Source organism: Syngnathus floridae, unplaced genomic scaffold, assembly GCF_059516105.1.
Source record: "Syngnathus floridae isolate MCC-2025c unplaced genomic scaffold, RoL_Sflo_1.0 HiC_scaffold_42, whole genome shotgun sequence".
Taxonomy (NCBI): domain Eukaryota; kingdom Metazoa; phylum Chordata; class Actinopteri; order Syngnathiformes; family Syngnathidae; genus Syngnathus; species Syngnathus floridae.
Genome location: NW_028284071.1, coordinates 254,313 through 394,996, shown reverse-complemented (window position 1 = coordinate 394,996; position 140,684 = coordinate 254,313). Strand labels below are relative to the sequence as shown.

General features: G+C 46.8%; 5 protein-coding genes and 6 long non-coding RNA genes across 11 annotated transcripts; all 11 read right to left on the bottom strand.

The window, feature by feature from the left end:
• Positions 1–7,561: 7,561 nt before the first annotated feature.
• Positions 7,562–10,448, bottom strand: LOC148378485 (janus kinase and microtubule-interacting protein 3-like). Its single transcript, XM_088367882.1, has 5 exons — positions 10,389–10,448; positions 10,259–10,327; positions 10,105–10,182; positions 9,747–10,048; positions 7,562–7,565 (listed from the first exon to the last, which is right to left on the bottom strand). Exons 2-5 carry the CDS (start codon positions 10,280–10,282, stop codon positions 7,562–7,564), a joined length of 408 nt encoding a protein of 135 aa, XP_088224008.1. The 5' UTR covers positions 10,283–10,327; positions 10,389–10,448.
• A 132-nt stretch (positions 10,449–10,580) lies between these two features.
• On the bottom strand, positions 10,581–11,204 carry LOC148378484 (uncharacterized). The gene is made up of 3 exons (XR_015855869.1): positions 11,083–11,204; positions 10,898–10,996; positions 10,581–10,808 (listed from the first exon to the last, which is right to left on the bottom strand). It is a non-coding gene; the product is annotated as an uncharacterized LOC148378484 (long non-coding RNA).
• A 3,550-nt stretch (positions 11,205–14,754) lies between these two features.
• Positions 14,755–31,800, bottom strand: LOC148378483 (janus kinase and microtubule-interacting protein 3-like). Its single transcript, XM_088367880.1, has 5 exons — positions 31,741–31,800; positions 31,611–31,679; positions 31,457–31,534; positions 31,167–31,400; positions 14,755–14,760 (listed from the first exon to the last, which is right to left on the bottom strand). Exons 2-5 carry the CDS (start codon positions 31,632–31,634, stop codon positions 14,755–14,757), a joined length of 342 nt encoding a protein of 113 aa, XP_088224006.1. The 5' UTR covers positions 31,635–31,679; positions 31,741–31,800.
• A 132-nt stretch (positions 31,801–31,932) lies between these two features.
• Positions 31,933–32,599, bottom strand: LOC148378482 (uncharacterized). Its single transcript, XR_015855868.1, has 3 exons — positions 32,435–32,599; positions 32,250–32,348; positions 31,933–32,160 (listed from the first exon to the last, which is right to left on the bottom strand). It is a non-coding gene; the product is annotated as an uncharacterized LOC148378482 (long non-coding RNA).
• Positions 32,600–49,719: 17,120 nt separating this feature from the next.
• Positions 49,720–54,396, bottom strand: LOC148378481 (janus kinase and microtubule-interacting protein 3-like). Its single transcript, XM_088367879.1, has 5 exons — positions 54,337–54,396; positions 54,207–54,275; positions 54,053–54,130; positions 53,763–53,996; positions 49,720–49,728 (listed from the first exon to the last, which is right to left on the bottom strand). Exons 2-5 carry the CDS (start codon positions 54,228–54,230, stop codon positions 49,720–49,722), a joined length of 345 nt encoding a protein of 114 aa, XP_088224005.1. The 5' UTR covers positions 54,231–54,275; positions 54,337–54,396.
• Positions 54,397–54,528: 132 nt separating this feature from the next.
• On the bottom strand, positions 54,529–55,221 carry LOC148378480 (uncharacterized). Its single transcript, XR_015855854.1, has 3 exons — positions 55,031–55,221; positions 54,846–54,944; positions 54,529–54,756 (listed from the first exon to the last, which is right to left on the bottom strand). It is a non-coding gene; the product is annotated as an uncharacterized LOC148378480 (long non-coding RNA).
• A 5,772-nt stretch (positions 55,222–60,993) lies between these two features.
• Positions 60,994–74,866, bottom strand: LOC148378479 (janus kinase and microtubule-interacting protein 3-like). The gene is made up of 5 exons (XM_088367878.1): positions 74,807–74,866; positions 74,677–74,745; positions 74,523–74,600; positions 74,233–74,466; positions 60,994–61,002 (listed from the first exon to the last, which is right to left on the bottom strand). The coding sequence occupies exons 2-5, from the start codon at positions 74,698–74,700 to the stop codon at positions 60,994–60,996; spliced, it is 345 nt and encodes a 114-aa protein (XP_088224004.1). The 5' UTR covers positions 74,701–74,745; positions 74,807–74,866.
• Positions 74,867–74,998: 132 nt separating this feature from the next.
• Positions 74,999–75,691, bottom strand: LOC148378478 (uncharacterized). Its single transcript, XR_015855853.1, has 3 exons — positions 75,501–75,691; positions 75,316–75,414; positions 74,999–75,226 (listed from the first exon to the last, which is right to left on the bottom strand). It is a non-coding gene; the product is annotated as an uncharacterized LOC148378478 (long non-coding RNA).
• Positions 75,692–91,113: 15,422 nt separating this feature from the next.
• Positions 91,114–94,237, bottom strand: LOC148378477 (janus kinase and microtubule-interacting protein 3-like). Its single transcript, XM_088367877.1, has 5 exons — positions 94,178–94,237; positions 94,048–94,116; positions 93,894–93,971; positions 93,536–93,837; positions 91,114–91,132 (listed from the first exon to the last, which is right to left on the bottom strand). The coding sequence occupies exons 2-5, from the start codon at positions 94,069–94,071 to the stop codon at positions 91,114–91,116; spliced, it is 423 nt and encodes a 140-aa protein (XP_088224003.1). The 5' UTR covers positions 94,072–94,116; positions 94,178–94,237.
• A 20,259-nt stretch (positions 94,238–114,496) lies between these two features.
• On the bottom strand, positions 114,497–115,343 carry LOC148378476 (uncharacterized). Its single transcript, XR_015855856.1, has 3 exons — positions 114,999–115,343; positions 114,814–114,912; positions 114,497–114,724 (listed from the first exon to the last, which is right to left on the bottom strand). It is a non-coding gene; the product is annotated as an uncharacterized LOC148378476 (long non-coding RNA).
• A 20,536-nt stretch (positions 115,344–135,879) lies between these two features.
• On the bottom strand, positions 135,880–136,726 carry LOC148378475 (uncharacterized). The gene is made up of 3 exons (XR_015855855.1): positions 136,382–136,726; positions 136,197–136,295; positions 135,880–136,107 (listed from the first exon to the last, which is right to left on the bottom strand). It is a non-coding gene; the product is annotated as an uncharacterized LOC148378475 (long non-coding RNA).
• Positions 136,727–140,684: the final 3,958 nt, after the last annotated feature.

Genomic DNA, 140,684 nt, shown 5'->3' with positions numbered 1-140,684 from the left:
ATGTTGTTCAGTGCGGCATGGTGTTGTTCAGTGCGGAATGGTGTTGTTCAGTGCGGCATGGTGTTGTTCAGTGCAGGATGGTGTTGTTCAGTGCGGCATGGTGTTGCTCAGTGCGGCATGGTGTTGTTCAGTGCGGGATGGTGTTGTTCATTGCGGCATGGTGTTGTTCAGTGCGGCATGGTGTTGTTCAGTGCGGCATGGTGTTGTTCAGTGCGGCATAATGTTGTTCAGTGCGCCATAATGTTGTTCAGTGCGGCATGGTGTTGTTCAGTGCGGGATGGTGTTGTTCAGTGCAGGATGGTGTTGTTCAGTGCGGCATGGTGTTGTTCAGTGCGGCATGGTGTTGTTCAGTGCGGCATAATGTTGTTCAGTGCGGCATAATGTTGTTCAGTGCGGGATGGTGTTGTTCATTGCGGCATGGTGTTGTTCAGTGCGGCATGGTGTTGTTCAGTGCGGCATGGTGTTGTTCAGTGCGGGATGGTGTTGTTCAGTGCAGGATGGTGTTGTTCAGTGCGGCATGGTGTTGTTCAGTGCGGCATGGTGTTGTTCATTTCGGCATAATGTTGTTCAGTGCGGCATAATGTTGTTTAGTGCGGCATGGTGTTGTTCAGTGCGGGATGGTGTTGTTCAGTGCGTTATAATGTTGTTCAGTGCGGCATGGTGTTGTTCAGTGCGGCATGGTGTTGTTCAGTGCGGCATGGTGTTGTTCAGTGCGGCATAATGTTGTTCAGTGCGGCATAATGTTGTTCAGTGCGGCATGGTGTTGTTCAGTGCGGGATGGTGTTGTTCAGTGCGGGATGGTGTTGTTCAGTGCGGCATGGTGTTCAATGCGGAATGGTGTTGTTCAGTGCAGGATGGTGTTGTTCAGTGCGGCATGGTGTTGTTCAGTGCGGCATAATGTTGTTCAGTGCGGCATGGTGTTGTTCAGTGCGGCATGGTGTTGTTCAGTGCGGCATGGTGTTGTTCAGTGCGGCATAATGTTGTTCAGTGCGGCATGGTGTTGTTCAGTGCGGCATGGTGTTGTTCAGTGCGGCATAATGTTCAGTGCGGCATAATGTTGTTCAGTGCGGCATGGTGTTGTTCAGTGCGGGATGGTGTTGTTCAGTGCAGGATGGTGTTGTTCAGTGCGGCATGGTGTTCAGTGCGGGATGGTGTCTTTCAGTGCGGCATGGTGTCGTTCAGTGCGGCATGGTGTCTTTCAGTGCGGCATGGTGTCGTTCAGTGAGGCATGGTGTTGTTCAGTGCGGCATGGTGTTGTTTAGTGCGGCATGGTGTTGTTCAGTGCGGGATGGTGTTGTTCAGTGTGGCATGGTGTTCAGTGCGGCATGGTGTTGTTCAGTGCGGTATCGTGTTGTTCAGTGCGGTATCGTGTTTCTCAGTGCGGTATCGTGTTGTTCAGTGCAGTATCGTTGTGTTGTTCGTATTGTGTTTAACACTTAGCCTCTAACACTTAGCCTCTAACACTTAGCCTCTAGCATCTAGAAGGTAAATAAATAGGAAGGAAGGACTCACCGGTGACGTCTTCGCCCACGTCCAAGCGTTGTACTTTGTATTTTCATCCTTCTGACAGTGGAAAACATAGCCAACAAACACCGTGGAACCTAAACGAATGAAAGAAAACTATCATTTGGCCACAACCAACATTCACAGATACAACACAATGTGACGTGCGGGGTTGAGGTTAAAGGTTGAGTGAAGGGCCCTCGTTTTAAACTACTTTTTTGAAAAGGATTGGGAACAAGTAAGACGTATTTAATTTATTTAATGGGAAGTAGTAAGAGCTATTGAATTTAATCTATGTATTATATTCTATTGTATTGTATTCTGTTGTATTCTTTTGGATTGTATTCACACTAACCCCACTAAAACTTCAGCCCACAAAAACTCGCCTCTGGCGCCTAGCCTCTGGCACTTAGCCTCTAACACTTAGCCTTTAACACTTAGCCTTTAACACTTAGCCTTTAACACTTAGCCTAGAAGGTGAATAAATAGGGTTAAAGGTTGAGTGAAGGGACCTCGTTTTAAACTACTTTTTTGTAAAGGAGTGGGAACAAGTAAGACGTATTTAATTTATTTAATGGGAAGTAGTAAGACTTATTAAATTTATTTAATCTACTTTTCTTCCCAGGCAAAATTTGATGTGCTGCAATTCCAAATTTCCAAAGTGAATGAAGGAATGAAGTCCTTTAAATTATGATTTTGTATAAATACTAGGCATTAACACAAAATCGACGGCACAAAATGGGCAGACTTTACTTGTTTGAAAAGGACTGGTTACAAGACAGACTTTTTTAATTTATTTAATGGGAAGAAGACTTATTTAGTTTAATTGATCTATTTTTGTTCCCTGGCAAAATTCGATTTGCTGCAATTCCAAATTTCCAAAGTGAATGAAGGAAAGAAGTCGTTTAAATTATGATTTTGTTTAAATACTAGGCATAGACACAAAATCTACGGCACAAAATGGGCAGACTTTACTTGTTTGAAGAGGACTGGTTACAAGACAGACTTTTCTGATTTATTTAATGGGAAGAAGACTTATTTAGTTTATTTAATCTATTTTTGTTCCCTGGCAAAATTGGATTTGCTGAAATTGTATTTTGCCAAATCTTGCCTTGAGACCTGATAGGAAGTATTAAACGCTTAGTTAAATCAATACAAGTTGGTAATAAGAGCGAGTAATGTTGGTTGAACCGATGAATGAAGGTTGAAAGCAATTTAAAATATGACTTTGTATAAATACTAGATATTAACAGAACATCTACTGCGCGAAATGGGCAGAGTTTACTTGTTTGAGAAGGAGTGGCTTATTCAAAACTAAGATTTATTTAATCTGTTTGTTCCCAGGCAAAATTGGATGTGATGCAATTCCAAATTTCACCACATGATGGTGCCCAATTTTGACTTCATAGGACATATTAAACACTTAGCTTGTTATTATGTTCAAGGTAATCAGATTTGTTTATTATTCTAATGGCCTCTTCAAAACTATTCTGGATTACTACTTTGGATCTATTCTACATTACTTGGCAACAACATACTCTGTAACAGATTAGGCAGTATAATCATATCTGTTAACTTGAGAGTGCCCACACTCAATCTACTTATCGTGATGTGTTAAATCAATTACTGTTAGACATTATTTGTCTGATAATCTACCAAATCTTTGAATTGAAGAATTTGTGATTTAATTAATAGCTTGTTGTTATGTTAAGGGTAATCAGACTTGTATATAATTCTAATGGCCTTCTTTTGAAAACTATTCTGAATTACAACTTTGGATCTTATATTACTTTGCAACAATCTACTCCGTGACAGATTAGGCAGTATAATCACATATGTTAACTTCAGTGCCCACACTGTATTTATTTATGGTTATTTGTTAAATCAAGTACTGTTAGACATGAAATAGGAAGTGTTTAACATAAATGTTATGGCTACTCACCATTGTAGCTCGCTCCTGGTCAATGATACGAGCCTCTTCTTGCAGTGGAAAACTTGCAGCCAACAAACACCGTGGAACCTAAAGGAATGAAATTAAACATTAACATTTCGCCTCGACCAATTTTCACACGTACAACGCAACGCGGCTACACTTCTGCTATTACAAACGTAAATCTCCTTAAACACAATGAGTGTTACTTACCGTGTACGCTCTAGACGGTCCAGTTGCAAGCAGAAAATAAAGATATTTCTGTTGATAATCGTCGCTGCTCAGTGGCTCACGGCCATCGCGCCAACAGATTTGAATTTTGGCGGAGGTTCGGGCAATTACGTCATATCCACGGCACATGACTGCGACGTAATACCCGCTTATCTGAAACGGCAGTTAAAAGTAGAGTTACATCAAGTTTTCTTGGAACCTAAACGAATGAAAGAAAACTATCATTTGGCCACAACCAACATTCACAGATACAACACAACGTGCGGGGTTGGGGTTAAAGATTGAGTGAAGGGCCCTCGTTTTAAACTACTGTTTTGAAAAGGAGTGGGAACAAGTAAGACGTATTTAATTTATTTAATGGGAAGTAGTAAGACTTATTAAATTTATTTAATCTACTTTTCTTCCCAGGCAAAATTTGATGTGCTGCAATTCCAAATTTCCAAAGTGAATGAAGGAATGAAGTCCTTTAAATTATGATTTTGTATAAATACTAGGCATTAACACAAAATCGACGGCACAAAATGGGCAGACTTTACTTGTTTGAAAAGGACTGGTTACAAGACAGACTTTTTTAATTTATTTAATGGGAAGAAGACTTATTTAGTTTAATTGATCTATTTTTGTTCCCTGCCAAAATTCGATTTGCTGCAATTCCAAATTTCCAAAGTGAATGAAGGAAAGAAGTCGTTTAAATTATGATTTTGTTTAAATACTAGGCATAGACACAAAATCTACGGCACAAAATGGGCAGACTTTACTTGTTTGAAGAGGACTGGTTACAAGACAGACTTTTCTGATTTATTTAATGGGAAGAGGACTTATTTAGTTTATTTAATCTATTTTTGTTCCCTGGCAAAATTGGATTTGCTGAAATTGTATTTTGCCAAATCTCGATTTGAGACCTGATAGGAAGTATTAAACGCTTAGTTAAATCAATACAAGTTGGTAATAAGAGCGAGTAATGTTGGTTGAACCGATGAATGAAGGTTGAAAGCAATTTAAATTATGACTTTGTATAAATACTAGATATTAACAGAACATCTACTGCGCAAAATGGGCAGAGTTTACTTCTTTGAGAAGGAGTGGCTTATTCAAAACTAAGATTTATGTAATCTGTTTGTTCCCAGGCAAAATTGGATGTGATGCAATTCCAAATTTCACCACATGATGGTGCCCAATTTTGACTTCATAGGACATATTAAACACTTAGCTTGTTATTATGTTCAAGGTAATCAGATTTGTTTATCATTCTAATGGCCTCTTCAAAACTATTCTGGATTACTACTTTGGATCTATTCTACATTACTTGGCAACAACATACTCTGTAACAGATTAGGCAGTATAATCACATATGTTAACTTGAGAGTGCCCACACTCAATCTACTTATCGTGATGTGTTAAATCAATTACTGTTAGACATTATTTGTCTGATAATCTACCAAATCTTTGAATTGAAGAATTTGTGATTTAATTAATAGCTTGTTCAGGGTAATCAGACTTGTATATAATTCTAATGGCCTTCTTTTGAAAACTATTCTGAATTACAACTTTGGATCTTATATTACTTTGCAACAATCTACTCCGTGACAGATTAGGCAGTATAATCACATATGTTAACTTCAGTGCCCACACTGTATTTATTTATGGTTATTTGTTAAATCAAGTACTGTTAGACATGAAATAGGAAGTGTTTAACATAAATGTTATGGCTACTCACCATTGTAGCTCGCTCCTGGTCAATGATACGAGCCTCTTCTTGCAGTGGAAAACTTGCAGCCAACAAACACCGTGGAACCTAAAGGAATGAAATTAAACATTAACATTTCGCCTCGACCAATTTTCACACGTACAACGCAACGCGGCTACACTTCTGCTATTACAAACGTAAATCTCCTTAAACACAATGAGTGTTACTTACCGTGTACGCTCTAGACGGTCCAGTTGCAAGCAGAAAATAAAGATATTTCTGTTGATAATCGTCGCTGCTCAGTGGCTCACGGCCATCGCGCCAACAGATTTGAATTTTGGCGGAGGTTCGGGCAATTACGTCATATCCGCGGCATTTGACTGCGACGTAATACCCGCTTATCTGAAACGGCAGTTAAAAGTAGAGTTACATCAAGTTTTCTTGGAACCTAAACGAATGAAAGAAAACTATCATTTGGCCACAACCAACATTCACAGATACAACACAACGTGCGGGGTTGAGGTTAAAGATTGAGTGAAGGGCCCTCGTTTTAAACTACTGTTTTGAAAAGGAGTGGGAACAAGTAAGACGTATTTAATTTATTTAATGGGAAGTAGTAAGACTTATTAAATTTATTTAATCTACTTTTCTTCCCAGGCAAAATTTGATGTGCTGCAATTCCAAATTTCCAAAGTGAATGAAGGAATGAAGTCCTTTAAATTATGATTTTGTATAAATACTAGGCATTAACACAAAATCGACGGCACAAAATGGGCAGACTTTACTTGTTTGAAAAGGACTGGTTACAAGACAGACTTTTTTAATTTATTTAATGGGAAGAAGACTTATTTAGTTTAATTGATCTATTTTTGTTCCCTGCCAAAATTCGATTTGCTGCAATTCCAAATTTCCAAAGTGAATGAAGGAAAGAAGTCGTTTAAATTATGATTTTGTTTAAATACTAGGCATAGACACAAAATCTACGGCACAAAATGGGCAGACTTTACTTGTTTGAAGAGGACTGGTTACAAGACAGACTTTTCTGATTTATTTAATGGGAAGAGGACTTATTTAGTTTATTTAATCTATTTTTGTTCCCTGGCAAAATTGGATTTGCTGAAATTGTATTTTGCCAAATCTCGATTTGAGACCTGATAGGAAGTATTAAACGCTTAGTTAAATCAATACAAGTTGGTAAGAAGAGCGAGTAATGTTGGTTGAACCGATGAATGAAGGTTGAAAGCAATTTAAATTATGACTTTGTATAAATACTAGATATTAACAGAACATCTACTGCGCAAAATGGGCAGAGTTTACTTGTTTGAGAAGGAGTGGCTTATTCAAAACTAAGATTTATGTAATCTGTTTGTTCCCAGGCAAAATTGGATGTGATGCAATTCCAAATTTCACCACATGATGGTGCCCAATTTTGACTTCATAGGACATATTAAACACTTAGCTTGTTATTATGTTCAAGGTAATCAGATTTGTTTATCATTCTAATGGCCTCTTCAAAACTATTCTGGATTACTACTTTGGATCTATTCTACATTACTTGGCAACAACATACTCTGTAACAGATTAGGCAGTATAATCACATAGGTTAACTTGAGAGTGCCCACACTCAATCTACTTATCGTGATGTGTTAAATCAATTACTGTTAGACATTATTTGTCTGATAATCTACCAAATCTTTGAATTGAAGAATTTGTGATTTAATTAATAGCTTGTTCGGGGTAATCAGACTTGTATATAATTCTAATGGCCTTCTTTTGAAAACTATTCTGAATTACAACTTTGGATCTTATATTACTTTGCAACAATCTACTCGGTGACAGATTAGGCAGTATAATCACATATGTTAACTTCAGTGCCCACACTGTATTTATTTATGGTTATTTGTTAAATCAAGTACTGTTAGACATGAAATAGGAAGTGTTTAACATAAATGTTATGGCTACTCACCATTGTAGCTCGCTCCTGGTCAATGATATGAGCCTCTTCTTGCAGTGGAAAACTTGCAGCCAACAAACACCGTGGAACCTAAAGGAATGAAATTAAACATTAACATTTCGCCCGGACCAACATTCACACGTACAACGCAACGCGGCTACACTTCTGCTATTACAAACGTAAATCTCCTTAAACACAACGAGTGTTACTTACCGTGTACGCTCTAGGCAAAATTGGATGTGATGCAATTCCAAATCTATCTGAAACGGCAGTTAAAAGTAGAGTTACATCAAGTTTTCTTTTTTAATCAACACAATCATTTACAACCGTTGACCAGAAAGAATCGTCGAAATTCGACGTCCCCCACAAACGCCACGCTCACTCGCTTTTCAGGGCAACAAAAGTACTTCTTTTTAAAAACGATGAGTTGTACTTACCGTGTACGCTCTGGACGGTCCAGTTGCAAGCAGAAAATAAAAATATTTCTCTTGTTAGTCGTATGTTACCATCCGCTGTGTCTTTGTCAACATCGCCGCCATTTTCCTACTTCCTGCTGCGAGCCACGCCCACGGATTTAAATTTGGGCGGAAGCTCTTTCCATTGGCGTCGTTTTCGCGTATAGCAAATCCGATTGGTTGGGAAGGGGGCACGGTTATGCAGCCGAGGAGTCCTGTGATCGGTGGGATGTAAAGTAGGCGTCGACGTCACGTCCGCGTCACGTGACCACGACGTGGCAGACGTCAAATAGCAACCGCTGTTTTGTTTAGTAGACTTACAGTTGTTATGCATTGACATAATGGCGCACACACCAAATAGATTTAAATAAATTAAATAATTCTTCTGCCCACTCTCTTTTAAACAAGTTAACTCTCCCCGCGGATTTGAATTCCGGCGAAAGTTACGCCCATCGACGTCACGTATGTCACGTGACCACGACGTGGCAGATGTCATATAGCAACCGCTGTTTTGTTTAGTAGATTTACAGTTGTTATGCATTGGCATAATGGTGTGCACTCAAAATAGATTTAAATAAATTAAATATTTCTTCTGCCTACTCCCTTTTAAACAAGTTAACTCTGCCCACGTCCATTGACGTCTTGTCTGCGTCACGTGACCACGACGTAGCGACGTCATATAGTAACCGCTGTTTTGACCAGTAGACTTAGTTATTATGCGTTGACATAATGGCGCACTGGTTAGCATGGCCACCTCTTAAGCATGATGATGCGGGTTCGACGCCTGATCAATGTTAGCATGGAGTGAGCTGAAGTGCATGGCGCTGAAGATTTGAATCTTTGAAATGCGCTGAGGTCTGACATATCAGGCAGAATGGTTTGCCATCACGTTCAACAAAAAATAGAAACTTTCCCACTCTGATTAAAACGTCCTGTGTTCATCTACGTATTTTCGTTTTGCTGTGCATCTTTTCCCTGCCATTTCGAGAGCCCAATTGACACTCATAGTTTAAAGAAATGTGTTTGCCCATCCTACTTTGTGGAATTTCACCACATGCGCTTTTGACCAAAATACCAAATTGAACTCAAGTGAAGCCAACACGCACAACCCCCCCCCCCCCCACACACACACACACACACACAAATGTTGATATGAACATAAAAGAGCCGCATGCGGTTCGGGAGTTGCGGCTTGGCCAAACCTGTACTATACAACTTTATTTGTATAAAATTTTCACAACAGCTGTCACACAAACAAAGCGGGAAAAACCGAAGACGTGCGTGTTCCGCCCACGCTGGATTTATTTGCACCTTTGAAAAGACACCGTATTGCCGCAGATGTGGCAAAGAGTACTTTTGGGCATCTGAGACGGAAGGATGTCCAAAGCATCACGTCACCTGCTCTGGTAGGCATGGTGGTGGGACGTTGAGGTCAACCGCTTTGGGGTTGGCTGACTCTTTGATCGCAGGATGCCACACACTTGAAGACAGAAGCAGAAAAGCAGAGCTAAATGCAAAATGTACTCACCGGTGACTCCAATTTTTTTCCCCCCTGAAGAAACAGCTGGACGGGTGGCCCCGGCTGGCCAGTGGGACTCTTGTTATTCTGACCCTTTTTAGTGCGCGTTTGGGGCAACAACCGTTTTTTGTGGCGCTCTCTTCTGGTTCAAAAGTGCCCTGCATGTGAATTTGCTTTTCCTGCCTTCTGATTGGATGAGCGCCGGTGTGACGCGGTGCCTCTGTCACCGTGGCGGGGGGTATACGTTGGCATCGGAGCGTCTGCCAACGTCTGAGACCGGCTGGCAGTGTATCGGAGGTGTCGAGTGCGGTGCCGCTGGAGCTCACTCACCAGCTGGTGTTAGGGCCACAGAATGAAGGCCAAGGAGAAGAATAGAAAGAGAAACAGAAACTTCTCCTCCAATTGTTTGATTTGTCTCTTCTGAGCTTCGATGAATTCTTTCAGCTCTTTGTTCCTCTAGGACGGACAAATGGAAAGTGGCATTCAAAAGCCAGTAAGCGTGCAAGTAAGTGCCGGGCTGGCTTTGGGCCCTTACCTGTTGCGCGCTGTGCAGCAGATCCATTCTCTCTTGGAGGATGCAAGCGTCGCGCTCCCTCAACTCGCACATCAGGGCTCGCTTCCATTGGTCCACGGCGCTCCTAAGCTCTTCTCTCTGATCCGCCGTCAGCACGTCATTCACGCCAGCGTGGCTGGCTTTTTCGCCGTCCGTGGCGGGGCAGTCCCGCTGCGGTAGCGCCTCGTACAACATGGCCTCCAGCTCCAGGATCCTCTGGGCCGCAATCCTCGTCCATCAGTGGTCCGGCGGGAGATTTGAGGGCGGCTTACCTTATGAGCCTGGTCCATGGAACACTTCCTGAAGTCCAACTCTTCATCCAGGTAGCCCTTCTGCTTGCAGAACATATCCTAGCACAGCTCAAGGTCAGAATTGTTGGGGCACATTGCCGGAGTTCCCCTTGGCTGATGTCGCGTGTCTGTCTACCTTCTCACTTTCAATGTCCAACATCTTCTGTTGAAGTGCTGACTTGGTCACTTTGATGTATTCTAACCACTGAGGAAAGGCTGCTGTCACATAAGCAGAATGCGAGAGCGTGCGTGGACGTGCGCGTTACCTTCTCGGCTAGGGTGAGAAGGGTCCTGGCGTGAATCACGACCACCTGCTCCTCGTTGGTGAGATTCTGCAAGAGCCCAAAGGCACAGCGTCAACAAGCTTCTTTCAGCGCAAAGCCTTCCAAAAGTCACATTTGAGCCGCCGAGTCTCGTGGAGTGCGAACATAAGGAGTTCGACATACACTTACGGCGTTATAGCCCAGGATGTCCAGCTTCTTCATCAGATCACTGATGACGATGTCCGGGGGAAAGGCGCAAGGAGCAATGTAAGGTGTTCTGGGACCTCGGGTTAAGGTTAGGGTTGCGAGGGACGCCTTACGTACGCTCACGCCCTCGGCCTCGCAGTAGATCTGCAAAGGGCTGAGGCCGTCTGGGAAACGGACTTGCAGAAACTTCAAGACGGGGGAGCGCCACTCCCTCTCCTGAAAGGCAGAGGCATGCATCCGTCCGTCCGTCCGTCCGTCCGTCCGTCACATCTCTGGCCTCAACACGCTTGTGCGAGTCTTCCCACCTCCAGCTCCAGGATGCGGAACTCAAGCAGTTCGTTTTGGTCTCGGATATCCTGGATGTGCTCTTTCAGACGCGCTTCTTCCGCCTCCATCCGCCTGACCTGAAAAGACAGTCAGACCTCATCTGCGGGGCTTCCCGACAGGTGTGACGCCAAGCGACTCCGCCCAGCGCCTTTCTTTCCGTCACCTTTTCGGCCAACTGCTGATTGCTCTGACGCAGCAGCTGCTTCTCCTCCACCCACTTGACATTCTAGAAGAGACAAACGCGTGGACAGCTTTGGAATGTTGTGTCATTTTCATCCACAAATTCTTTGGTTGACTGGAAAATGACATTTGCTTTTCTCCACATTTTCCCAGCCACGTTCGGGGGGGGGGGGGGGGGGGGGGGGGGGGTTGGTCCAGTAATGCCAGACGGATGAGTGACTGAAGAATGTAGCTATTTTGTCTGAGAAAAAGGTGTGCTCATTGATGAGCTTACCTGTCCTTGTTGCTTCAGCGCTGACTCCAGATCTGCTACTCTGCTTTGATAGTGACCCATTTCTACCATCAGCTTTTCTCTGGTCTGAAAGGAGGAGGAGGGAGGCTCCTCCTCCTCCTTTCAGACCAGAGAACACCCGAGGCTGGGTGAGAACGGGGAGGCTGCGACCCGGCCGGGGGTTGCGGGAAGGGGCGCCACCTTGATCTCCTTCTCGGCGTCGTAGTCCCCTTTCGCTGGTCTGGGCTAGCAGAGCGTAGGCTCGTTGCAGCGCTTGATATTCTTGCGTCAGCTGGCGGTAGCGAAGCTCCGCCTCTTCATGCACACACCAATGCAACACAGCACTAGTACCAGAATCAGTCAGACCGGCGACAAAGCACCCGCGACGCAAAGACGAGTCCGATTCCAGGCTGAAGAGGAATGTTTGGTGTCAATACGCTGGCAGAAATGGCGGGCTACCTCTTCGGGTTCCGTGTCGGGGGTTCTGTCGGTGTGAAAAGACAAGGACGATCCGTCCGAGTCCACCAACACGTCTTCGTCGTAGCCGTAAAATGTTTCGATGACCTGCGGGCGCGGAAGCAAACATCTCTCTGAACAAACTGAAGCGACACCTCACGATGAATCGACGAGAGGAACGATAGCGAGAAAAAGGCCATTTCATCTTGCGCAACACCAAGCAGCCGCAAACAAACAGACTCACCTTGCAGGACCTCACGCTTTGTTCCTCCTCAGAGATTCTCGACGTCGGTATCGTAGCAGCAAATCTCTCTCCTGTCGACACAAATAATCCGCCTTTGAGATTCTTTGGATGCAAAGGGAACGAACGGCTCCGGCGCAGAAACAAACGCGACTCACAATGACATTTCTGACATGAGCTCCTGTCTCCAGAGCCTGAAAAACACGTCACCGGCGATGATTGGAGGGACGCTCGTCTTTTCCAAAAGTGACAACTACAGGGTGTGTCAGGGTTTTCCAGATTATCTTTATCGTATCATTGTGTTGCTTTGACTTTGACTGCGACCTGTAATAAATAATATTATTTATCCCTTATTTATCCCTATCGCTTATCCCTTCCTACACAAAGTCGTAAAACACCCCTTGCTATGTTTTGACTAGAGGTCAAGGGCTTCCTCTATTCAATCCACTCTTACACCCACCCTGTTTCTCTTAATTAAAATGCTCGTGCAGGAGCCGAGAGTCAGACTTCATTCGTACAACGGATGGACTCTCCACCTGCAGGTGTCCAAAAGAACTTACTTGTCTCCCGTGTGGTTCTTGCAAAATAAGTTGGAGCGAGCGCAACTCTAACAGGGTGCATTTTGCCACTAGCTGCCTACGGACAATGACGTCGCGCTCGCGGCTCATGGTTGACGGGCTGAGCAGCCGGGCAAGTCCGTCGTTTTCAGCGCACAGCGAGTGGCAAAGGCGCTGACAAAACGGGAGCTTTGAGCTGCTGAAAACGGCAAAACAAGTCTAAAGCGTGTTCAAACGCGTGCGCACAATGCTCCTGCTTGAAAGGTCGGAATTTAAGGGGCCAATTTTTTGGATGGCGGCCGCCGGCCAAGCTTTGGACGGAAAAGGTTTCCTGGCGACAGCGAGCGAGCGCGGCGCTGCCGTACGTGCACCGAGTCGCCTGCCTGAAGACCTTGGACAAGTCGTCGATGATGTGCCGCTGCTCCACAACTTGAAGGAACTCCATTTCACCGTCCTGCTGGCCGCAACCGCGGTCCAGGTCATTGAGCGAACTAGGCCTTCTCTGTGGAACACAAATGCAGTGGACTCTGTTGGCACGCCGCCGTTGTCCGCGTCGACTTACCAAGCTTGCCATCTCCTCGTTCTCCTGGGTGACAAAGCGCACTTTGTTTTCAAGGCGACACAGCACCAGCGAGAGTTCTTCATTCTTCCTGCTCAGGCGTTTGTTTTTGTACAGGAGTGGCAGAAACTGGCTTTCTGTTTCTCTCAGTCGCTTTAGCTGCAAGCATGAAGTGCGGGATGTGAAAGACGCACAACACGCGGGCCAGAACGTATCCATTCCTTTTGCATCGGTTTGAACGGAATCGTGGCTTTGGCTCCCAATAAAAGACATCTACCAGGCAACCGACTCGCCGCGCCGCTCAACTAATAAGCAAGCGCAATGGGTGCCTCGCTGGATGGCGCGCATCAAACGTAGCGCAAACCTTCAAGCGTGCCGTCAATAAATTACCAGTTCATTGCGCTCTTCAGAAAGCAGGGCGTTTCGATCCTCCAGTTTCCTGATGACTGCGCTGAGCTCAGCGATTTTCAGATGAAACCGTCGCGTGTCCCGATCCTCCTGAGACTGAAAACGCCCCGCAACACACACACACAAGCACTCGTTCAAAGTTCAAAACTGTTTTTGTGCTACCTTCCTCCAGCAACGAACTAAGTCATGCGTACTGCAAGTGTGTGATGAGGTGGCTTACGCAATGAAGAGGATTGCTAGTAGCGGCGTTGACCCCACTTCCAGGGTAGTTTAGGCCCGCCCTTTGGGAATCCCTCAGGGCAGCGATCTGCTGCTCGGCAGCCTGAGTCTGCAGCTGAAGGCGGTGGACGTGGCCGGCCCCAGGGCTTCATCCAAAACACTAACCGCTCTGTCTTTCAGCTTGATCTCATCCGTCTGGATGTACAAACGGGGAGCGCTCAGGCAGGCGGGCAAACTCATTTGCCAGAATTGTGACAAAAACAAAGAGAGCAACCGGCCAATTTTTTTCTTGAATCGACTAGAACACCTTTGCTGTGACAAAAGCGAAGCGAGCAACCGGACATTTTCTTCTTGTGAAATAGAATAGAATAGAATGCCTTAGGTGTCATTGCACTGCAGGTATACAACGAAATTGGGAACATAGCCACGCACCGCGCATCTGATCAGTCCTACCAGTCGGCGGATCTCCCTCTCGCAGTCTCTCTTGGTTCGGCTCAGCTCCTCCCGATGCTGGTGATGAGCCGATCGGAGCTCGGCCGCTCGGGACTGCCAGGCCTGCTGGGCCGCTGCCAGGGCTTCTTCCGCGCTCCTGGTGGAGGCGACACCGCTCGGTCTCCCGACACCGCCGCGTCTCCTCCACCTCCGCCAGCAAAGCGCCCCCCCTCCTCACCTGAGCAGACATTGCGCCACACCGGGCCGTTGAGACCGCAACGGAGCGCCGCGACGCTTACTGGGGACAAGCTACACAATACGGTAGCGGCCGCATCGAAGCCCGACGTGGCGTGCGGATAGTCAGACACGGATAGAGCGGATCACCTTGTCCATGGAGCCGTCCCTCAGGCTGAGGACCAAGGCATTCAGTCGCTGGATCTCTCCATCTTTGATTTTGATCACTCTCATCAGCTCCATTTCATGCTGCCGCAGTAATGTCTCCCTGGTAATGGCTAACTCTTTCTGCTTCTCCTCATGGAGTTTGCTTTTGAGTTCCGTCATGGCGGCGGTGGCACGGTGGTGCTCCGCCCGCAGGTCCTGACTTCTCTCTCTCTCCAGACAGCTGACCTGACATGACTTAGACTTAGACAAACTTTATTGTCATCTTGTCTGCACATGGTGCATACAAAACGAAATTCCGTTGCATACGTCTTACAACAAAGTAGTGATATTGCAGTTGAATAGAAGTAACATATCCTATGAAAATATATATATATACATATATACTATATATATATATATATATATATATATATATTAAAAATAAGTATAAAGTGCAGCAGTGATAATTATGCAATAGTGCAAGTAGGCAAAACAGTATTCAAGAGTGTGCAGAGGAATGCTAAACCATGTATTAAACTTCTATTTAAAGGGTTTATACAAGTTCAGTAAAGTTGGTAGTGCGAGATAGTGCAAGATAGAGGTCCGTAGTGTCATAAAGTACAGTTCTGTGAATGTGTGATGCAGAGTTCAGTTTAGAGCTCAACAGTTCTAGTGTTCAACAGTCTGATGACAGCAGGGAAAAAGCTGTTGCAGAACCTGGTGGACCTGCAGCGGATGCTGCAAACCTCTTCCCAGAGGGCAGCAGGGAGAACAGTCCATGGTGGGGGTGTGATGGGTCATTGATGATGTTACGGGCACGGGACATGCAGCGCTGAGATGAAATGTCCTGAATGGAGGGAAGAGGAGCCCCTATGATCCTCTCTGCTGTCCTCACCACTCTCCTCACGTTCTTCCAATCGGAGGCGGTGCAGCCTCCACACCACACAGAGAGACAGCTTGTCAGAATGCTCTCTATGGTGCTCCTGTAGAACGTCCTCATGATGGGTGGGGGCAGGTGGGCTCTCCTCATCCTCCGCAGGAAGTACAAGCGCTTCTGTGCCCTCTTGACCAGTGCCGTAGTGTTCATAGTCCAGGTGAGGTCTTCTGTGATGTGGACCCCCAGGAATTTGGTGGTGCTGACCACCTCCACAGCTGAGCTGTTGATGATCAGTGGAGCGTGGTGAGGCTGTTTTTTCCTGAAGTCGACGATGATCTCCTTCATCTTCTCCTCATTCAGGATCAGGCTGTTTTCTCTGCACCAGCCCACCAGCTGCTCCACCTCCTCTCTGTAGTCCAGGTCGTTGTTGTCTCTGATGAGCCCCACCACCGTTGTGTCGTCTGCTGACTTCACGATGTGATTGGTGGTGAACCTGAGGACGCAGTCGTGTGTCATCAGGGTGCACAGCAGGGGGCTCAGGACGCAGCCCTGAAGGGAGCCTGTGCTGAGGGTGATGACATCAGAGGTGTTCTGTCCGACCCGGACTGACTGAGGTCTGTTGGTGAGGAAGTCTAGCAGCCAGTTGCGAAGGGGGGTGTTGAAGCCCAGGTGTTCCAATTTTCCTACCAGATGCTGTGGGATGATGGTGTTAAACGCTGAGCTGAAGTCCAGGAACAGCCTCCGCACATGGGTGTTCTTCTCCTCCAGGTGAGCCAGGCTCAGGTGAAGAACGGAGGAGATGGCGTCCTGAGTGGAGCGGTTTTGCCGGTCGGCAAACTGGAACGGGTCAAATAATAGGGGGAGTCTGGAAACGATGTGACCTTTAAGCAGCCTTTCGAAGCACTTCATCATAACCGGAGTCAGTGCAACAGGCCGGTAATCATTAAATGAGGTGATTTGAGGTTTCTTCGGCACCGGAATGATGGAGGCAGTCTTAAAGCACGCCGGCACTGTGGCTTGGCCCAGCGAGGTGTTAAAAATGTCTGTGATGACCCCAGCCAGATGACTTGCACATTCCCTGAACACACGCCCAGGAATGTTGTCGGGGCCAGGGGCCTTACAGGGGTTGACTCTCCTCAGGGTCTTCAACACATCGGCGGAGTCAAGGCAGAGTACCTCCTCTTCCTGATGGGGGACAGTTTTAACTGCTGGAGTGCCGTTTAGTGCCTCGAACCTCCCAAAGAAGTTATTTAGACCATTTAGAAAGTCAGCATCAACTACACCCACCGGGGGGGGGGAGGGTGAGTTGTAGTCTGTAATCGCCCGTATGCCTTGCCACATACTCCTGATGTTTTTGACGTCGTGGAAACGATCCTGAAATTTTCGACTGCGGTCTCGCTTCGCTATCCTGATGGCACGGTTCAAGTTGGCTCTCGCTGTCCTCAGTGTCTCCTTGTCGCCAGACTTGAAGGCAGAGTTCCGCGCTCGTAGCGTTTGACGTACCTCCTCAGTCATCCAGGGTCGTTGGTTGCTCCGGGTGATGATATTCTTAGTGGTGCTGACGTCCTCGGTGCATTTGTTGATGTAGGCTGACACAGTCATGGCACACGCATGTCTAATCTACATCGGGAAAACTGGGAGGGAGGGAGGCAGGCAGGGAGGCAGGCAGGGAGGCAGGCAGGCAGTGTCTGTCTGTTGAGGTTTTCACCTTGTTCTTCTCCTGCTGAAGTTCTAACTGGACGTCCATCAGTTTGGTTCTCAGCTCGTCATTGGCGGCCTGAAGGGCGTCCGTTCGCTCCGCCTTGGCCCGCCCTGCCGGAGCTCGTTTGGACATCTCTTACTCGAGTCTCGCCCGGTCGTCAGTCAGAGATCACAACATTTGTACCTGGAGAGCACAAACGCAGCGCTGTTTTCCACTGGCTTCGAACTCAACTTCAATCGGTACCGTAACTTACAACATCATAAACATAGAACTAGCTTGACTTATTCATTGAATAAATGCATTTGGTTCTTCAAAACTGCATCACGCAACATAGCGTGACCGAGACGGCCGTTATCCACCTGCGTGAAGTTATTTGGTGAAATGAATGAGATGTTTAAGACACCATCGTTCTGTCTCTATGTAGATGAAGGTAAATAATCGATTGCTGAAGGTCCAAAGGTGTTGTGATAAACAAATAAACATATTAGTGATTAGTGACATATTTGTGATAAACATATTAGGCAGGATAATCACATATGTTAACGTGACTGCCCACACTGTATTTATTTATGGTTATTTGTTAAATCGAGTACTGTTAGACATGAAATAGGAAGTGTTTAACATAAATGGAAGACGAAAGGGGTACTCACCATTGTAGCTCCTGCTGGTCAATGATACGAGCCTCTTCTTGCAGTGGAAAACATACAGCCAACAAACACCGTGGAACCTAAAGGAATGAAATTAAACATTAACATTTAGCCTCAACCAACATTCACAGATACAACGCAACGCAAACTACACAAACGTAAATCTTTTTAAACACAATGAGTTGTACTTACCGTGTACGCTCTAGACGGTCCACTTGCAAGCGGAAAATAAAGATATTTCTGTTGATAATCGTCGTGTTTGTATCCGGTGTCTCGCTCAAGGCCATTGCGCCCACAGATTTGAATTTTGGCGAGAGTTCAGCCTATTGACGTCATTTCCGCGGTGTAATACCCGCATATCTGAAACGGCAAAGTTAAGAGTAGAGTTAAATAAAGTTTTTAGTCAACGCAATAATTTACAACCGTTGACCAGTCGAAATAATCGTCGAAATTTGGCGTCTGTGGCTGGAAGCAGACGCCGAGTTCGACATTCCTCCCAAACGCCACACTCCCTTGCTTTTCAGGGCTAAAAAAAAACAGTTGTAATTACCTTGTACGCTCTAGACGGTCAAGTTGCAAGCTGAAAACAAAAATATTTGCCTTGTTAGTCATCGTGTTACTAACAGCTGTGTCTTGTTTGCCAGAACTGCCGCTTTCCTACTTCCTGTTGCAAGCCACGCCCACGGATTATAATTTTGCCGTGAGTTCCGCCTATTGACGTCATGTCCGCGTCACATGACTGCGACGTAATATTATCTAAAACTGTTTGTGCGGTATTGTGTTGTTCTGTGCGGTATTGTGTTATTCTGTGCGGCGTCGTGTTGTTCTGTGCGGCGTCGTGTTGTTAGTGCGACGTCGTGTTGTTCAGTGCGGCATGGTGTTGTTCAGTGCGGCATGGTGTTGTTCAGTGCGGCATGGTGTTGTTCAGTGCGGCATAATGTTGTTCAGTGCGGCATAATGTTGTTCAGTGCGGCATGGTGTTGTTCAGTGCGGCATGGTGTTGTTCAGTGCGGCATGGTGTTGTTCAGTGCGGCATAATGTTGTTCAGTGCGCCATAATGTTGTTCAGTGCGGCATGGTGTTGTTCAGTGCGGGATGGTGTTGTTCAGTGCAGGATGGTGTTGTTCAGTGCGGCACGGTGTTGTTCAATGCGGCATGGTGTTGTTCAGTGCGGGATGGTGTTGTTCAGTGCGGCATGGTGTTGTTCAGTGCGGCATAATGTTGTTCAGTGCGGCATGGTGTTGTTCAGTGCGGCATGGTGTTGTTCAGTGCGGCATGGTGTTGTTCAGTGCGGCATGGTGTTGTTCAGTGCGGAATGGTGTTGTTCAGTGCGGCATGGTGTTGTTCAGTCCGGGATGGTGTTGTTCAATGCGGGATCGTGTTGTTCAGTGCGGGGTGGTGTTGTTCAGTGCGGGATGGTGTTGTTCAGTGCGGCATGGTGTTGTTCAATGCGGCATGGTGTTGTTCAGTGCGGGATGGTGTTGTTCATTGCGGCATGGTGTTGTTCAGTGCGGCATGGTGTTGTTCAGTGCGGCATGGTGTTGTTCAGTGCGGCATGGTGTTGTTCAGTGCGGCATAATGTTGTTCAGTGCGGCATGGTGTTGTTCAGTGTGGAAAGGTGTTGTTCAGTGCAGGATGGTGTTGTTCAGTGCGGCATGGTGTTGTTCAATGCAGGATCGTGTTGTTCAGTGCAGCATAATGTTGTTCAGTGCAGCATGGTGTTGTTCAGTGCGGCATGGTGTTGTTCAATGCGGCATGGTGTTGTTCACTGCGGGATGGTGTTGTTCAATGCGGGATGGTGTTGTTCAGTGCGGCATAATGTTGTTCAGTGCAGCATGGTGTTGTTCAGTGCGGCATGGTGTTGTTCAGTGCGACATAATGTTGTTTAGTGCGGCATAATGTTGTTCAGTGCGGCATAATGTTGTTCAGTGCGGCATGGTGTTGTTCAGTGCGGCATGGTGTTGTTCAGTGCGGCATGGTGTTGTTCAGTGCGGCATAATGTTGTTCAGTGCGGCATAATGTTGTTCAGTGCGGCATGGTGTTGTTCAGTGCGGCATAATGTTGTCCAGTGCGCCATAATGTTGTTCAGTGCGGCATGGTGTTGTTCAGTGCGGGATGGTGTTGTTCAGTGCAGGATGGTGTTGTTCAGTGCGGCACGGTGTTGTTCAATGCGGCATGGTGTTGTTCAGTGCGGGATGGTGTTGTTCAGTGCGGCATGGTGTTGTTCAGTGCGGCATAATGTTGTTTAGTGCGGCATAATGTTGTTCAGTGCGGCATAATGTTGTTCAGTGCGGCATAATGTTGTTCAGTGCGGCATGGTGTTGTTCAGTGCGGCATAATGTTGTCCAGTGCGCCATAATGTTGTTCAGTGCGGCATGGTGTTGTTTAGTGCGGGATGGTGTTGTTCAGTGCAGGATGGTGTTGTTCAGTGCGGCATGGTGTTGTTCAATGCGGCATGGTGTTGTTCAGTGCGGGATGGTGTTGTTCAGTGCGGCATGGTGTTGTTCAGTGCGGCATAATGTTGTTCAGTGCGGCATGGTGTTGTTCAGTGCGGCATGGTGTTGTTCAGTGCGGCATGGTGTTGTTCAGTGCGGAATGGTGTTGTTCAGTGCGGCATGGTGTTGTTCAGTGCAGGATGGTGTTCAATGCGGGATCGTGTTGTTCAGTGCGGGGTGGTGTTGTTCAGTGCAGGATGGTGTTGTTCAGTGCAGGATGGTGTTGTTCAGTGCGGCATGGTGTTGTTCAATGCAGGATCGTGTTGTTCAGTGCAGCATAATGTTGTTCAGTGCAGCATGGTGTTGTTCAGTGCGGCATGGTGTTGTTCAATGCGGCATGGTGTTGTTCAGTGCGGGATGGTGTTGTTCAGTGCGGCATGGTGTTTTTCAGTGCGGCATAATGTTGTTCAGTGCGGCATGGTGTTGTTCAGTGCGGCATGGTGTTGTTCAGTGCGACATAATGTTGTTCAGTGCGGCATAATGTTGTTCAGTGCGGCATGGTGTTGTTCAGTGCGGCATGGTGTTGTTCAGTGCGGCATGGTGTTGTTCAGTGCGGCATGGTGTTGTTCAGTGCAGGATGGTGTTGTTCAGTGCAGGATGGTGTTGTTCAATGCGGCATGGTGTTGTTCAGTGCGGGATGGTGTTGTTCAGTGCAGGATGGTGTTGTTCAGTGCGGCATGGTGTTGTTCAGTGCGGAATGGTGTTGTTCAGTGCGGCATGGTGTTGTTCAGTGCGGCATGGTGTTGTTCAGTGCAGGATGGTGTTGTTCAATGCGGGATGGTGTTGTTCAGTGCGGGATGGTGTTGTTCAGTGCAGGATGGTGTTGTTCAGTGCGGCATGGTGTTGTTCAATGCGGCATGGTGTTGTTCAGTGCAGGATGGTGTTGTTCAGTGCGGCATGGTGTTGTTCAATGCGGCATGGTGTTGTTCAATGCGGCATGGTGTTGTTCAGTGCGGCATGGTGTTGTTCAGTGCGGCATGGTGTTGTTCAGTGCAGCGTAATGTTGTTCAGTGCGGCATGGTGTTGTTCAGTGCGGAATGGTGTTGTTCAGTGCGGCATGGTGTTGTTCAGTGCAGGATGGTGTTGTTCAGTGCGGCATGGTGTTGCTCAGTGCGGCATGGTGTTGTTCAGTGCGGGATGGTGTTGTTCATTGCGGCATGGTGTTGTTCAGTGCGGCATGGTGTTGTTCAGTGCGGCATGGTGTTGTTCAGTGCGGCATAATGTTGTTCAGTGCGCCATAATGTTGTTCAGTGCGGCATGGTGTTGTTCAGTGCGGGATGGTGTTGTTCAGTGCAGGATGGTGTTGTTCAGTGCGGCATGGTGTTGTTCAGTGCGGCATGGTGTTGTTCAGTGCGGCATAATGTTGTTCAGTGCGGCATAATGTTGTTCAGTGCGGGATGGTGTTGTTCATTGCGGCATGGTGTTGTTCAGTGCGGCATGGTGTTGTTCAGTGCGGCATGGTGTTGTTCAGTGCGGGATGGTGTTGTTCAGTGCGGGATGGTGTTGTTCAGTGCGGCATGGTGTTGTTCAGTGCGGCATGGTGTTGTTCATTTCGGCATAATGTTGTTCAGTGCGGCATAATGTTGTTTAGTGCGGCATGGTGTTGTTCAGTGCGGGATGGTGTTGTTCAGTGCGTTATAATGTTGTTCAGTGCGGCATGGTGTTGTTCAGTGCGGCATGGTGTTGTTCAGTGCGGCATGGTGTTGTTCAGTGCGGCATAATGTTGTTCAGTGCGGCATAATGTTGTTCAGTGCGGCATGGTGTTGTTCAGTGCGGCATAATGTTGTTCAGTGCGGCATAATGTTGTTCAGTGCGGCATGGTGTTGTTCAGTGCGGGATGGTGTTGTTCAGTGCAGGATGGTGTTGTTCAGTGCGGCATGGTGTTGTTCAGTGCGGCATAATGTTGTTCAGTGCGGCATGGTGTTGTTCAGTGCGGCATGGTGTTGTTCAGTGCGGCATGGTGTTGTTCAGTGCGGCATAATGTTGTTCAGTGCGGCATGGTGTTGTTCAGTGCGGCATGGTGTTGTTCAGTGCGGCATAATGTTCAGTGCGGCATAATGTTGTTCAGTGCGGCATGGTGTTGTTCAGTGCGGGATGGTGTTGTTCAGTGCAGGATGGTGTTGTTCAGTGCGGCATGGTGTTCAGTGCGGGATGGTGTCTTTCAGTGCGGCATGGTGTCGTTCAGTGCGGCATGGTGTCTTTCAGTGCGGCATGGTGTCGTTCAGTGAGGCATGGTGTTGTTCAGTGCGGCATGGTGTTGTTTAGTGCGGCATGGTGTTGTTCAGTGCGGGATGGTGTTGTTCAGTGTGGCATGGTGTTCAGTGCGGCATGGTGTTGTTCAGTGCGGTATCGTGTTGTTCAGTGCGGTATCGTGTTTCTCAGTGCGGTATCGTGTTGTTCAGTGCAGTATCGTTGTGTTGTTCGTATTGTGTTTAACACTTAGCCTCTAACACTTAGCCTCTAACACTTAGCCTCTAGCATCTAGAAGGTAAATAAATAGGAAGGAAGGACTCACCGGTGACGTCTTCGCCCACGTCCAAGCGTTGTACTTTGTATTTTCATCCTTCTGACAGTGGAAAACATAGCCAACAAACACCGTGGAACCTAAACGAATGAAAGAAAACTATCATTTGGCCACAACCAACATTCACAGATACAACACAATGTGACGTGCGGGGTTGAGGTTAAAGGTTGAGTGAAGGGCCCTCGTTTTAAACTACTTTTTTGAAAAGGATTGGGAACAAGTAAGACGTATTTAATTTATTTAATGGGAAGTAGTAAGAGCTATTGAATTTAATCTATGTATTATATTCTATTGTATTGTATTCTGTTGTATTCTTTTGGATTGTATTCACACTAACCCCACTAAAACTTCAGCCCACAAAAACTCGCCTCTGGCGCCTAGCCTCTGGCACTTAGCCTCTAACACTTAGCCTTTAACACTTAGCCTTTAACACTTAGCCTTTAACACTTAGCCTAGAAGGTGAATAAATAGGGTTAAAGGTTGAGTGAAGGGACCTCGTTTTAAACTACTTTTTTGTAAAGGAGTGGGAACAAGTAAGACGTATTTAATTTATTTAATGGGAAGTAGTAAGACTTATTAAATTTATTTAATCTACTTTTCTTCCCAGGCAAAATTTGATGTGCTGCAATTCCAAATTTCCAAAGTGAATGAAGGAATGAAGTCCTTTAAATTATGATTTTGTATAAATACTAGGCATTAACACAAAATCGACGGCACAAAATGGGCAGACTTTACTTGTTTGAAAAGGACTGGTTACAAGACAGACTTTTTTAATTTATTTAATGGGAAGAAGACTTATTTAGTTTAATTGATCTATTTTTGTTCCCTGGCAAAATTCGATTTGCTGCAATTCCAAATTTCCAAAGTGAATGAAGGAAAGAAGTCGTTTAAATTATGATTTTGTTTAAATACTAGGCATAGACACAAAATCTACGGCACAAAATGGGCAGACTTTACTTGTTTGAAGAGGACTGGTTACAAGACAGACTTTTCTGATTTATTTAATGGGAAGAAGACTTATTTAGTTTATTTAATCTATTTTTGTTCCCTGGCAAAATTGTATTTGCTGAAATTGTATTTTGCCAAATCTTGCCTTGAGACCTGATAGGAAGTATTAAACGCTTAGTTAAATCAATACAAGTTGGTAATAAGAGCGAGTAATGTTGGTTGAACCGATGAATGAAGGTTGAAAGCAATTTAAATTATGACTTTGTATAAATACTAGATATTAACAGAACATCTACTGCGCGAAATGGGCAGAGTTTACTTGTTTGAGAAGGAGTGGCTTATTCAAAACTAAGATTTATTTAATCTGTTTGTTCCCAGGCAAAATTGGATGTGATGCAATTCCAAATTTCACCACATGATGGTGCCCAATTTTGACTTCATAGGACATATTAAACACTTAGCTTGTTATTATGTTCAAGGTAATCAGATTTGTTTATTATTCTAATGGCCTCTTCAAAACTATTCTGGATTACTACTTTGGATCTATTCTACATTACTTGGCAACAACATACTCTGTAACAGATTAGGCAGTATAATCATATCTGTTAACTTGAGAGTGCCCACACTCAATCTACTTATCGTGATGTGTTAAATCAATTACTGTTAGACATTATTTGTCTGATAATCTACCAAATCTTTGAATTGAAGAATTTGTGATTTAATTAATAGCTTGTTGTTATGTTAAGGGTAATCAGACTTGTATATAATTCTAATGGCCTTCTTTTGAAAACTATTCTGAATTACAACTTTGGATCTTATATTACTTTGCAACAATCTACTCCGTGACAGATTAGGCAGTATAATCACATATGTTAACTTCAGTGCCCACACTGTATTTATTTATGGTTATTTGTTAAATCAAGTACTGTTAGACATGAAATAGGAAGTGTTTAACATAAATGTTATGGCTACTCACCATTGTAGCTCGCTCCTGGTCAATGATACGAGCCTCTTCTTGCAGTGGAAAACTTGCAGCCAACAAACACCGTGGAACCTAAAGGAATGAAATTAAACATTAACATTTCGCCTCGACCAATTTTCACACGTACAACGCAACGCGGCTACACTTCTGCTATTACAAACATAAATCTCCTTAAACACAATGAGTGTTACTTACCGTGTACGCTCTAGACGGTCCAGTTGCAAGCAGAAAATAAAGATATTTCTGTTGATAATCGTCGCTGCTCAGTGGCTCACGGCCATCGCGCCAACAGATTTGAATTTTGGCGGAGGTTCGGGCAATTACGTCATATCCACGGCACATGACTGCGACGTAATACCCGCTTATCTGAAACGGCAGTTAAAAGTAGAGTTACATCAAGTTTTCTTGGAACCTAAACGAATGAAAGAAAACTATCATTTGGCCACAACCAACATTCACAGATACAACACAACGTGCGGGGTTGGGGTTAAAGATTGAGTGAAGGGCCCTCGTTTTAAACTACTGTTTTGAAAAGGAGTGGGAACAAGTAAGACGTATTTAATTTATTTAATGGGAAGTAGTAAGACTTATTAAATTTATTTAATCTACTTTTCTTCCCAGGCAAAATTTGATGTGCTGCAATTCCAAATTTCCAAAGTGAATGAAGGAATGAAGTCCTTTAAATTATGATTTTGTATAAATACTAGGCATTAACACAAAATCGACGGCACAAAATGGGCATACTTTACTTGTTTGAAAAGGACTGGTTACAAGACAGACTTTTTTAATTTATTTAATGGGAAGAAGACTTATTTAGTTTAATTGATCTATTTTTGTTCCCTGCCAAAATTCGATTTGCTGCAATTCCAAATTTCCAAAGTGAATGAAGGAAAGAAGTCGTTTAAATTATGATTTTGTTTAAATACTAGGCATAGACACAAAATCTACGGCACAAAATGGGCAGACTTTACTTGTTTGAAGAGGACTGGTTACAAGACAGACTTTTCTGATTTATTTAATGGGAAGAGGACTTATTTAGTTTATTTAATCTATTTTTGTTCCCTGGCAAAATTGGATTTGCTGAAATTGTATTTTGCCAAATCTCGATTTGAGACCTGATAGGAAGTATTAAACGCTTAGTTAAATCAATACAAGTTGGTAATAAGAGCGAGTAATGTTGGTTGAACCGATGAATGAAGGTTGAAAGCAATTTAAATTATGACTTTGTATAAATACTAGATATTAACAGAACATCTACTGCGCAAAATGGGCAGAGTTTACTTCTTTGAGAAGGAGTGGCTTATTCAAAACTAAGATTTATGTAATCTGTTTGTTCCCAGGCAAAATTGGATGTGATGCAATTCCAAATTTCACCACATGATGGTGCCCAATTTTGACTTCATAGGACATATTAAACACTTAGCTTGTTATTATGTTCAAGGTAATCAGATTTGTTTATCATTCTAATGGCCTCTTCAAAACTATTCTGGATTACTACTTTGGATCTATTCTACATTACTTGGCAACAACATACTCTGTAACAGATTAGGCAGTATAATCACATATGTTAACTTGAGAGTGCCCACACTCAATCTACTTATCGTGATGTGTTAAATCAATTACTGTTAGACATTATTTGTCTGATAATCTACCAAATCTTTGAATTGAAGAATTTGTGATTTAATTAATAGCTTGTTCAGGGTAATCAGACTTGTATATAATTCTAATGGCCTTCTTTTGAAAACTATTCTGAATTACAACTTTGGATCTTATATTACTTTGCAACAATCTACTCCGTGACAGATTAGGCAGTATAATCACATATGTTAACTTCAGTGCCCACACTGTATTTATTTATGGTTATTTGTTAAATCAAGTACTGTTAGACATGAAATAGGAAGTGTTTAACATAAATGTTATGGCTACTCACCATTGTAGCTCGCTCCTGGTCAATGATACGAGCCTCTTCTTGCAGTGGAAAACTTGCAGCCAACAAACACCGTGGAACCTAAAGGAATGAAATTAAACATTAACATTTCGCCTCGACCAATTTTCACACGTACAACGCAACGCGGCTACACTTCTGCTATTACAAACGTAAATCTCCTTAAACACAATGAGTGTTACTTACCGTGTACGCTCTAGACGGTCCAGTTGCAAGCAGAAAATAAAGATATTTCTGTTGATAATCGTCGCTGCTCAGTGGCTCACGGCCATCGCGCCAACAGATTTGAATTTTGGCGGAGGTTCGGGCAATTACGTCATATCCGCGGCATTTGACTGCGACGTAATACCCGCTTATCTGAAACGGCAGTTAAAAGTAGAGTTACATCAAGTTTTCTTGGAACCTAAACGAATGAAAGAAAACTATCATTTGGCCACAACCAACATTCACAGATACAACACAACGTGCGGGGTTGAGGTTAAAGATTGAGTGAAGGGCCCTCGTTTTAAACTACTGTTTTGAAAAGGAGTGGGAACAAGTAAGACGTATTTAATTTATTTAATGGGAAGTAGTAAGACTTATTAAATTTATTTAATCTACTTTTCTTCCCAGGCAAAATTTGATGTGCTGCAATTCCAAATTTCCAAAGTGAATGAAGGAATGAAGTCCTTTAAATTATGATTTTGTATAAATACTAGGCATTAACACAAAATCGACGGCACAAAATGGGCAGACTTTACTTGTTTGAAAAGGACTGGTTACAAGACAGACTTTTTTAATTTATTTAATGGGAAGAAGACTTATTTAGTTTAATTGATCTATTTTTGTTCCCTGCCAAAATTCGATTTGCTGCAATTCCAAATTTCCAAAGTGAATGAAGGAAAGAAGTCGTTTAAATTATGATTTTGTTTAAATACTAGGCATAGACACAAAATCTACGGCACAAAATGGGCAGACTTTACTTGTTTGAAGAGGACTGGTTACAAGACAGACTTTTCTGATTTATTTAATGGGAAGAGGACTTATTTAGTTTATTTAATCTATTTTTGTTCCCTGGCAAAATTGGATTTGCTGAAATTGTATTTTGCCAAATCTCGATTTGAGACCTGATAGGAAGTATTAAACGCTTAGTTAAATCAATACAAGTTGGTAAGAAGAGCGAGTAATGTTGGTTGAACCGATGAATGAAGGTTGAAAGCAATTTAAATTATGACTTTGTATAAATACTAGATATTAACAGAACATCTACTGCGCAAAATGGGCAGAGTTTACTTGTTTGAGAAGGAGTGGCTTATTCAAAACTAAGATTTATGTAATCTGTTTGTTCCCAGGCAAAATTGGATGTGATGCAATTCCAAATTTCACCACATGATGGTGCCCAATTTTGACTTCATAGGACATATTAAACACTTAGCTTGTTATTATGTTCAAGGTAATCAGATTTGTTTATCATTCTAATGGCCTCTTCAAAACTATTCTGGATTACTACTTTGGATCTATTCTACATTACTTGGCAACAACATACTCTGTAACAGATTAGGCAGTATAATCACATAGGTTAACTTGAGAGTGCCCACACTCAATCTACTTATCGTGATGTGTTAAATCAATTACTGTTAGACATTATTTGTCTGATAATCTACCAAATCTTTGAATTGAAGAATTTGTGATTTAATTAATAGCTTGTTCGGGGTAATCAGACTTGTATATAATTCTAATGGCCTTCTTTTGAAAACTATTCTGAATTACAACTTTGGATCTTATATTACTTTGCAACAATCTACTCGGTGACAGATTAGGCAGTATAATCACATATGTTAACTTCAGTGCCCACACTGTATTTATTTATGGTTATTTGTTAAATCAAGTACTGTTAGACATGAAATAGGAAGTGTTTAACATAAATGTTATGGCTACTCACCATTGTAGCTCGCTCCTGGTCAATGATATGAGCCTCTTCTTGCAGTGGAAAACTTGCAGCCAACAAACACCGTGGAACCTAAAGGAATGAAATTAAACATTAACATTTCGCCCGGACCAACATTCACACGTACAACGCAACGCGGCTACACTTCTGCTATTACAAACGTAAATCTCCTTAAACACAACGAGTGTTACTTACCGTGTACGCTCTAGGCAAAATTGGATGTGATGCAATTCCAAATCTATCTGAAACGGCAGTTAAAAGTAGAGTTACATCAAGTTTTCTTTTTTAATCAACACAATCATTTACAACCGTTGACCAGAAAGAATCGTCGAAATTCGACGTCCCCCACAAACGCCACGCTCACTCGCTTTTCAGGGCAACAAAAGTACTTCTTTTTAAAAACGATGAGTTGTACTTACCGTGTACGCTCTGGACGGTCCAGTTGCAAGCAGAAAATAAAAATATTTCTCTTGTTAGTCGTATGTTACCATCCGCTGTGTCTTTGTCAACATCGCCGCCATTTTCCTACTTCCTGCTGCGAGCCACGCCCACGGATTTAAATTTGGGCGGAAGCTCTTTCCATTGGCGTCGTTTTCGCGTATAGCAAATCCGATTGGTTGGGAAGGGGGCACGGTTATGCAGCCGAGGAGTCCTGTGATCGGTGGGATGTAAAGTAGGCGTCGACGTCACGTCCGCGTCACGTGACCACGACGTGGCAGACGTCAAATAGCAACCGCTGTTTTGTTTAGTAGACTTACAGTTGTTATGCATTGACATAATGGCGCACACACCAAATAGATTTAAATAAATTAAATAATTCTTCTGCCCACTCTCTTTTAAACAAGTTAACTCTCCCCGCGGATTTGAATTCCGGCGAAAGTTACGCCCATCGACGTCACGTATGTCACGTGACCACGACGTGGCAGATGTCATATAGCAACCGCTGTTTTGTTTAGTAGATTTACAGTTGTTATGCATTGGCATAATGGTGTGCACTCAAAATAGATTTAAATAAATTAAATATTTCTTCTGCCTACTCCCTTTTAAACAAGTTAACTCTGCCCACGTCCATTGACGTCTTGTCTGCGTCACGTGACCACGACGTAGCGACGTCATATAGTAACCGCTGTTTTGACCAGTAGACTTAGTTATTATGCGTTGACATAATGGCGCACTGGTTAGCATGGCCACCTCTTAAGCATGATGATGCGGGTTCGACGCCTGATCAATGTTAGCATGGAGTGAGCTGAAGTGCATGGCGCTGAAGATTTGAATCTTTGAAATGCGCTGAGGTCTGACATATCAGGCAGAATGGTTTGCCATCACGTTCAACAAAAAATAGAAACTTTCCCACTCTGATTAAAACGTCCTGTGTTCATCTACGTATTTTCGTTTTGCTGTGCATCTTTTCCCTGCCATTTCGAGAGCCCAATTGACACTCATAGTTTAAAGAAATGTGTTTGCCCATCCTACTTTGTGGAATTTCACCACATGCGCTTTTGACCAAAATACCAAATTGAACTCAAGTGAAGCCAACACGCACAACCCCCCCCCCACACACACACACACACACACACGCACACACAAATGTTGATATGAACATAAAAGAGCCGCATGCGGTTCGGGAGTTGCGGCTTGGCCAAACCTGTACTATACAACTTTATTTGTATAAAATTTTCACAACAGCTGTCACACAAACAAAGCGGGAAAAACCGAAGACGTGCGTGTTCCGCCCACGCTGGATTTATTTGCACCTTTGAAAAGACACCGTATTGCCGCAGATGTGGCAAAGAGTACTTTTGGGCATCTGAGACGGAAGGATGTCCAAAGCATCACGTCACCTGCTCTGGTAGGCATGGTGGTGGGACGTTGAGGTCAACCGCTTTGGGGTTGGCTGACTCTTTGATCGCAGGATGCCACACACTTGAAGACAGAAGCAGAAAAGCAGAGCTAAATGCAAAATGTACTCACCGGTGACTCCAATTTTTTTCCCCCCTGAAGAAACAGCTGGACGGGTGGCCCCGGCTGGCCAGTGGGACTCTTGTTATTCTGACCCTTTTTAGTGCGCGTTTGGGGCAACAACCGTTTTTTGTGGCGCTCTCTTCTGGTTCAAAAGTGCCCTGCATGTGAATTTGCTTTTCCTGCCTTCTGATTGGATGAGCGCCGGTGTGACGCGGTGCCTCTGTCACCGTGGCGGGGGGTATACGTTGGCATCGGAGCGTCTGCCAACGTCTGAGACCGGCTGGCAGTGTATCGGAGGTGTCGAGTGCGGTGCCGCTGGAGCTCACTCACCAGCTGGTGTTAGGGCCACAGAATGAAGGCCAAGGAGAAGAATAGAAAGAGAAACAGAAACTTCTCCTCCAATTGTTTGATTTGTCTCTTCTGAGCTTCGATGAATTCTTTCAGCTCTTTGTTCCTCTAGGACGGACAAATGGAAAGTGGCATTCAAAAGCCAGTAAGCGTGCAAGTAAGTGCCGGGCTGGCTTTGGGCCCTTACCTGTTGCGCGCTGTGCAGCAGATCCATTCTCTCTTGGAGGATGCAAGCGTCGCGCTCCCTCAACTCGCACATCAGGGCTCGCTTCCATTGGTCCACGGCGCTCCTAAGCTCTTCTCTCTGATCCGCCGTCAGCACGTCATTCACGCCAGCGTGGCTGGCTTTTTCGCCGTCCGTGGCGGGGCAGTCCCGCTGCGGTAGCGCCTCGTACAACATGGCCTCCAGCTCCAGGATCCTCTGGGCCGCAATCCTCGTCCATCAGTGGTCCGGCGGGAGATTTGAGGGCGGCTTACCTTATGAGCCTGGTCCATGGAACACTTCCTGAAGTCCAACTCTTCATCCAGGTAGCCCTTCTGCTTGCAGAACATATCCTAGCACAGCTCAAGGTCAGAATTGTTGGGGCACATTGCCGGAGTTCCCCTTGGCTGATGTCGCGTGTCTGTCTACCTTCTCACTTTCAATGTCCAACATCTTCTGTTGAAGTGCTGACTTGGTCACTTTGATGTATTCTAACCACTGAGGAAAGGCTGCTGTCACATAAGCAGAATGCGAGAGCGTGCGTGGACGTGCGCGTTACCTTCTCGGCTAGGGTGAGAAGGGTCCTGGCGTGAATCACGACCACCTGCTCCTCGTTGGTGAGATTCTGCAAGAGCCCAAAGGCACAGCGTCAACAAGCTTCTTTCAGCGCAAAGCCTTCCAAAAGTCACATTTGAGCCGCCGAGTCTCGTGGAGTGCGAACATAAGGAGTTCGACATACACTTACGGCGTTATAGCCCAGGATGTCCAGCTTCTTCATCAGATCACTGATGACGATGTCCGGGGGAAAGGCGCAAGGAGCAATGTAAGGTGTTCTGGGACCTCGGGTTAAGGTTAGGGTTGCGAGGGACGCCTTACGTACGCTCACGCCCTCGGCCTCGCAGTAGATCTGCAAAGGGCTGAGGCCGTCTGGGAAACGGACTTGCAGAAACTTCAAGACGGGGGAGCGCCACTCCCTCTCCTGAAAGGCAGAGGCATGCATCCGTCCGTCCGTCCGTCCGTCCGTCCGTCACATCTCTGGCCTCAACACGCTTGTGCGAGTCTTCCCACCTCCAGCTCCAGGATGCGGAACTCAAGCAGTTCGTTTTGGTCTCGGATATCCTGGATGTGCTCTTTCAGACGCGCTTCTTCCGCCTCCATCCGCCTGACCTGAAAAGACAGTCAGACCTCATCTGCGGGGCTTCCCGACAGGTGTGACGCCAAGCGACTCCGCCCAGCGCCTTTCTTTCCGTCACCTTTTCGGCCAACTGCTGATTGCTCTGACGCAGCAGCTGCTTCTCCTCCACCCACTTGACATTCTAGAAGAGACAAACGCGTGGACAGCTTTGGAATGTTGTGTCATTTTCATCCACAAATTCTTTGGTTGACTGGAAAATGACATTTGCTTTTCTCCGCATTTTCCCAGCCACGTTCGGGGGGGGGGGGGGGGGTTGGTCCAGTAATGCCAGACGGATGAGTGACTGAAGAATGTAGCTATTTTGTCTGAGAAAAAGGTGTGCTCATTGATGAGCTTACCTGTCCTTGTTGCTTCAGCGCTGACTCCAGATCTGCTACTCTGCTTTGATAGTGACCCATTTCTACCATCAGCTTTTCTCTGGTCTGAAAGGAGGAGGAGGGAGGCTCCTCCTCCTCCTTTCAGACCAGAGAACACCCGAGGCTGGGTGAGAACGGGGAGGCTGCGACCCGGCCGGGGGTTGCGGGAAGGGGCGCCACCTTGATCTCCTTCTCGGCGTCGTAGTCCCCTTTCGCTGGTCTGGGCTAGCAGAGCGTAGGCTCGTTGCAGCGCTTGATATTCTTGCGTCAGCTGGCGGTAGCGAAGCTCCGCCTCTTCATGCACACACCAATGCAACACAGCACTAGTACCAGAATCAGTCAGACCGGCGACAAAGCACCCGCGACGCAAAGACGAGTCCGATTCCAGGCTGAAGAGGAATGTTTGGTGTCAATACGCTGGCAGAAATGGCGGGCTACCTCTTCGGGTTCCGTGTCGGGGGTTCTGTCGGTGTGAAAAGACAAGGACGATCCGTCCGAGTCCACCAACACGTCTTCGTCGTAGCCGTAAAATGTTTCGATGACCTGCGGGCGCGGAAGCAAACATCTCTCTGAACAAACTGAAGCGACACCTCACGATGAATCGACGAGAGGAACGATAGCGAGAAAAAGGCCATTTCATCTTGCGCAACACCAAGCAGCCGCAAACAAACAGACTCACCTTGCAGGACCTCACGCTTTGTTCCTCCTCAGAGATTCTCGACGTCGGTATCGTAGCAGCAAATCTCTCTCCTGTCGACACAAATAATCCGCCTTTGAGATTCTTTGGATGCAAAGGGAACAAACGGCTCCGGCGCAGAAACAAACGCGACTCACAATGACATTTCTGACATGAGCTCCTGTCTCCAGAGCCTGAAAAACACGTCACCGGCGATGATTGGAGGGACGCTCGTCTTTTCCAAAAGTGACAACTACAGGGTGTGTCAGGGTTTTCCAGATTATCTTTATCGTATCATTGTGTTGCTTTGACTTTGACTGCGACCTGTAATAAATAATATTATTTATCCCTTATTTATCCCTATCGCTTATCCCTTCCTACACAAAGTCGTAAAACACCCCTTGCTATGTTTTGACTAGAGGTCAAGGGCTTCCTCTATTCAATCCACTCTTACACCCACCCTGTTTCTCTTAATTAAAATGCTCGTGCAGGAGCCGAGAGTCAGACTTCATTCGTACAACGGATGGACTCTCCACCTGCAGGTGTCCAAAAGAACTTACTTGTCTCCCGTGTGGTTCTTGCAAAATAAGTTGGAGCGAGCGCAACTCTAACAGGGTGCATTTTGCCACTAGCTGCCTACGGACAATGACGTCGCGCTCGCGGCTCATGGTTGACGGGCTGAGCAGCCGGGCAAGTCCGTCGTTTTCAGCGCACAGCGAGTGGCAAAGGCGCTGACAAAACGGGAGCTTTGAGCTGCTGAAAACGGCAAAACAAGTCTAAAGCGTGTTCAAACGCGTGCGCACAATGCTCCTGCTTGAAAGGTCGGAATTTAAGGGGCCAATTTTTTGGATGGCGGCCGCCGGCCAAGCTTTGGACGGAAAAGGTTTCCTGGCGACAGCGAGCGAGCGCGGCGCTGCCGTACGTGCACCGAGTCGCCTGCCTGAAGACCTTGGACAAGTCGTCGATGATGTGCCGCTGCTCCACAACTTGAAGGAACTCCATTTCACCGTCCTGCTGGCCGCAACCGCGGTCCAGGTCATTGAGCGAACTAGGCCTTCTCTGTGGAACACAAATGCAGTGGACTCTGTTGGCACGCCGCCGTTGTCCGCGTCGACTTACCAAGCTTGCCATCTCCTCGTTCTCCTGGGTGACAAAGCGCACTTTGTTTTCAAGGCGACACAGCACCAGCGAGAGTTCTTCATTCTTCCTGCTCAGGCGTTTGTTTTTGTACAGGAGTGGCAGAAACTGGCTTTCTGTTTCTCTCAGTCGCTTTAGCTGCAAGCATGAAGTGCGGGATGTGAAAGACGCACAACACGCGGGCCAGAACGTATCCATTCCTTTTGCATCGGTTTGAACGGAATCGTGGCTTTGGCTCCCAATAAAAGACATCTACCAGGCAACCGACTCGCTGCGCCGCTCAACTAATAAGCAAGCGCAATGGGTGCCTCGCTGGATGGCGCGCATCAAACGTAGCGCAAACCTTCAAGCGTGCCGTCAATAAATTACCAGTTCATTGCGCTCTTCAGAAAGCAGGGCGTTTCGATCCTCCAGTTTCCTGATGACTGCGCTGAGCTCAGCGATTTTCAGATGAAACCGTCGCGTGTCCCGATCCTCCTGAGACTGAAAACGCCCCGCAACACACACACACAAGCACTCGTTCAAAGTTCAAAACTGTTTTTGTGCTACCTTCCTCCAGCAACGAACTAAGTCATGCGTACTGCAAGTGTGTGATGAGGTGGCTTACGCAATGAAGAGGATTGCTAGTAGCGGCGTTGACCCCACTTCCAGGGTAGTTTAGGCCCGCCCTTTGGGAATCCCTCAGGGCAGCGATCTGCTGCTCGGCAGCCTGAGTCTGCAGCTGAAGGCGGTGGACGTGGCCGGCCCCAGGGCTTCATCCAAAACACTAACCGCTCTGTCTTTCAGCTTGATCTCATCCGTCTGGATGTACAAACGGGGAGCGCTCAGGCAGGCGGGCAAACTCATTTGCCAGAATTGTGACAAAAACAAAGAGAGCAACCGGCCAATTTTTTTCTTGAATCGACTAGAACACCTTTGCTGTGACAAAAGCGAAGCGAGCAACCGGACATTTTCTTCTTGTGAAATAGAATAGAATAGAATGCCTTAGGTGTCATTGCACTGCAGGTATACAACGAAATTGGGAACATAGCCACGCACCGCGCATCTGATCAGTCCTACCAGTCGGCGGATCTCCCTCTCGCAGTCTCTCTTGGTTCGGCTCAGCTCCTCCCGATGCTGGTGATGAGCCGATCGGAGCTCGGCCGCTCGGGACTGCCAGGCCTGCTGGGCCGCTGCCAGGGCTTCTTCCGCGCTCCTGGTGGAGGCGACACCGCTCGGTCTCCCGACACCGCCGCGTCTCCTCCACCTCCGCCAGCAAAGCGCCCCCCCTCCTCACCTGAGCAGACATTGCGCCACACCGGGCCGTTGAGACCGCAACGGAGCGCCGCGACGCTTACTGGGGACAAGCTACACAATACGGTAGCGGCCGCATCGAAGCCCGACGTGGCGTGCGGATAGTCAGACACGGATAGAGCGGATCACCTTGTCCATGGAGCCGTCCCTCAGGCTGAGGACCAAGGCATTCAGTCGCTGGATCTCTCCATCTTTGATTTTGATCACTCTCATCAGCTCCATTTCATGCTGCCGCAGTAATGTCTCCCTGGTAATGGCTAACTCTTTCTGCTTCTCCTCATGGAGTTTGCTTTTGAGTTCCGTCATGGCGGCGGTGGCACGGTGGTGCTCCGCCCGCAGGTCCTGACTTCTCTCTCTCTCCAGACAGCTGACCTGACATGACTTAGACTTAGACAAACTTTATTGTCATCTTGTCTGCACATGGTGCATACAAAACGAAATTCCGTTGCATACGTCTTACAACAAAGTAGTGATATTGCAGTTGAATAGAAGTAACATATCCTATGAAAATATATATATATACATATATACTATATATATATATATATATATATATATTTAAAATAAGTATAAAGTGCAGCAGTGATAATTATGCAATAGTGCAAGTAGGCAAAACAGTATTCAAGAGTGTGCAGAGGAATGCTAAACCATGTATTAAACTTCTATTTAAAGGGTTTATACAAGTTCAGTAAAGTTGGTAGTGCGAGATAGTGCAAGATAGAGGTCCGTAGTGTCATAAAGTACAGTTCTGTGAATGTGTGATGCAGAGTTCAGTTTAGAGCTCAACAGTTCTAGTGTTCAACAGTCTGATGACAGCAGGGAAAAAGCTGTTGCAGAACCTGGTGGACCTGCAGCGGATGCTGCAAACCTCTTCCCAGAGGGCAGCAGGGAGAACAGTCCATGGTGGGGGTGTGATGGGTCATTGATGATGTTACGGGCACGGGACATGCAGCGCTGAGATGAAATGTCCTGAATGGAGGGAAGAGGAGCCCCTATGATCCTCTCTGCTGTCCTCACCACTCTCCTCACGTTCTTCCAATCGGAGGCGGTGCAGCCTCCACACCACACAGAGAGACAGCTTGTCAGAATGCTCTCTATGGTGCTCCTGTAGAACGTCCTCATGATGGGTGGGGGCAGGTGGGCTCTCCTCATCCTCCGCAGGAAGTACAAGCGCTTCTGTGCCCTCTTGACCAGTGCCGTAGTGTTCATAGTCCAGGTGAGGTCTTCTGTGATGTGGACCCCCAGGAATTTGGTGGTGCTGACCACCTCCACAGCTGAGCTGTTGATGATCAGTGGAGCGTGGTGAGGCTGTTTTTTCCTGAAGTCGACGATGATCTCCTTCATCTTCTCCTCATTCAGGATCAGGCTGTTTTCTCTGCACCAGCCCACCAGCTGCTCCACCTCCTCTCTGTAGTCCAGGTCGTTGTTGTCTCTGATGAGCCCCACCACCGTTGTGTCGTCTGCTGACTTCACGATGTGATTGGTGGTGAACCTGAGGACGCAGTCGTGTGTCATCAGGGTGCACAGCAGGGGGCTCAGGACGCAGCCCTGAAGGGAGCCTGTGCTGAGGGTGATGACATCAGAGGTGTTCTGTCCGACCCGGACTGACTGAGGTCTGTTGGTGAGGAAGTCTAGCAGCCAGTTGCGAAGGGGGGTGTTGAAGCCCAGGTGTTCCAATTTTCCTACCAGATGCTGTGGGATGATGGTGTTAAACGCTGAGCTGAAGTCCAGGAACAGCCTCCGCACATGGGTGTTCTTCTCCTCCAGGTGAGCCAGGCTCAGGTGAAGAACGGAGGAGATGGCGTCCTGAGTGGAGCGGTTTTGCCGGTCGGCAAACTGGAACGGGTCAAATAATAGGGGGAGTCTGGAAACGATGTGACCTTTAAGCAGCCTTTCGAAGCACTTCATCATAACCGGAGTCAGTGCAACAGGCCGGTAATCATTAAATGAGGTGATTTGAGGTTTCTTCGGCACCGGAATGATGGAGGCAGTCTTAAAGCACGCCGGCACTGTGGCTTGGCCCAGCGAGGTGTTAAAAATGTCTGTGATGACCCCAGCCAGATGACTTGCACATTCCCTGAACACACGCCCAGGAATGTTGTCGGGGCCAGGGGCCTTACAGGGGTTGACTCTCCTCAGGGTCTTCAACACATCGGCGGAGTCAAGGCAGAGTACCTCCTCTTCCTGATGGGGGACAGTTTTAACTGCTGGAGTGCCGTTTAGTGCCTCGAACCTCCCAAAGAAGTTATTTAGACCATTTAGAAAGTCAGCATCAACTACACCCACCGGGGGGGGGGAGGGTGAGTTGTAGTCTGTAATCGCCCGTATGCCTTGCCACATACTCCTGATGTTTTTGACGTCGTGGAAACGATCCTGAAATTTTCGACTGCGGTCTCGCTTCGCTATCCTGATGGCACGGTTCAAGTTGGCTCTCGCTGTCCTCAGTGTCTCCTTGTCGCCAGACTTGAAGGCAGAGTTCCGCGCTCGTAGCGTTTGACGTACCTCCTCAGTCATCCAGGGTCGTTGGTTGCTCCGGGTGATGATATTCTTAGTGGTGCTGACGTCCTCGGTGCATTTGTTGATGTAGGCTGACACAGTCATGGCACACGCATGTCTAATCTACATCGGGAAAACTGGGAGGGAGGGAGGCAGGCAGGGAGGCAGGCAGGGAGGCAGGCAGGCAGTGTCTGTCTGTTGAGGTTTTCACCTTGTTCTTCTCCTGCTGAAGTTCTAACTGGACGTCCATCAGTTTGGTTCTCAGCTCGTCATTGGCGGCCTGAAGGGCGTCCGTTCGCTCCGCCTTGGCCCGCCCTGCCGGAGCTCGTTTGGACATCTCTTACTCGAGTCTCGCCCGGTCGTCAGTCAGAGATCACAACATTTGTACCTGGAGAGCACAAACGCAGCGCTGTTTTCCACTGGCTTCGAACTCAACTTCAATCGGTACCGTAACTTACAACATCATAAACATAGAACTAGCTTGACTTATTCATTGAATAAATGCATTTGGTTCTTCAAAACTGCATCACGCAACATAGCGTGACCGAGACGGCCGTTATCCACCTGCGTGAAGTTATTTGGTGAAATGAATGAGATGTTTAAGACACCATCGTCCTGTCTCTATGTAGATGAAGGTAAATAATCGATTGCTGAAGGTCCAAAGGTGTTGTGATAAACAAATAAACATATTAGTGATTAGTGACATATTTGTGATAAACATATTAGGCAGGATAATCACATATGTTAACGTGACTGCCCACACTGTATTTATTTATGGTTATTTGTTAAATCGAGTACTGTTAGACATGAAATAGGAAGTGTTTAACATAAATGGAAGACGAAAGGGGTACTCACCATTGTAGCTCCTGCTGGTCAATGATACGAGCCTCTTCTTGCAGTGGAAAACATACAGCCAACAAACACCGTGGAACCTAAAGGAATGAAATTAAACATTAACATTTAGCCTCAACCAACATTCACAGATACAACGCAACGCAAACTACACAAACGTAAATCTTTTTAAACACAATGAGTTGTACTTACCGTGTACGCTCTAGACGGTCCACTTGCAAGCGGAAAATAAAGATATTTCTGTTGATAATCGTCGTGTTTGTATCCGGTGTCTCGCTCAAGGCCATTGCGCCCACAGATTTGAATTTTGGCGAGAGTTCAGCCTATTGACGTCATTTCCGCGGTGTAATACCCGCATATCTGAAACGGCAAAGTTAAGAGTAGAGTTAAATAAAGTTTTTAGTCAACGCAATAATTTACAACCGTTGACCAGTCGAAATAATCGTCGAAATTTGGCGTCTGTGGCTGGAAGCAGACGCCGAGTTCGACATTCCTCCCAAACGCCACACTCCCTTGCTTTTCAGGGCTAAAAAAAAACAGTTGTAATTACCTTGTACGCTCTAGACGGTCAAGTTGCAAGCTGAAAACAAAAATATTTGCCTTGTTAGTCATCGTGTTACTAACAGCTGTGTCTTGTTTGCCAGAACTGCCGCTTTCCTACTTCCTGTTGCAAGCCACGCCCACGGATTATAATTTTGCCGTGAGTTCCGCCTATTGACGTCATGTCCGCGTCACATGACTGCGACGTAATATTATCTAAAACTGTTTGTGCGGTATTGTGTTGTTCTGTGCGGTATTGTGTTATTCTGTGCGGCGTCGTGTTGTTCTGTGCGGCGTCGTGTTGTTAGTGCGACGTCGTGTTGTTCAGTGCGGCATGGTGTTGTTCAGTGCGGCATGGTGTTGTTCAGTGCGGCATGGTGTTGTTCAGTGCGGCATAATGTTGTTCAGTGCGGCATAATGTTGTTCAGTGCGGCATGGTGTTGTTCAGTGCGGCATGGTGTTGTTCAGTGCGGCATGGTGTTGTTCAGTGCGGCATAATGTTGTTCAGTGCGCCATAATGTTGTTCAGTGCGGCATGGTGTTGTTCAGTGCGGGATGGTGTTGTTCAGTGCAGGATGGTGTTGTTCAGTGCGGCACGGTGTTGTTCAATGCGGCATGGTGTTGTTCAGTGCGGGATGGTGTTGTTCAGTGCGGCATGGTGTTGTTCAGTGCGGCATAATGTTGTTCAGTGCGGCATGGTGTTGTTCAGTGCGGCATGGTGTTGTTCAGTGCGGCATGGTGTTGTTCAGTGCGGCATGGTGTTGTTCAGTGCGGAATGGTGTTGTTCAGTGCGGCATGGTGTTGTTCAGTCCGGGATGGTGTTGTTCAATGCGGGATCGTGTTGTTCAGTGCGGGGTGGTGTTGTTCAGTGCGGGATGGTGTTGTTCAGTGCGGGATGGTGTTGTTCAATGCGGCATGGTGTTGTTCAGTGCGGGATGGTGTTGTTCATTGCGGCATGGTGTTGTTCAGTGCGGCATGGTGTTGTTCAGTGCGGCATGGTGTTGTTCAGTGCGGCATGGTGTTGTTCAGTGCGGCATAATGTTGTTCAGTGCGGCATGGTGTTGTTCAGTGTGGAAAGGTGTTGTTCAGTGCAGGATGGTGTTGTTCAGTGCGGCATGGTGTTGTTCAATGCAGGATCGTGTTGTTCAGTGCAGCATAATGTTGTTCAGTGCAGCATGGTGTTGTTCAGTGCGGCATGGTGTTGTTCAATGCGGCATGGTGTTGTTCACTGCGGGATGGTGTTGTTCAATGCGGGATCGTGTTGTTCAGTGCGGCATAATGTTGTTCAGTGCAGCATGGTGTTGTTCAGTGCGGCATGGTGTTGTTCAGTGCGACATAATGTTGTTTAGTGCGGCATAATGTTGTTCAGTGCGGCATAATGTTGTTCAGTGCGGCATGGTGTTGTTCAGTGCGGCATGGTGTTGTTCAGTGCGGCATGGTGTTGTTCAGTGCAGGATGGTGTTGTTCAGTGCGGCATGGTGTTGTTCAATGCGGCATGGTGTTGTTCAGTGCGGGATGGTGTTGTTCAGTGCAGGATGGTGTTGTTCAGTGCGGCATGATGTTGTTCAGTGCGGAATGGTGTTGTTCAGTGCGGCATGGTGTTGTTCAGTGCGGCATGGTGTTGTTCAGTGCAGGATGGTGTTGTTCAATGCGGGATCGTGTTGTTCAGTGCGGCATGGTGTTGTTCAGTGCGGCATGGTGTTGTTCAGTGCGGCATAATGTTGTTCAGTGCGGCATGGTGTTGTTCAGTGCGGCATGGTGTTGTTCAGTGCGGCATGGTGTTGTTCAGTGCGGCATGGTGTTGTTCAGTGCGGCATAATGTTGTCCAGTGCGCCATAATGTTGTTCAGTGCGGCATGGTGTTGTTTAGTGCGGGATGGTGTTGTTCAGTGCAGGATGGTGTTGTTCAGTGCGGCATGGTGTTGTTCAATGCGGCATGGTGTTGTTCAGTGCGGGATGGTGTTGTTCAGTGCGGCATGGTGTTGTTCAGTGCGGGATGGTGTTGTTCAATGCGGGATCGTGTTGTTCAGTGCGGGGTGGTGTTGTTCAGTGCAGGATGGTGTTGTTCAGTGCAGGATGGTGTTGTTCAGTGCGGCATGGTGTTGTTCAATGCAGGATCGTGTTGTTCAGTGCAGCATAATGTTGTTCAGTGCAGCATGGTGTTGTTCAGTGCGGCATGGTGTTGTTCAATGCGGCATGGTGTTGTTCAGTGCGGGATGGTGTTGTTCAGTGCGGCATGGTGTTTTTCAGTGCGGCATAATGTTGTTCAGTGCGGCATGGTGTTGTTCAGTGCGGCATGGTGTTGTTCAGTGCAGGATGGTGTTGTTCAGTGCGGCATGGTGTTGTTCAATGCAGGATCGTGTTGTTCAGTGCAGCATAATGTTGTTCAGTGCAGCATGGTGTTGTTCAGTGCGGCATGGTGTTGTTCAATGCGGCATGGTGTTGTTCACTGCGGGATGGTGTTGTTCAATGCGGGATCGTGTTGTTCAGTGCGGCATAATGTTGTTCAGTGCAGCATGGTGTTGTTCAGTGCGGCATGGTGTTGTTCAGTGCGACATAATGTTGTTTAGTGCGGCATAATATTGTTCAGTGCGGCATAATGTTGTTCAGTGCGGCATGGTGTTGTTCAGTGCGGCATGGTGTTGTTCAGTGCGGCATGGTGTTGTTCAGTGCAGGATGGTGTTGTTCAGTGCGGCATGGTGTTTAATGCGGCATGGTGTTGTTCAGTGCGGGATGGTGTTGTTCAGTGCAGGATGGTGTCGTTCAGTGCGGCATGGTGTTGTTCAGTGCGGAATGGTGTTGTTCAGTGCGGCATGGTGTTGTTCAGTGCGGCATGGTGTTGTTCAGTGCAGGATGGTGTTGTTCAATGCGGGATCGTGTTGTTCAGTGCGGCATGGTGTTGTTCAGTGCGGCATGGTGTTGTTCAGTGCGGCATAATGTTGTTCAGTGCGGCATGGTGTTGTTCAGTGCGGCATGGTGTTGTTCAGTGCGGCATGGTGTTGTTCAGTGCGGCATGGTGTTGTTCAGTGCGGCATAATGTTGTCCAGTGCGCCATAATGTTGTTCAGTGCGGCATGGTGTTGTTTAGTGCGGGATGGTGTTGTTCAGTGCAGGATGGTGTTGTTCAGTGCGGCATGGTGTTGTTCAATGCGGCATGGTGTTGTTCAGTGCGGGATGGTGTTGTTCAGTGCGGCATGGTGTTGTTCAGTGCGGCATAATGTTGTTCAGTGCGGCATGGTGTTGTTCAGTGCGGCATGGTGTTGTTCAGTGCGGCATGGTGTTGTTCAGTGCGGCATGGTGTTGTTCAGTGCGGAATGGTGTTGTTCAGTGCGGCATGGTGTTGTTCAGTGCGGGATGGTGTTCAATGCGGGATCGTGTTGTTCAGTGCGGGGTGGTGTTGTTCAGTGCAGGATGGTGTTGTTCAGTGCAGGATGGTGTTGTTCAGTGCGGCATGGTGTTGTTCAATGCAGGATCGTGTTGTTCAGTGCAGCATAATGTTGTTCAGTGCAGCATGGTGTTGTTCAGTGCGGCATGGTGTTGTTCAATGCGGCATGGTGTTGTTCAGTGCGGGATGGTGTTGTTCAGTGCGGCATGGTGTTTTTCAGTGCGGCATAATGTTGTTCAGTGCGGCATGGTGTTGTTCAGTGCGGCATGGTGTTGTTCAGTGCGACATAATGTTGTTCAGTGCGGCATAATGTTGTTCAGTGCGGCATGGTGTTGTTCAGTGCGGCATGGTGTTGTTCAGTGCGGCATGGTGTTGTTCAGTGCGGCATGGTGTTGTTCAGTGCAGGATGGTGTTGTTCAGTGCAGGATGGTGTTGTTCAATGCGGCATGGTGTTGTTCAGTGCGGGATGGTGTTGTTCAGTGCAGGATGGTGTTGTTCAGTGCGGCATGGTGTTGTTCAGTGCGGAATGGTGTTGTTCAGTGCGGCATGGTGTTGTTCAGTGCGGCATGGTGTTGTTCAGTGCAGGATGGTGTTGTTCAATGCGGGATGGTGTTGTTCAGTGCGGGATGGTGTTGTTCAGTGCAGGATGGTGTTGTTCAGTGCGGCATGGTGTTGTTCAATGCGGCATGGTGTTGTTCAGTGCAGGATGGTGTTGTTCAGTGCGGCATGGTGTTGTTCAATGCGGCATGGTGTTGTTCAATGCGGCATGGTGTTGTTCAGTGCGGCATGGTGTTGTTCAGTGCGGCATGGTGTTGTTCAGTGCAGCGTAATGTTGTTCAGTGCGGCATGGTGTTGTTCAGTGCGGAATGGTGTTGTTCAGTGCGGCATGGTGTTGTTCAGTGCAGGATGGTGTTGTTCAGTGCGGCATGGTGTTGCTCAGTGCGGCATGGTGTTGTTCAGTGCGGGATGGTGTTGTTCATTGCGGCATGGTGTTGTTCAGTGCGGCATGGTGTTGTTCAGTGCGGCATGGTGTTGTTCAGTGCGGCATAATGTTGTTCAGTGCGCCATAATGTTGTTCAGTGCGGCATGGTGTTGTTCAGTGCGGGATGGTGTTGTTCAGTGCAGGATGGTGTTGTTCAGTGCGGCATGGTGTTGTTCAGTGCGGCATGGTGTTGTTCAGTGCGGCATAATGTTGTTCAGTGCGGCATAATGTTGTTCAGTGCGGGATGGTGTTGTTCATTGCGGCATGGTGTTGTTCAGTGCGGCATGGTGTTGTTCAGTGCGGCATGGTGTTGTTCAGTGCGGGATGGTGTTGTTCAGTGCAGGATGGTGTTGTTCAGTGCGGCATGGTGTTGTTCAGTGCGGCATGGTGTTGTTCATTTCGGCATAATGTTGTTCAGTGCGGCATAATGTTGTTTAGTGCGGCATGGTGTTGTTCAGTGCGGGATGGTGTTGTTCAGTGCGTTATAATGTTGTTCAGTGCGGCATGGTGTTGTTCAGTGCGGCATGGTGTTGTTCAGTGCGGCATGGTGTTGTTCAGTGCGGCATAATGTTGTTCAGTGCGGCATAATGTTGTTCAGTGCGGCATGGTGTTGTTCAGTGCGGGATGGTGTTGTTCAGTGCGGGATGGTGTTGTTCAGTGCGGCATGGTGTTCAATGCGGAATGGTGTTGTTCAGTGCAGGATGGTGTTGTTCAGTGCGGCATGGTGTTGTTCAGTGCGGCATAATGTTGTTCAGTGCGGCATGGTGTTGTTCAGTGCGGCATGGTGTTGTTCAGTGCGGCATGGTGTTGTTCAGTGCGGCATAATGTTGTTCAGTGCGGCATGGTGTTGTTCAGTGCGGCATGGTGTTGTTCAGTGCGGCATAATGTTCAGTGCGGCATAATGTTGTTCAGTGCGGCATGGTGTTGTTCAGTGCGGGATGGTGTTGTTCAGTGCAGGATGGTGTTGTTCAGTGCGGCATGGTGTTCAGTGCGGGATGGTGTCTTTCAGTGCGGCATGGTGTCGTTCAGTGCGGCATGGTGTCTTTCAGTGCGGCATGGTGTCGTTCAGTGAGGCATGGTGTTGTTCAGTGCGGCATGGTGTTGTTTAGTGCGGCATGGTGTTGTTCAGTGCGGGATGGTGTTGTTCAGTGTGGCATGGTGTTCAGTGCGGCATGGTGTTGTTCAGTGCGGTATCGTGTTGTTCAGTGCGGTATCGTGTTTCTCAGTGCGGTATCGTGTTGTTCAGTGCAGTATCGTTGTGTTGTTCGTATTGTGTTTAACACTTAGCCTCTAACACTTAGCCTCTAACACTTAGCCTCTAGCATCTAGAAGGTAAATAAATAGGAAGGAAGGACTCACCGGTGACGTCTTCGCCCACGTCCAAGCGTTGTACTTTGTATTTTCATCCTTCTGACAGTGGAAAACATAGCCAACAAACACCGTGGAACCTAAACGAATGAAAGAAAACTATCATTTGGCCACAACCAACATTCACAGATACAACACAATGTGACGTGCGGGGTTGAGGTTAAAGGTTGAGTGAAGGGCCCTCGTTTTAAACTACTTTTTTGAAAAGGATTGGGAACAAGTAAGACGTATTTAATTTATTTAATGGGAAGTAGTAAGAGCTATTGAATTTAATCTATGTATTATATTCTATTGTATTGTATTCTGTTGTATTCTTTTGGATTGTATTCACACTAACCCCACTAAAACTTCAGCCCACAAAAACTCGCCTCTGGCGCCTAGCCTCTGGCACTTAGCCTCTAACACTTAGCCTTTAACACTTAGCCTTTAACACTTAGCCTTTAACACTTAGCCTAGAAGGTGAATAAATAGGGTTAAAGGTTGAGTGAAGGGACCTCGTTTTAAACTACTTTTTTGTAAAGGAGTGGGAACAAGTAAGACGTATTTAATTTATTTAATGGGAAGTAGTAAGACTTATTAAATTTATTTAATCTACTTTTCTTCCCAGGCAAAATTTGATGTGCTGCAATTCCAAATTTCCAAAGTGAATGAAGGAATGAAGTCCTTTAAATTATGATTTTGTATAAATACTAGGCATTAACACAAAATCGACGGCACAAAATGGGCAGACTTTACTTGTTTGAAAAGGACTGGTTACAAGACAGACTTTTTTAATTTATTTAATGGGAAGAAGACTTATTTAGTTTAATTGATCTATTTTTGTTCCCTGGCAAAATTCGATTTGCTGCAATTCCAAATTTCCAAAGTGAATGAAGGAAAGAAGTCGTTTAAATTATGATTTTGTTTAAATACTAGGCATAGACACAAAATCTACGGCACAAAATGGGCAGACTTTACTTGTTTGAAGAGGACTGGTTACAAGACAGACTTTTCTGATTTATTTAATGGGAAGAAGACTTATTTAGTTTATTTAATCTATTTTTGTTCCCTGGCAAAATTGGATTTGCTGAAATTGTATTTTGCCAAATCTTGCCTTGAGACCTGATAGGAAGTATTAAACGCTTAGTTAAATCAATACAAGTTGGTAATAAGAGCGAGTAATGTTGGTTGAACCGATGAATGAAGGTTGAAAGCAATTTAAATTATGACTTTGTATAAATACTAGATATTAACAGAACATCTACTGCGCGAAATGGGCAGAGTTTACTTGTTTGAGAAGGAGTGGCTTATTCAAAACTAAGATTTATTTAATCTGTTTGTTCCCAGGCAAAATTGGATGTGATGCAATTCCAAATTTCACCACATGATGGTGCCCAATTTTGACTTCATAGGACATATTAAACACTTAGCTTGTTATTATGTTCAAGGTAATCAGATTTGTTTATTATTCTAATGGCCTCTTCAAAACTATTCTGGATTACTACTTTGGATCTATTCTACATTACTTGGCAACAACATACTCTGTAACAGATTAGGCAGTATAATCATATCTGTTAACTTGAGAGTGCCCACACTCAATCTACTTATCGTGATGTGTTAAATCAATTACTGTTAGACATTATTTGTCTGATAATCTACCAAATCTTTGAATTGAAGAATTTGTGATTTAATTAATAGCTTGTTGTTATGTTAAGGGTAATCAGACTTGTATATAATTCTAATGGCCTTCTTTTGAAAACTATTCTGAATTACAACTTTGGATCTTATATTACTTTGCAACAATCTACTCCGTGACAGATTAGGCAGTATAATCACATATGTTAACTTCAGTGCCCACACTGTATTTATTTATGGTTATTTGTTAAATCAAGTACTGTTAGACATGAAATAGGAAGTGTTTAACATAAATGTTATGGCTACTCACCATTGTAGCTCGCTCCTGGTCAATGATACGAGCCTCTTCTTGCAGTGGAAAACTTGCAGCCAACAAACACCGTGGAACCTAAAGGAATGAAATTAAACATTAACATTTCGCCTCGACCAATTTTCACACGTACAACGCAACGCGGCTACACTTCTGCTATTACAAACGTAAATCTCCTTAAACACAATGAGTGTTACTTACCGTGTACGCTCTAGACGGTCCAGTTGCAAGCAGAAAATAAAGATATTTCTGTTGATAATCGTCGCTGCTCAGTGGCTCACGGCCATCGCGCCAACAGATTTGAATTTTGGCGGAGGTTCGGGCAATTACGTCATATCCACGGCACATGACTGCGACGTAATACCCGCTTATCTGAAACGGCAGTTAAAAGTAGAGTTACATCAAGTTTTCTTGGAACCTAAACGAATGAAAGAAAACTATCATTTGGCCACAACCAACATTCACAGATACAACACAACGTGCGGGGTTGGGGTTAAAGATTGAGTGAAGGGCCCTCGTTTTAAACTACTGTTTTGAAAAGGAGTGGGAACAAGTAAGACGTATTTAATTTATTTAATGGGAAGTAGTAAGACTTATTAAATTTATTTAATCTACTTTTCTTCCCAGGCAAAATTTGATGTGCTGCAATTCCAAATTTCCAAAGTGAATGAAGGAATGAAGTCCTTTAAATTATGATTTTGTATAAATACTAGGCATTAACACAAAATCGACGGCACAAAATGGGCAGACTTTACTTGTTTGAAAAGGACTGGTTACAAGACAGACTTTTTTAATTTATTTAATGGGAAGAAGACTTATTTAGTTTAATTGATCTATTTTTGTTCCCTGCCAAAATTCGATTTGCTGCAATTCCAAATTTCCAAAGTGAATGAAGGAAAGAAGTCGTTTAAATTATGATTTTGTTTAAATACTAGGCATAGACACAAAATCTACGGCACAAAATGGGCAGACTTTACTTGTTTGAAGAGGACTGGTTACAAGACAGACTTTTCTGATTTATTTAATGGGAAGAGGACTTATTTAGTTTATTTAATCTATTTTTGTTCCCTGGCAAAATTGGATTTGCTGAAATTGTATTTTGCCAAATCTCGATTTGAGACCTGATAGGAAGTATTAAACGCTTAGTTAAATCAATACAAGTTGGTAATAAGAGCGAGTAATGTTGGTTGAACCGATGAATGAAGGTTGAAAGCAATTTAAATTATGACTTTGTATAAATACTAGATATTAACAGAACATCTACTGCGCAAAATGGGCAGAGTTTACTTCTTTGAGAAGGAGTGGCTTATTCAAAACTAAGATTTATGTAATCTGTTTGTTCCCAGGCAAAATTGGATGTGATGCAATTCCAAATTTCACCACATGATGGTGCCCAATTTTGACTTCATAGGACATATTAAACACTTAGCTTGTTATTATGTTCAAGGTAATCAGATTTGTTTATCATTCTAATGGCCTCTTCAAAACTATTCTGGATTACTACTTTGGATCTATTCTACATTACTTGGCAACAACATACTCTGTAACAGATTAGGCAGTATAATCACATATGTTAACTTGAGAGTGCCCACACTCAATCTACTTATCGTGATGTGTTAAATCAATTACTGTTAGACATTATTTGTCTGATAATCTACCAAATCTTTGAATTGAAGAATTTGTGATTTAATTAATAGCTTGTTCAGGGTAATCAGACTTGTATATAATTCTAATGGCCTTCTTTTGAAAACTATTCTGAATTACAACTTTGGATCTTATATTACTTTGCAACAATCTACTCCGTGACAGATTAGGCAGTATAATCACATATGTTAACTTCAGTGCCCACACTGTATTTATTTATGGTTATTTGTTAAATCAAGTACTGTTAGACATGAAATAGGAAGTGTTTAACATAAATGTTATGGCTACTCACCATTGTAGCTCGCTCCTGGTCAATGATACGAGCCTCTTCTTGCAGTGGAAAACTTGCAGCCAACAAACACCGTGGAACCTAAAGGAATGAAATTAAACATTAACATTTCGCCTCGACCAATTTTCACACGTACAACGCAACGCGGCTACACTTCTGCTATTACAAACGTAAATCTCCTTAAACACAATGAGTGTTACTTACCGTGTACGCTCTAGACGGTCCAGTTGCAAGCAGAAAATAAAGATATTTCTGTTGATAATCGTCGCTGCTCAGTGGCTCACGGCCATCGCGCCAACAGATTTGAATTTTGGCGGAGGTTCGGGCAATTACGTCATATCCGCGGCATTTGACTGCGACGTAATACCCGCTTATCTGAAACGGCAGTTAAAAGTAGAGTTACATCAAGTTTTCTTGGAACCTAAACGAATGAAAGAAAACTATCATTTGGCCACAACCAACATTCACAGATACAACACAACGTGCGGGGTTGGGGTTAAAGATTGAGTGAAGGGCCCTCGTTTTAAACTACTGTTTTGAAAAGGAGTGGGAACAAGTAAGACGTATTTAATTTATTTAATGGGAAGTAGTAAGACTTATTAAATTTATTTAATCTACTTTTCTTCCCAGGCAAAATTTGATGTGCTGCAATTCCAAATTTCCAAAGTGAATGAAGGAATGAAGTCCTTTAAATTATGATTTTGTATAAATACTAGGCATTAACACAAAATCGACGGCACAAAATGGGCAGACTTTACTTGTTTGAAAAGGACTGGTTACAAGACAGACTTTTTTAATTTATTTAATGGGAAGAAGACTTATTTAGTTTAATTGATCTATTTTTGTTCCCTGCCAAAATTCGATTTGCTGCAATTCCAAATTTCCAAAGTGAATGAAGGAAAGAAGTCGTTTAAATTATGATTTTGTTTAAATACTAGGCATAGACACAAAATCTACGGCACAAAATGGGCAGACTTTACTTGTTTGAAGAGGACTGGTTACAAGACAGACTTTTCTGATTTATTTAATGGGAAGAGGACTTATTTAGTTTATTTAATCTATTTTTGTTCCCTGGCAAAATTGGATTTGCTGAAATTGTATTTTGCCAAATCTCGATTTGAGACCTGATAGGAAGTATTAAACGCTTAGTTAAATCAATACAAGTTGGTAAGAAGAGCGAGTAATGTTGGTTGAACCGATGAATGAAGGTTGAAAGCAATTTAAATTATGACTTTGTATAAATACTAGATATTAACAGAACATCTACTGCGCAAAATGGGCAGAGTTTACTTGTTTGAGAAGGAGTGGCTTATTCAAAACTAAGATTTATGTAATCTGTTTGTTCCCAGGCAAAATTGGATGTGATGCAATTCCAAATTTCACCACATGATGGTGCCCAATTTTGACTTCATAGGACATATTAAACACTTAGCTTGTTATTATGTTCAAGGTAATCAGATTTGTTTATCATTCTAATGGCCTCTTCAAAACTATTCTGGATTACTACTTTGGATCTATTCTACATTACTTGGCAACAACATACTCTGTAACAGATTAGGCAGTATAATCACATAGGTTAACTTGAGAGTGCCCACACTCAATCTACTTATCGTGATGTGTTAAATCAATTACTGTTAGACATTATTTGTCTGATAATCTACCAAATCTTTGAATTGAAGAATTTGTGATTTAATTAATAGCTTGTTCGGGGTAATCAGACTTGTATATAATTCTAATGGCCTTCTTTTGAAAACTATTCTGAATTACAACTTTGGATCTTATATTACTTTGCAACAATCTACTCGGTGACAGATTAGGCAGTATAATCACATATGTTAACTTCAGTGCCCACACTGTATTTATTTATGGTTATTTGTTAAATCAAGTACTGTTAGACATGAAATAGGAAGTGTTTAACATAAATGTTATGGCTACTCACCATTGTAGCTCGCTCCTGGTCAATGATATGAGCCTCTTCTTGCAGTGGAAAACTTGCAGCCAACAAACACCGTGGAACCTAAAGGAATGAAATTAAACATTAACATTTCGCCCGGACCAACATTCACACGTACAACGCAACGCGGCTACACTTCTGCTATTACAAACGTAAATCTCCTTAAACACAACGAGTGTTACTTACCGTGTACGCTCTAGGCAAAATTGGATGTGATGCAATTCCAAATCTATCTGAAACGGCAGTTAAAAGTAGAGTTACATCAAGTTTTCTTTTTTAATCAACACAATCATTTACAACCGTTGACCAGAAAGAATCGTCGAAATTCGACGTCCCCCACAAACGCCACGCTCACTCGCTTTTCAGGGCAACAAAAGTACTTCTTTTTAAAAACGATGAGTTGTACTTACCGTGTACGCTCTGGACGGTCCAGTTGCAAGCAGAAAATAAAAATATTTCTCTTGTTAGTCGTATGTTACCATCCGCTGTGTCTTTGTCAACATCGCCGCCATTTTCCTACTTCCTGCTGCGAGCCACGCCCACGGATTTAAATTTGGGCGGAAGCTCTTTCCATTGGCGTCGTTTTCGCGTATAGCAAATCCGATTGGTTGGGAAGGGGGCACGGTTATGCAGCCGAGGAGTCCTGTGATCGGTGGGATGTAAAGTAGGCGTCGACGTCACGTCCGCGTCACGTGACCACGACGTGGCAGACGTCAAATAGCAACCGCTGTTTTGTTTAGTAGACTTACAGTTGTTATGCATTGACATAATGGCGCACACACCAAATAGATTTAAATAAATTAAATAATTCTTCTGCCCACTCTCTTTTAAACAAGTTAACTCTCCCCGCGGATTTGAATTCCGGCGAAAGTTACGCCCATCGACGTCACGTATGTCACGTGACCACGACGTGGCAGATGTCATATAGCAACCGCTGTTTTGTTTAGTAGATTTACAGTTGTTATGCATTGGCATAATGGTGTGCACTCAAAATAGATTTAAATAAATTAAATATTTCTTCTGCCTACTCCCTTTTAAACAAGTTAACTCTGCCCACGTCCATTGACGTCTTGTCTGCGTCACGTGACCACGACGTAGCGACGTCATATAGTAACCGCTGTTTTGACCAGTAGACTTAGTTATTATGCGTTGACATAATGGCGCACTGGTTAGCATGGCCACCTCTTAAGCATGATGATGCGGGTTCGACGCCTGATCAATGTTAGCATGGAGTGAGCTCAAGTGCATGGCGCTGAAGATTTGAATCTTTGAAATGCGCTGAGGTCTGACATATCAGGCAGAATGGTTTGCCATCACGTTCAACAAAAAATAGAAACTTTCCCACTCTGATTAAAACGTCCTGTGTTCATCTACGTATTTTCGTTTTGCTGTGCATCTTTTCCCTGCCATTTCGAGAGCCCAATTGACACTCATAGTTTAAAGAAATGTGTTTGCCCATCCTACTTTGTGGAATTTCACCACATGCGCTTTTGACCAAAATACCAAATTGAACTCAAGTGAAGCCAACACGCACAACCCCCCCCCCCCCCCCCCCCCCCCCACACACACACACACACACACAAATGTTGATATGAACATAAAAGAGCCGCATGCGGTTCGGGAGTTGCGGCTTGGCCAAACCTGTACTATACAACTTTATTTGTATAAAATTTTCACAACAGCTGTCACACAAACAAAGCGGGAAAAACCGAAGACGTGCGTGTTCCGCCCACGCTGGATTTATTTGCACCTTTGAAAAGACACCGTATTGCCGCAGATGTGGCAAAGAGTACTTTTGGGCATCTGAGACGGAAGGATGTCCAAAGCATCACGTCACCTGCTCTGGTAGGCATGGTGGTGGGACGTTGAGGTCAACCGCTTTGGGGTTGGCTGACTCTTTGATCGCAGGATGCCACACACTTGAAGACAGAAGCAGAAAAGCAGAGCTAAATGCAAAATGTACTCACCGGTGACTCCAATTTTTTTCCCCCCTGAAGAAACAGCTGGACGGGTGGCCCCGGCTGGCCAGTGGGACTCTTGTTATTCTGACCCTTTTTAGTGCGCGTTTGGGGCAACAACCGTTTTTTGTGGCGCTCTCTTCTGGTTCAAAAGTGCCCTGCATGTGAATTTGCTTTTCCTGCCTTCTGATTGGATGAGCGCCGGTGTGACGCGGTGCCTCTGTCACCGTGGCGGGGGGTATACGTTGGCATCGGAGCGTCTGCCAACGTCTGAGACCGGCTGGCAGTGTATCGGAGGTGTCGAGTGCGGTGCCGCTGGAGCTCACTCACCAGCTGGTGTTAGGGCCACAGAATGAAGGCCAAGGAGAAGAATAGAAAGAGAAACAGAAACTTCTCCTCCAATTGTTTGATTTGTCTCTTCTGAGCTTCGATGAATTCTTTCAGCTCTTTGTTCCTCTAGGACGGACAAATGGAAAGTGGCATTCAAAAGCCAGTAAGCGTGCAAGTAAGTGCCGGGCTGGCTTTGGGCCCTTACCTGTTGCGCGCTGTGCAGCAGATCCATTCTCTCTTGGAGGATGCAAGCGTCGCGCTCCCTCAACTCGCACATCAGGGCTCGCTTCCATTGGTCCACGGCGCTCCTAAGCTCTTCTCTCTGATCCGCCGTCAGCACGTCATTCACGCCAGCGTGGCTGGCTTTTTCGCCGTCCGTGGCGGGGCAGTCCCGCTGCGGTAGCGCCTCGTACAACATGGCCTCCAGCTCCAGGATCCTCTGGGCCGCAATCCTCGTCCATCAGTGGTCCGGCGGGAGATTTGAGGGCGGCTTACCTTATGAGCCTGGTCCATGGAACACTTCCTGAAGTCCAACTCTTCATCCAGGTAGCCCTTCTGCTTGCAGAACATATCCTAGCACAGCTCAAGGTCAGAATTGTTGGGGCACATTGCCGGAGTTCCCCTTGGCTGATGTCGCGTGTCTGTCTACCTTCTCACTTTCAATGTCCAACATCTTCTGTTGAAGTGCTGACTTGGTCACTTTGATGTATTCTAACCACTGAGGAAAGGCTGCTGTCACATAAGCAGAATGCGAGAGCGTGCGTGGACGTGCGCGTTACCTTCTCGGCTAGGGTGAGAAGGGTCCTGGCGTGAATCACGACCACCTGCTCCTCGTTGGTGAGATTCTGCAAGAGCCCAAAGGCACAGCGTCAACAAGCTTCTTTCAGCGCAAAGCCTTCCAAAAGTCACATTTGAGCCGCCGAGTCTCGTGGAGTGCGAACATAAGGAGTTCGACATACACTTACGGCGTTATAGCCCAGGATGTCCAGCTTCTTCATCAGATCACTGATGACGATGTCCGGGGGAAAGGCGCAAGGAGCAATGTAAGGTGTTCTGGGACCTCGGGTTAAGGTTAGGGTTGCGAGGGACGCCTTACGTACGCTCACGCCCTCGGCCTCGCAGTAGATCTGCAAAGGGCTGAGGCCGTCTGGGAAACGGACTTGCAGAAACTTCAAGACGGGGGAGCGCCACTCCCTCTCCTGAAAGGCAGAGGCATGCATCCGTCCGTCCGTCTGTCCGTCCGTCCGTCACATCTCTGGCCTCAACACGCTTGTGCGAGTCTTCCCACCTCCAGCTCCAGGATGCGGAACTCAAGCAGTTCGTTTTGGTCTCGGATATCCTGGATGTGCTCTTTCAGACGCGCTTCTTCCGCCTCCATCCGCCTGACCTGAAAAGACAGTCAGACCTCATCTGCGGGGCTTCCCGACAGGTGTGACGCCAAGCGACTCCGCCCAGCGCCTTTCTTTCCGTCACCTTTTCGGCCAACTGCTGATTGCTCTGACGCAGCAGCTGCTTCTCCTCCACCCACTTGACATTCTAGAAGAGACAAACGCGTGGACAGCTTTGGAATGTTGTGTCATTTTCATCCACAAATTCTTTGGTTGACTGGAAAATGACATTTGCTTTTCTCCGCATTTTCCCAGCCACGTTCGGGGGGGGGGGGGGGGGGGGGGGGGGTTGGTCCAGTAATGCCAGACGGATGAGTGACTGAAGAATGTAGCTATTTTGTCTGAGAAAAAGGTGTGCTCATTGATGAGCTTACCTGTCCTTGTTGCTTCAGCGCTGACTCCAGATCTGCTACTCTGCTTTGATAGTGACCCATTTCTACCATCAGCTTTTCTCTGGTCTGAAAGGAGGAGGAGGGAGGCTCCTCCTCCTCCTTTCAGACCAGAGAACACCCGAGGCTGGGTGAGAACGGGGAGGCTGCGACCCGGCCGGGGGTTGCGGGAAGGGGCGCCACCTTGATCTCCTTCTCGGCGTCGTAGTCCCCTTTCGCTGGTCTGGGCTAGCAGAGCGTAGGCTCGTTGCAGCGCTTGATATTCTTGCGTCAGCTGGCGGTAGCGAAGCTCCGCCTCTTCATGCACACACCAATGCAACACAGCACTAGTACCAGAATCAGTCAGACCGGCGACAAAGCACCCGCGACGCAAAGACGAGTCCGATTCCAGGCTGAAGAGGAATGTTTGGTGCCAATACGCTGGCAGAAATGGCGGGCTACCTCTTCGGGTTCCGTGTCGGGGGTTCTGTCGGTGTGAAAAGACAAGGACGATCCGTCCGAGTCCACCAACACGTCTTCGTCGTAGCCGTAAAATGTTTCGATGACCTGCGGGCGCGGAAGCAAACATCTCTCTGAACAAACTGAAGCGACACCTCACGATGAATCGACGAGAGGAACGATAGCGAGAAAAAGGCCATTTCATCTTGCGCAACACCAAGCAGCCGCAAACAAACAGACTCACCTTGCAGGACCTCACGCTTTGTTCCTCCTCAGAGATTCTCGACGTCGGTATCGTAGCAGCAAATCTCTCTCCTGTCGACACAAATAATCCGCCTTTGAGATTCTTTGGATGCAAAGGGAACGAACGGCTCCGGCGCAGAAACAAACGCGACTCACAATGACATTTCTGACATGAGCTCCTGTCTCCAGAGCCTGAAAAACACGTCACCGGCGATGATTGGAGGGACGCTCGTCTTTTCCAAAAGTGACAACTACAGGGTGTGTCAGGGTTTTCCAGATTATCTTTATCGTATCATTGTGTTGCTTTGACTTTGACTGCGACCTGTAATAAATAATATTATTTATCCCTTATTTATCCCTATCGCTTATCCCTTCCTACACAAAGTCGTAAAACACCCCTTGCTATGTTTTGACTAGAGGTCAAGGGCTTCCTCTATTCAATCCACTCTTACACCCACCCTGTTTCTCTTAATTAAAATGCTCGTGCAGGAGCCGAGAGTCAGACTTCATTCGTACAACGGATGGACTCTCCACCTGCAGGTGTCCAAAAGAACTTACTTGTCTCCCGTGTGGTTCTTGCAAAATAAGTTGGAGCGAGCGCAACTCTAACAGGGTGCATTTTGCCACTAGCTGCCTACGGACAATGACGCCGCGCTCGCGGCTCATGGTTGACGGGCTGAGCAGCCGGGCAAGTCCGTCGTTTTCAGCGCACAGCGAGTGGCAAAGGCGCTGACAAAACGGGAGCTTTGAGCTGCTGAAAACGGCAAAACAAGTCTAAAGCGTGTTCAAACGCGTGCGCACAATGCTCCTGCTTGAAAGGTCGGAATTTAAGGGGCCAATTTTTTGGATGGCGGCCGCCGGCCAAGCTTTGGACGGAAAAGGTTTCCTGGCGACAGCGAGCGAGCGCGGCGCTGCCGTACGTGCACCGAGTCGCCTGCCTGAAGACCTTGGACAAGTCGTCGATGATGTGCCGCTGCTCCACAACTTGAAGGAACTCCATTTCACCGTCCTGCTGGCCGCAACCGCGGTCCAGGTCATTGAGCGAACTAGGCCTTCTCTGTGGAACACAAATGCAGTGGACTCTGTTGGCACGCCGCCGTTGTCCGCGTCGACTTACCAAGCTTGCCATCTCCTCGTTCTCCTGGGTGACAAAGCGCACTTTGTTTTCAAGGCGACACAGCACCAGCGAGAGTTCTTCATTCTTCCTGCTCAGGCGTTTGTTTTTGTACAGGAGTGGCAGAAACTGGCTTTCTGTTTCTCTCAGTCGCTTTAGCTGCAAGCATGAAGTGCGGGATGTGAAAGACGCACAACACGCGGGCCAGAACGTATCCATTCCTTTTGCATCGGTTTGAACGGAATCGTGGCTTTGGCTCCCAATAAAAGACATCTACCAGGCAACCGACTCGCCGCGCCGCTCAACTAATAAGCAAGCGCAATGGGTGCCTCGCTGGATGGCGCGCATCAAACGTAGCGCAAACCTTCAAGCGTGCCGTCAATAAATTACCAGTTCATTGCGCTCTTCAGAAAGCAGGGCGTTTCGATCCTCCAGTTTCCTGATGACTGCGCTGAGCTCAGCGATTTTCAGATGAAACCGTCGCGTGTCCCGATCCTCCTGAGACTGAAAACGCCCCGCAACACACACACACAAGCACTCGTTCAAAGTTCAAAACTGTTTTTGTGCTACCTTCCTCCAGCAACGAACTAAGTCATGCGTACTGCAAGTGTGTGATGAGGTGGCTTACGCAATGAAGAGGATTGCTAGTAGCGGCGTTGACCCCACTTCCAGGGTAGTTTAGGCCCGCCCTTTGGGAATCCCTCAGGGCAGCGATCTGCTGCTCGGCAGCCTGAGTCTGCAGCTGAAGGCGGTGGACGTGGCCGGCCCCAGGGCTTCATCCAAAACACTAACCGCTCTGTCTTTCAGCTTGATCTCATCCGTCTGGATGTACAAACGGGGAGCGCTCAGGCATGCGGGCAAACTCATTTGCCAGAATTGTGACAAAAACAAAGAGAGCAACCGGCCAATTTTTTTCTGGAATCGACTAGAACACCTTTGCTGTGACAAAAGCGAAGCGAGCAACCGGACATTTTCTTCTTGTGAAATAGAATAGAATAGAATGCCTTAGGTGTCATTGCACTGCAGGTATACAACGAAATTGGGAACATAGCCACGCACCGCGCATCTGATCAGTCCTACCAGTCGGCGGATCTCCCTCTCGCAGTCTCTCTTGGTTCGGCTCAGCTCCTCCCGATGCTGGTGATGAGCCGATCGGAGCTCGGCCGCTCGGGACTGCCAGGCCTGCTGGGCCGCTGCCAGGGCTTCTTCCGCGCTCCTGGTGGAGGCGACACCGCTCGGTCTCCCGACACCGCCGCGTCTCCTCCACCTCCGCCAGCAAAGCGCCCCCCCTCCTCACCTGAGCAGACATTGCGCCACACCGGGCCGTTGAGACCGCAACGGAGCGCCGCGACGCTTACTGGGGACAAGCTACACAATACGGTAGCGGCCGCATCGAAGCCCGACGTGGCGTGCGGATAGTCAGACACGGATAGAGCGGATCACCTTGTCCATGGAGCCGTCCCTCAGGCTGAGGACCAAGGCATTCAGTCGCTGGATCTCTCCATCTTTGATTTTGATCACTCTCATCAGCTCCATTTCATGCTGCCGCAGTAATGTCTCCCTGGTAATGGCTAACTCTTTCTGCTTCTCCTCATGGAGTTTGCTTTTGAGTTCCGTCATGGCGGCGGTGGCACGGTGGTGCTCCGCCCGCAGGTCCTGACTTCTCTCTCTCTCCAGACAGCTGACCTGACATGACTTAGACTTAGACAAACTTTATTGTCATCTTGTCTGCACATGGTGCATACAAAACGAAATTCCGTTGCATACGTCTTACAACAAAGTAGTGATATTGCAGTTGAATAGAAGTAACATATCCTATGAAAATATATATATATACATATATACTATATATATATATATATATATATATATATTAAAAATAAGTATAAAGTGCAGCAGTGATAATTATGCAATAGTGCAAGTAGGCAAAACAGTATTCAAGAGTGTGCAGAGGAATGCTAAACCATGTATTAAACTTCTATTTAAAGGGTTTATACAAGTTCAGTAAAGTTGGTAGTGCGAGATAGTGCAAGATAGAGGTCCGTAGTGTCATAAAGTACAGTTCTGTGAATGTGTGATGCAGAGTTCAGTTTAGAGCTCAACAGTTCTAGTGTTCAACAGTCTGATGACAGCAGGGAAAAAGCTGTTGCAGAACCTGGTGGACCTGCAGCGGATGCTGCAAACCTCTTCCCAGAGGGCAGCAGGGAGAACAGTCCATGGTGGGGGTGTGATGGGTCATTGATGATGTTACGGGCACGGGACATGCAGCGCTGAGATGAAATGTCCTGAATGGAGGGAAGAGGAGCCCCTATGATCCTCTCTGCTGTCCTCACCACTCTCCTCACGTTCTTCCAATCGGAGGCGGTGCAGCCTCCACACCACACAGAGAGACAGCTTGTCAGAATGCTCTCTATGGTGCTCCTGTAGAACGTCCTCATGATGGGTGGGGGCAGGTGGGCTCTCCTCATCCTCCGCAGGAAGTACAAGCGCTTCTGTGCCCTCTTGACCAGTGCCGTAGTGTTCATAGTCCAGGTGAGGTCTTCTGTGATGTGGACCCCCAGGAATTTGGTGGTGCTGACCACCTCCACAGCTGAGCTGTTGATGATCAGTGGAGCGTGGTGAGGCTGTTTTTTCCTGAAGTCGACGATGATCTCCTTCATCTTCTCCTCATTCAGGATCAGGCTGTTTTCTCTGCACCAGCCCACCAGCTGCTCCACCTCCTCTCTGTAGTCCAGGTCGTTGTTGTCTCTGATGAGCCCCACCACCGTTGTGTCGTCTGCTGACTTCACGATGTGATTGGTGGTGAACCTGAGGACGCAGTCGTGTGTCATCAGGGTGCACAGCAGGGGGCTCAGGACGCAGCCCTGAAGGGAGCCTGTGCTGAGGGTGATGACATCAGAGGTGTTCTGTCCGACCCGGACTGACTGAGGTCTGTTGGTGAGGAAGTCTAGCAGCCAGTTGCGAAGGGGGGTGTTGAAGCCCAGGTGTTCCAATTTTCCTACCAGATGCTGTGGGATGATGGTGTTAAACGCTGAGCTGAAGTCCAGGAACAGCCTCCGCACATGGGTGTTCTTCTCCTCCAGGTGAGCCAGGCTCAGGTGAAGAACGGAGGAGATGGCGTCCTGAGTGGAGCGGTTTTGCCGGTCGGCAAACTGGAACGGGTCAAATAATAGGGGGAGTCTGGAAACGATGTGACCTTTAAGCAGCCTTTCGAAGCACTTCATCATAACCGGAGTCAGTGCAACAGGCCGGTAATCATTAAATGAGGTGATTTGAGGTTTCTTCGGCACCGGAATGATGGAGGCAGTCTTAAAGCACGCCGGCACTGTGGCTTGGCCCAGCGAGGTGTTAAAAATGTCTGTGATGACCCCAGCCAGATGACTTGCACATTCCCTGAACACACGCCCAGGAATGTTGTCGGGGCCAGGGGCCTTACAGGGGTTGACTCTCCTCAGGGTCTTCAACACATCGGCGGAGTCAAGGCAGAGTACCTCCTCTTCCTGATGGGGGACAGTTTTAACTGCTGGAGTGCCGTTTAGTGCCTCGAACCTCCCAAAGAAGTTATTTAGACCATTTAGAAAGTCAGCATCAACTACACCCACCGGGGGGGGGGAGGGTGAGTTGTAGTCTGTAATCGCCCGTATGCCTTGCCACATACTCCTGATGTTTTTGACGTCGTGGAAACGATCCTGAAATTTTCGACTGCGGTCTCGCTTCGCTATCCTGATGGCACGGTTCAAGTTGGCTCTCGCTGTCCTCAGTGTCTCCTTGTCGCCAGACTTGAAGGCAGAGTTCCGCGCTCGTAGCGTTTGACGTACCTCCTCAGTCATCCAGGGTCGTTGGTTGCTCCGGGTGATGATATTCTTAGTGGTGCTGACGTCCTCGGTGCATTTGTTGATGTAGGCTGACACAGTCATGGCACACGCATGTCTAATCTACATCGGGAAAACTGGGAGGGAGGGAGGCAGGCAGGGAGGCAGGCAGGGAGGCAGGCAGGCAGTGTCTGTCTGTTGAGGTTTTCACCTTGTTCTTCTCCTGCTGAAGTTCTAACTGGACGTCCATCAGTTTGGTTCTCAGCTCGTCATTGGCGGCCTGAAGGGCGTCCGTTCGCTCCGCCTTGGCCCGCCCTGCCGGAGCTCGTTTGGACATCTCTTACTCGAGTCTCGCCCGGTCGTCAGTCAGAGATCACAACATTTGTACCTGGAGAGCACAAACGCAGCGCTGTTTTCCACTGGCTTCGAACTCAACTTCAATCGGTACCGTAACTTACAACATCATAAACATAGAACTAGCTTGACTTATTCATTGAATAAATGCATTTGGTTCTTCAAAACTGCATCACGCAACATAGCGTGACCGAGACGGCCGTTATCCACCTGCGTGAAGTTATTTGGTGAAATGAATGAGATGTTTAAGACACCATCGTTCTGTCTCTATGTAGATGAAGGTAAATAATCGATTGCTGAAGGTCCAAAGGTGTTGTGATAAACAAATAAACATATTAGTGATTAGTGACATATTTGTGATAAACATATTAGGCAGGATAATCACATATGTTAACGTGACTGCCCACACTGTATTTATTTATGGTTATTTGTTAAATCGAGTACTGTTAGACATGAAATAGGAAGTGTTTAACATAAATGGAAGACGAAAGGGGTACTCACCATTGTAGCTCCTGCTGGTCAATGATACGAGCCTCTTCTTGCAGTGGAAAACATACAGCCAACAAACACCGTGGAACCTAAAGGAATGAAATTAAACATTAACATTTAGCCTCAACCAACATTCACAGATACAACGCAACGCAAACTACACAAACGTAAATCTTTTTAAACACAATGAGTTGTACTTACCGTGTACGCTCTAGACGGTCCACTTGCAAGCGGAAAATAAAGATATTTCTGTTGATAATCGTCGTGTTTGTATCCGGTGTCTCGCTCAAGGCCATTGCGCCCACAGATTTGAATTTTGGCGAGAGTTCAGCCTATTGACGTCATTTCCGCGGTGTAATACCCGCATATCTGAAACGGCAAAGTTAAGAGTAGAGTTAAATAAAGTTTTTAGTCAACGCAATAATTTACAACCGTTGACCAGTCGAAATAATCGTCGAAATTTGGCGTCTGTGGCTGGAAGCAGACGCCGAGTTCGACATTCCTCCCAAACGCCACACTCCCTCGCTTTTCAGGGCTAAAAAAAAACAGTTGTAATTACCTTGTACGCTCTAGACGGTCAAGTTGCAAGCTGAAAACAAAAATATTTGCCTTGTTAGTCATCGTGTTACTAACAGCTGTGTCTTGTTTGCCAGAACTGCCGCTTTCCTACTTCCTGTTGCAAGCCACGCCCACGGATTATAATTTTGCCGTGAGTTCCGCCTATTGACGTCATGTCCGCGTCACATGACTGCGACGTAATATTATCTAAAACTGTTTGTGCGGTATTGTGTTGTTCTGTGCGGTATTGTGTTATTCTGTGCGGCGTCGTGTTGTTCTGTGCGGCGTCGTGTTGTTCAGTGCGACGTCGTGTTGTTCAGTGCGGCATGGTGTTGTTCAGTGCGGCATGGTGTTGTTCAGTGCGGCATAATGTTGTTCAGTGCGGCATAGTGTTGTTCAGTGCGGCATGGTGTTGTTCAGTGCGGCATGGTGTTGTTCAGTGCGGCATGGTGTTGTTCAGTGCGGCATAATGTTGTTCAGTGCGGCATGGTGTTGTTCAGTGCGGGATGGTGTTGTTCAATGCGGGATCGTGTTGTTCAGTGCCGGGTGGTGTTGTTCAGTGCAGGATGGTGTTGTTCAGTGCAGGATGGTGTTGTTCAGTGCGGCATGGTGTTGTTCAATGCAGGATCGTGTTGTTCAGTGCAGCATAATGTTGTTCAGTGCAGCATGGTGTTGTTCAGTGCGGCATGGTGTTGTTCAATGCGGCATGGTGTTGTTCAGTGCGGGATGGTGTTGTTCAGTGCGGCATGGTGTTTTTCAGTGCGGCATAATGTTGTTCAGTGCGGCATGGTGTTGTTCAGTGCGGCATGGTGTTGTTCAGTGCAGGATGGTGTTGTTCAGTGCGGCATGGTGTTGTTCAATTCAGGATCGTGTTGTTCAGTGCAGCATAATGTTGTTCAGTGCAGCATGGTGTTGTTCAGTGCGGCATGGTGTTGTTCAATGCGGCATGGTGTTGTTCACTGCGGGATGGTGTTGTTCAATGCGGGATCGTGTTGTTCAGTGCGGCATAATGTTGTTCAGTGCAGCATGGTGTTGTTCAGTGCGGCATGGTGTTGTTCAGTGCGACATAATGTTGTTTAGTGCGGCATAATGTTGTTCAGTGCGGCATAATGTTGTTCAGTGCGGCATGGTGTTGTTCAGTGCGGCATGGTGTTGTTCAGTGCGGCATGGTGTTGTTCAGTGCAGGATGGTGTTGTTCAGTGCGGCATGGTGTTGTTTAATGCGGCATGGTGTTGTTCAGTGCGGGATGGTGTTGTTCAGTGCAGGATGGTGTCGTTCAGTGCGGCATGGTGTTGTTCAGTGAGGAATGGTGTTGTTCAGTGCGGCATGGTGTTGTTCAGTGTGGCATGGTGTTGTTCAGTGCAGGATGGTGTTGTTCAATGCGGGATCGTGTTGTTCAGTGCGGCATGGTGTTGTTCAGTGCGGCATGGTGTTGTTCAGTGCGGCATAATGTTGTTCAGTGCGGCATGGTGTTGTTCAGTGCGGCATGGTGTTGTTCAGTGCGGCATGGTGTTGTTCAGTGCGGCATGGTGTTGTTCAGTGCGGCATAATGTTGTCCAGTGCGCCATAATGTTGTTCAGTGCGGCATGGTGTTGTTTAGTGCGGGATGGTGTTGTTCAGTGCAGGATGGTGTTGTTCAGTGCGGCATGGTGTTGTTCAATGCGGCATGGTGTTGTTCAGTGCGGGATGGTGTTGTTCAGTGCGGCATGGTGTTGTTCAGTGCGGCATAATGTTGTTCAGTGCGGCATGGTGTTGTTCAGTGCGGCATGGTGTTGTTCAGTGCGGCATGGTGTTGTTCAGTGCGGCATGGTGTTGTTCAGTGCGGAATGGTGTTGTTCAGTGCGGCATGGTGTTGTTCAGTGCGGGATGGTGTTCAATGCGGGATCGTGTTGTTCAGTGCGGGGTGGTGTTGTTCAGTGCAGGATGGTGTTGTTCAGTGCAGGATGGTGTTGTTCAGTGCGGCATGGTGTTGTTCAATGCAGGATCGTGTTGTTCAGTGCAGCATAATGTTGTTCAGTGCAGCATGGTGTTGTTCAGTGCGGCATGGTGTTGTTCAGTGCGGCATGGTGTTGTTCAGTGCGGCGTAATGTTGTTCAGTGCGGCATGGTGTTGTTCAGTGCGGAATGGTGTTGTTCAGTGCGGGATCGTGTTGTTCAGTGCAGGATGGTGTTGTTCAGTGCGGCATGGTGTTGCTCAGTGCGGCATGGTGTTGTTCAGTGCGGGATGGTGTTGTTCATTGCGGCATGGTGTTGTTCAGTGCGGCATGGTGTTGTTCAGTGCGGCATGGTGTTGTTCAGTGCGGCATAATGTTGTTCAGTGCGCCATAATGTTGTTCAGTGCGGCATGGTGTTGTTCAGTGCGGGATGGTGTTGTTCAGTGCAGGATGGTGTTGTTCAGTGCGGCATGGTGTTGTTCAGTGCGGCATAATGTTGTTCAGTGCGGCATAATGTTGTTCAGTGCGGCATAATGTTGTTCAGTGCGGGATGGTGTTGTTCATTGCGGCATGGTGTTGTTCAGTGCGGCATGGTGTTGTTCAGTGCGGCATGGTGTTGTTCAGTGCGGCATGGTGTTGTTCAGTGCGGCATGGTGTTGTTCAGTGCGGCATGGTGTTGTTCAGTGCGGCATGGTGTTGTTCATTTCGGCATAATGTTGTTCAGTGCGGCATAATGTTGTTTAGTGCGGCATGGTGTTGTTCAGTGCGGGATGGTGGTGTTCAGTGCGTTATAATGTTGTTCAGTGCGGCATGGTGTTGTTCAGTGCGGCATGGTGTTGTTCAGTGCGGCATGGTGTTGTTCAGTGCGGCATAATGTTGTTCAGTGCGGCATAATGTTGTTCAGTGCGGCATGGTGTTGTTCAGTGCGGGATGGTGTTGTTCAGTGCGGGATGGTGTTGTTCAGTGCGGCATGGTGTTCAATGCGGAATGGTGTTGTTCAGTGCAGGATGGTGTTGTTCAGTGCGGCATGGTGTTGTTCAGTGCGGCATAATGTTGTTCAGTGCGGCATGGTGTTGTTCAGTGCGGCATGGTGTTGTTCAGTGCGGCATGGTGTTGTTCAGTGCGGCATAATGTTGTTCAGTGCGGCATGGTGTTGTTCAGTGCGGCATGGTGTTGTTCAGTGCGGCATAATGTTCAGTGCGGCATAATGTTGTTCAGTGCGGCATGGTGTTGTTCAGTGCGGGATGGTGTTGTTCAGTGCAGGATGGTGTTGTTCAGTGCGGCATGGTGTTCAGTGCGGGATGGTGTCTTTCAGTGCGGCATGGTGTCGTTCAGTGCGGCATGGTGTCTTTCAGTGCGGCATGGTGTCGTTCAGTGAGGCATGGTGTTGTTCAGTGCGGCATGGTGTTGTTTAGTGCGGCATGGTGTTGTTCAGTGCGGGATGGTGTTGTTCAGTGTGGCATGGTGTTCAGTGCGGCATGGTGTTGTTCAGTGCGGTATCGTGTTGTTCAGTGCGGTATCGTGTTTCTCAGTGCGGTATCGTGTTGTTCAGTGCAGTATCGTTGTGTTGTTCGTATTGTGTTTAACACTTAGCCTCTAACACTTAGCCTCTAACACTTAGCCTCTAGCATCTAGAAGGTAAATAAATAGGAAGGAAGGACTCACCGGTGACGTCTTCGCCCACGTCCAAGCGTTGTACTTTGTATTTTCATCTTTCTGACAGTGGAAAACATAGCCAACAAACACCGTGGAACCTAAACGAATGAAAGAAAACTATCATTTGGCCACAACCAACATTCACAGATACAACACAATGTGACGTGCGGGGTTGAGGTTAAAGGTTGAGTGAAGGGCCCTCGTTTTAAACTACTTTTTTGAAAAGGATTGGGAACAAGTAAGACGTATTTAATTTATTTAATGGGAAGTAGTAAGAGCTATTGAATTTAATCTATGTATTATATTCTATTGTATTGTATTCTGTTGTATTCTTTTGGATTGTATTCACACTAACCCCACTAAAACTTCAGCCCACAAAAACTCGCCTCTGGCGCCTAGCCTCTGGCACTTAGCCTCTAACACTTAGCCTTTAACACTTAGCCTTTAACACTTAGCCTTTAACACTTAGCCTAGAAGGTGAATAAATAGGGTTAAAGGTTGAGTGAAGGGACCTCGTTTTAAACTACTTTTTTGTAAAGGAGTGGGAACAAGTAAGACGTATTTAATTTATTTAATGGGAAGTAGTAAGACTTATTAAATTTATTTAATCTACTTTTCTTCCCAGGCAAAATTTGATGTGCTGCAATTCCAAATTTCCAAAGTGAATGAAGGAATGAAGTCCTTTAAATTATGATTTTGTATAAATACTAGGCATTAACACAAAATCGACGGCACAAAATGGGCAGACTTTACTTGTTTGAAAAGGACTGGTTACAAGACAGACTTTTTTAATTTATTTAATGGGAAGAAGACTTATTTAGTTTAATTGATCTATTTTTGTTCCCTGGCAAAATTCGATTTGCTGCAATTCCAAATTTCCAAAGTGAATGAAGGAAAGAAGTCGTTTAAATTATGATTTTGTTTAAATACTAGGCATAGACACAAAATCTACGGCACAAAATGGGCAGACTTTACTTGTTTGAAGAGGACTGGTTACAAGACAGACTTTTCTGATTTATTTAATGGGAAGAAGACTTATTTAGTTTATTTAATCTATTTTTGTTCCCTGGCAAAATTGGATTTGCTGAAATTGTATTTTGCCAAATCTTGCCTTGAGACCTGATAGGAAGTATTAAACGCTTAGTTAAATCAATACAAGTTGGTAATAAGAGCGAGTAATGTTGGTTGAACCGATGAATGAAGGTTGAAAGCAATTTAAATTATGACTTTGTATAAATACTAGATATTAACAGAACATCTACTGCGCGAAATGGGCAGAGTTTACTTGTTTGAGAAGGAGTGGCTTATTCAAAACTAAGATTTATTTAATCTGTTTGTTCCCAGGCAAAATTGGATGTGATGCAATTCCAAATTTCACCACATGATGGTGCCCAATTTTGACTTCATAGGACATATTAAACACTTAGCTTGTTATTATGTTCAAGGTAATCAGATTTGTTTATCATTCTAATGGCCTCTTCAAAACTATTCTGGATTACTACTTTGGATCTATTCTACATTACTTGGCAACAACATACTCTGTAACAGATTAGGCAGTATAATCACATATGTTAACTTGAGAGTGCCCACACTCAATCTACTTATCGTGATGTGTTAAATCAATTACTGTTAGACATTATTTGTCTGATAATCTACCAAATCTTTGAATTGAAGAATTTGTGATTTAATTAATAGCTTGTTCAGGGTAATCAGACTTGTATATAATTCTAATGGCCTTCTTTTGAAAACTATTCTGAATTACAACTTTGGATCTTATATTACTTTGCAACAATCTACTCCGTGACAGATTAGGCAGTATAATCACATATGTTAACTTCAGTGCCCACACTGTATTTATTTATGGTTATTTGTTAAATCAAGTACTGTTAGACATGAAATAGGAAGTGTTTAACATAAATGTTATGGCTACTCACCATTGTAGCTCGCTCCTGGTCAATGATACGAGCCTCTTCTTGCAGTGGAAAACTTGCAGCCAACAAACACCGTGGAACCTAAAGGAATGAAATTAAACATTAACATTTCGCCTCGACCAATTTTCACACGTACAACGCAACGCGGCTACACTTCTGCTATTACAAACGTAAATCTCCTTAAACACAATGAGTGTTACTTACCGTGTACGCTCTAGACGGTCCAGTTGCAAGCAGAAAATAAAGATATTTCTGTTGATAATCGTCGCTGCTCAGTGGCTCACGGCCATCGCGCCAACAGATTTGAATTTTGGCGGAGGTTCGGGCAATTACGTCATATCCACGGCACATGACTGCGACGTAATACCCGCTTATCTGAAACGGCAGTTAAAAGTAGAGTTACATCAAGTTTTCTTGGAACCTAAACGAATGAAAGAAAACTATCATTTGGCCACAACCAACATTCACAGATACAACACAACGTGCGGGGTTGGGGTTAAAGATTGAGTGAAGGGCCCTCGTTTTAAACTACTGTTTTGAAAAGGAGTGGGAACAAGTAAGACGTATTTAATTTATTTAATGGGAAGTAGTAAGACTTATTAAATTTATTTAATCTACTTTTCTTCCCAGGCAAAATTTGATGTGCTGCAATTCCAAATTTCCAAAGTGAATGAAGGAATGAAGTCCTTTAAATTATGATTTTGTATAAATACTAGGCATTAACACAAAATCGACGGCACAAAATGGGCAGACTTTACTTGTTTGAAAAGGACTGGTTACAAGACAGACTTTTTTAATTTATTTAATGGGAAGAAGACTTATTTAGTTTAATTGATCTATTTTTGTTCCCTGGCAAAATTCGATTTGCTGCAATTCCAAATTTCCAAAGTGAATGAAGGAAAGAAGTCGTTTAAATTATGATTTTGTTTAAATACTAGGCATAGACACAAAATCTACGGCACAAAATGGGCAGACTTTACTTGTTTGAAGAGGACTGGTTACAAGACAGACTTTTCTGATTTATTTAATGGGAAGAGGACTTATTTAGTTTATTTAATCTATTTTTGTTCCCTGGCAAAATTGGATTTGCTGAAATTGTATTTTGCCAAATCTCGATTTGAGACCTGATAGGAAGTATTAAACGCTTAGTTAAATCAATACAAGTTGGTAATAAGAGCGAGTAATGTTGGTTGAACCGATGAATGAAGGTTGAAAGCAATTTAAATTATGACTTTGTATAAATACTAGATATTAACAGAACATCTACTGCGCAAAATGGGCAGAGTTTACTTGTTTGAGAAGGAGTGGCTTATTCAAAACTAAGATTTATGTAATCTGTTTGTTCCCAGGCAAAATTGGATGTGATGCAATTCCAAATTTCACCACATGATGGTGCCCAATTTTGACTTCATAGGACATATTAAACACTTAGCTTGTTATTATGTTCAAGGTAATCAGATTTGTTTATCATTCTAATGGCCTCTTCAAAACTATTCTGGATTACTACTTTGGATCTATTCTACATTACTTGGCAACAACATACTCTGTAACAGATTAGGCAGTATAATCACATATGTTAACTTGAGAGTGCCCACACTCAATCTACTTATCGTGATGTGTTAAATCAATTACTGTTAGACATTATTTGTCTGATAATCTACCAAATCTTTGAATTGAAGAATTTGTGATTTAATTAATAGCTTGTTCAGGGTAATCAGACTTGTATATAATTCTAATGGCCTTCTTTTGAAAACTATTCTGAATTACAACTTTGGATCTTATATTACTTTGCAACAATCTACTCCGTGACAGATTAGGCAGTATAATCACATATGTTAACTTCAGTGCCCACACTGTATTTATTTATGGTTATTTGTTAAATCAAGTACTGTTAGACATGAAATAGGAAGTGTTTAACATAAATGTTATGGCTACTCACCATTGTAGCTCGCTCCTGGTCAATGATACGAGCCTCTTCTTGCAGTGGAAAACTTGCAGCCAACAAACACCGTGGAACCTAAAGGAATGAAATTAAACATTAACATTTCGCCTCGACCAATTTTCACACGTACAACGCAACGCGGCTACACTTCTGCTATTACAAACGTAAATCTCCTTAAACACAATGAGTGTTACTTACCGTGTACGCTCTAGACGGTCCAGTTGCAAGCAGAAAATAAAGATATTTCTGTTGATAATCGTCGCTGCTCAGTGGCTCACGGCCATCGCGCCAACAGATTTGAATTTTGGCGGAGGTTCGGGCAATTACGTCATATCCACGGCACATGACTGCGACGTAATACCCGCTTATCTGAAACGGCAGTTAAAAGTAGAGTTACATCAAGTTTTCTTGGAACCTAAACGAATGAAAGAAAACTATCATTTGGCCACAACCAACATTCACAGATACAACACAACGTGCGGGGTTGGGGTTAAAGATTGAGTGAAGGGCCCTCGTTTTAAACTACTGTTTTGAAAAGGAGTGGGAACAAGTAAGACGTATTTAATTTATTTAATGGGAAGTAGTAAGACTTATTAAATTTATTTAATCTACTTTTCTTCCCAGGCAAAATTTGATGTGCTGCAATTCCAAATTTCCAAAGTGAATGAAGGAATGAAGTCCTTTAAATTATGATTTTGTATAAATACTAGGCATTAACACAAAATCGACGGCACAAAATGGGCAGACTTTACTTGTTTGAAAAGGACTGGTTACAAGACAGACTTTTTTAATTTATTTAATGGGAAGAAGACTTATTTAGTTTAATTGATCTATTTTTGTTCCCTGCCAAAATTCGATTTGCTGCAATTCCAAATTTCCAAAGTGAATGAAGGAAAGAAGTCGTTTAAATTATGATTTTGTTTAAATACTAGGCATAGACACAAAATCTACGGCACAAAATGGGCAGACTTTACTTGTTTGAAGAGGACTGGTTACAAGACAGACTTTTCTGATTTATTTAATGGGAAGAGGACTTATTTAGTTTATTTAATCTATTTTTGTTCCCTGGCAAAATTGGATTTGCTGAAATTGTATTTTGCCAAATCTCGATTTGAGACCTGATAGGAAGTATTAAACGCTTAGTTAAATCAATACAAGTTGGTAAGAAGAGCGAGTAATGTTGGTTGAACCGATGAATGAAGGTTGAAAGCAATTTAAATTATGACTTTGTATAAATACTAGATATTAACAGAACATCTACTGCGCAAAATGGGCAGAGTTTACTTGTTTGAGAAGGAGTGGCTTATTCAAAACTAAGATTTATGTAATCTGTTTGTTCCCAGGCAAAATTGGATGTGATGCAATTCCAAATTTCACCACATGATGGTGCCCAATTTTGACTTCATAGGACATATTAAACACTTAGCTTGTTATTATGTTCAAGGTAATCAGATTTGTTTATCATTCTAATGGCCTCTTCAAAACTATTCTGGATTACTACTTTGGATCTATTCTACATTACTTGGCAACAACATACTCTGTAACAGATTAGGCAGTATAATCACATAGGTTAACTTGAGAGTGCCCACACTCAATCTACTTATCGTGATGTGTTAAATCAATTACTGTTAGACATTATTTGTCTGATAATCTACCAAATCTTTGAATTGAAGAATTTGTGATTTAATTAATAGCTTGTTCGGGGTAATCAGACTTGTATATAATTCTAATGGCCTTCTTTTGAAAACTATTCTGAATTACAACTTTGGATCTTATATTACTTTGCAACAATCTACTCGGTGACAGATTAGGCAGTATAATCACATATGTTAACTTCAGTGCCCACACTGTATTTATTTATGGTTATTTGTTAAATCAAGTACTGTTAGACATGAAATAGGAAGTGTTTAACATAAATGTTATGGCTACTCACCATTGTAGCTCGCTCCTGGTCAATGATATGAGCCTCTTCTTGCAGTGGAAAACTTGCAGCCAACAAACACCGTGGAACCTAAAGGAATGAAATTAAACATTAACATTTCGCCCGGACCAACATTCACACGTACAACGCAACGCGGCTACACTTCTGCTATTACAAACGTAAATCTCCTTAAACACAACGAGTGTTACTTACCGTGTACGCTCTAGGCAAAATTGGATGTGATGCAATTCCAAATCTATCTGAAACGGCAGTTAAAAGTAGAGTTACATCAAGTTTTCTTTTTTAATCAACACAATCATTTACAACCGTTGACCAGAAAGAATCGTCGAAATTCGACGTCCCCCACAAACGCCACGCTCACTCGCTTTTCAGGGCAACAAAAGTACTTCTTTTTAAAAACGATGAGTTGTACTTACCGTGTACGCTCTGGACGGTCCAGTTGCAAGCAGAAAATAAAAATATTTCTCTTGTTAGTCGTATGTTACCATCCGCTGTGTCTTTGTCAACATCGCCGCCATTTTCCTACTTCCTGCTGCGAGCCACGCCCACGGATTTAAATTTGGGCGGAAGCTCTTTCCATTGGCGTCGTTTTCGCGTATAGCAAATCCGATTGGTTGGGAAGGGGGCACGGTTATGCGGCCGAGGAGTCCTGTGATCGGTGGGATGTAAAGTAGGCGTCGACGTCACGTCCGCGTCACGTGACCACGACGTGGCAGACGTCAAATAGCAACCGCTGTTTTGTTTAGTAGACTTACAGTTGTTATGCATTGACATAATGGCGCACACACCAAATAGATTTAAATAAATTAAATAATTCTTCTGCCCACTCTCTTTTAAACAAGTTAACTCTCCCCGCGGATTTGAATTCCGGCGAAAGTTACGCCCATCGACGTCACGTATGTCACGTGACCACGACGTGGCAGATGTCATATAGCAACCGCTGTTTTGTTTAGTAGATTTACAGTTGTTATGCATTGGCATAATGGTGTGCACTCAAAATAGATTTAAATAAATTAAATATTTCTTCTGCCTACTCCCTTTTAAACAAGTTAACTCTGCCCACGTCCATTGACGTCTTGTCTGCGTCACGTGACCACGACGTAGCGACGTCATATAGTAACCGCTGTTTTGACCAGTAGACTTAGTTATTATGCGTTGACATAATGGCGCACTGGTTAGCATGGCCACCTCTTAAGCATGATGATGCGGGTTCGACGCCTGATCAATGTTAGCATGGAGTGAGCTGAAGTGCATGGCGCTGAAGATTTGAATCTTTGAAATGCGCTGAGGTCTGACATATCAGGCAGAATGGTTTGCCATCACGTTCAACAAAAAATAGAAACTTTCCCACTCTGATTAAAACGTCCTGTGTTCATCTACGTATTTTTGTTTTGCTGTGCATCTTTTCCCTGCCATTTCGAGAGCCCAATTGACACTCATAGTTTAAAGAAATGTGTTTGCCCATCCTACTTTGTGGAATTTCACCACATGCGCTTTTGACCAAAATACCAAATTGAACTCAAGTGAAGCCAACACGCACAACCCCCCCCCCCCCCCCCCAAACACACACACACAAATGTTGATATGAACATAAAAGAGCCACATGCGGTTCGGGAGTTGCGGCTTGGCCAAACCTGTACTATACAACTTTATTTGTATAAAATTTTCACAACAGCTGTCACACAAACAAAGCGGGAAAAACCGAAGACGTGCGTGTTCCGCCCACGCTGGATTTATTTGCACCTTTGAAAAGACACCGTATTGCCGCAGATGTGGCAAAGAGTACTTTTGGGCATCTGAGACGGAAGGATGTCCAAAGCATCACGTCACCTGCTCTGGTAGGCATGGTGGTGGGACGTTGAGGTCAACCGCTTTGGGGTTGGCTGACTCTTTGATCGCAGGATGCCACACACTTGAAGACAGAAGCAGAAAAGCAGAGCTAAATGCAAAATGTACTCACCGGTGACTCCAATTTTTTTCCCCCCTGAAGAAACAGCTGGACGGGTGGCCCCGGCTGGCCAGTGGGACTCTTGTTATTCTGACCCTTTTTAGTGCGCGTTTGGGGCAACAACCGTTTTTTGTGGCGCTCTCTTCTGGTTCAAAAGTGCCCTGCATGTGAATTTGCTTTTCCTGCCTTCTGATTGGATGAGCGCCGGTGTGACGCGGTGCCTCTGTCACCGTGGCGGGGGGTATACGTTGGCATCGGAGCGTCTGCCAACGTCTGAGACCGGCTGGCAGTGTATCGGAGGTGTCGAGTGCGGTGCCGCTGGAGCTCACTCACCAGCTGGTGTTAGGGCCACAGAATGAAGGCCAAGGAGAAGAATAGAAAGAGAAACAGAAACTTCTCCTCCAATTGTTTGATTTGTCTCTTCTGAGCTTCGATGAATTCTTTCAGCTCTTTGTTCCTCTAGGACGGACAAATGGAAAGTGGCATTCAAAAGCCAGTAAGCGTGCAAGTAAGTGCCGGGCTGGCTTTGGGCCCTTACCTGTTGCGCGCTGTGCAGCAGATCCATTCTCTCTTGGAGGATGCAAGCGTCGCGCTCCCTCAACTCGCACATCAGGGCTCGCTTCCATTGGTCCACGGCGCTCCTAAGCTCTTCTCTCTGATCCGCCGTCAGCACGTCATTCACGCCAGCGTGGCTGGCTTTTTCGCCGTCCGTGGCGGGGCAGTCCCGCTGCGGTAGCGCCTCGTACAACATGGCCTCCAGCTCCAGGATCCTCTGGGCCGCAATCCTCGTCCATCAGTGGTCCGGCGGGAGATTTGAGGGCGGCTTACCTTATGAGCCTGGTCCATGGAACACTTCCTGAAGTCCAACTCTTCATCCAGGTAGCCCTTCTGCTTGCAGAACATATCCTAGCACAGCTCAAGGTCAGAATTGTTGGGGCACATTGCCGGAGTTCCCCTTGGCTGATGTCGCGTGTCTGTCTACCTTCTCACTTTCAATGTCCAACATCTTCTGTTGAAGTGCTGACTTGGTCACTTTGATGTATTCTAACCACTGAGGAAAGGCTGCTGTCACATAAGCAGAATGCGAGAGCGTGCGTGGACGTGCGCGTTACCTTCTCGGCTAGGGTGAGAAGGGTCCTGGCGTGAATCACGACCACCTGCTCCTCGTTGGTGAGATTCTGCAAGAGCCCAAAGGCACAGCGTCAACAAGCTTCTTTCAGCGCAAAGCCTTCCAAAAGTCACATTTGAGCCGCCGAGTCTCGTGGAGTGCGAACATAAGGAGTTCGACATACACTTACGGCGTTATAGCCCAGGATGTCCAGCTTCTTCATCAGATCACTGATGACGATGTCCGGGGGAAAGGCGCAAGGAGCAATGTAAGGTGTTCTGGGACCTCGGGTTAAGGTTAGGGTTGCGAGGGACGCCTTACGTACGCTCACGCCCTCGGCCTCGCAGTAGATCTGCAAAGGGCTGAGGCCGTCTGGGAAACGGACTTGCAGAAACTTCAAGACGGGGGAGCGCCACTCCCTCTCCTGAAAGGCAGAGGCATGCATCCGTCCGTCCGTCTGTCCGTCCGTCCGTCACATCTCTGGCCTCAACACGCTTGTGCGAGTCTTCCCACCTCCAGCTCCAGGATGCGGAACTCAAGCAGTTCGTTTTGGTCTCGGATATCCTGGATGTGCTCTTTCAGACGCGCTTCTTCCGCCTCCATCCGCCTGACCTGAAAAGACAGTCAGACCTCATCTGCGGGGCTTCCCGACAGGTGTGACGCCAAGCGACTCCGCCCAGCGCCTTTCTTTCCGTCACCTTTTCGGCCAACTGCTGATTGCTCTGACGCAGCAGCTGCTTCTCCTCCACCCACTTGACATTCTAGAAGAGACAAACGCGTGGACAGCTTTGGAATGTTGTGTCATTTTCATCCACAAATTCTTTGGTTGACTGGAAAATGACATTTGCTTTTCTCCGCATTTTCCCAGCCACGTTCGGGGGGGGGGGGGGGGGGGGGGGGTTGGTCCAGTAATGCCAGACGGATGAGTGACTGAAGAATGTAGCTATTTTGTCTGAGAAAAAGGTGTGCTCATTGATGAGCTTACCTGTCCTTGTTGCTTCAGCGCTGACTCCAGATCTGCTACTCTGCTTTGATAGTGACCCATTTCTACCATCAGCTTTTCTCTGGTCTGAAAGGAGGAGGAGGGAGGCTCCTCCTCCTCCTTTCAGACCAGAGAACACCCGAGGCTGGGTGAGAACGGGGAGGCTGCGACCCGGCCGGGGGTTGCGGGAAGGGGCGCCACCTTGATCTCCTTCTCGGCGTCGTAGTCCCCTTTCGCTGGTCTGGGCTAGCAGAGCGTAGGCTCGTTGCAGCGCTTGATATTCTTGCGTCAGCTGGCGGTAGCGAAGCTCCGCCTCTTCATGCACACACCAATGCAACACAGCACTAGTACCAGAATCAGTCAGACCGGCGACAAAGCACCCGCGACGCAAAGACGAGTCCGATTCCAGGCTGAAGAGGAATGTTTGGTGTCAATACGCTGGCAGAAATGGCGGGCTACCTCTTCGGGTTCCGTGTCGGGGGTTCTGTCGGTGTGAAAAGACAAGGACGATCCGTCCGAGTCCACCAACACGTCTTCGTCGTAGCCGTAAAATGTTTCGATGACCTGCGGGCGCGGAAGCAAACATCTCTCTGAACAAACTGAAGCGACACCTCACGATGAATCGACGAGAGGAACGATAGCGAGAAAAAGGCCATTTCATCTTGCGCAACACCAAGCAGCCGCAAACAAACAGACTCACCTTGCAGGACCTCACGCTTTGTTCCTCCTCAGAGATTCTCGACGTCGGTATCGTAGCAGCAAATCTCTCTCCTGTCGACACAAATAATCCGCCTTTGAGATTCTTTGGATGCAAAGGGAACGAACGGCTCCGGCGCAGAAACAAACGCGACTCACAATGACATTTCTGACATGAGCTCCTGTCTCCAGAGCCTGAAAAACACGTCACCGGCGATGATTGGAGGGACGCTCGTCTTTTCCAAAAGTGACAACTACAGGGTGTGTCAGGGTTTTCCAGATTATCTTTATCGTATCATTGTGTTGCTTTGACTTTGACTGCGACCTGTAATAAATAATATTATTTATCCCTTATTTATCCCTATCGCTTATCCCTTCCTACACAAAGTCGTAAAACACCCCTTGCTATGTTTTGACTAGAGGTCAAGGGCTTCCTCTATTCAATCCACTCTTACACCCACCCTGTTTCTCTTAATTAAAATGCTCGTGCAGGAGCCGAGAGTCAGACTTCATTCGTACAACGGATGGACTCTCCACCTGCAGGTGTCCAAAAGAACTTACTTGTCTCCCGTGTGGTTCTTGCAAAATAAGTTGGAGCGAGCGCAACTCTAACAGGGTGCATTTTGCCACTAGCTGCCTACGGACAATGACGTCGCGCTCGCGGCTCATGGTTGACGGGCTGAGCAGCCGGGCAAGTCCGTCGTTTTCAGCGCACAGCGAGTGGCAAAGGCGCTGACAAAACGGGAGCTTTGAGCTGCTGAAAACGGCAAAACAAGTCTAAAGCGTGTTCAAACGCGTGCGCACAATGCTCCTGCTTGAAAGGTCGGAATTTAAGGGGCCAATTTTTTGGATGGCGGCCGCCGGCCAAGCTTTGGACGGAAAAGGTTTCCTGGCGACAGCGAGCGAGCGCGGCGCTGCCGTACGTGCACCGAGTCGCCTGCCTGAAGACCTTGGACAAGTCGTCGATGATGTGCCGCTGCTCCACAACTTGAAGGAACTCCATTTCACCGTCCTGCTGGCCGCAACCGCGGTCCAGGTCATTGAGCGAACTAGGCCTTCTCTGTGGAACACAAATGCAGTGGACTCTGTTGGCACGCCGCCGTTGTCCGCGTCGACTTACCAAGCTTGCCATCTCCTCGTTCTCCTGGGTGACAAAGCGCACTTTGTTTTCAAGGCGACACAGCACCAGCGAGAGTTCTTCATTCTTCCTGCTCAGGCGTTTGTTTTTGTACAGGAGTGGCAGAAACTGGCTTTCTGTTTCTCTCAGTCGCTTTAGCTGCAAGCATGAAGTGCGGGATGTGAAAGACGCACAACACGCGGGCCAGAACGTATCCATTCCTTTTGCATCGGTTTGAACGGAATCGTGGCTTTGGCTCCCAATAAAAGACATCTACCAGGCAACCGACTCGCTGCGCCGCTCAACTAATAAGCAAGCGCAATGGGTGCCTCGCTGGATGGCGCGCATCAAACGTAGCGCAAACCTTCAAGCGTGCCGTCAATAAATTACCAGTTCATTGCGCTCTTCAGAAAGCAGGGCGTTTCGATCCTCCAGTTTCCTGATGACTGCGCTGAGCTCAGCGATTTTCAGATGAAACCGTCGCGTGTCCCGATCCTCCTGAGACTGAAAACGCCCCGCAACACACACACACAAGCACTCGTTCAAAGTTCAAAACTGTTTTTGTGCTACCTTCCTCCAGCAACGAACTAAGTCATGCGTACTGCAAGTGTGTGATGAGGTGGCTTACGCAATGAAGAGGATTGCTAGTAGCGGCGTTGACCCCACTTCCAGGGTAGTTTAGGCCCGCCCTTTGGGAATCCCTCAGGGCAGCGATCTGCTGCTCGGCAGCCTGAGTCTGCAGCTGAAGGCGGTGGACGTGGCCGGCCCCAGGGCTTCATCCAAAACACTAACCGCTCTGTCTTTCAGCTTGATCTCATCCGTCTGGATGTACAAACGGGGAGCGCTCAGGCAGGCGGGCAAACTCATTTGCCAGAATTGTGACAAAAACAAAGAGAGCAACCGGCCAATTTTTTTCTTGAATCGACTAGAACACCTTTGCTGTGACAAAAGCGAAGCGAGCAACCGGACATTTTCTTCTTGTGAAATAGAATAGAATAGAATGCCTTAGGTGTCATTGCACTGCAGGTATACAACGAAATTGGGAACATAGCCACGCACCGCGCATCTGATCAGTCCTACCAGTCGGCGGATCTCCCTCTCGCAGTCTCTCTTGGTTCGGCTCAGCTCCTCCCGATGCTGGTGATGAGCCGATCGGAGCTCGGCCGCTCGGGACTGCCAGGCCTGCTGGGCCGCTGCCAGGGCTTCTTCCGCGCTCCTGGTGGAGGCGACACCGCTCGGTCTCCCGACACCGCCGCGTCTCCTCCACCTCCGCCAGCAAAGCGCCCCCCCCTCCTCACCTGAGCAGACATTGCGCCACACCGGGCCGTTGAGACCGCAACGGAGCGCCGCGACGCTTACTGGGGACAAGCTACACAATACGGTAGCGGCCGCATCGAAGCCCGACGTGGCGTGCGGATAGTCAGACACGGATAGAGCGGATCACCTTGTCCATGGAGCCGTCCCTCAGGCTGAGGACCAAGGCATTCAGTCGCTGGATCTCTCCATCTTTGATTTTGATCACTCTCATCAGCTCCATTTCATGCTGCCGCAGTAATGTCTCCCTGGTAATGGCTAACTCTTTCTGCTTCTCCTCATGGAGTTTGCTTTTGAGTTCCGTCATGGCGGCGGTGGCACGGTGGTGCTCCGCCCGCAGGTCCTGACTTCTCTCTCTCTCCAGACAGCTGACCTGACATGACTTAGACTTAGACAAACTTTATTGTCATCTTGTCTGCACATGGTGCATACAAAACGAAATTCCGTTGCATACGTCTTACAACAAAGTAGTGATATTGCAGTTGAATAGAAGTAACATATCCTATGAAAATATATATATATACATATATACTATATATATATATATATATATATATATATTAAAAATAAGTATAAAGTGCAGCAGTGATAATTATGCAATAGTGCAAGTAGGCAAAACAGTATTCAAGAGTGTGCAGAGGAATGCTAAACCATGTATTAAACTTCTATTTAAAGGGTTTATACAAGTTCAGTAAAGTTGGTAGTGCGAGATAGTGCAAGATAGAGGTCCGTAGTGTCATAAAGTACAGTTCTGTGAATGTGTGATGCAGAGTTCAGTTTAGAGCTCAACAGTTCTAGTGTTCAACAGTCTGATGACAGCAGGGAAAAAGCTGTTGCAGAACCTGGTGGACCTGCAGCGGATGCTGCAAACCTCTTCCCAGAGGGCAGCAGGGAGAACAGTCCATGGTGGGGGTGTGATGGGTCATTGATGATGTTACGGGCACGGGACATGCAGCGCTGAGATGAAATGTCCTGAATGGAGGGAAGAGGAGCCCCTATGATCCTCTCTGCTGTCCTCACCACTCTCCTCACGTTCTTCCAATCGGAGGCGGTGCAGCCTCCACACCACACAGAGAGACAGCTTGTCAGAATGCTCTCTATGGTGCTCCTGTAGAACGTCCTCATGATGGGTGGGGGCAGGTGGGCTCTCCTCATCCTCCGCAGGAAGTACAAGCGCTTCTGTGCCCTCTTGACCAGTGCCGTAGTGTTCATAGTCCAGGTGAGGTCTTCTGTGATGTGGACCCCCAGGAATTTGGTGGTGCTGACCACCTCCACAGCTGAGCTGTTGATGATCAGTGGAGCGTGGTGAGGCTGTTTTTTCCTGAAGTCGACGATGATCTCCTTCATCTTCTCCTCATTCAGGATCAGGCTGTTTTCTCTGCACCAGCCCACCAGCTGCTCCACCTCCTCTCTGTAGTCCAGGTCGTTGTTGTCTCTGATGAGCCCCACCACCGTTGTGTCGTCTGCTGACTTCACGATGTGATTGGTGGTGAACCTGAGGACGCAGTCGTGTGTCATCAGGGTGCACAGCAGGGGGCTCAGGACGCAGCCCTGAAGGGAGCCTGTGCTGAGGGTGATGACATCAGAGGTGTTCTGTCCGACCCGGACTGACTGAGGTCTGTTGGTGAGGAAGTCTAGCAGCCAGTTGCGAAGGGGGGTGTTGAAGCCCAGGTGTTCCAATTTTCCTACCAGATGCTGTGGGATGATGGTGTTAAACGCTGAGCTGAAGTCCAGGAACAGCCTCCGCACATGGGTGTTCTTCTCCTCCAGGTGAGCCAGGCTCAGGTGAAGAACGGAGGAGATGGCGTCCTGAGTGGAGCGGTTTTGCCGGTCGGCAAACTGGAACGGGTCAAATAATAGGGGGAGTCTGGAAACGATGTGACCTTTAAGCAGCCTTTCGAAGCACTTCATCATAACCGGAGTCAGTGCAACAGGCCGGTAATCATTAAATGAGGTGATTTGAGGTTTCTTCGGCACCGGAATGATGGAGGCAGTCTTAAAGCACGCCGGCACTGTGGCTTGGCCCAGCGAGGTGTTAAAAATGTCTGTGATGACCCCAGCCAGATGACTTGCACATTCCCTGAACACACGCCCAGGAATGTTGTCGGGGCCAGGGGCCTTACAGGGGTTGACTCTCCTCAGGGTCTTCAACACATCGGCGGAGTCAAGGCAGAGTACCTCCTCTTCCTGATGGGAGACAGTTTTAACTGCTGGAGTGCCGTTTAGTGCCTCGAACCTCCCAAAGAAGTTATTTAGACCATTTAGAAAGTCAGCATCAACTACACCCACCGGGGGGGGGGAGGGTGAGTTGTAGTCTGTAATCGCCCGTATGCCTTGCCACATACTCCTGATGTTTTTGACGTCGTGGAAACGATCCTGAAATTTTCGACTGCGGTCTCGCTTCGCTATCCTGATGGCACGGTTCAAGTTGGCTCTCGCTGTCCTCAGTGTCTCCTTGTCGCCAGACTTGAAGGCAGAGTTCCGCGCTCGTAGCGTTTGACGTACCTCCTCAGTCATCCAGGGTCGTTGGTTGCTCCGGGTGATGATATTCTTAGTGGTGCTGACGTCCTCGGTGCATTTGTTGATGTAGGCTGACACAGTCATGGCACACGCATGTCTAATCTACATCGGGAAAACTGGGAGGGAGGGAGGCAGGCAGGGAGGCAGGCAGGGAGGCAGGCAGGCAGTGTCTGTCTGTTGAGGTTTTCACCTTGTTCTTCTCCTGCTGAAGTTCTAACTGGACGTCCATCAGTTTGGTTCTCAGCTCGTCATTGGCGGCCTGAAGGGCGTCCGTTCGCTCCGCCTTGGCCCGCCCTGCCGGAGCTCGTTTGGACATCTCTTACTCGAGTCTCGCCCGGTCGTCAGTCAGAGATCACAACATTTGTACCTGGAGAGCACAAACGCAGCGCTGTTTTCCACTGGCTTCGAACTCAACTTCAATCGGTACCGTAACTTACAACATCATAAACATAGAACTAGCTTGACTTATTCATTGAATAAATGCATTTGGTTCTTCAAAACTGCATCACGCAACATAGCGTGACCGAGACGGCCGTTATCCACCTGCGTGAAGTTATTTGGTGAAATGAATGAGATGTTTAAGACACCATCGTTCTGTCTCTATGTAGATGAAGGTAAATAATCGATTGCTGAAGGTCCAAAGGTGTTGTGATAAACAAATAAACATATTAGTGATTAGTGACATATTTGTGATAAACATATTAGGCAGGATAATCACATATGTTAACGTGACTGCCCACACTGTATTTATTTATGGTTATTTGTTAAATCGAGTACTGTTAGACATGAAATAGGAAGTGTTTAACATAAATGGAAGACGAAAGGGGTACTCACCATTGTAGCTCCTGCTGGTCAATGATACGAGCCTCTTCTTGCAGTGGAAAACATACAGCCAACAAACACCGTGGAACCTAAAGGAATGAAATTAAACATTAACATTTAGCCTCAACCAACATTCACAGATACAACGCAACGCAAACTACACAAACGTAAATCTTTTTAAACACAATGAGTTGTACTTACCGTGTACGCTCTAGACGGTCCACTTGCAAGCGGAAAATAAAGATATTTCTGTTGATAATCGTCGTGTTTGTATCCGGTGTCTCGCTCAAGGCCATTGCGCCCACAGATTTGAATTTTGGCGAGAGTTCAGCCTATTGACGTCATTTCCGCGGTGTAATACCCGCATATCTGAAACGGCAAAGTTAAGAGTAGAGTTAAATAAAGTTTTTAGTCAACGCAATAATTTACAACCGTTGACCAGTCGAAATAATCGTCGAAATTTGGCGTCTGTGGCTGGAAGCAGACGCCGAGTTCGACATTCCTCCCAAACGCCACACTCCCTTGCTTTTCAGGGCTAAAAAAAAACAGTTGTAATTACCTTGTACGCTCTAGACGGTCAAGTTGCAAGCTGAAAACAAAAATATTTGCCTTGTTAGTCATCGTGTTACTAACAGCTGTGTCTTGTTTGCCAGAACTGCCGCTTTCCTACTTCCTGTTGCAAGCCACGCCCACGGATTATAATTTTGCCGTGAGTTCCGCCTATTGACGTCATGTTCGCGTCACATGACTGCGACGTAATATTATCTAAAACTGTTTGTGCGGTATTGTGTTGTTCTGTGCGGTATTGTGTTATTCTGTGCGGCGTCGTGTTGTTCTGTGCGGCGTCGTGTTGTTAGTGCGACGTCGTGTTGTTCAGTGCGGCATGGTGTTGTTCAGTGCGGCATGGTGTTGTTCAGTGCGGCATGGTGTTGTTCAGTGCGGCATAATGTTGTTCAGTGCGGCATAATGTTGTTCAGTGCGGCATGGTGTTGTTCAGTGCGGCATGGTGTTGTTCAGTGCGGCATGGTGTTGTTCAGTGCGGCATAATGTTGTTCAGTGCGGCATAATGTTGTTCAGTGCGGCATGGTGTTGTTCAGTGCGGGATGGTGTTGTTCAGTGCAGGATGGTGTTGTTCAGTGCGGCACGGTGTTGTTCAATGCGGCATGGTGTTCAGTGCGGGATGGTGTTGTTCAGTGCGGCATGGTGTTGTTCAGTGCGGCATAATGTTGTTCAGTGCGGCATGGTGTTGTTCAGTGCGGCATGGTGTTGTTCAGTGCGGCATGGTGTTGTTCAGTGCGGCATGGTGTTGTTCAGTGCGGAATGGTGTTGTTCAGTGCGGCATGGTGTTGTTCAGTCCGGGATGGTGTTGTTCAATGCGGGATCGTGTTGTTCAGTGCGGGGTGGTGTTGTTCAGTGCGGGATGGTGTTGTTCAGTGCGGGATGGTGTTGTTCAATGCGGCATGGTGTTGTTCAGTGCGGGATGGTGTTGTTCATTGCGGCATGGTGTTGTTCAGTGCGGCATGGTGTTGTTCAGTGCGGCATGGTGTTGTTCAGTGCGGCATGGTGTTGTTCAGTGCGGGATGGTGTTGTTCAATGCGGGATCGTGTTGTTCAGTGCGGCATAATGTTGTTCAGTGCAGCATGGTGTTGTTCAGTGCGGCATGGTGTTGTTCAGTGCGACATAATGTTGTTCAGTGCAGCATAATGTTATTCAGTGCAGCATGGTGTTGTTCAGTGCGGCATGGTGTTGTTCAATGCGGCATGGTGTTGTTCACTGCGGGATGGTGTTGTTCAATGCGGGATCGTGTTGTTCAGTGCGGCATAATGTTGTTCAGTGCAGCATGGTGTTGTTCAGTGCGGCATGGTGTTGTTCAGTGCGACATAATGTTGTTTAGTGCGGCATAATGTTGTTCAGTGCGGCATAATGTTGTTCAGTGCGGCATGGTGTTGTTCAGTGCGGCATGGTGTTGTTCAGTGCGGCATGGTGTTGTTCAGTGCAGGATGGTGTTGTTCAGTGCGGCATGGTGTTGTTCAATGCGGCATGGTGTTGTTCAGTGCGGGATGGTGTTGTTCAGTGCAGGATGGTGTTGTTCAGTGCGGCATGGTGTTGTTCAGTGCGGAATGGTGTTGTTCAGTGCGGCATGGTGTTGTTCAGTGCGGCATGGTGTTGTTCAGTGCAGGATGGTGTTGTTCAATGCGGGATCGTGTTGTTCAGTGCGGCATGGTGTTGTTCAGTGCGGCATGGTGTTGTTCAGTGCGGCATAATGTTGTTCAGTGCGGCATGGTGTTGTTCAGTGCGGCATGGTGTTGTTCAGTGCGGCATGGTGTTGTTCAGTGCGGCATGGTGTTGTTCAGTGCGGCATAATGTTGTCCAGTGCGCCATAATGTTGTTCAGTGCGGCATGGTGTTGTTTAGTGCGGGATGGTGTTGTTCAGTGCAGGATGGTGTTGTTCAGTGCGGCATGGTGTTGTTCAATGCGGCATGGTGTTGTTCAGTGCGGGATGGTGTTGTTCAGTGCGGCATGGTGTTGTTCAGTGCGGCATAATGTTGTTCAGTGCGGCATGGTGTTGTTCAGTGCGGCATGGTGTTGTTCAGTGCGGCATGGTGTTGTTCAGTGCGGCATGGTGTTGTTCAGTGCGGAATGGTGTTGTTCAGTGCGGCATGGTGTTGTTCAGTGCGGGATGGTGTTGTTCAATGCGGGATCGTGTTGTTCAGTGCGGGGTGGTGTTGTTCAGTGCAGGATGGTGTTGTTCAGTGCAGGATGGTGTTGTTCAGTGCGGCATGGTGTTGTTCAATGCAGGATCGTGTTGTTCAGTGCAGCATAATGTTGTTCAGTGCAGCATGGTGTTGTTCAGTGCGGCATGGTGTTGTTCAATGCGGCATGGTGTTGTTCACTGCGGGATGGTGTTGTTCAATGCGGGATCGTGTTGTTCAGTGCGGCATAATGTTGTTCAGTGCAGCATGGTGTTGTTCAGTGCGGCATGGTGTTGTTCAGTGCGACATAATGTTGTTTAGTGCGGCATAATGTTGTTCAGTGCGGCATAATGTTGTTCAGTGCGGCATGGTGTTGTTCAGTGCGGCATGGTGTTGTTCAGTGCGGCATGGTGTTGTTCAGTGCAGGATGGTGTTGTTCAGTGCGGCATGGTGTTGTTTAATGCGGCATGGTGTTGTTCAGTGCGGGATGGTGTTGTTCAGTGCAGGATGGTGTCGTTCAGTGCGGCATGGTGTTGTTCAGTGCGGAATGGTGTTGTTCAGTGCGGCATGGTGTTGTTCAGTGCGGCATGGTGTTGTTCAGTGCAGGATGGTGTTGTTCAATGCGGGATCGTGTTGTTCAGTGCGGCATGGTGTTGTTCAGTGCGGCATGGTGTTGTTCAGTGCGGCATAATGTTGTTCAGTGCGGCATGGTGTTGTTCAGTGCGGCATGGTGTTGTTCAGTGCGGCATGGTGTTGTTCAGTGCGGCATGGTGTTGTTCAGTGCGGCATAATGTTGTCCAGTGCGCCATAATGTTGTTCAGTGCGGCATGGTGTTGTTTAGTGCGGGATGGTGTTGTTCAGTGCAGGATGGTGTTGTTCAGTGCGGCATGGTGTTGTTTAATGCGGCATGGTGTTGTTCAGTGCGGGATGGTGTTGTTCAGTGCAGGATGGTGTCGTTCAGTGCGGCATGGTGTTGTTCAGTGCGGAATGGTGTTGTTCAGTGCGGCATGGTGTTGTTCAGTGCGGCATGGTGTTGTTCAGTGCAGGATGGTGTTGTTCAATGCGGGATCGTGTTGTTCAGTGCGGCATGGTGTTTTTCAGTGCGGCATAATGTTGTTCAGTGCGGCATGGTGTTGTTCAGTGCGGCATGGTGTTGTTCAGTGCAGGATGGTGTTGTTCAGTGCGGCATGGTGTTGTTCAATGCAGGATCGTGTTGTTCAGTGCAGCATAATGTTGTTCAGTGCGGCATGGTGTTGTTCAATGCGGCATGGTGTTGTTCACTGCGGGATGGTGTTGTTCAATGCGGGATCGTGTTGTTCAGTGCGGCATAATGTTGTTCAGTGCAGCATGGTGTTGTTCAGTGCGGCATGGTGTTGTTCAGTGCGACATAATGTTGTTTAGTGCGGCATAATGTTGTTCAGTGCGGCATGGTGTTGTTCAGTGCGGCATGGTGTTGTTCAGTGCAGGATGGTGTTGTTCAATGCGGGATCGTGTTGTTCAGTGCGGCATGGTGTTGTTCAGTGCGGCATGGTGTTGTTCAGTGCGGCATAATGTTGTTCAGTGCGGCATGGTGTTGTTCAGTGCGGCATGGTGTTGTTCAGTGCGGCATGGTGTTGTTCAGTGCGGCATGGTGTTGTTCAGTGCGGCATAATGTTGTCCAGTGCGCCATAATGTTGTTCAGTGCGGCATGGTGTTGTTTAGTGCGGGATGGTGTTGTTCAGTGCAGGATGGTGTTGTTCAGTGCGGCATGGTGTTGTTCAATGCGGCATGGTGTTGTTCAGTGCGGGATGGTGTTGTTCAGTGCGGCATGGTGTTGTTCAGTGCGGCATAATGTTGTTCAGTGCGGCATGGTGTTGTTCAGTGCGGCATGGTGTTGTTCAGTGCGGCATGGTGTTGTTCAGTGCGGCATGGTGTTGTTCAGTGCGGAATGGTGTTGTTCAGTGCGGCATGGTGTTGTTCAATGCAGGATCGTGTTGTTCAGTGCAGCATAATGTTGTTCAGTGCAGCATGGTGTTGTTCAGTGCGGCATGGTGTTGTTCAATGCGGCATGGTGTTGTTCAGTGCGGGATGGTGTTGTTCAGTGCGGCATGGTGTTTTTCAGTGCGGCATAATGTTGTTCAGTGCGGCATGGTGTTGTTCAGTGCGGCATGGTGTTGTTCAGTGCGACATAATGTTGTTCAGTGCGGCATAATGTTGTTCAGTGCGGCATGGTGTTGTTCAGTGCGGCATGGTGTTGTTCAGTGCGGCATGGTGTTGTTCAGTGCGGCATGGTGTTGTTCAGTGCAGGATGGTGTTGTTCAGTGCAGGATGGTGTTGTTCAATGCGGCATGGTGTTGTTCAGTGCGGGATGGTGTTGTTCAGTGCAGGATGGTGTTGTTCAGTGCGGCATGGTGTTGTTCAGTGCGGCATGGTGTTGTTCAGTGCGGCATGGTGTTGTTCAGTGCGGCATGGTGTTGTTCAGTGCAGGATGGTGTTGTTCAATGCGGGATGGTGTTGTTCAGTGCGGGATGGTGTTGTTCAGTGCAGGATGGTGTTGTTCAGTGCGGCATGGTGTTGTTCAATGCGGCATGGTGTTGTTCAGTGCAGGATGGTGTTGTTCAGTGCGGCATGGTGTTGTTCAATGCGGCATGGTGTTGTTCAATGCGGCATGGTGTTGTTCAGTGCGGCATGGTGTTGTTCAGTGCGGCATGGTGTTGTTCAGTGCAGCGTAATGTTGTTCAGTGCGGCATGGTGTTGTTCAGTGCGGAATGGTGTTGTTCAGTGCGGCATGGTGTTGTTCAGTGCAGGATGGTGTTGTTCAGTGCGGCATGGTGTTGCTCAGTGCGGCATGGTGTTGTTCAGTGCGGGATGGTGTTGTTCATTGCGGCATGGTGTTGTTCAGTGCGGCATGGTGTTGTTCAGTGCGGCATGGTGTTGTTCAGTGCGGCATAATGTTGTTCAGTGCGCCATAATGTTGTTCAGTGCGGCATGGTGTTGTTCAGTGCGGGATGGTGTTGTTCAGTGCAGGATGGTGTTGTTCAGTGCGGCATGGTGTTGTTCAGTGCGGCATGGTGTTGTTCAGTGCGGCATAATGTTGTTCAGTGCGGCATAATGTTGTTCAGTGCGGGATGGTGTTGTTCATTGCGGCATGGTGTTGTTCAGTGCGGCATGGTGTTGTTCAGTGCGGCATGGTGTTGTTCAGTGCGGGATGGTGTTGTTCAGTGCAGGATGGTGTTGTTCAGTGCGGCATGGTGTTGTTCAGTGCGGCATGGTGTTGTTCATTTCGGCATAATGTTGTTCAGTGCGGCATAATGTTGTTTAGTGCGGCATGGTGTTGTTCAGTGCGGGATGGTGTTGTTCAGTGCGTTATAATGTTGTTCAGTGCGGCATGGTGTTGTTCAGTGCGGCATGGTGTTGTTCAGTGCGGCATGGTGTTGTTCAGTGCGGCATAATGTTGTTCAGTGCGGCATAATGTTGTTCAGTGCGGCATGGTGTTGTTCAGTGCGGGATGGTGTTGTTCAGTGCGGGATGGTGTTGTTCAGTGCGGCATGGTGTTCAATGCGGAATGGTGTTGTTCAGTGCAGGATGGTGTTGTTCAGTGCGGCATGGTGTTGTTCAGTGCGGCATAATGTTGTTCAGTGCGGCATGGTGTTGTTCAGTGCGGCATGGTGTTGTTCAGTGCGGCATGGTGTTGTTCAGTGCGGCATAATGTTGTTCAGTGCGGCATGGTGTTGTTCAGTGCGGCATGGTGTTGTTCAGTGCGGCATAATGTTCAGTGCGGCATAATGTTGTTCAGTGCGGCATGGTGTTGTTCAGTGCGGGATGGTGTTGTTCAGTGCAGGATGGTGTTGTTCAGTGCGGCATGGTGTTCAGTGCGGGATGGTGTCTTTCAGTGCGGCATGGTGTCGTTCAGTGCGGCATGGTGTCTTTCAGTGCGGCATGGTGTCGGTGAAGTGAGGCATGGTGTTGTTCAGTGCGGCATGGTGTTGTTTAGTGCGGCATGGTGTTGTTCAGTGCGGGATGGTGTTGTTCAGTGTGGCATGGTGTTCAGTGCGGCATGGTGTTGTTCAGTGCGGTATCGTGTTGTTCAGTGCGGTATCGTGTTTCTCAGTGCGGTATCGTGTTGTTCAGTGCAGTATCGTTGTGTTGTTCGTATTGTGTTTAACACTTAGCCTCTAACACTTAGCCTCTAACACTTAGCCTCTAGCATCTAGAAGGTAAATAAATAGGAAGGAAGGACTCACCGGTGACGTCTTCGCCCACGTCCAAGCGTTGTACTTTGTATTTTCATCCTTCTGACAGTGGAAAACATAGCCAACAAACACCGTGGAACCTAAACGAATGAAAGAAAACTATCATTTGGCCACAACCAACATTCACAGATACAACACAATGTGACGTGCGGGGTTGAGGTTAAAGGTTGAGTGAAGGGCCCTCGTTTTAAACTACTTTTTTGAAAAGGATTGGGAACAAGTAAGACGTATTTAATTTATTTAATGGGAAGTAGTAAGAGCTATTGAATTTAATCTATGTATTATATTCTATTGTATTGTATTCTGTTGTATTCTTTTGGATTGTATTCACACTAACCCCACTAAAACTTCAGCCCACAAAAACTCGCCTCTGGCGCCTAGCCTCTGGCACTTAGCCTCTAACACTTAGCCTTTAACACTTAGCCTTTAACACTTAGCCTTTAACACTTAGCCTAGAAGGTGAATAAATAGGGTTAAAGATTGAGTGAAGGGCCCTCGTTTTAAACTACTGTTTTGAAAAGGAGTGGGAACAAGTAAGACGTATTTAATTTATTTAATGGGAAGTAGTAAGACTTATTAAATTTATTTAATCTACTTTTCTTCCCAGGCAAAATTTGATGTGCTGCAATTCCAAATTTCCAAAGTGAATGAAGGAATGAAGTCCTTTAAATTATGATTTTGTATAAATACTAGGCATTAACACAAAATCGACGGCACAAAATGGGCAGACTTTACTTGTTTGAAAAGGACTGGTTACAAGACAGACTTTTTTAATTTATTTAATGGGAAGAAGACTTATTTAGTTTAATTGATCTATTTTTGTTCCCTGCCAAAATTCGATTTGCTGCAATTCCAAATTTCCAAAGTGAATGAAGGAAAGAAGTCGTTTAAATTATGATTTTGTTTAAATACTAGGCATAGACACAAAATCTACGGCACAAAATGGGCAGACTTTACTTGTTTGAAGAGGACTGGTTACAAGACAGACTTTTCTGATTTATTTAATGGGAAGAGGACTTATTTAGTTTATTTAATCTATTTTTGTTCCCTGGCAAAATTGGATTTGCTGAAATTGTATTTTGCCAAATCTCGATTTGAGACCTGATAGGAAGTATTAAACGCTTAGTTAAATCAATACAAGTTGGTAAGAAGAGCGAGTAATGTTGGTTGAACCGATGAATGAAGGTTGAAAGCAATTTAAATTATGACTTTGTATAAATACTAGATATTAACAGAACATCTACTGCGCAAAATGGGCAGAGTTTACTTGTTTGAGAAGGAGTGGCTTATTCAAAACTAAGATTTATGTAATCTGTTTGTTCCCAGGCAAAATTGGATGTGATGCAATTCCAAATTTCACCACATGATGGTGCCCAATTTTGACTTCATAGGACATATTAAACACTTAGCTTGTTATTATGTTCAAGGTAATCAGATTTGTTTATCATTCTAATGGCCTCTTCAAAACTATTCTGGATTACTACTTTGGATCTATTCTACATTACTTGGCAACAACATACTCTGTAACAGATTAGGCAGTATAATCACATAGGTTAACTTGAGAGTGCCCACACTCAATCTACTTATCGTGATGTGTTAAATCAATTACTGTTAGACATTATTTGTCTGATAATCTACCAAATCTTTGAATTGAAGAATTTGTGATTTAATTAATAGCTTGTTCGGGGTAATCAGACTTGTATATAATTCTAATGGCCTTCTTTTGAAAACTATTCTGAATTACAACTTTGGATCTTATATTACTTTGCAACAATCTACTCGGTGACAGATTAGGCAGTATAATCACATATGTTAACTTCAGTGCCCACACTGTATTTATTTATGGTTATTTGTTAAATCAAGTACTGTTAGACATGAAATAGGAAGTGTTTAACATAAATGTTATGGCTACTCACCATTGTAGCTCGCTCCTGGTCAATGATATGAGCCTCTTCTTGCAGTGGAAAACTTGCAGCCAACAAACACCGTGGAACCTAAAGGAATGAAATTAAACATTAACATTTCGCCCGGACCAACATTCACACGTACAACGCAACGCGGCTACACTTCTGCTATTACAAACGTAAATCTCCTTAAACACAACGAGTGTTACTTACCGTGTACGCTCTAGGCAAAATTGGATGTGATGCAATTCCAAATCTATCTGAAACGGCAGTTAAAAGTAGAGTTACATCAAGTTTTCTTTTTTAATCAACACAATCATTTACAACCGTTGACCAGAAAGAATCGTCGAAATTCGACGTCCCCCACAAACGCCACGCTCACTCGCTTTTCAGGGCAACAAAAGTACTTCTTTTTAAAAACGATGAGTTGTACTTACCGTGTACGCTCTGGACGGTCCAGTTGCAAGCAGAAAATAAAAATATTTCTCTTGTTAGTCGTATGTTACCATCCGCTGTGTCTTTGTCAACATCGCCGCCATTTTCCTACTTCCTGCTGCGAGCCACGCCCACGGATTTAAATTTGGGCGGAAGCTCTTTCCATTGGCGTCGTTTTCGCGTATAGCAAATCCGATTGGTTGGGAAGGGGGCACGGTTATGCAGCCGAGGAGTCCTGTGATCGGTGGGATGTAAAGTAGGCGTCGACGTCACGTCCGCGTCACGTGACCACGACGTGGCAGACGTCAAATAGCAACCGCTGTTTTGTTTAGTAGACTTACAGTTGTTATGCATTGACATAACTGCGCACACACCAAATAGATTTAAATAAATTAAATAATTCTTCTGCCCACTCTCTTTTAAACAAGTTAACTCTCCCCGCGGATTTGAATTCCGGCGAAAGTTACGCCCATCGACGTCACGTATGTCACGTGACCACGACGTGGCAGATGTCATATAGCAACCGCTGTTTTGTTTAGTAGATTTACAGTTGTTATGCATTGGCATAATGGTGTGCACTCAAAATAGATTTAAATAAATTAAATATTTCTTCTGCCTACTCCCTTTTAAACAAGTTAACTCTGCCCACGTCCATTGACGTCTTGTCTGCGTCACGTGACCACGACGTAGCGACGTCATATAGTAACCGCTGTTTTGACCAGTAGACTTAGTTATTATGCGTTGACATAATGGCGCACTGGTTAGCATGGCCACCTCTTAAGCATGATGATGCGGGTTCGACGCCTGATCAATGTTAGCATGGAGTGAGCTGAAGTGCATGGCGCTGAAGATTTGAATCTTTGAAATGCGCTGAGGTCTGACATATCAGGCAGAATGGTTTGCCATCACGTTCAACAAAAAATAGAAACTTTCCCACTCTGATTAAAACGTCCTGTGTTCATCTACGTATTTTCGTTTTGCTGTGCATCTTTTCCCTGCCATTTCGAGAGCCCAATTGACACTCATAGTTTAAAGAAATGTGTTTGCCCATCCTACTTTGTGGAATTTCACCACATGCGCTTTTGACCAAAATACCAAATTGAACTCAAGTGAAGCCAACACGCACAACCCCCCCCCCCCCCCCCCCCCCACACACACACACACACACACACACAAATGTTGATATGAACATAAAAGAGCCGCATGCGGTTCGGGAGTTGCGGCTTGGCCAAACCTGTACTATACAACTTTATTTGTATAAAATTTTCACAACAGCTGTCACACAAACAAAGCGGGAAAAACCGAAGACGTGCGTGTTCCGCCCACGCTGGATTTATTTGCACCTTTGAAAAGACACCGTATTGCCGCAGATGTGGCAAAGAGTACTTTTGGGCATCTGAGACGGAAGGATGTCCAAAGCATCACGTCACCTGCTCTGGTAGGCATGGTGGTGGGACGTTGAGGTCAACCGCTTTGGGGTTGGCTGACTCTTTGATCGCAGGATGCCACACACTTGAAGACAGAAGCAGAAAAGCAGAGCTAAATGCAAAATGTACTCACCGGTGACTCCAATTTTTTTCCCCCCTGAAGAAACAGCTGGACGGGTGGCCCCGGCTGGCCAGTGGGACTCTTGTTATTCTGACCCTTTTTAGTGCGCGTTTGGGGCAACAACCGTTTTTTGTGGCGCTCTCTTCTGGTTCAAAAGTGCCCTGCATGTGAATTTGCTTTTCCTGCCTTCTGATTGGATGAGCGCCGGTGTGACGCGGTGCCTCTGTCACCGTGGCGGGGGGTATACGTTGGCATCGGAGCGTCTGCCAACGTCTGAGACCGGCTGGCAGTGTATCGGAGGTGTCGAGTGCGGTGCCGCTGGAGCTCACTCACCAGCTGGTGTTAGGGCCACAGAATGAAGGCCAAGGAGAAGAATAGAAAGAGAAACAGAAACTTCTCCTCCAATTGTTTGATTTGTCTCTTCTGAGCTTCGATGAATTCTTTCAGCTCTTTGTTCCTCTAGGACGGACAAATGGAAAGTGGCATTCAAAAGCCAGTAAGCGTGCAAGTAAGTGCCGGGCTGGCTTTGGGCCCTTACCTGTTGCGCGCTGTGCAGCAGATCCATTCTCTCTTGGAGGATGCAAGCGTCGCGCTCCCTCAACTCGCACATCAGGGCTCGCTTCCATTGGTCCACGGCGCTCCTAAGCTCTTCTCTCTGATCCGCCGTCAGCACGTCATTCACGCCAGCGTGGCTGGCTTTTTCGCCGTCCGTGGCGGGGCAGTCCCGCTGCGGTAGCGCCTCGTACAACATGGCCTCCAGCTCCAGGATCCTCTGGGCCGCAATCCTCGTCCATCAGTGGTCCGGCGGGAGATTTGAGGGCGGCTTACCTTATGAGCCTGGTCCATGGAACACTTCCTGAAGTCCAACTCTTCATCCAGGTAGCCCTTCTGCTTGCAGAACATATCCTAGCACAGCTCAAGGTCAGAATTGTTGGGGCACATTGCCGGAGTTCCCCTTGGCTGATGTCGCGTGTCTGTCTACCTTCTCACTTTCAATGTCCAACATCTTCTGTTGAAGTGCTGACTTGGTCACTTTGATGTATTCTAACCACTGAGGAAAGGCTGCTGTCACATAAGCAGAATGCGAGAGCGTGCGTGGACGTGCGCGTTACCTTCTCGGCTAGGGTGAGAAGGGTCCTGGCGTGAATCACGACCACCTGCTCCTCGTTGGTGAGATTCTGCAAGAGCCCAAAGGCACAGCGTCAACAAGCTTCTTTCAGCGCAAAGCCTTCCAAAAGTCACATTTGAGCCGCCGAGTCTCGTGGAGTGCGAACATAAGGAGTTCGACATACACTTACGGCGTTATAGCCCAGGATGTCCAGCTTCTTCATCAGATCACTGATGACGATGTCCGGGGGAAAGGCGCAAGGAGCAATGTAAGGTGTTCTGGGACCTCGGGTTAAGGTTAGGGTTGCGAGGGACCAGTAATGCCAGACGGATGAGTGACTGAAGAATGTAGCTATTTTGTCTGAGAAAAAGGTGTGCTCATTGATGAGCTTACCTGTCCTTGTTGCTTCAGCGCTGACTCCAGATCTGCTACTCTGCTTTGATAGTGACCCATTTCTACCATCAGCTTTTCTCTGGTCTGAAAGGAGGAGGAGGGAGGCTCCTCCTCCTCCTTTCAGACCAGAGAACACCCGAGGCTGGGTGAGAACGGGGAGGCTGCGACCCGGCCGGGGGTTGCGGGAAGGGGCGCCACCTTGATCTCCTTCTCGGCGTCGTAGTCCCCTTTCGCTGGTCTGGGCTAGCAGAGCGTAGGCTCGTTGCAGCGCTTGATATTCTTGCGTCAGCTGGCGGTAGCGAAGCTCCGCCTCTTCATGCACACACCAATGCAACACAGCACTAGTACCAGAATCAGTCAGACCGGCGACAAAGCACCCGCGACGCAAAGACGAGTCCGATTCCAGGCTGAAGAGGAATGTTTGGTGTCAATACGCTGGCAGAAATGGCGGGCTACCTCTTCGGGTTCCGTGTCGGGGGTTCTGTCGGTGTGAAAAGACAAGGACGATCCGTCCGAGTCCACCAACACGTCTTCGTCGTAGCCGTAAAATGTTTCGATGACCTGCGGGCGCGGAAGCAAACATCTCTCTGAACAAACTGAAGCGACACCTCACGATGAATCGACGAGAGGAACGATAGCGAGAAAAAGGCCATTTCATCTTGCGCAACACCAAGCAGCCGCAAACAAACAGACTCACCTTGCAGGACCTCACGCTTTGTTCCTCCTCAGAGATTCTCGACGTCGGTATCGTAGCAGCAAATCTCTCTCCTGTCGACACAAATAATCCGCCTTTGAGATTCTTTGGATGCAAAGGGAACGAACGGCTCCGGCGCAGAAACAAACGCGACTCACAATGACATTTCTGACATGAGCTCCTGTCTCCAGAGCCTGAAAAACACGTCACCGGCGATGATTGGAGGGACGCTCGTCTTTTCCAAAAGTGACAACTACAGGGTGTGTCAGGGTTTTCCAGATTATCTTTATCGTATCATTGTGTTGCTTTGACTTTGACTGCGACCTGTAATAAATAATATTATTTATCCCTTATTTATCCCTATCGCTTATCCCTTCCTACACAAAGTCGTAAAACACCCCTTGCTATGTTTTGACTAGAGGTCAAGGGCTTCCTCTATTCAATCCACTCTTACACCCACCCTGTTTCTCTTAATTAAAATGCTCGTGCAGGAGCCGAGAGTCAGACTTCATTCGTACAACGGATGGACTCTCCACCTGCAGGTGTCCAAAAGAACTTACTTGTCTCCCGTGTGGTTCTTGCAAAATAAGTTGGAGCGAGCGCAACTCTAACAGGGTGCATTTTGCCACTAGCTGCCTACGGACAATGACGTCGCGCTCGCGGCTCATGGTTGACGGGCTGAGCAGCCGGGCAAGTCCGTCGTTTTCAGCGCACAGCGAGTGGCAAAGGCGCTGACAAAACGGGAGCTTTGAGCTGCTGAAAACGGCAAAACAAGTCTAAAGCGTGTTCAAACGCGTGCGCACAATGCTCCTGCTTGAAAGGTCGGAATTTAAGGGGCCAATTTTTTGGATGGCGGCCGCCGGCCAAGCTTTGGACGGAAAAGGTTTCCTGGCGACAGCGAGCGAGCGCGGCGCTGCCGTACGTGCACCGAGTCGCCTGCCTGAAGACCTTGGACAAGTCGTCGATGATGTGCCGCTGCTCCACAACTTGAAGGAACTCCATTTCACCGTCCTGCTGGCCGCAACCGCGGTCCAGGTCATTGAGCGAACTAGGCCTTCTCTGTGGAACACAAATGCAGTGGACTCTGTTGGCACGCCGCCGTTGTCCGCGTCGACTTACCAAGCTTGCCATCTCCTCGTTCTCCTGGGTGACAAAGCGCACTTTGTTTTCAAGGCGACACAGCACCAGCGAGAGTTCTTCATTCTTCCTGCTCAGGCGTTTGTTTTTGTACAGGAGTGGCAGAAACTGGCTTTCTGTTTCTCTCAGTCGCTTTAGCTGCAAGCATGAAGTGCGGGATGTGAAAGACGCACAACACGCGGGCCAGAACGTATCCATTCCTTTTGCATCGGTTTGAACGGAATCGTGGCTTTGGCTCCCAATAAAAGACATCTACCAGGCAACCGACTCGCCGCGCCGCTCAACTAATAAGCAAGCGCAATGGGTGCCTCGCTGGATGGCGCGCATCAAACGTAGCGCAAACCTTCAAGCGTGCCGTCAATAAATTACCAGTTCATTGCGCTCTTCAGAAAGCAGGGCGTTTCGATCCTCCAGTTTCCTGATGACTGCGCTGAGCTCAGCGATTTTCAGATGAAACCGTCGCGTGTCCCGATCCTCCTGAGACTGAAAACGCCCCGCAACACACACACACACAAGCACTCGTTCAAAGTTCAAAACTGTTTTTGTGCTACCTTCCTCCAGCAACGAACTAAGTCATGCGTACTGCAAGTGTGTGATGAGGTGGCTTACGCAATGAAGAGGATTGCTAGTAGCGGCGTTGACCCCACTTCCAGGGTAGTTTAGGCCCGCCCTTTGGGAATCCCTCAGGGCAGCGATCTGCTGCTCGGCAGCCTGAGTCTGCAGCTGAAGGCGGTGGACGTGGCCGGCCCCAGGGCTTCATCCAAAACACTAACCGCTCTGTCTTTCAGCTTGATCTCATCCGTCTGGATGTACAAACGGGGAGCGCTCAGGCAGGCGGGCAAACTCATTTGCCAGAATTGTGACAAAAACAAAGAGAGCAACCGGCCAATTTTTTTCTGGAATCGACTAGAACACCTTTGCTGTGACAAAAGCGAAGCGAGCAACCGGACATTTTCTTCTTGTGAAATAGAATAGAATAGAATGCCTTAGGTGTCATTGCACTGCAGGTATACAACGAAATTGGGAACATAGCCACGCACCGCGCATCTGATCAGTCCTACCAGTCGGCGGATCTCCCTCTCGCAGTCTCTCTTGGTTCGGCTCAGCTCCTCCCGATGCTGGTGATGAGCCGATCGGAGCTCGGCCGCTCGGGACTGCCAGGCCTGCTGGGCCGCTGCCAGGGCTTCTTCCGCGCTCCTGGTGGAGGCGACACCGCTCGGTCTCCCGACACCGCCGCGTCTCCTCCACCTCCGCCAGCAAAGCGCCCCCCCTCCTCACCTGAGCAGACATTGCGCCACACCGGGCCGTTGAGACCGCAACGGAGCGCCGCGACGCTTACTGGGGACAAGCTACACAATACGGTAGCGGCCGCATCGAAGCCCGACGTGGCGTGCGGATAGTCAGACACGGATAGAGCGGATCACCTTGTCCATGGAGCCGTCCCTCAGGCTGAGGACCAAGGCATTCAGTCGCTGGATCTCTCCATCTTTGATTTTGATCACTCTCATCAGCTCCATTTCATGCTGCCGCAGTAATGTCTCCCTGGTAATGGCTAACTCTTTCTGCTTCTCCTCATGGAGTTTGCTTTTGAGTTCCGTCATGGCGGCGGTGGCACGGTGGTGCTCCGCCCGCAGGTCCTGACTTCTCTCTCTCTCCAGACAGCTGACCTGACATGACTTAGACTTAGACAAACTTTATTGTCATCTTGTCTGCACATGGTGCATACAAAACGAAATTCCGTTGCATACGTCTTACAACAAAGTAGTGATATTGCAGTTGAATAGAAGTAACATATCCTATGAAAATATATATATATACATATATACTATATATATATATATATATATATATATATATTAAAAATAAGTATAAAGTGCAGCAGTGATAATTATGCAATAGTGCAAGTAGGCAAAACAGTATTCAAGAGTGTGCAGAGGAATGCTAAACCATGTATTAAACTTCTATTTAAAGGGTTTATACAAGTTCAGTAAAGTTGGTAGTGCGAGATAGTGCAAGATAGAGGTCCGTAGTGTCATAAAGTACAGTTCTGTGAATGTGTGATGCAGAGTTCAGTTTAGAGCTCAACAGTTCTAGTGTTCAACAGTCTGATGACAGCAGGGAAAAAGCTGTTGCAGAACCTGGTGGACCTGCAGCGGATGCTGCAAACCTCTTCCCAGAGGGCAGCAGGGAGAACAGTCCATGGTGGGGGTGTGATGGGTCATTGATGATGTTACGGGCACGGGACATGCAGCGCTGAGATGAAATGTCCTGAATGGAGGGAAGAGGAGCCCCTATGATCCTCTCTGCTGTCCTCACCACTCTCCTCACGTTCTTCCAATCGGAGGCGGTGCAGCCTCCACACCACACAGAGAGACAGCTTGTCAGAATGCTCTCTATGGTGCTCCTGTAGAACGTCCTCATGATGGGTGGGGGCAGGTGGGCTCTCCTCATCCTCCGCAGGAAGTACAAGCGCTTCTGTGCCCTCTTGACCAGTGCCGTAGTGTTCATAGTCCAGGTGAGGTCTTCTGTGATGTGGACCCCCAGGAATTTGGTGGTGCTGACCACCTCCACAGCTGAGCTGTTGATGATCAGTGGAGCGTGGTGAGGCTGTTTTTTCCTGAAGTCGACGATGATCTCCTTCATCTTCTCCTCATTCAGGATCAGGCTGTTTTCTCTGCACCAGCCCACCAGCTGCTCCACCTCCTCTCTGTAGTCCAGGTCGTTGTTGTCTCTGATGAGCCCCACCACCGTTGTGTCGTCTGCTGACTTCACGATGTGATTGGTGGTGAACCTGAGGACGCAGTCGTGTGTCATCAGGGTGCACAGCAGGGGGCTCAGGACGCAGCCCTGAAGGGAGCCTGTGCTGAGGGTGATGACATCAGAGGTGTTCTGTCCGACCCGGACTGACTGAGGTCTGTTGGTGAGGAAGTCTAGCAGCCAGTTGCGAAGGGGGGTGTTGAAGCCCAGGTGTTCCAATTTTCCTACCAGATGCTGTGGGATGATGGTGTTAAACGCTGAGCTGAAGTCCAGGAACAGCCTCCGCACATGGGTGTTCTTCTCCTCCAGGTGAGCCAGGCTCAGGTGAAGAACGGAGGAGATGGCGTCCTGAGTGGAGCGGTTTTGCCGGTCGGCAAACTGGAACGGGTCAAATAATAGGGGGAGTCTGGAAACGATGTGACCTTTAAGCAGCCTTTCGAAGCACTTCATCATAACCGGAGTCAGTGCAACAGGCCGGTAATCATTAAATGAGGTGATTTGAGGTTTCTTCGGCACCGGAATGATGGAGGCAGTCTTAAAGCACGCCGGCACTGTGGCTTGGCCCAGCGAGGTGTTAAAAATGTCTGTGATGACCCCAGCCAGATGACTTGCACATTCCCTGAACACACGCCCAGGAATGTTGTCGGGGCCAGGGGCCTTACAGGGGTTGACTCTCCTCAGGGTCTTCAACACATCGGCGGAGTCAAGGCAGAGTACCTCCTCTTCCTGATGGGGGACAGTTTTAACTGCTGGAGTGCCGTTTAGTGCCTCGAACCTCCCAAAGAAGTTATTTAGACCATTTAGAAAGTCAGCATCAACTACACCCACCGGGGGGGGGGAGGGTGAGTTGTAGTCTGTAATCGCCCGTATGCCTTGCCACATACTCCTGATGTTTTTGACGTCGTGGAAACGATCCTGAAATTTTCGACTGCGGTCTCGCTTCGCTATCCTGATGGCACGGTTCAAGTTGGCTCTCGCTGTCCTCAGTGTCTCCTTGTCGCCAGACTTGAAGGCAGAGTTCCGCGCTCGTAGCGTTTGACGTACCTCCTCAGTCATCCAGGGTCGTTGGTTGCTCCGGGTGATGATATTCTTAGTGGTGCTGACGTCCTCGGTGCATTTGTTGATGTAGGCTGACACAGTCATGGCACACGCATGTCTAATCTACATCGGGAAAACTGGGAGGGAGGGAGGCAGGCAGGGAGGCAGGCAGGGAGGCAGGCAGGCAGTGTCTGTCTGTTGAGGTTTTCACCTTGTTCTTCTCCTGCTGAAGTTCTAACTGGACGTCCATCAGTTTGGTTCTCAGCTCGTCATTGGCGGCCTGAAGGGCGTCCGTTCGCTCCGCCTTGGCCCGCCCTGCCGGAGCTCGTTTGGACATCTCTTACTCGAGTCTCGCCCGGTCGTCAGTCAGAGATCACAACATTTGTACCTGGAGAGCACAAACGCAGCGCTGTTTTCCACTGGCTTCGAACTCAACTTCAATCGGTACCGTAACTTACAACATCATAAACATAGAACTAGCTTGACTTATTCATTGAATAAATGCATTTGGTTCTTCAAAACTGCATCACGCAACATAGCGTGACCGAGACGGCCGTTATCCACCTGCGTGAAGTTATTTGGTGAAATGAATGAGATGTTTAAGACACCATCGTTCTGTCTCTATGTAGATGAAGGTAAATAATCGATTGCTGAAGGTCCAAAGGTGTTGTGATAAACAAATAAACATATTAGTGATTAGTGACATATTTGTGATAAACATATTAGGCAGGATAATCACATATGTTAACGTGACTGCCCACACTGTATTTATTTATGGTTATTTGTTAAATCGAGTACTGTTAGACATGAAATAGGAAGTGTTTAACATAAATGGAAGACGAAAGGGGTACTCACCATTGTAGCTCCTGCTGGTCAATGATACGAGCCTCTTCTTGCAGTGGAAAACATACAGCCAACAAACACCGTGGAACCTAAAGGAATGAAATTAAACATTAACATTTAGCCTCAACCAACATTCACAGATACAACGCAACGCAAACTACACAAACGTAAATCTTTTTAAACACAATGAGTTGTACTTACCGTGTACGCTCTAGACGGTCCACTTGCAAGCGGAAAATAAAGATATTTCTGTTGATAATCGTCGTGTTTGTATCCGGTGTCTCGCTCAAGGCCATTGCGCCCACAGATTTGAATTTTGGCGAGAGTTCAGCCTATTGACGTCATTTCCGCGGTGTAATACCCGCATATCTGAAACGGCAAAGTTAAGAGTAGAGTTAAATAAAGTTTTTAGTCAACGCAATAATTTACAACCGTTGACCAGTCGAAATAATCGTCGAAATTTGGCGTCTGTGGCTGGAAGCAGACGCCGAGTTCGACATTCCTCCCAAACGCCACACTCCCTTGCTTTTCAGGGCTAAAAAAAAACAGTTGTAATTACCTTGTACGCTCTAGACGGTCAAGTTGCAAGCTGAAAACAAAAATATTTGCCTTGTTAGTCATCGTGTTACTAACAGCTGTGTCTTGTTTGCCAGAACTGCCGCTTTCCTACTTCCTGTTGCAAGCCACGCCCACGGATTATAATTTTGCCGTGAGTTCCGCCTATTGACGTCATGTCCGCGTCACATGACTGCGACGTAATATTATCTAAAACTGTTTGTGCGGTATTGTGTTGTTCTGTGCGGTATTGTGTTATTCTGTGCGGCGTCGTGTTGTTCTGTGCGGCGTCGTGTTGTTAGTGCGACGTCGTGTTGTTCAGTGCGGCATGGTGTTGTTCAGTGCGGCATGGTGTTGTTCAGTGCGGCATGGTGTTGTTCAGTGCGGCATAATGTTGTTCAGTGCGGCATAATGTTGTTCAGTGCGGCATGGTGTTGTTCAGTGCGGCATGGTGTTGTTCAGTGCGGCATGGTGTTGTTCAGTGCGGCATAATGTTGTTCAGTGCGCCATAATGTTGTTCAGTGCGGCATGGTGTTGTTCAGTGCGGGATGGTGTTGTTCAGTGCAGGATGGTGTTGTTCAGTGCGGCACGGTGTTGTTCAATGCGGCATGGTGTTGTTCAGTGCGGGATGGTGTTGTTCAGTGCGGCATGGTGTTGTTCAGTGCGGCATAATGTTGTTCAGTGCGGCATGGTGTTGTTCAGTGCGGCATGGTGTTGTTCAGTGCGGCATGGTGTTGTTCAGTGCGGCATGGTGTTGTTCAGTGCGGAATGGTGTTGTTCAGTGCGGCATGGTGTTGTTCAGTCCGGGATGGTGTTGTTCAATGCGGGATCGTGTTGTTCAGTGCGGGGTGGTGTTGTTCAGTGCGGGATGGTGTTGTTCAGTGCGGGATGGTGTTGTTCAATGCGGCATGGTGTTGTTCAGTGCGGGATGGTGTTGTTCATTGCGGCATGGTGTTGTTCAGTGCGGCATGGTGTTGTTCAGTGCGGCATGGTGTTGTTCAGTGCGGCATGGTGTTGTTCAGTGCGGCATAATGTTGTTCAGTGCGGCATGGTGTTGTTCAGTGTGGAAAGGTGTTGTTCAGTGCAGGATGGTGTTGTTCAGTGCGGCATGGTGTTGTTCAATGCAGGATCGTGTTGTTCAGTGCAGCATAATGTTGTTCAGTGCAGCATGGTGTTGTTCAGTGCGGCATGGTGTTGTTCAATGCGGCATGGTGTTGTTCACTGCGGGATGGTGTTGTTCAATGCGGGATCGTGTTGTTCAGTGCGGCATAATGTTGTTCAGTGCAGCATGGTGTTGTTCAGTGTGGCATGGTGTTGTTCAGTGCGACATAATGTTGTTTAGTGCGGCATAATGTTGTTCAGTGCGGCATAATGTTGTTCAGTGCGGCATGGTGTTGTTCAGTGCGGCATGGTGTTGTTCAGTGCGGCATGGTGTTGTTCAGTGCAGGATGGTGTTGTTCAGTGCGGCATGGTGTTGTTCAATGCGGCATGGTGTTGTTCAGTGCGGGATGGTGTTGTTCAGTGCAGGATGGTGTTGTTCAGTGCGGCATGGTGTTGTTCAGTGCGGAATGGTGTTGTTCAGTGCGGCATGGTGTTGTTCAGTGCGGCATGGTGTTGTTCAGTGCAGGATGGTGTTGTTCAATGCGGGATCGTGTTGTTCAGTGCGGCATGGTGTTGTTCAGTGCGGCATGGTGTTGTTCAGTGCGGCATAATGTTGTTCAGTGCGGCATGGTGTTGTTCAGTGCGGCATGGTGTTGTTCAGTGCGGCATGGTGTTGTTCAGTGCGGCATGGTGTTGTTCAGTGCGGGATGGTGTTGTTCAGTGCAGGATGGTGTTGTTCAGTGCGGCATGGTGTTGTTCAGTGCGGAATGGTGTTGTTCAGTGCGGCATGGTGTTGTTCAGTGCGGCATGGTGTTGTTCAGTGCAGGATGGTGTTGTTCAGTGCAGGATGGTGTTGTTCAGTGCGGCATGGTGTTGTTCAATGCGGCATGGTGTTGTTCAGTGCGGGATGGTGTTGTTCAGTGCGGCATGGTGTTGTTCAGTGCGGCATAATGTTGTTCAGTGCGGCATGGTGTTGTTCAGTGCGGCATGGTGTTGTTCAGTGCGGCATGGTGTTGTTCAGTGCGGCATGGTGTTGTTCAGTGCGGAATGGTGTTGTTCAGTGCGGCATGGTGTTGTTCAGTGCGGGATGGTGTTGTTCAATGCGGGATCGTGTTGTTCAGTGCGGGGTGGTGTTGTTCAGTGCAGGATGGTGTTGTTCAGTGCAGGATGGTGTTGTTCAGTGCGGCATGGTGTTGTTCAATGCAGGATCGTGTTGTTCAGTGCAGCATAATGTTGTTCAGTGCAGCATGGTGTTGTTCAGTGCGGCATGGTGTTGTTCAATGCGGCATGGTGTTGTTCAGTGCGGGATGGTGTTGTTCAGTGCGGCATGGTGTTTTTCAGTGCGGCATAATGTTGTTCAGTGCGGCATGGTGTTGTTCAGTGCGGCATGGTGTTGTTCAGTGCAGGATGGTGTTGTTCAGTGCGGCATGGTGTTGTTCAATGCAGGATCGTGTTGTTCAGTGCAGCATAATGTTGTTCAGTGCAGCATGGTGTTGTTCAGTGCGGCATGGTGTTGTTCAATGCGGCATGGTGTTGTTCACTGCGGGATGGTGTTGTTCAATGCGGGATCGTGTTGTTCAGTGCGGCATAATGTTGTTCAGTGCAGCATGGTGTTGTTCAGTGCGGCATGGTGTTGTTCAGTGCGACATAATGTTGTTTAGTGCGGCATAATGTTGTTCAGTGCGGCATAATGTTGTTCAGTGCGGCATGGTGTTGTTCAGTGCGGCATGGTGTTGTTCAGTGCGGCATGGTGTTGTTCAGTGCAGGATGGTGTTGTTCAGTGCGGCATGGTGTTGTTTAATGCGGCATGGTGTTGTTCAGTGCGGGATGGTGTTGTTCAGTGCAGGATGGTGTCGTTCAGTGCGGCATGGTGTTGTTCAGTGCGGAATGGTGTTGTTCAGTGCGGCATGGTGTTGTTCAGTGCGGCATGGTGTTGTTCAGTGCAGGATGGTGTTGTTCAATGCGGGATCGTGTTGTTCAGTGCGGCATGGTGTTGTTCAGTGCGGCATGGTGTTGTTCAGTGCGGCATAATGTTGTTCAGTGCGGCATGGTGTTGTTCAGTGCGGCATGGTGTTGTTCAGTGCGGCATGGTGTTGTTCAGTGCGGCATGGTGTTGTTCAGTGCGGCATAATGTTGTCCAGTGCGCCATAATGTTGTTCAGTGCGGCATGGTGTTGTTTAGTGCGGGATGGTGTTGTTCAGTGCAGGATGGTGTTGTTCAGTGCGGCATGGTGTTGTTCAATGCGGCATGGTGTTGTTCAGTGCGGGATGGTGTTGTTCAGTGCGGCATGGTGTTGTTCAGTGCGGCATAATGTTGTTCAGTGCGGCATGGTGTTGTTCAGTGCGGCATGGTGTTGTTCAGTGCGGCATGGTGTTGTTCAGTGCGGCATGGTGTTGTTCAGTGCGGAATGGTGTTGTTCAGTGCGGCATGGTGTTGTTCAATGCAGGATCGTGTTGTTCAGTGCAGCATAATGTTGTTCAGTGCAGCATGGTGTTGTTCAGTGCGGCATGGTGTTGTTCAATGCGGCATGGTGTTGTTCAGTGCGGGATGGTGTTGTTCAGTGCGGCATGGTGTTTTTCAGTGCGGCATAATGTTGTTCAGTGCGGCATGGTGTTGTTCAGTGCGGCATGGTGTTGTTCAGTGCGACATAATGTTGTTCAGTGCGGCATAATGTTGTTCAGTGCGGCATGGTGTTGTTCAGTGCGGCATGGTGTTGTTCAGTGCGGCATGGTGTTGTTCAGTGCGGCATGGTGTTGTTCAGTGCAGGATGGTGTTGTTCAGTGCAGGATGGTGTTGTTCAATGCGGCATGGTGTTGTTCAGTGCGGGATGGTGTTGTTCAGTGCAGGATGGTGTTGTTCAGTGCGGCATGGTGTTGTTCAGTGCGGAATGGTGTTGTTCAGTGCGGCATGGTGTTGTTCAGTGCGGCATGGTGTTGTTCAGTGCAGGATGGTGTTGTTCAATGCGGGATGGTGTTGTTCAGTGCGGGATGGTGTTGTTCAGTGCAGGATGGTGTTGTTCAGTGCGGCATGGTGTTGTTCAATGCGGCATGGTGTTGTTCAGTGCAGGATGGTGTTGTTCAGTGCGGCATGGTGTTGTTCAATGCGGCATGGTGTTGTTCAATGCGGCATGGTGTTGTTCAGTGCGGCATGGTGTTGTTCAGTGCGGCATGGTGTTGTTCAGTGCAGCGTAATGTTGTTCAGTGCGGCATGGTGTTGTTCAGTGCGGAATGGTGTTGTTCAGTGCGGCATGGTGTTGTTCAGTGCAGGATGGTGTTGTTCAGTGCGGCATGGTGTTGCTCAGTGCGGCATGGTGTTGTTCAGTGCGGGATGGTGTTGTTCATTGCGGCATGGTGTTGTTCAGTGCGGCATGGTGTTGTTCAGTGCGGCATGGTGTTGTTCAGTGCGGCATAATGTTGTTCAGTGCGCCATAATGTTGTTCAGTGCGGCATGGTGTTCAGTGCGGGATGGTGTTGTTCAGTGCAGGATGGTGTTGTTCAGTGCGGCATGGTGTTGTTCAGTGCGGCATGGTGTTGTTCAGTGCGGCATAATGTTGTTCAGTGCGGCATAATGTTGTTCAGTGCGGGATGGTGTTGTTCATTGCGGCATGGTGTTGTTCAGTGCGGCATGGTGTTGTTCAGTGCGGCATGGTGTTGTTCAGTGCGGGATGGTGTTGTTCAGTGCAGGATGGTGTTGTTCAGTGCGGCATGGTGTTGTTCAGTGCGGCATGGTGTTGTTCATTTCGGCATAATGTTGTTCAGTGCGGCATAATGTTGTTTAGTGCGGCATGGTGTTGTTCAGTGCGGGATGGTGTTGTTCAGTGCGTTATAATGTTGTTCAGTGCGGCATGGTGTTGTTCAGTGCGGCATGGTGTTGTTCAGTGCGGCATGGTGTTGTTCAGTGCGGCATAATGTTGTTCAGTGCGGCATAATGTTGTTCAGTGCGGCATGGTGTTGTTCAGTGCGGGATGGTGTTGTTCAGTGCGGGATGGTGTTGTTCAGTGCGGCATGGTGTTCAATGCGGAATGGTGTTGTTCAGTGCAGGATGGTGTTGTTCAGTGCGGCATGGTGTTGTTCAGTGCGGCATAATGTTGTTCAGTGCGGCATGGTGTTGTTCAGTGCGGCATGGTGTTGTTCAGTGCGGCATGGTGTTGTTCAGTGCGGCATAATGTTGTTCAGTGCGGCATGGTGTTGTTCAGTGCGGCATGGTGTTGTTCAGTGCGGCATAATGTTCAGTGCGGCATAATGTTGTTCAGTGCGGCATGGTGTTGTTCAGTGCGGGATGGTGTTGTTCAGTGCAGGATGGTGTTGTTCAGTGCGGCATGGTGTTCAGTGCGGGATGGTGTCTTTCAGTGCGGCATGGTGTCGTTCAGTGCGGCATGGTGTCTTTCAGTGCGGCATGGTGTCGTTCAGTGAGGCATGGTGTTGTTCAGTGCGGCATGGTGTTGTTTAGTGCGGCATGGTGTTGTTCAGTGCGGGATGGTGTTGTTCAGTGTGGCATGGTGTTCAGTGCGGCATGGTGTTGTTCAGTGCGGTATCGTGTTGTTCAGTGCGGTATCGTGTTTCTCAGTGCGGTATCGTGTTGTTCAGTGCAGTATCGTTGTGTTGTTCGTATTGTGTTTAACACTTAGCCTCTAACACTTAGCCTCTAACACTTAGCCTCTAGCATCTAGAAGGTAAATAAATAGGAAGGAAGGACTCACCGGTGACGTCTTCGCCCACGTCCAAGCGTTGTACTTTGTATTTTCATCCTTCTGACAGTGGAAAACATAGCCAACAAACACCGTGGAACCTAAACGAATGAAAGAAAACTATCATTTGGCCACAACCAACATTCACAGATACAACACAATGTGACGTGCGGGGTTGAGGTTAAAGGTTGAGTGAAGGGCCCTCGTTTTAAACTACTTTTTTGAAAAGGATTGGGAACAAGTAAGACGTATTTAATTTATTTAATGGGAAGTAGTAAGAGCTATTGAATTTAATCTATGTATTATATTCTATTGTATTGTATTCTGTTGTATTCTTTTGGATTGTATTCACACTAACCCCACTAAAACTTCAGCCCACAAAAACTCGCCTCTGGCGCCTAGCCTCTGGCACTTAGCCTCTAACACTTAGCCTTTAACACTTAGCCTTTAACACTTAGCCTTTAACACTTAGCCTAGAAGGTGAATAAATAGGGTTAAAGGTTGAGTGAAGGGACCTCGTTTTAAACTACTTTTTTGTAAAGGAGTGGGAACAAGTAAGACGTATTTAATTTATTTAATGGGAAGTAGTAAGACTTATTAAATTTATTTAATCTACTTTTCTTCCCAGGCAAAATTTGATGTGCTGCAATTCCAAATTTCCAAAGTGAATGAAGGAATGAAGTCCTTTAAATTATGATTTTGTATAAATACTAGGCATTAACACAAAATCGACGGCACAAAATGGGCAGACTTTACTTGTTTGAAAAGGACTGGTTACAAGACAGACTTTTTTAATTTATTTAATGGGAAGAAGACTTATTTAGTTTAATTGATCTATTTTTGTTCCCTGGCAAAATTCGATTTGCTGCAATTCCAAATTTCCAAAGTGAATGAAGGAAAGAAGTCGTTTAAATTATGATTTTGTTTAAATACTAGGCATAGACACAAAATCTACGGCACAAAATGGGCAGACTTTACTTGTTTGAAGAGGACTGGTTACAAGACAGACTTTTCTGATTTATTTAATGGGAAGAAGACTTATTTAGTTTATTTAATCTATTTTTGTTCCCTGGCAAAATTGGATTTGCTGAAATTGTATTTTGCCAAATCTTGCCTTGAGACCTGATAGGAAGTATTAAACGCTTAGTTAAATCAATACAAGTTGGTAATAAGAGCGAGTAATGTTGGTTGAACCGATGAATGAAGGTTGAAAGCAATTTAAATTATGACTTTGTATAAATACTAGATATTAACAGAACATCTACTGCGCGAAATGGGCAGAGTTTACTTGTTTGAGAAGGAGTGGCTTATTCAAAACTAAGATTTATTTAATCTGTTTGTTCCCAGGCAAAATTGGATGTGATGCAATTCCAAATTTCACCACATGATGGTGCCCAATTTTGACTTCATAGGACATATTAAACACTTAGCTTGTTATTATGTTCAAGGTAATCAGATTTGTTTATTATTCTAATGGCCTCTTCAAAACTATTCTGGATTACTACTTTGGATCTATTCTACATTACTTGGCAACAACATACTCTGTAACAGATTAGGCAGTATAATCATATCTGTTAACTTGAGAGTGCCCACACTCAATCTACTTATCGTGATGTGTTAAATCAATTACTGTTAGACATTATTTGTCTGATAATCTACCAAATCTTTGAATTGAAGAATTTGTGATTTAATTAATAGCTTGTTGTTATGTTAAGGGTAATCAGACTTGTATATAATTCTAATGGCCTTCTTTTGAAAACTATTCTGAATTACAACTTTGGATCTTATATTACTTTGCAACAATCTACTCCGTGACAGATTAGGCAGTATAATCACATATGTTAACTTCAGTGCCCACACTGTATTTATTTATGGTTATTTGTTAAATCAAGTACTGTTAGACATGAAATAGGAAGTGTTTAACATAAATGTTATGGCTACTCACCATTGTAGCTCGCTCCTGGTCAATGATACGAGCCTCTTCTTGCAGTGGAAAACTTGCAGCCAACAAACACCGTGGAACCTAAAGGAATGAAATTAAACATTAACATTTCGCCTCGACCAATTTTCACACGTACAACGCAACGCGGCTACACTTCTGCTATTACAAACGTAAATCTCCTTAAACACAATGAGTGTTACTTACCGTGTACGCTCTAGACGGTCCAGTTGCAAGCAGAAAATAAAGATATTTCTGTTGATAATCGTCGCTGCTCAGTGGCTCACGGCCATCGCGCCAACAGATTTGAATTTTGGCGGAGGTTCGGGCAATTACGTCATATCCACGGCACATGACTGCGACGTAATACCCGCTTATCTGAAACGGCAGTTAAAAGTAGAGTTACATCAAGTTTTCTTGGAACCTAAACGAATGAAAGAAAACTATCATTTGGCCACAACCAACATTCACAGATACAACACAACGTGCGGGGTTGGGGTTAAAGATTGAGTGAAGGGCCCTCGTTTTAAACTACTGTTTTGAAAAGGAGTGGGAACAAGTAAGACGTATTTAATTTATTTAATGGGAAGTAGTAAGACTTATTAAATTTATTTAATCTACTTTTCTTCCCAGGCAAAATTTGATGTGCTGCAATTCCAAATTTCCAAAGTGAATGAAGGAATGAAGTCCTTTAAATTATGATTTTGTATAAATACTAGGCATTAACACAAAATCGACGGCACAAAATGGGCAGACTTTACTTGTTTGAAAAGGACTGGTTACAAGACAGACTTTTTTAATTTATTTAATGGGAAGAAGACTTATTTAGTTTAATTGATCTATTTTTGTTCCCTGCCAAAATTCGATTTGCTGCAATTCCAAATTTCCAAAGTGAATGAAGGAAAGAAGTCGTTTAAATTATGATTTTGTTTAAATACTAGGCATAGACACAAAATCTACGGCACAAAATGGGCAGACTTTACTTGTTTGAAGAGGACTGGTTACAAGACAGACTTTTCTGATTTATTTAATGGGAAGAGGACTTATTTAGTTTATTTAATCTATTTTTGTTCCCTGGCAAAATTGGATTTGCTGAAATTGTATTTTGCCAAATCTCGATTTGAGACCTGATAGGAAGTATTAAACGCTTAGTTAAATCAATACAAGTTGGTAAGAAGAGCGAGTAATGTTGGTTGAACCGATGAATGAAGGTTGAAAGCAATTTAAATTATGACTTTGTATAAATACTAGATATTAACAGAACATCTACTGCGCAAAATGGGCAGAGTTTACTTCTTTGAGAAGGAGTGGCTTATTCAAAACTAAGATTTATGTAATCTGTTTGTTCCCAGGCAAAATTGGATGTGATGCAATTCCAAATTTCACCACATGATGGTGCCCAATTTTGACTTCATAGGACATATTAAACACTTAGCTTGTTATTATGTTCAAGGTAATCAGATTTGTTTATCATTCTAATGGCCTCTTCAAAACTATTCTGGATTACTACTTTGGATCTATTCTACATTACTTGGCAACAACATACTCTGTAACAGATTAGGCAGTATAATCACATAGGTTAACTTGAGAGTGCCCACACTCAATCTACTTATCGTGATGTGTTAAATCAATTACTGTTAGACATTATTTGTCTGATAATCTACCAAATCTTTGAATTGAAGAATTTGTGATTTAATTAATAGCTTGTTCGGGGTAATCAGACTTGTATATAATTCTAATGGCCTTCTTTTGAAAACTATTCTGAATTACAACTTTGGATCTTATATTACTTTGCAACAATCTACTCGGTGACAGATTAGGCAGTATAATCACATATGTTAACTTCAGTGCCCACACTGTATTTATTTATGGTTATTTGTTAAATCAAGTACTGTTAGACATGAAATAGGAAGTGTTTAACATAAATGTTATGGCTACTCACCATTGTAGCTCGCTCCTGGTCAATGATATGAGCCTCTTCTTGCAGTGGAAAACTTGCAGCCAACAAACACCGTGGAACCTAAAGGAATGAAATTAAACATTAACATTTCGCCCGGACCAACATTCACACGTACAACGCAACGCGGCTACACTTCTGCTATTACAAACGTAAATCTCCTTAAACACAACGAGTGTTACTTACCGTGTACGCTCTAGGCAAAATTGGATGTGATGCAATTCCAAATCTATCTGAAACGGCAGTTAAAAGTAGAGTTACATCAAGTTTTCTTTTTTAATCAACACAATCATTTACAACCGTTGACCAGAAAGAATCGTCGAAATTCGACGTCCCCCACAAACGCCACGCTCACTCGCTTTTCAGGGCAACAAAAGTACTTCTTTTTAAAAACGATGAGTTGTACTTACCGTGTACGCTCTGGACGGTCCAGTTGCAAGCAGAAAATAAAAATATTTCTCTTGTTAGTCGTATGTTACCATCCGCTGTGTCTTTGTCAACATCGCCGCCATTTTCCTACTTCCTGCTGCGAGCCACGCCCACGGATTTAAATTTGGGCGGAAGCTCTTTCCATTGGCGTCGTTTTCGCGTATAGCAAATCCGATTGGTTGGGAAGGGGGCACGGTTATGCAGCCGAGGAGTCCTGTGATCGGTGGGATGTAAAGTAGGCGTCGACGTGGCAGACGTCAAATAGCAACCGCTGTTTTGTTTAGTAGACTTACAGTTGTTATGCATTGACATAATGGCGCACACACCAAATAGATTTAAATAAATTAAATAATTCTTCTGCCCACTCTCTTTTAAACAAGTTAACTCTCCCCGCGGATTTGAATTCCGGCGAAAGTTACGCCCATCGACGTCACGTATGTCACGTGACCACGACGTGGCAGATGTCATATAGCAACCGCTGTTTTGTTTAGTAGATTTACAGTTGTTATGCATTGGCATAATGGTGTGCACTCAAAATAGATTTAAATAAATTAAATATGTCTTCTGCCTACTCCCTTTTAACAAGTTAACCTCTGCCCACGTCCATTGACGTCTTGTCTGCGTCACGTGACCACGACGTAGCGACGTCATATAGTAACCGCTGTTTTGACCAGTAGACTTAGTTATTATGCGTTGACATAATGGCGCACTGGTTAGCATGGCCACCTCTTAAGCATGATGATGCGGGTTCGACGCCTGATCAATGTTAGCATGGAGTGAGCTGAAGTGCATGGCGCTGAAGATTTGAATCTTGAAATGCGCTGAGGTCTGACATATCAGGCAGAATGGTTTGCCATCACGTTCAACAAAAAATAGAAACTTTCCCACTCTGATTAAAACGTCCTGTGTTCATCTACGTATTTTCGTTTTGCTGTGCATCTTTTCCCTGCCATTTCGAGAGCCCAATTGACACTCATAGTTTAAAGAAATGTGTTTGCCCATCCTACTTTGTGAATTTCACCACATGCGCTTTTGACCAAAATACCAAATTGAACTCAAGTGAAGCCAACACGCACAACCCCCCCCCCCCCCCCACACACACACACACACACACACAAATGTTGATATGAACATAAAAGAGCCGCATGCGGTTCGGGAGTTGCGGCTTGGCCAAACCTGTACTATACAACTTTATTTGTATAAAATTTTCACAACAGCTGTCACACAAACAAAGCGGGAAAAACCGAAGACGTGCGTGTTCCGCCCACGCTGGATTTATTTGCACCTTTGAAAGACACCGTATTGCCGCAGATGTGGCAAAGAGTACTTTTGGGCATCTGAGACGGAAGGATGTCCAAAGCATCACGTCACCTGCTCTGGTAGGCATGGTGGTGGGACGTTGAGGTCAACCGCTTTGGGGGGTTGGCTGACTCTTTGATCGCAGGATGCCACACACTTGTAAGACAGAAGCAGAAAAGCAGAGCTAAATGCAAAATGTACTCACCGGTGACTCCAATTTTTTTCCCCCCTGAAGAAACAGCTGGACGGGTGGCCCGGCTGGCCAGTGGGACTCTGTTATTCTGACCCTTTTTAGTGCGCGTTTGGGGCAACAACCGTTTTTTGTGGCGCTCTCTTCTGGTTCAAAAGTGCCCTGCATGTGAATTTGCTTTTCCTGCCTCTGATTGGATGAGCGCCGGTGTGACGCGGTGCCTCTGTCACCGTGGCGGGGGGTATACGTTGGCATCGGAGCGTCTGCCAACGTCTGAGACCGGCTGGCAGTGTATCGGAGGTGTCGAGTGCGGTGCCGCTGGAGCTCACTCACCAGCTGGTGTTAGGGCCACAGAATGAAGGCCAAGGAGAAGAATAGAAAGAGAAACAGAAACTTCTCCTCCAATTGTTTGATTTGTCTCTTCTGAGCTTCGATGAATTCTTTCAGCTCTTTGTTCCTCTAGGACGGACAAATGGAAAGTGGCATTCAAAAGCCAGTAAGCGTGCAAGTAAGTGCCGGGCTGGCTTTGGGCCCTTACCTGTTGCGCGCTGTGCAGCAGATCCATTCTCTCTTGGAGGATGCAAGCGTCGCGCTCCCTCAACTCGCACATCAGGGCTCGCTTCCATTGGTCCACGGCGCTCCTAAGCTCTTCTCTCTGATCCGCCGTCAGCACGTCATTCACGCCAGCGTGGCTGGCTTTTTCGCCGTCCGTGGCGGGGCAGTCCCGCTGCGGTAGCGCCTCGTACAACATGGCCTCCAGCTCCAGGATCCTCTGGGCCGCAATCCTCGTCCATCAGTGGTCCGGCGGGAGATTTGAGGGCGGCTTACCTTATGAGCCTGGTCCATGGAACACTTCCTGAAGTCCAACTCTTCATCCAGGTAGCCCTTCTGCTTGCAGAACATATCCTAGCACAGCTCAAGGTCAGAATTGTTGGGGCACATTGCCGGAGTTCCCCTTGGCTGATGTCGCGTGTCTGTCTACCTTCTCACTTTCAATGTCCAACATCTTCTGTTGAAGTGCTGACTTGGTCACTTTGATGTATTCTAACCACTGAGGAAAGGCTGCTGTCACATAAGCAGAATGCGAGAGCGTGCGTGGACGTGCGCGTTACCTTCTCGGCTAGGGTGAGAAGGGTCCTGGCGTGAATCACGACCACCTGCTCCTCGTTGGTGAGATTCTGCAAGAGCCCAAAGGCACAGCGTCAACAAGCTTCTTTCAGCGCAAAGCCTTCCAAAAGTCACATTTGAGCCGCCGAGTCTCGTGGAGTGCGAACATAAGGAGTTCGACATACACTTACGGCGTTATAGCCCAGGATGTCCAGCTTCTTCATCAGATCACTGATGACGATGTCCGGGGGAAAGGCGCAAGGAGCAATGTAAGGTGTTCTGGGACCTCGGGTTAAGGTTAGGGTTGCGAGGGACGCCTTACGTACGCTCACGCCCTCGGCCTCGCAGTAGATCTGCAAAGGGCTGAGGCCGTCTGGGAAACGGACTTGCAGAAACTTCAAGACGGGGGAGCGCCACTCCCTCTCCTGAAAGGCAGAGGCATGCATCCGTCCGTCCGTCCGTCCGTCCGTCCGTCACATCTCTGGCCTCAACACGCTTGTGCGAGTCTTCCCACCTCCAGCTCCAGGATGCGGAACTCAAGCAGTTCGTTTTGGTCTCGGATATCCTGGATGTGCTCTTTCAGACGCGCTTCTTCCGCCTCCATCCGCCTGACCTGAAAAGACAGTCAGACCTCATCTGCGGGGCTTCCCGACAGGTGTGACGCCAAGCGACTCCGCCCAGCGCCTTTCTTTCCGTCACCTTTTCGGCCAACTGCTGATTGCTCTGACGCAGCAGCTGCTTCTCCTCCACCCACTTGACATTCTAGAAGAGACAAACGCGTGGACAGCTTTGGAATGTTGTGTCATTTTCATCCACAAATTCTTTGGTTGACTGGAAAATGACATTTGCTTTTCTCCGCATTTTCCCAGCCACGTTCGGGGGGGGGGGTTGGTCCAGTAATGCCAGACGGATGAGTGACTGAAGAATGTAGCTATTTTGTCTGAGAAAAAGGTGTGCTCATTGATGAGCTTACCTGTCCTTGTTGCTTCAGCGCTGACTCCAGATCTGCTACTCTGCTTTGATAGTGACCCATTTCTACCATCAGCTTTTCTCTGGTCTGAAAGGAGGAGGAGGGAGGCTCCTCCTCCTCCTTTCAGACCAGAGAACACCCGAGGCTGGGTGAGAACGGGGAGGCTGCGACCCGGCCGGGGGTTGCGGGAAGGGGCGCCACCTTGATCTCCTTCTCGGCGTCGTAGTCCCCTTTCGCTGGTCTGGGCTAGCAGAGCGTAGGCTCGTTGCAGCGCTTGATATTCTTGCGTCAGCTGGCGGTAGCGAAGCTCCGCCTCTTCATGCACACACCAATGCAACACAGCACTAGTACCAGAATCAGTCAGACCGGCGACAAAGCACCCGCGACGCAAAGACGAGTCCGATTCCAGGCTGAAGAGGAATGTTTGGTGTCAATACGCTGGCAGGAATGGCGGGCTACCTCTTCGGGTTCCGTGTCGGGGGTTCTGTCGGTGTGAAAAGACAAGGACGATCCGTCCGAGTCCACCAACACGTCTTCGTCGTAGCCGTAAAATGTTTCGATGACCTGCGGGCGCGGAAGCAAACATCTCTCTGAACAAACTGAAGCGACACCTCACGATGAATCGACGAGAGGAACGATAGCGAGAAAAAGGCCATTTCATCTTGCGCAACACCAAGCAGCCGCAAACAAACAGACTCACCTTGCAGGACCTCACGCTTTGTTCCTCCTCAGAGATTCTCGACGTCGGTATCGTAGCAGCAAATCTCTCTCCTGTCGACACAAATAATCCGCCTTTGAGATTCTTTGGATGCAAAGGGAACGAACGGCTCCGGCGCAGAAACAAACGCGACTCACAATGACATTTCTGACATGAGCTCCTGTCTCCAGAGCCTGAAAAACACGTCACCGGCGATGATTGGAGGGACGCTCGTCTTTTCCAAAAGTGACAACTACAGGGTGTGTCAGGGTTTTCCAGATTATCTTTATCGTATCATTGTGTTGCTTTGACTTTGACTGCGACCTGTAATAAATAATATTATTTATCCCTTATTTATCCCTATCGCTTATCCCTTCCTACACAAAGTCGTAAAACACCCCTTGCTATGTTTTGACTAGAGGTCAAGGGCTTCCTCTATTCAATCCACTCTTACACCCACCCTGTTTCTCTTAATTAAAATGCTCGTGCAGGAGCCGAGAGTCAGACTTCATTCGTACAACGGATGGACTCTCCACCTGCAGGTGTCCAAAAGAACTTACTTGTCTCCCGTGTGGTTCTTGCAAAATAAGTTGGAGCGAGCGCAACTCTAACAGGGTGCATTTTGCCACTAGCTGCCTACGGACAATGACGCCGCGCTCGCGGCTCATGGTTGACGGGCTGAGCAGCCGGGCAAGTCCGTCGTTTTCAGCGCACAGCGAGTGGCAAAGGCGCTGACAAAACGGGAGCTTTGAGCTGCTGAAAACGGCAAAACAAGTCTAAAGCGTGTTCAAACGCGTGCGCACAATGCTCCTGCTTGAAAGGTCGGAATTTAAGGGGCCAATTTTTTGGATGGCGGCCGCCGGCCAAGCTTTGGACGGAAAAGGTTTCCTGGCGACAGCGAGCGAGCGCGGCGCTGCCGTACGTGCACCGAGTCGCCTGCCTGAAGACCTTGGACAAGTCGTCGATGATGTGCCGCTGCTCCACAACTTGAAGGAACTCCATTTCACCGTCCTGCTGGCCGCAACCGCGGTCCAGGTCATTGAGCGAACTAGGCCTTCTCTGTGGAACACAAATGCAGTGGACTCTGTTGGCACCCCGCCGTTGTCCGCGTCGACTTACCAAGCTTGCCATCTCCTCGTTCTCCTGGGTGACAAAGCGCACTTTGTTTTCAAGGCGACACAGCACCAGCGAGAGTTCTTCATTCTTCCTGCTCAGGCGTTTGTTTTTGTACAGGAGTGGCAGAAACTGGCTTTCTGTTTCTCTCAGTCGCTTTAGCTGCAAGCATGAAGTGCGGGATGTGAAAGACGCACAACACGCGGGCCAGAACGTATCCATTCCTTTTGCATCGGTTTGAACGGAATCGTGGCTTTGGCTCCCAATAAAAGACATCTACCAGGCAACCGACTCGCCGCGCCGCTCAACTAATAAGCAAGCGCAATGGGTGCCTCGCTGGATGGCGCGCATCAAACGTAGCGCAAACCTTCAAGCGTGCCGTCAATAAATTACCAGTTCATTGCGCTCTTCAGAAAGCAGGGCGTTTCGATCCTCCAGTTTCCTGATGACTGCGCTGAGCTCAGCGATTTTCAGATGAAACCGTCGCGTGTCCCGATCCTCCTGAGACTGAAAACGCCCCGCAACACACACACACAAGCACTCGTTCAAAGTTCAAAACTGTTTTTGTGCTACCTTCCTCCAGCAACGAACTAAGTCATGCGTACTGCAAGTGTGTGATGAGGTGGCTTACGCAATGAAGAGGATTGCTAGTAGCGGCGTTGACCCCACTTCCAGGGTAGTTTAGGCCCGCCCTTTGGGAATCCCTCAGGGCAGCGATCTGCTGCTCGGCAGCCTGAGTCTGCAGCTGAAGGCGGTGGACGTGGCCGGCCCCAGGGCTTCATCCAAAACACTAACCGCTCTGTCTTTCAGCTTGATCTCATCCGTCTGGATGTACAAACGGGGAGCGCTCAGGCAGGCGGGCAAACTCATTTGCCAGAATTGTGACAAAAACAAAGAGAGCAACCGGCCAATTTTTTTCTTGAATCGACTAGAACACCTTTGCTGTGACAAAAGCGAAGCGAGCAACCGGACATTTTCTTCTTGTGAAATAGAATAGAATAGAATGCCTTAGGTGTCATTGCACTGCAGGTATACAACGAAATTGGGAACATAGCCACGCACCGCGCATCTGATCAGTCCTACCAGTCGGCGGATCTCCCTCTCGCAGTCTCTCTTGGTTCGGCTCAGCTCCTCCCGATGCTGGTGATGAGCCGATCAGAGCTCGGCCGCTCGGGACTGCCAGGCCTGCTGGGCCGCTGCCAGGGCTTCTTCCGCGCTCCTGGTGGAGGCGACACCGCTCGGTCTCCCGACACCGCCGCGTCTCCTCCACCTCCGCCAGCAAAGCGCCCCCCCTCCTCACCTGAGCAGACATTGCGCCACACCGGGCCGTTGAGACCGCAACGGAGCGCCGCGACGCTTACTGGGGACAAGCTACACAATACGGTAGCGGCCGCATCGAAGCCCGACGTGGCGTGCGGATAGTCAGACACGGATAGAGCGGATCACCTTGTCCATGGAGCCGTCCCTCAGGCTGAGGACCAAGGCATTCAGTCGCTGGATCTCTCCATCTTTGATTTTGATCACTCTCATCAGCTCCATTTCATGCTGCCGCAGTAATGTCTCCCTGGTAATGGCTAACTCTTTCTGCTTCTCCTCATGGAGTTTGCTTTTGAGTTCCGTCATGGCGGCGGTGGCACGGTGGTGCTCCGCCCGCAGGTCCTGACTTCTCTCTCTCTCCAGACAGCTGACCTGACATGACCATGACTTAGACTTAGACAAACTTTATTGTCATCTTGTCTGCACATGGTGCATACAAAACGAAATTCCGTTGCATACGTCTTACAACAAAGTAGTGATATTGCAGTTGAATAGAAGTAACATATCCTATGAAAATATATATATATACATATATACTATATATATATATATATATATATATTATATATATATATATAAGTATAAAGTGCAGCAGTGATAATTATGCAATAGTGCAAGTAGGCAAAACAGTATTCAAGAGTGTGCAGAGGAATGCTAAACCATGTATTAAACTTCTATTTAAAGGGTTTATACAAGTTCAGTAAAGTTGGTAGTGCGAGATAGTGCAAGATAGAGGTCCGTAGTGTCATAAAGTACAGTTCTGTGAATGTGTGATGCAGAGTTCAGTTTAGAGCTCAACAGTTCTAGTGTTCAACAGTCTGATGACAGCAGGGAAAAAGCTGTTGCAGAACCTGGTGGACCTGCAGCGGATGCTGCAAACCTCTTCCCAGAGGGCAGCAGGGAGAACAGTCCATGGTGGGGGTGTGATGGGTCATTGATGATGTTACGGGCACGGGACATGCAGCGCTGAGATGAAATGTCCTGAATGGAGGGAAGAGGAGCCCCTATGATCCTCTCTGCTGTCCTCACCACTCTCCTCACGTTCTTCCAATCGGAGGCGGTGCAGCCTCCACACCACACAGAGAGACAGCTTGTCAGAATGCTCTCTATGGTGCTCCTGTAGAACGTCCTCATGATGGGTGGGGGCAGGTGGGCTCTCCTCATCCTCCGCAGGAAGTACAAGCGCTTCTGTGCCCTCTTGACCAGTGCCGTAGTGTTCATAGTCCAGGTGAGGTCTTCTGTGATGTGGACCCCCAGGAATTTGGTGGTGCTGACCACCTCCACAGCTGAGCTGTTGATGATCAGTGGAGCGTGGTGAGGCTGTTTTTTCCTGAAGTCGACGATGATCTCCTTCATCTTCTCCTCATTCAGGATCAGGCTGTTTTCTCTGCACCAGCCCACCAGCTGCTCCACCTCCTCTCTGTAGTCCAGGTCGTTGTTGTCTCTGATGAGCCCCACCACCGTTGTGTCGTCTGCTGACTTCACGATGTGATTGGTGGTGAACCTGAGGACGCAGTCGTGTGTCATCAGGGTGCACAGCAGGGGGCTCAGGACGCAGCCCTGAAGGGAGCCTGTGCTGAGGGTGATGACATCAGAGGTGTTCTGTCCGACCCGGACTGACTGAGGTCTGTTGGTGAGGAAGTCTAGCAGCCAGTTGCGAAGGGGGGTGTTGAAGCCCAGGTGTTCCAATTTTCCTACCAGATGCTGTGGGATGATGGTGTTAAACGCTGAGCTGAAGTCCAGGAACAGCCTCCGCACATGGGTGTTCTTCTCCTCCAGGTGAGCCAGGCTCAGGTGAAGAACGGAGGAGATGGCGTCCTGAGTGGAGCGGTTTTGCCGGTCGGCAAACTGGAACGGGTCAAATAATAGGGGGAGTCTGGAAACGATGTGACCTTTAAGCAGCCTTTCGAAGCACTTCATCATAACCGGAGTCAGTGCAACAGGCCGGTAATCATTAAATGAGGTGATTTGAGGTTTCTTCGGCACCGGAATGATGGAGGCAGTCTTAAAGCACGCCGGCACTGTGGCTTGGCCCAGCGAGGTGTTAAAAATGTCTGTGATGACCCCAGCCAGATGACTTGCACATTCCCTGAACACACGCCCAGGAATGTTGTCGGGGCCAGGGGCCTTACAGGGGTTGACTCTCCTCAGGGTCTTCAACACATCGGCGGAGTCAAGGCAGAGTACCTCCTCTTCCTGATGGGGGACAGTTTTAACTGCTGGAGTGCCGTTTAGTGCCTCGAACCTCCCAAAGAAGTTATTTAGACCATTTAGAAAGTCAGCATCAACTACACCCACCGGGGGGGGGGAGGGTGAGTTGTAGTCTGTAATCGCCCGTATGCCTTGCCACATACTCCTGATGTTTTTGACGTCGTGGAAACGATCCTGAAATTTTCGACTGCGGTCTCGCTTCGCTATCCTGATGGCACGGTTCAAGTTGGCTCTCGCTGTCCTCAGTGTCTCCTTGTCGCCAGACTTGAAGGCAGAGTTCCGCGCTCGTAGCGTTTGACGTACCTCCTCAGTCATCCAGGGTCGTTGGTTGCTCCGGGTGATGATATTCTTAGTGGTGCTGACGTCCTCGGTGCATTTGTTGATGTAGGCTGACACAGTCATGGCACACGCATGTCTAATCTACATCGGGAAAACTGGGAGGGAGGGAGGCAGGCAGGGAGGCAGGCAGGGAGGCAGGCAGGCAGTGTCTGTCTGTTGAGGTTTTCACCTTGTTCTTCTCCTGCTGAAGTTCTAACTGGACGTCCATCAGTTTGGTTCTCAGCTCGTCATTGGCGGCCTGAAGGGCGTCCGTTCGCTCCGCCTTGGCCCGCCCTGCCGGAGCTCGTTTGGGCATCTCTTACTCGAGTCTCGCCCGGTCGTCAGTCAGAGATCACAACATTTGTACCTGGAGAGCACAAACGCAGCGCTGTTTTCCACTGGCTTCGAACTCAACTTCAATCGGTACCGTAACTTACAACATCATAAACATAGAACTAGCTTGACTTATTCATTGAATAAATGCATTTGGTTCTTCAAAACTGCATCACGCAACATAGCGTGACCGAGACGGCCGTTATCCACCTGCGTGAAGTTATTTGGTGAAATGAATGAGATGTTTAAGACACCATCGTTCTGTCTCTATGTAGATGAAGGTAAATAATCGATTGCTGAAGGTCCAAAGGTGTTGTGATAAACAAATAAACATATTAGTGATTAGTGACATATTTGTGATAAACATATTAGGCAGGATAATCACATATGTTAACGTGACTGCCCACACTGTATTTATTTATGGTTATTTGTTAAATCGAGTACTGTTAGACATGAAATAGGAAGTGTTTAACATAAATGGAAGACGAAAGGGGTACTCACCATTGTAGCTCCTGCTGGTCAATGATACGAGCCTCTTCTTGCAGTGGAAAACATACAGCCAACAAACACCGTGGAACCTAAAGGAATGAAATTAAACATTAACATTTAGCCTCAACCAACATTCACAGATACAACGCAACGCAAACTACACAAACGTAAATCTTTTTAAACACAATGAGTTGTACTTACCGTGTACGCTCTAGACGGTCCACTTGCAAGCGGAAAATAAAGATATTTCTGTTGATAATCGTCGTGTTTGTATCCGGTGTCTCGCTCAAGGCCATTGCGCCCACAGATTTGAATTTTGGCGAGAGTTCAGCCTATTGACGTCATTTCCGCGGTGTAATACCCGCATATCTGAAACGGCAAAGTTAAGAGTAGAGTTAAATAAAGTTTTTAGTCAACGCAATAATTTACAACCGTTGACCAGTCGAAATAATCGTCGAAATTTGGCGTCTGTGGCTGGAAGCAGACGCCGAGTTCGACATTCCTCCCAAACGCCACACTCCCTTGCTTTTCAGGGCTAAAAAAAAACAGTTGTAATTACCTTGTACGCTCTAGACGGTCAAGTTGCAAGCTGAAAACAAAAATATTTGCCTTGTTAGTCATCGTGTTACTAACAGCTGTGTCTTGTTTGCCAGAACTGCCGCTTTCCTACTTCCTGTTGCAAGCCACGCCCACGGATTATAATTTTGCCGTGAGTTCCGCCTATTGACGTCATGTCCGCGTCACATGACTGCGACGTAATATTATCTAAAACTGTTTGTGCGGTATTGTGTTGTTCTGTGCGGTATTGTGTTATTCTGTGCGGCGTCGTGTTGTTCTGTGCGGCGTCGTGTTGTTAGTGCGACGTCGTGTTGTTCAGTGCGGCATGGTGTTGTTCAGTGCGGCATGGTGTTGTTCAGTGCGGCATGGTGTTGTTCAGTGCGGCATAATGTTGTTCAGTGCGGCATAATGTTGTTCAGTGCGGCATGGTGTTGTTCAGTGCGGCATGGTGTTGTTCAGTGCGGCATGGTGTTGTTCAGTGCGGCATAATGTTGTTCAGTGCGCCATAATGTTGTTCAGTGCGGCATGGTGTTGTTCAGTGCGGGATGGTGTTGTTCAGTGCAGGATGGTGTTGTTCAGTGCGGCACGGTGTTGTTCAATGCGGCATGGTGTTGTTCAGTGCGGGATGGTGTTGTTCAGTGCGGCATGGTGTTGTTCAGTGCGGCATAATGTTGTTCAGTGCGGCATGGTGTTGTTCAGTGCGGCATGGTGTTGTTCAGTGCGGCATGGTGTTGTTCAGTGCGGCATGGTGTTGTTCAGTGCGGAATGGTGTTGTTCAGTGCGGCATGGTGTTGTTCAGTCCGGGATGGTGTTGTTCAATGCGGGATCGTGTTGTTCAGTGCGGGGTGGTGTTGTTCAGTGCGGGATGGTGTTGTTCAGTGCGGCATGGTGTTGTTCAATGCGGCATGGTGTTGTTCAGTGCGGGATGGTGTTGTTCATTGCGGCATGGTGTTGTTCAGTGCGGCATGGTGTTGTTCAGTGCGGCATGGTGTTGTTCAGTGCGGCATGGTGTTGTTCAGTGCGGCATAATGTTGTTCAGTGCGGCATGGTGTTGTTCAGTGTGGAAAGGTGTTGTTCAGTGCAGGATGGTGTTGTTCAGTGCGGCATGGTGTTGTTCAATGCAGGATCGTGTTGTTCAGTGCAGCATAATGTTGTTCAGTGCAGCATGGTGTTGTTCAGTGCGGCATGGTGTTGTTCAATGCGGCATGGTGTTGTTCACTGCGGGATGGTGTTGTTCAATGCGGGATCGTGTTGTTCAGTGCGGCATAATGTTGTTCAGTGCAGCATGGTGTTGTTCAGTGCGGCATGGTGTTGTTCAGTGCGACATAATGTTGTTTAGTGCGGCATAATGTTGTTCAGTGCGGCATAATGTTGTTCAGTGCGGCATGGTGTTGTTCAGTGCGGCATGGTGTTGTTCAGTGCGGCATGGTGTTGTTCAGTGCAGGATGGTGTTGTTCAGTGCGGCATGGTGTTGTTTAATGCGGCATGGTGTTGTTCAGTGCGGGATGGTGTTGTTCAGTGCAGGATGGTGTCGTTCAGTGCGGCATGGTGTTGTTCAGTGCGGAATGGTGTTGTTCAGTGCGGCATGGTGTTGTTCAGTGCGGCATGGTGTTGTTCAGTGCAGGATGGTGTTGTTCAATGCGGGATCGTGTTGTTCAGTGCGGCATGGTGTTGTTCAGTGCGGCATGGTGTTGTTCAGTGCGGCATAATGTTGTTCAGTGCGGCATGGTGTTGTTCAGTGCGGCATGGTGTTGTTCAGTGCGGCATGGTGTTGTTCAGTGCGGCATGGTGTTGTTCAGTGCGGCATAATGTTGTCCAGTGCGCCATAATGTTGTTCAGTGCGGCATGGTGTTGTTTAGTGCGGGATGGTGTTGTTCAGTGCAGGATGGTGTTGTTCAGTGCGGCATGGTGTTGTTCAATGCGGCATGGTGTTGTTCAGTGCGGGATGGTGTTGTTCAGTGCGGCATGGTGTTGTTCAGTGCGGCATAATGTTGTTCAGTGCGGCATGGTGTTGTTCAGTGCGGCATGGTGTTGTTCAGTGCGGCATGGTGTTGTTCAGTGCGGCATGGTGTTGTTCAGTGCGGAATGGTGTTGTTCAGTGCGGCATGGTGTTGTTCAGTGCAGGATGGTGTTCAATGCGGGATCGTGTTGTTCAGTGCGGGGTGGTGTTGTTCAGTGCAGGATGGTGTTGTTCAGTGCAGGATGGTGTTGTTCAGTGCGGCATGGTGTTGTTCAATGCAGGATCGTGTTGTTCAGTGCAGCATAATGTTGTTCAGTGCAGCATGGTGTTGTTCAGTGCGGCATGGTGTTGTTCAATGCGGCATGGTGTTGTTCAGTGCGGGATGGTGTTGTTCAGTGCGGCATGGTGTTTTTCAGTGCGGCATAATGTTGTTCAGTGCGGCATGGTGTTGTTCAGTGCGGCATGGTGTTGTTCAGTGCGACATAATGTTGTTCAGTGCGGCATAATGTTGTTCAGTGCGGCATGGTGTTGTTCAGTGCGGCATGGTGTTGTTCAGTGCGGCATGGTGTTGTTCAGTGCGGCATGGTGTTGTTCAGTGCAGGATGGTGTTGTTCAGTGCAGGATGGTGTTGTTCAATGCGGCATGGTGTTGTTCAGTGCGGGATGGTGTTGTTCAGTGCAGGATGGTGTTGTTCAGTGCGGCATGGTGTTGTTCAGTGCGGAATGGTGTTGTTCAGTGCGGCATGGTGTTGTTCAGTGCGGCATGGTGTTGTTCAGTGCAGGATGGTGTTGTTCAATGCGGGATGGTGTTGTTCAGTGCGGGATGGTGTTGTTCAGTGCAGGATGGTGTTGTTCAGTGCGGCATGGTGTTGTTCAATGCGGCATGGTGTTGTTCAGTGCAGGATGGTGTTGTTCAGTGCGGCATGGTGTTGTTCAATGCGGCATGGTGTTGTTCAATGCGGCATGGTGTTGTTCAGTGCGGCATGGTGTTGTTCAGTGCGGCATGGTGTTGTTCAGTGCAGCGTAATGTTGTTCAGTGCGGCATGGTGTTGTTCAGTGCGGAATGGTGTTGTTCAGTGCGGCATGGTGTTGTTCAGTGCAGGATGGTGTTGTTCAGTGCGGCATGGTGTTGCTCAGTGCGGCATGGTGTTGTTCAGTGCGGGATGGTGTTGTTTATTGCGGCATGGTGTTGTTCAGTGCGGCATGGTGTTGTTCAGTGCGGCATGGTGTTGTTCAGTGCGGCATAATGTTGTTCAGTGCGCCATAATGTTGTTCAGTGCGGCATGGTGTTGTTCAGTGCGGGATGGTGTTGTTCAGTGCAGGATGGTGTTGTTCAGTGCGGCATGGTGTTGTTCAGTGCGGCATGGTGTTGTTCAGTGCGGCATAATGTTGTTCAGTGCGGCATAATGTTGTTCAGTGCGGGATGGTGTTGTTCATTGCGGCATGGTGTTGTTCAGTGCGGCATGGTGTTGTTCAGTGCGGCATGGTGTTGTTCAGTGCGGGATGGTGTTGTTCAGTGCAGGATGGTGTTGTTCAGTGCGGCATGGTGTTGTTCAGTGCGGCATGGTGTTGTTCATTTCGGCATAATGTTGTTCAGTGCGGCATAATGTTGTTTAGTGCGGCATGGTGTTGTTCAGTGCGGGATGGTGTTGTTCAGTGCGTTATAATGTTGTTCAGTGCGGCATGGTGTTGTTCAGTGCGGCATGGTGTTGTTCAGTGCGGCATGGTGTTGTTCAGTGCGGCATAATGTTGTTCAGTGCGGCATAATGTTGTTCAGTGCGGCATGGTGTTGTTCAGTGCGGGATGGTGTTGTTCAGTGCGGGATGGTGTTGTTCAGTGCGGCATGGTGTTCAATGCGGAATGGTGTTGTTCAGTGCAGGATGGTGTTGTTCAGTGCGGCATGGTGTTGTTCAGTGCGGCATAATGTTGTTCAGTGCGGCATGGTGTTGTTCAGTGCGGCATGGTGTTGTTCAGTGCGGCATGGTGTTGTTCAGTGCGGCATAATGTTGTTCAGTGCGGCATGGTGTTGTTCAGTGCGGCATGGTGTTGTTCAGTGCGGCATAATGTTCAGTGCGGCATAATGTTGTTCAGTGCGGCATGGTGTTGTTCAGTGCGGGATGGTGTTGTTCAGTGCAGGATGGTGTTGTTCAGTGCGGCATGGTGTTCAGTGCGGGATGGTGTCTTTCAGTGCGGCATGGTGTCGTTCAGTGCGGCATGGTGTCTTTCAGTGCGGCATGGTGTCGTTCAGTGAGGCATGGTGTTGTTCAGTGCGGCATGGTGTTGTTTAGTGCGGCATGGTGTTGTTCAGTGCGGGATGGTGTTGTTCAGTGTGGCATGGTGTTCAGTGCGGCATGGTGTTGTTCAGTGCGGTATCGTGTTGTTCAGTGCGGTATCGTGTTTCTCAGTGCGGTATCGTGTTGTTCAGTGCAGTATCGTTGTGTTGTTCGTATTGTGTTTAACACTTAGCCTCTAACACTTAGCCTCTAACACTTAGCCTCTAGCATCTAGAAGGTAAATAAATAGGAAGGAAGGACTCACCGGTGACGTCTTCGCCCACGTCCAAGCGTTGTACTTTGTATTTTCATCCTTCTGACAGTGGAAAACATAGCCAACAAACACCGTGGAACCTAAACGAATGAAAGAAAACTATCATTTGGCCACAACCAACATTCACAGATACAACACAATGTGACGTGCGGGGTTGAGGTTAAAGGTTGAGTGAAGGGCCCTCGTTTTAAACTACTTTTTTGAAAAGGATTGGGAACAAGTAAGACGTATTTAATTTATTTAATGGGAAGTAGTAAGAGCTATTGAATTTAATCTATGTATTATATTCTATTGTATTGTATTCTGTTGTATTCTTTTGGATTGTATTCACACTAACCCCACTAAAACTTCAGCCCACAAAAACTCGCCTCTGGCGCCTAGCCTCTGGCACTTAGCCTCTAACACTTAGCCTTTAACACTTAGCCTTTAACACTTAGCCTTTAACACTTAGCCTAGAAGGTGAATAAATAGGGTTAAAGGTTGAGTGAAGGGACCTCGTTTTAAACTACTTTTTTGTAAAGGAGTGGGAACAAGTAAGACGTATTTAATTTATTTAATGGGAAGTAGTAAGACTTATTAAATTTATTTAATCTACTTTTCTTCCCAGGCAAAATTTGATGTGCTGCAATTCCAAATTTCCAAAGTGAATGAAGGAATGAAGTCCTTTAAATTATGATTTTGTATAAATACTAGGCATTAACACAAAATCGACGGCACAAAATGGGCAGACTTTACTTGTTTGAAAAGGACTGGTTACAAGACAGACTTTTTTAATTTATTTAATGGGAAGAAGACTTATTTAGTTTAATTGATCTATTTTTGTTCCCTGGCAAAATTCGATTTGCTGCAATTCCAAATTTCCAAAGTGAATGAAGGAAAGAAGTCGTTTAAATTATGATTTTGTTTAAATACTAGGCATAGACACAAAATCTACGGCACAAAATGGGCAGACTTTACTTGTTTGAAGAGGACTGGTTACAAGACAGACTTTTCTGATTTATTTAATGGGAAGAAGACTTATTTAGTTTATTTAATCTATTTTTGTTCCCTGGCAAAATTGTATTTGCTGAAATTGTATTTTGCCAAATCTTGCCTTGAGACCTGATAGGAAGTATTAAACGCTTAGTTAAATCAATACAAGTTGGTAATAAGAGCGAGTAATGTTGGTTGAACCGATGAATGAAGGTTGAAAGCAATTTAAATTATGACTTTGTATAAATACTAGATATTAACAGAACATCTACTGCGCGAAATGGGCAGAGTTTACTTGTTTGAGAAGGAGTGGCTTATTCAAAACTAAGATTTATTTAATCTGTTTGTTCCCAGGCAAAATTGGATGTGATGCAATTCCAAATTTCACCACATGATGGTGCCCAATTTTGACTTCATAGGACATATTAAACACTTAGCTTGTTATTATGTTCAAGGTAATCAGATTTGTTTATTATTCTAATGGCCTCTTCAAAACTATTCTGGATTACTACTTTGGATCTATTCTACATTACTTGGCAACAACATACTCTGTAACAGATTAGGCAGTATAATCATATCTGTTAACTTGAGAGTGCCCACACTCAATCTACTTATCGTGATGTGTTAAATCAATTACTGTTAGACATTATTTGTCTGATAATCTACCAAATCTTTGAATTGAAGAATTTGTGATTTAATTAATAGCTTGTTGTTATGTTAAGGGTAATCAGACTTGTATATAATTCTAATGGCCTTCTTTTGAAAACTATTCTGAATTACAACTTTGGATCTTATATTACTTTGCAACAATCTACTCCGTGACAGATTAGGCAGTATAATCACATATGTTAACTTCAGTGCCCACACTGTATTTATTTATGGTTATTTGTTAAATCAAGTACTGTTAGACATGAAATAGGAAGTGTTTAACATAAATGTTATGGCTACTCACCATTGTAGCTCGCTCCTGGTCAATGATACGAGCCTCTTCTTGCAGTGGAAAACTTGCAGCCAACAAACACCGTGGAACCTAAAGGAATGAAATTAAACATTAACATTTCGCCTCGACCAATTTTCACACGTACAACGCAACGCGGCTACACTTCTGCTATTACAAACGTAAATCTCCTTAAACACAATGAGTGTTACTTACCGTGTACGCTCTAGACGGTCCAGTTGCAAGCAGAAAATAAAGATATTTCTGTTGATAATCGTCGCTGCTCAGTGGCTCACGGCCATCGCGCCAACAGATTTGAATTTTGGCGGAGGTTCGGGCAATTACGTCATATCCACGGCACATGACTGCGACGTAATACCCGCTTATCTGAAACGGCAGTTAAAAGTAGAGTTACATCAAGTTTTCTTGGAACCTAAACGAATGAAAGAAAACTATCATTTGGCCACAACCAACATTCACAGATACAACACAACGTGCGGGGTTGGGGTTAAAGATTGAGTGAAGGGCCCTCGTTTTAAACTACTGTTTTGAAAAGGAGTGGGAACAAGTAAGACGTATTTAATTTATTTAATGGGAAGTAGTAAGACTTATTAAATTTATTTAATCTACTTTTCTTCCCAGGCAAAATTTGATGTGCTGCAATTCCAAATTTCCAAAGTGAATGAAGGAATGAAGTCCTTTAAATTATGATTTTGTATAAATACTAGGCATTAACACAAAATCGACGGCACAAAATGGGCAGACTTTACTTGTTTGAAAAGGACTGGTTACAAGACAGACTTTTTTAATTTATTTAATGGGAAGAAGACTTATTTAGTTTAATTGATCTATTTTTGTTCCCTGCCAAAATTCGATTTGCTGCAATTCCAAATTTCCAAAGTGAATGAAGGAAAGAAGTCGTTTAAATTATGATTTTGTTTAAATACTAGGCATAGACACAAAATCTACGGCACAAAATGGGCAGACTTTACTTGTTTGAAGAGGACTGGTTACAAGACAGACTTTTCTGATTTATTTAATGGGAAGAGGACTTATTTAGTTTATTTAATCTATTTTTGTTCCCTGGCAAAATTGGATTTGCTGAAATTGTATTTTGCCAAATCTCGATTTGAGACCTGATAGGAAGTATTAAACGCTTAGTTAAATCAATACAAGTTGGTAATAAGAGCGAGTAATGTTGGTTGAACCGATGAATGAAGGTTGAAAGCAATTTAAATTATGACTTTGTATAAATACTAGATATTAACAGAACATCTACTGCGCAAAATGGGCAGAGTTTACTTCTTTGAGAAGGAGTGGCTTATTCAAAACTAAGATTTATGTAATCTGTTTGTTCCCAGGCAAAATTGGATGTGATGCAATTCCAAATTTCACCACATGATGGTGCCCAATTTTGACTTCATAGGACATATTAAACACTTAGCTTGTTATTATGTTCAAGGTAATCAGATTTGTTTATCATTCTAATGGCCTCTTCAAAACTATTCTGGATTACTACTTTGGATCTATTCTACATTACTTGGCAACAACATACTCTGTAACAGATTAGGCAGTATAATCACATATGTTAACTTGAGAGTGCCCACACTCAATCTACTTATCGTGATGTGTTAAATCAATTACTGTTAGACATTATTTGTCTGATAATCTACCAAATCTTTGAATTGAAGAATTTGTGATTTAATTAATAGCTTGTTCAGGGTAATCAGACTTGTATATAATTCTAATGGCCTTCTTTTGAAAACTATTCTGAATTACAACTTTGGATCTTATATTACTTTGCAACAATCTACTCCGTGACAGATTAGGCAGTATAATCACATATGTTAACTTCAGTGCCCACACTGTATTTATTTATGGTTATTTGTTAAATCAAGTACTGTTAGACATGAAATAGGAAGTGTTTAACATAAATGTTATGGCTACTCACCATTGTAGCTCGCTCCTGGTCAATGATACGAGCCTCTTCTTGCAGTGGAAAACTTGCAGCCAACAAACACCGTGGAACCTAAAGGAATGAAATTAAACATTAACATTTCGCCTCGACCAATTTTCACACGTACAACGCAACGCGGCTACACTTCTGCTATTACAAACGTAAATCTCCTTAAACACAATGAGTGTTACTTACCGTGTACGCTCTAGACGGTCCAGTTGCAAGCAGAAAATAAAGATATTTCTGTTGATAATCGTCGCTGCTCAGTGGCTCACGGCCATCGCGCCAACAGATTTGAATTTTGGCGGAGGTTCGGGCAATTACGTCATATCCGCGGCATTTGACTGCAACGTAATACCCGCTTATCTGAAACGGCAGTTAAGAGTAGAGTTACATCAAGTTTTCTTGGAACCTAAACGAATGAAAGAAAACTATCATTTGGCCACAACCAACATTCACAGATACAACACAACGTGCGGGGTTGAGGTTAAAGATTGAGTGAAGGGCCCTCGTTTTAAACTACTGTTTTGAAAAGGAGTGGGAACAAGTAAGACGTATTTAATTTATTTAATGGGAAGTAGTAAGACTTATTAAATTTATTTAATCTACTTTTCTTCCCAGGCAAAATTTGATGTGCTGCAATTCCAAATTTCCAAAGTGAATGAAGGAATGAAGTCCTTTAAATTATGATTTTGTATAAATACTAGGCATTAACACAAAATCGACGGCACAAAATGGGCAGACTTTACTTGTTTGAAAAGGACTGGTTACAAGACAGACTTTTTTAATTTATTTAATGGGAAGAAGACTTATTTAGTTTAATTGATCTATTTTTGTTCCCTGCCAAAATTCGATTTGCTGCAATTCCAAATTTCCAAAGTGAATGAAGGAAAGAAGTCGTTTAAATTATGATTTTGTTTAAATACTAGGCATAGACACAAAATCTACGGCACAAAATGGGCAGACTTTACTTGTTTGAAGAGGACTGGTTACAAGACAGACTTTTCTGATTTATTTAATGGGAAGAGGATTTATTTAGTTTATTTAATCTATTTTTGTTCCCTGGCAAAATTGGATTTGCTGAAATTGTATTTTGCCAAATCTCGATTTGAGACCTGATAGGAAGTATTAAACGCTTAGTTAAATCAATACAAGTTGGTAAGAAGAGCGAGTAATGTTGGTTGAACCGATGAATGAAGGTTGAAAGCAATTTAAATTATGACTTTGTATAAATACTAGATATTAACAGAACATCTACTGCGCAAAATGGGCAGAGTTTACTTGTTTGAGAAGGAGTGGCTTATTCAAAACTAAGATTTATGTAATCTGTTTGTTCCCAGGCAAAATTGGATGTGATGCAATTCCAAATTTCACCACATGATGGTGCCCAATTTTGACTTCATAGGACATATTAAACACTTAGCTTGTTATTATGTTCAAGGTAATCAGATTTGTTTATCATTCTAATGGCCTCTTCAAAACTATTCTGGATTACTACTTTGGATCTATTCTACATTACTTGGCAACAACATACTCTGTAACAGATTAGGCAGTATAATCACATAGGTTAACTTGAGAGTGCCCACACTCAATCTACTTATCGTGATGTGTTAAATCAATTACTGTTAGACATTATTTGTCTGATAATCTACCAAATCTTTGAATTGAAGAATTTGTGATTTAATTAATAGCTTGTTCGGGGTAATCAGACTTGTATATAATTCTAATGGCCTTCTTTTGAAAACTATTCTGAATTACAACTTTGGATCTTATATTACTTTGCAACAATCTACTCGGTGACAGATTAGGCAGTATAATCACATATGTTAACTTCAGTGCCCACACTGTATTTATTTATGGTTATTTGTTAAATCAAGTACTGTTAGACATGAAATAGGAAGTGTTTAACATAAATGTTATGGCTACTCACCATTGTAGCTCGCTCCTGGTCAATGATATGAGCCTCTTCTTGCAGTGGAAAACTTGCAGCCAACAAACACCGTGGAACCTAAAGGAATGAAATTAAACATTAACATTTCGCCCGGACCAACATTCACACGTACAACGCAACGCGGCTACACTTCTGCTATTACAAACGTAAATCTCCTTAAACACAACGAGTGTTACTTACCGTGTACGCTCTAGGCAAAATTGGATGTGATGCAATTCCAAATCTATCTGAAACGGCAGTTAAAAGAATAGTTACATCAAGTTTTCTTTTTTAATCAACACAATCATTTACAACCGTTGACCAGAAAGAATCGTCGAAATTCGACGTCCCCCACAAACGCCACGCTCACTCGCTTTTCAGGGCAACAAAAGTACTTCTTTTTAAAAACGATGAGTTGTACTTACCGTGTACGCTCTGGACGGTCCAGTTGCAAGCAGAAAATAAAAATATTTCTCTTGTTAGTCGTATGTTACCATCCGCTGTGTCTTTGTCAACATCGCCGCCATTTTCCTACTTCCTGCTGCGAGCCACGCCCACGGATTTAAATTTGGGCGGAAGCTCTTTCCATTGGCGTCGTTTTCGCGTATAGCAAATCCGATTGGTTGGGAAGGGGGCACGGTTATGCAGCCGAGGAGTCCTGTGATCGGTGGGATGTAAAGTAGGCGTCGACGTCACGTCCGCGTCACGTGACCACGACGTGGCAGACGTCAAATAGCAACCGCTGTTTTGTTTAGTAGACTTACAGTTGTTATGCATTGACATAATGGCGCACACACCAAATAGATTTAAATAAATTAAATAATTCTTCTGCCCACTCTCTTTTAAACAAGTTAACTCTCCCCGCGGATTTGAATTCCGGCGAAAGTTACGCCCATCGACGTCACGTATGTCACGTGACCACGACGTGGCAGATGTCATATAGCAACCGCTGTTTTGTTTAGTAGATTTACAGTTGTTATGCATTGGCATAATGGTGTGCACTCAAAATAGATTTAAATAAATTAAATATTTCTTCTGCCTACTCCCTTTTAAACAAGTTAACTCTGCCCACGTCCATTGACGTCTTGTCTGCGTCACGTGACCACGACGTAGCGACGTCATATAGTAACCGCTGTTTTGACCAGTAGACTTAGTTATTATGCGTTGACATAATGGCGCACTGGTTAGCATGGCCACCTCTTAAGCATGATGATGCGGGTTCGACGCCTGATCAATGTTAGCATGGAGTGAGCTGAAGTGCATGGCGCTGAAGATTTGAATCTTTGAAATGCGCTGAGGTCTGACATATCAGGCAGAATGGTTTGCCATCACGTTCAACAAAAAATAGAAACTTTCCCACTCTGATTAAAACGTCCTGTGTTCATCTACGTATTTTCGTTTTGCTGTGCATCTTTTCCCTGCCATTTCGAGAGCCCAATTGACACTCATAGTTTAAAGAAATGTGTTTGCCCATCCTACTTTGTGGAATTTCACCACATGCGCTTTTGACCAAAATACCAAATTGAACTCAAGTGAAGCCAACACGCACAACCCCCCCCCCCCCCCCCCCCCACACACACACACACACACACACAAATGTTGATATGAACATAAAAGAGCCGCATGCGGTTCGGGAGTTGCGGCTTGGCCAAACCTGTACTATACAACTTTATTTGTATAAAATTTTCACAACAGCTGTCACACAAACAAAGCGGGAAAAACCGAAGACGTGCGTGTTCCGCCCACGCTGGATTTATTTGCACCTTTGAAAAGACACCGTATTGCCGCAGATGTGGCAAAGAGTACTTTTGGGCATCTGAGACGGAAGGATGTCCAAAGCATCACGTCACCTGCTCTGGTAGGCATGGTGGTGGGACGTTGAGGTCAACCGCTTTGGGGTTGGCTGACTCTTTGATCGCAGGATGCCACACACTTGAAGACAGAAGCAGAAAAGCAGAGCTAAATGCAAAATGTACTCACCGGTGACTCCAATTTTTTTCCCCCCTGAAGAAACAGCTGGACGGGTGGCCCCGGCTGGCCAGTGGGACTCTTGTTATTCTGACCCTTTTTAGTGCGCGTTTGGGGCAACAACCGTTTTTTGTGGCGCTCTCTTCTGGTTCAAAAGTGCCCTGCATGTGAATTTGCTTTTCCTGCCTTCTGATTGGATGAGCGCCGGTGTGACGCGGTGCCTCTGTCACCGTGGCGGGGGGTATACGTTGGCATCGGAGCGTCTGCCAACGTCTGAGACCGGCTGGCAGTGTATCGGAGGTGTCGAGTGCGGTGCCGCTGGAGCTCACTCACCAGCTGGTGTTAGGGCCACAGAATGAAGGCCAAGGAGAAGAATAGAAAGAGAAACAGAAACTTCTCCTCCAATTGTTTGATTTGTCTCTTCTGAGCTTCGATGAATTCTTTCAGCTCTTTGTTCCTCTAGGACGGACAAATGGAAAGTGGCATTCAAAAGCCAGTAAGCGTGCAAGTAAGTGCCGGGCTGGCTTTGGGCCCTTACCTGTTGCGCGCTGTGCAGCAGATCCATTCTCTCTTGGAGGATGCAAGCGTCGCGCTCCCTCAACTCGCACATCAGGGCTCGCTTCCATTGGTCCACGGCGCTCCTAAGCTCTTCTCTCTGATCCGCCGTCAGCACGTCATTCACGCCAGCGTGGCTGGCTTTTTCGCCGTCCGTGGCGGGGCAGTCCCGCTGCGGTAGCGCCTCGTACAACATGGCCTCCAGCTCCAGGATCCTCTGGGCCGCAATCCTCGTCCATCAGTGGTCCGGCGGGAGATTTGAGGGCGGCTTACCTTATGAGCCTGGTCCATGGAACACTTCCTGAAGTCCAACTCTTCATCCAGGTAGCCCTTCTGCTTGCAGAACATATCCTAGCACAGCTCAAGGTCAGAATTGTTGGGGCACATTGCCGGAGTTCCCCTTGGCTGATGTCGCGTGTCTGTCTACCTTCTCACTTTCAATGTCCAACATCTTCTGTTGAAGTGCTGACTTGGTCACTTTGATGTATTCTAACCACTGAGGAAAGGCTGCTGTCACATAAGCAGAATGCGAGAGCGTGCGTGGACGTGCGCGTTACCTTCTCGGCTAGGGTGAGAAGGGTCCTGGCGTGAATCACGACCACCTGCTCCTCGTTGGTGAGATTCTGCAAGAGCCCAAAGGCACAGCGTCAACAAGCTTCTTTCAGCGCAAAGCCTTCCAAAAGTCACATTTGAGCCGCCGAGTCTCGTGGAGTGCGAACATAAGGAGTTCGACATACACTTACGGCGTTATAGCCCAGGATGTCCAGCTTCTTCATCAGATCACTGATGACGATGTCCGGGGGAAAGGCGCAAGGAGCAATGTAAGGTGTTCTGGGACCTCGGGTTAAGGTTAGGGTTGCGAGGGACGCCTTACGTACGCTCACGCCCTCGGCCTCGCAGTAGATCTGCAAAGGGCTGAGGCCGTCTGGGAAACGGACTTGCAGAAACTTCAAGACGGGGGAGCGCCACTCCCTCTCCTGAAAGGCAGAGGCATGCATCCGTCCGTCCGTCCGTCCGTCCGTCCGTCACATCTCTGGCCTCAACACGCTTGTGCGAGTCTTCCCACCTCCAGCTCCAGGATGCGGAACTCAAGCAGTTCGTTTTGGTCTCGGATATCCTGGATGTGCTCTTTCAGACGCGCTTCTTCCGCCTCCATCCGCCTGACCTGAAAAGACAGTCAGACCTCATCTGCGGGGCTTCCCGACAGGTGTGACGCCAAGCGACTCCGCCCAGCGCCTTTCTTTCCGTCACCTTTTCGGCCAACTGCTGATTGCTCTGACGCAGCAGCTGCTTCTCCTCCACCCACTTGACATTCTAGAAGAGACAAACGCGTGGACAGCTTTGGAATGTTGTGTCATTTTCATCCACAAATTCTTTGGTTGACTGGAAAATGACATTTGCTTTTCTCCGCATTTTCCCAGCCACGTTCGGGGGGGGGGGTTGGTCCAGTAATGCCAGACGGATGAGTGACTGAAGAATGTAGCTATTTTGTCTGAGAAAAAGGTGTGCTCATTGATGAGCTTACCTGTCCTTGTTGCTTCAGCGCTGACTCCAGATCTGCTACTCTGCTTTGATAGTGACCCATTTCTACCATCAGCTTTTCTCTGGTCTGAAAGGAGGAGGAGGGAGGCTCCTCCTCCTCCTTTCAGACCAGAGAACACCCGAGGCTGGGTGAGAACGGGGAGGCTGCGACCCGGCCGGGGGTTGCGGGAAGGGGCGCCACCTTGATCTCCTTCTCGGCGTCGTAGTCCCCTTTCGCTGGTCTGGGCTAGCAGAGCGTAGGCTCGTTGCAGCGCTTGATATTCTTGCGTCAGCTGGCGGTAGCGAAGCTCCGCCTCTTCATGCACACACCAATGCAACACAGCACTAGTACCAGAATCAGTCAGACCGGCGACAAAGCACCCGCGACGCAAAGACGAGTCCGATTCCAGGCTGAAGAGGAATGTTTGGTGTCAATACGCTGGCAGAAATGGCGGGCTACCTCTTCGGGTTCCGTGTCGGGGGTTCTGTCGGTGTGAAAAGACAAGGACGATCCGTCCGAGTCCACCAACACGTCTTCGTCGTAGCCGTAAAATGTTTCGATGACCTGCGGGCGCGGAAGCAAACATCTCTCTGAACAAACTGAAGCGACACCTCACGATGAATCGACGAGAGGAACGATAGCGAGAAAAAGGCCATTTCATCTTGCGCAACACCAAGCAGCCGCAAACAAACAGACTCACCTTGCAGGACCTCACGCTTTGTTCCTCCTCAGAGATTCTCGACGTCGGTATCGTAGCAGCAAATCTCTCTCCTGTCGACACAAATAATCCGCCTTTGAGATTCTTTGGATGCAAAGGGAACGAACGGCTCCGGCGCAGAAACAAACGCGACTCACAATGACATTTCTGACATGAGCTCCTGTCTCCAGAGCCTGAAAAACACGTCACCGGCGATGATTGGAGGGACGCTCGTCTTTTCCAAAAGTGACAACTACAGGGTGTGTCAGGGTTTTCCAGATTATCTTTATCGTATCATTGTGTTGCTTTGACTTTGACTGCGACCTGTAATAAATAATATTATTTATCCCTTATTTATCCCTATCGCTTATCCCTTCCTACACAAAGTCGTAAAACACCCCTTGCTATGTTTTGACTAGAGGTCAAGGGCTTCCTCTATTCAATCCACTCTTACACCCACCCTGTTTCTCTTAATTAAAATGCTCGTGCAGGAGCCGAGAGTCAGACTTCATTCGTACAACGGATGGACTCTCCACCTGCAGGTGTCCAAAAGAACTTACTTGTCTCCCGTGTGGTTCTTGCAAAATAAGTTGGAGCGAGCGCAACTCTAACAGGGTGCATTTTGCCACTAGCTGCCTACGGACAATGACGTCGCGCTCGCGGCTCATGGTTGACGGGCTGAGCAGCCGGGCAAGTCCGTCGTTTTCAGCGCACAGCGAGTGGCAAAGGCGCTGACAAAACGGGAGCTTTGAGCTGCTGAAAACGGCAAAACAAGTCTAAAGCGTGTTCAAACGCGTGCGCACAATGCTCCTGCTTGAAAGGTCGGAATTTAAGGGGCCAATTTTTTGGATGGCGGCCGCCGGCCAAGCTTTGGACGGAAAAGGTTTCCTGGCGACAGCGAGCGAGCGCGGCGCTGCCGTACGTGCACCGAGTCGCCTGCCTGAAGACCTTGGACAAGTCGTCGATGATGTGCCGCTGCTCCACAACTTGAAGGAACTCCATTTCACCGTCCTGCTGGCCGCAACCGCGGTCCAGGTCATTGAGCGAACTAGGCCTTCTCTGTGGAACACAAATGCAGTGGACTCTGTTGGCACGCCGCCGTTGTCCGCGTCAACTTACCAAGCTTGCCATCTCCTCGTTCTCCTGGGTGACAAAGCGCACTTTGTTTTCAAGGCGACACAGCACCAGCGAGAGTTCTTCATTCTTCCTGCTCAGGCGTTTGTTTTTGTACAGGAGTGGCAGAAACTGGCTTTCTGTTTCTCTCAGTCGCTTTAGCTGCAAGCATGAAGTGCGGGATGTGAAAGACGCACAACACGCGGGCCAGAACGTATCCATTCCTTTTGCATCGGTTTGAACGGAATCGTGGCTTTGGCTCCCAATAAAAGACATCTACCAGGCAACCGACTCGCCGCGCCGCTCAACTAATAAGCAAGCGCAATGGGTGCCTCGCTGGATGGCGCGCATCAAACGTAGCGCAAACCTTCAAGCGTGCCGTCAATAAATTACCAGTTCATTGCGCTCTTCAGAAAGCAGGGCGTTTCGATCCTCCAGTTTCCTGATGACTGCGCTGAGCTCAGCGATTTTCAGATGAAACCGTCGCGTGTCCCGATCCTCCTGAGACTGAAAACGCCCCGCAACACACACACACAAGCACTCGTTCAAAGTTCAAAACTGTTTTTGTGCTACCTTCCTCCAGCAACGAACTAAGTCATGCGTACTGCAAGTGTGTGATGAGGTGGCTTACGCAATGAAGAGGATTGCTAGTAGCGGCGTTGACCCCACTTCCAGGGTAGTTTAGGCCCGCCCTTTGGGAATCCCTCAGGGCAGCGATCTGCTGCTCGGCAGCCTGAGTCTGCAGCTGAAGGCGGTGGACGTGGCCGGCCCCAGGGCTTCATCCAAAACACTAACCGCTCTGTCTTTCAGCTTGATCTCATCCGTCTGGATGTACAAACGGGGAGCGCTCAGGCAGGCGGGCAAACTCATTTGCCAGAATTGTGACAAAAACAAAGAGAGCAACCGGCCAATTTTTTTCTTGAATCGACTAGAACACCTTTGCTGTGACAAAAGCGAAGCGAGCAACCGGACATTTTCTTCTTGTGAAATAGAATAGAATAGAATGCCTTAGGTGTCATTGCACTGCAGGTATACAACGAAATTGGGAACATAGCCACGCACCGCGCATCTGATCAGTCCTACCAGTCGGCGGATCTCCCTCTCGCAGTCTCTCTTGGTTCGGCTCAGCTCCTCCCGATGCTGGTGATGAGCCGATCGGAGCTCGGCCGCTCGGGACTGCCAGGCCTGCTGGGCCGCTGCCAGGGCTTCTTCCGCGCTCCTGGTGGAGGCGACACCGCTCGGTCTCCCGACACCGCCGCGTCTCCTCCACCTCCGCCAGCAAAGCGCCCCCCCCTCCTCACCTGAGCAGACATTGCGCCACACCGGGCCGTTGAGACCGCAACGGAGCGCCGCGACGCTTACTGGGGACAAGCTACACAATACGGTAGCGGCCGCATCGAAGCCCGACGTGGCGTGCGGATAGTCAGACACGGATAGAGCGGATCACCTTGTCCATGGAGCCGTCCCTCAGGCTGAGGACCAAGGCATTCAGTCGCTGGATCTCTCCATCTTTGATTTTGATCACTCTCATCAGCTCCATTTCATGCTGCCGCAGTAATGTCTCCCTGGTAATGGCTAACTCTTTCTGCTTCTCCTCATGGAGTTTGCTTTTGAGTTCCGTCATGGCGGCGGTGGCACGGTGGTGCTCCGCCCGCAGGTCCTGACTTCTCTCTCTCTCCAGACAGCTGACCTGACATGACTTAGACTTAGACAAACTTTATTGTCATCTTGTCTGCACATGGTGCATACAAAACGAAATTCCGTTGCATACGTCTTACAACAAAGTAGTGATATTGCAGTTGAATAGAAGTAACATATCCTATGAAAATATATATATATATATACATATATACTATATATATATATATATATATATATATTAAAAATAAGTATAAAGTGCAGCAGTGATAATTATGCAATAGTGCAAGTAGGCAAAACAGTATTCAAGAGTGTGCAGAGGAATGCTAAACCATGTATTAAACTTCTATTTAAAGGGTTTATACAAGTTCAGTAAAGTTGGTAGTGCGAGATAGTGCAAGATAGAGGTCCGTAGTGTCATAAAGTACAGTTCTGTGAATGTGTGATGCAGAGTTCAGTTTAGAGCTCAACAGTTCTAGTGTTCAACAGTCTGATGACAGCAGGGAAAAAGCTGTTGCAGAACCTGGTGGACCTGCAGCGGATGCTGCAAACCTCTTCCCAGAGGGCAGCAGGGAGAACAGTCC

What these genes read in the sequence shown, in the direction of transcription:
- LOC148378485 (XM_088367882.1), bottom strand. Translation starts at nt 10,282, where the DNA reads ATGTTGGACATTGAAAGTGAGAAG. An exon ending in TGGACATTGAAAGTGAGAAG is followed by an intron (nt 10,183 to 10,258) that starts GTAGACAGACAC and finishes GAGCTGTGCTAG; the next exon opens with GATATGTTCTGCAAGCAGAA. An exon ending in CCATGGACCAGGCTCATAAG is followed by an intron (nt 10,049 to 10,104) that starts GTAAGCCGCCCT and finishes ATTGCGGCCCAG; the next exon opens with AGGATCCTGGAGCTGGAGGC.
- LOC148378483 (XM_088367880.1), bottom strand. Translation starts at nt 31,634, where the DNA reads ATGTTGGACATTGAAAGTGAGAAG. An exon ending in TGGACATTGAAAGTGAGAAG is followed by an intron (nt 31,535 to 31,610) that starts GTAGACAGACAC and finishes GAGCTGTGCTAG; the next exon opens with GATATGTTCTGCAAGCAGAA. An exon ending in CCATGGACCAGGCTCATAAG is followed by an intron (nt 31,401 to 31,456) that starts GTAAGCCGCCCT and finishes ATTGCGGCCCAG; the next exon opens with AGGATCCTGGAGCTGGAGGC.
- LOC148378481 (XM_088367879.1), bottom strand. Translation starts at nt 54,230, where the DNA reads ATGTTGGACATTGAAAGTGAGAAG. An exon ending in TGGACATTGAAAGTGAGAAG is followed by an intron (nt 54,131 to 54,206) that starts GTAGACAGACAC and finishes GAGCTGTGCTAG; the next exon opens with GATATGTTCTGCAAGCAGAA. An exon ending in CCATGGACCAGGCTCATAAG is followed by an intron (nt 53,997 to 54,052) that starts GTAAGCCGCCCT and finishes ATTGCGGCCCAG; the next exon opens with AGGATCCTGGAGCTGGAGGC.
- LOC148378479 (XM_088367878.1), bottom strand. Translation starts at nt 74,700, where the DNA reads ATGTTGGACATTGAAAGTGAGAAG. An exon ending in TGGACATTGAAAGTGAGAAG is followed by an intron (nt 74,601 to 74,676) that starts GTAGACAGACAC and finishes GAGCTGTGCTAG; the next exon opens with GATATGTTCTGCAAGCAGAA. An exon ending in CCATGGACCAGGCTCATAAG is followed by an intron (nt 74,467 to 74,522) that starts GTAAGCCGCCCT and finishes ATTGCGGCCCAG; the next exon opens with AGGATCCTGGAGCTGGAGGC.
- LOC148378477 (XM_088367877.1), bottom strand. Translation starts at nt 94,071, where the DNA reads ATGTTGGACATTGAAAGTGAGAAG. An exon ending in TGGACATTGAAAGTGAGAAG is followed by an intron (nt 93,972 to 94,047) that starts GTAGACAGACAC and finishes GAGCTGTGCTAG; the next exon opens with GATATGTTCTGCAAGCAGAA. An exon ending in CCATGGACCAGGCTCATAAG is followed by an intron (nt 93,838 to 93,893) that starts GTAAGCCGCCCT and finishes ATTGCGGCCCAG; the next exon opens with AGGATCCTGGAGCTGGAGGC.